This window comes from Triticum urartu, chromosome 1 (assembly GCF_003073215.2).
Source record: "Triticum urartu cultivar G1812 chromosome 1, Tu2.1, whole genome shotgun sequence".
Classification (NCBI taxonomy): Eukaryota; Viridiplantae; Streptophyta; class Magnoliopsida; order Poales; family Poaceae; genus Triticum; species Triticum urartu.
Window position 1 is genome coordinate 423404206 of NC_053022.1, and position 144179 is coordinate 423548384.

General features: G+C 47.4%; 1 pseudogene; it reads right to left on the reverse strand.

The window, feature by feature from the left end:
• Window positions 1-767: 767 nt before the first annotated feature.
• On the reverse strand, window positions 768-61947 carry LOC125532892 (annotated as a pseudogene).
• Between the last annotated feature and the right edge of the window lie 82232 nt (window positions 61948-144179).

Genomic DNA, 144179 nt, shown 5'->3' on the forward strand with positions numbered 1-144179 from the left:
AGGAGGAGCGGCGACATGGTGAGGGCTCCGCTATTCGAGGACAAGGCCATGGCGGTAGGGCCAGCATGACGGCGGACGAAGGACAATCATGGCGGCGAGGAGGGCGCCGACGCGATTTGGGGGGAGGTGAATCTGGTTTGGAGATGTGGTGCGCAGTCCCCGCCCTAAGTATTTGTTTCGGTCCTGGAGTTCCGTTGAGGGCAAGGAGCCCTATTTTGGTTATTGTCATGCTCTAAAGTGGCCCCAATGCCCAGACTCTTTTCTTTATTATTTGTACTGTTATGAACTTAAGGTGTTGTAATTTGGAACTATGTCGGATGCTATCTTGATTGGCTTTATTAATTTAAAGCTGGACGCTTCTTGCGTCTTTGTTTTAGAAAATAATAATATTTGTAACCACAAACCCCTACAAAATCTCCCATGCCCACTTGGCAATATATAAGACACCAATTCATGATCTTGCTACCTTGGCCTAACAAACACTCTTTGTCCGAAACCCATATTTTATCGTACCGGAGCAAGATAACTAGTGACCCAAAACAAATGGCACTCACACATTAATTTTTACCACTTTATACACATATAGAAGACTCTGTTACATCACTGCATATACTTGGCATGGAGTTTTTATATTTTCAAAAGTAAAGTTGCCGCCAATGATGTAGTTGATGGCACTGGAAATGCAAAACGGTCCACCGACGCACACAAATTCCAGATAAGCAATTGAAGCTGTCGATCGAGCAACATTACAATTACATGGCCCTCCTTCATCCGAACACATAGCTATTCTCCAGGGCTTTGAAAACAGATGGCTCTTCCTCCATCACCTTCACCAACTCTGGCACTGCGTGGACGTACACAACCCAATCGCCGTCCCCGCGTGCGCTCGGCATCGGCATGATGTACCTCGTGTCAGCAGGCCACGGGAAGTGATATGACGCCAACGCCGGCAGACCCGTCCCGAAATCGGCCTCGCCCACCGGGAAGCCCATCCCCGATGACACGATGCACGCCATCGCCTCGGAGCCGCCGGTGCCCCCCAGGTACGCCCTGGCAACGGCCGGCTTGGGCTGCAGCGCCTCCACCCAGCCGATGAGCCCCCAGAAGTGCTTGCCCGTCGCGGCCTCCCGCACCTTTAAAATAGGTTGGAATCGTTGAACCCTTTGTCTTGGGCCGCATTGATATATATTGGGCATAAGCCTTGGCGTACAAGTTTTGGGAGAGATCGATCATGGGATCGTTACAGGAGACCGAGAGAGAGAGAGAGATAGATAGATAGATAGATAGAGAGAGAGAGATAGAGATTTCTACGGGAGAGGAGAAGAGATAGAATAGAGTTACAAGTTTAAACACAAAAGTCCTATCTCAATACAACTATTCTAACACTCCCCCTCAATCTGAACCTCAAGGAGCTTTGCCAAGGTTGAGATTGTATGTAAACTTTTCCAATCCTCTCATAGTAAGTGGTTTTGTAAACCCATCTGCAAGCTGATCTCCTATGGGAATGAACTTGATCTTAAGTAGCTTCCGAGCCACTCTTTCTCTAACAAAATGAAAATCGACCTCAATGTGTTTTGTACGTGCATGGAAAACATGATTGGCTGAGAGATAGGTTGCCCCAATGTTATCACACCATAGTCCCATAGCCTGAGGAGCTTTAATACCAAGCTCATAAAGAAGTGTCTGAATCCGCATTACTTCAGTTGTAGCATTAGCCAAGGCTTTATATTCAGCCTCTGTACTTGATCTTGAGACAGTGACTTGTTTTCTTGCGCTCCATGACACAAGATTTGTTCCCAAGAATACAACAAAATCACCTGTTGATCTTCTATCATCAGCACATCCTGCCCAGTATGCATCTGAATAAGCAGTTACAAGAAGAGAAGGGGACTTGGTAATTTGAAGTCCAAGACCTCCTGAGTACTTAAGATATCGTAGTATTCTCTTAACTGCAGTCCAATGAGTAGTTCTAGGTGCATGCAAGTATTGACATACCTTGTTCACTGAGTAGGAAATATCAGGATGTGTAAGAGTTAAATATTGCAAAGCACCTACAACACTTCTATAGTTTGTTGCATCTGTTGGTGCAAGAGCATCTCCACTTTCTACTGTGAGCATTTCTGAGGTAGAAATTGGTGTACTAACCGGCTTGCAATTTTCCAAACCCACTCTTCTGAGAATATCAGTGGTGTATTTTTCCTGTGAGAGAAGTATGCCATCTTTAATTTTCTTCACTTCTATTCCAAGAAAATAATGGAGGTCACCCAAATCTTTGAGAGCAAACTCTAACTTTAAATCCTTAAGCAAGCAAGTAGTAGCTTCTGCACTTGAACTAGCAACCATTATATCATCAACATAGACAAGCACAAAAATAGTGACACTGCCTTTTCTGGAAAAGAACAATGATGTATCTGCCTTGGATGGTATGAACCCAAGATGTTGTAACTGCATGCTCAACCTGGAATACCAAGCCCTTGGTGCTTGTTTCAAGCCATATAATGCTTTATCCAACTTACAGACATACTGAGGTGTGATGTGATCCTCATAACCTGGTGGTTGCCTCATGAACACTTCTTCCTCAAGAACACCATGAAGAAACGCATTCTGAACATCTAGCTGTCTTAAACTCCAACCTCTGGAAATAGCAATAGACAAGACAAGTCGAATAGTAGCAGATTTAACAACAGGACTAAAGGTATCTTCATAATCAATTTCAAACCTTTGTTTAAATCCTTTGGCAACTAATCTGGCCTTATACCTGTCTATGCTTCCATCAGATTTTCTTTTTATCTTGTATACCCACTTATAATCAATAATATTGTCTCCATGTTTCGGTGGTACCAAGTGCCAAGTTTTGTTTTTTATAAGTGCATCATATTCATTGTCCATAGCTTCCTTCCAATCCTTATTAGCAAGAGCATCATGCAAATGAATTGGTTCACCAGTGGTGGTAAGAAAAGCACGCTTGAGTTTGTCATACCTAACCGTGTCGTCATTGTACTGTTTTTCCTTCACAATACCTGACAGTGACCTTGTTTGCCGAAGAGAGGACGTAGGATGCACAGGAACAGCCGTTGTGGATGGTGGTACAGAAGATCCTAGTGAAGCCTCATTTTCCACAGAGGATCCCGCCAGCTCCTGATCAAATGCAGGGAACAGATCAGCCAGTTCCCGGTCCGAGGCGGATCCTGGCGACTGGTCAGCTGCAGCAGGGGCACGTGCTGAGGTGGGACCGGCCACGCGCCCGCGGTCGGCCGATGATGGGGCCCGCGGTGATGTGGCAGTGGGAGACTTGCCCTCTCCCGCACATGCGCTGGCGCATGAATCGAGGCGAGGAGGCGTGGTGCGGGGCGATGCGCCAGGACCAGTGGGCTCCACCCTGTCGGCGCGGTCGGCCATCGACCCGCGCGTGTCCCCGCGCGTGTCCAGGCCCATGGGCGAATCCGCCTGGGATCATGCGCCAACCGCAGTACCAGACTGGGCGCGCGGATCCTCCTGGGATCGCGTGCTGTCAGCCGGATCAGCAGCGTATTCCGTGCCTCTTTTGTCTGCTTCTTCACACATAAAATGACGATTCAAATTAGCACAAATATCAGCTGAATCAGAATTTCCTTGGGATTTTTGCACATGATCAAGCTTAGTTAATTCGCCCCTGTGATCGCAAGGTGCAATAAGATCAGGAAGAAGTGCTATTTTAGCATGAAGTAAGGCTCCGGCATTTGGATGTAGTTTGGCAAAAGGAAAAAGGGTCTCATCAAAAACAACATCCCGTGAAATATAGATGCGTCCAGTGGATATTTCAAGACATTTATACCCTTTATGGAGGTTGCTATAACCAAGGAAAACACACTGAGTGGATCGAAATTCGAGCTTATGATGATTGTATGGATGCAAATTGGGGTAGCAAGCACACCCAAATTTTTTGAGATAATTGTAGTCAAGTTTTTGATGGTACAAACATTCTAAAGGGGTGGAGTTGCCAATGACTTTACTGGGAAGCCTATTGATGAGATAAGTGGCAGTGATGAAAGCTTCATCCCAATATTTGAGAGGCATAGAGGCATGAGCTAAGAGTGAAAGACCAACTTCAACGATGTGACGGTGTTTGCGCTCAGCAGAGCCATTCTGCTGGTGAGCATGAGGGCATGACACATGATGCTCAATCCCAATGCTACAGAAGAAAGAGTTGAGTTTCTCATACTCCCTTCCCAGTCACTTTGGACTGACAAAATTTTGCGATCAAATTGTCGTTCAACAAGTTTTTGAAACTCTTGGAATATAGAGAAAACTTTAGATTTATATTTAAGCAAATAAATCCAAGTGAACTTGTTGTAATCATCGATGAAACTGACATAGTATTTTTTTCTTCCAAAAGAATCACGGGCATGGCCCCAAACATCACTAAAAATAAGCTCTAAAGGAGCATGAGACACACTAGAAGACTTAGGATAGGGAAGCTGATGGCTCTTGGCACATTGGCAAGCTTCACAAACAGACTCACTAATGGAACTATGTGACAAAGGAAGATTATCTTTGATGACTACTTGTTTCACAATGACCGATGATGGATGTCCTAATCGTTGATGCCATCTTTCCAGAGAGGGTTTGATGGCGGAGTAGACTTGACGACGCCGGCGACTAAGTGCTCCGGGCGTGATGGGGTAGAGACCCCCAATGCATCTACTGTGATGGAGAAGTTCCCTCGTTGCTCGATCCTTAATGAAAAAATAATGAGGGTGAGTTTCAAAGAAGACATTATTATCGGTGGCTAAACGAGACATGGATGCAAGATTTTTGTCAGCTTGTGGAACATGAAGGACATCCTTGAGAACGAGATCACGTTTAAGGTTAGGGGATTTAATGGAGGCTTGACCAATGTGACAAATATCCATACCTCCTCTGCTTGCAGTGTGGATCTGATTGGCGCTCTGGTACCTCTCGTGAAGAGCTAGTTGTTCGAGTTCATTGGTGACGTGGTCGGTGGCGCCAGAATCAACATACCAGGTGTTGTCGCCTCCCTGTTCTCATATGGCAGCAGCAACATGGCGAGCATCAGGGACAAAGTTCTCATCATAGCGATGCCAACAATCCAGAACCTAATGGCCAAGCTTCTTGCAGAGCTGGCAGCATGGGCGAGGACGGGCGACAGGAGGACGGCGGCCATTGTTGGAGTTGAAGCCGCCGCCATTGTTGTTGTTGCTATAGCCGCCCCCGTTGGTGTAGCCGTAGGTGCCACCGGAGCGAGCGCCGTTGCCCTGAGAAGCACCGCATTTGCGGCCACCGCCACGACTCTGCCCCTGGTGACCACGCCCACGGCCGCGGCCACGGGACGCGGAGTTAGCAGACGACTGCCGAAGATCGCCACAATGAAGGAGGGTGAGGCGGGCATCAAAACTTAGAAGCTGATTGTACAACTCCTGGACGGTGATGGGTTCCACACGAGCGGCAAGTGCATAAACCACCGGATTGTACTCCATGTCCAAACCGGCGAGGATCTTGGAGACGATTTCCGGTTCGGAGAGTGCCGCAGCAGTGCACGCGACTTCATCAGTAAGACTCTTGATCCTGCCAAGATAGTCAGCCATGGTCATGTTACCTTTTTTCAGATTGGTGAGATCGATGCGGGTGTTGATGGCCTGGGCTTGGCTCTGGGCGGTGAACATGGCATGGATGCTGCTCCAAACTTCGGCCGGCGTCTGTAGCATCGCGACCTGATCGAGGATATCGCGGGAAAGAGATCCCATCAAATACCCTTGAAGCTGTTGCTGTTGTGCATACTAGAGGGATCGGGCGTAGTTGAAGACTTGTTCTTCCTTGCCGTCCTTGGTGACGGTGAGGGTGGCCGGCGGAGGCGGGCTCGTCCCGTCGAGGTGGTGTTCCATCTGTGGTGGCGATCCGAGAGACCTCGTGTAAGTGCATCTAGTGCCACCCCTAGTTGGTTTTGCAGTATTGACGACAAACCTAGTTGAGGGACTAATGTGTTTGTGAGAATTGCAGGATAACACAAGTAGAAGTCCCTCATTGATTCGGTTTTCCTACCAGAGATGACCCCTAAAAATGTATGAAGACATTGAAGTCAAAGGTGGTATGTGAAGACATTCACATTGAAGACTATGACATGAGAAGACATCGCGTGAAGACTATGGAGCGCGAAGACTTAGTTCTTTCGTCATTCTTTTTCTTCTTTGTTGAGTCATAGGAACCACCGTACTGTTTCAGCCTGTGCGTTCGGTTTTTTCGGTTTGATTCGGTTCGGTTTATATGGTTTTTATACTTCGGTTTATACGGTTTTATACATAGATACGGTTTGGTTTCGGTTGTAACCGTTTGCTTTCGGTTCGGTTTCGGTAATAACCAAATTAACCAAAGTTGACGCGAACTTCTGATCAACACATGGTTTTGCTACATGAAGAAACAAATTTAGTACATGTCCAATACAAGTAGGGGGTACAAGCACAGCCTAGTGACGTGTTTGAAGAAATTCTAGACAATTTATGTTCCAGTACAAAGCACTTATAGTACATACAAGCACAATCCAGTACAAGGTCAAGACTCAAGACTACAAGTACAAGCAGTCAAGCACCAGCAGAACTGCACAATAACACAAGGCACAAATCAATCTAGTACAAGCACTTAGTACATGTCCAGTACAACAACATGAAGAAATTCTGGAACAACAACATGAAGATAATAAACTCCATTACAAGTTCATATGAAATTCTGGCGCATAAGCTGAGTACAAGTACAATAAATTCTAGAACAAGCAAGTTCAACACAGCCAAAGTTCAACATAGCGCAAAATGGGTTCAACACATGACTGATGACACACACAAACTTCATCACTTCAGGCAGCAACTTGCACAAGTTTCCACTCCAGTTCCACACATGAAGATCAATCAATCGATATTACACCATTATCGTCCAATCGAAGGGCTCCCACACCTACAAAAAGTAACAGAAATATTGCATGATCGAGTAAATAACATAAATTTTGCATGGTCATTGAAATAACTGAAATGCACACCCATTTAAGTACCTTCCTCCAGTTTGGTCAACTCAGCAAGATCGAGTTCAACATTGATAGGCTTACTACGCAACCAATCTTGCGTACATATCAACGCTTGGAGTGTCACTGGTGTCAAAGAGCTTCTGAAGTCATCAAGAATACGGCCACTAGTGCTAAAAGCTGATTCAGAAGCAACCGTTGAGATGGGGATTGCTAGTATATCACGAGCCATTTTTGACAGGACAGGAAAGCGAGCAGCATTCAACTTCCACCACTCAAGAAGGTCAAATTCTGCAGTCAACTCTTTGGTATCCTCAGCTAGGTACTTGTCTAATCCAGTTCTCATATTTGAGCTAGTGCTACCCTCTCCACAAGATCTCATTCTCTTATTGTTGTAGCGTGACCTCATAAGAGAATTTTCAGAAGCATTTTCACTAGCACGAGCTTGTGATGCTAATTCACTAGTAGAACTGGTTCCATACAATTCTTTGTATTCTCCAAAAAGAGAGACAAATTCGTTGTGTGAAGAAGTCAAGATTTTGTTACCTATTATACAACCATAGGTGTCTTCAATCATGTCCTTAAAGAAATGAGATTCCTTGGTCCTTGCATAAAGAATTAAGACAAGACAAGGCAAGTTAGAAATACATTAAGAACAACATACATATAGTTGACAAAAGAACAACAGCCAGTCAACCACATACCTAGGGTCAAGGATGGCGGCAATGAATATATATTTGTTCATCTTTTCAGGATCACCCCAATACTTCTCATACTTCGCTTTCATCTTGAGAGCCATGCATTTAAATATTTCATCATCACCACAGATCACATGATCACTCCATTCACCCAACAAAAAGTTAACATCAGCAATCTCTTCCAAGAAGGTGTTGGCTGTAACATACTTGGTGCCAGAAACCTTATTCGTGAGGTCATAGAAGTGTTGGAGGAATTGTTTGAACTCACAAACATATACCCAATCACTTTGAGTTGGAGGACCCTGTTGGTCAAGAGCATCGGGCTTAGGTTCTGGACCAGTTTTTTCTAACTCGGTCTTGTAGTTGGGATCATGAAGTGCATATTGCTCAAATGCCCTCTCAAATTTCTCAACATTGTCTAGCATTAAAAATGTAGAGTTCCATCTAGTAGCCACATCAATATTAATCAAACCTTTGCTCGCTACCTTGCTTAGCTGCACACACTTCTTAAATACATCCAGTCTAGTTGGGGAGGCTCTAACAAACTTGATAGCATGGCGAATTCTGTTTACAGGATGGCACATTATCTTTAGCCCATCTTGAACCACAAGATTAACAATGTGAGCCACACACCTCATGTGAAGATATTGACTTCTTGCATGTGTGCAGCCCCTATTAGTCAAAGATCTCTTCATGTAGGCTAAGCAGGTGTCATTAGAACTCGCATTATCTACTGTAATAGTGCACACTCGTTCAATGCCCCACTCAATCAGTAATTTTTCTAACGATTTCCCAATATTGTCCCCTTTGTGTCCATCTACCAAGACAAAGCTAATAATTTTTTTCCTAAGGTTCCACGAAGAATCGATGAAATGTGCAGTAAGAACCATGTAGCTTTGCTGTCTTTTTGATGTCCATGTATCAGTGGTGAGGCAAACAGTTTGACGTGAATCGATGAAATACTTTCTAAGCATAGCTTTCTCAGTTTCATAAAGAGCAATGATATCTCTATACATAGTGGTCCTAGATGGCACATTGAACCTAGGGAAAGCTTTAGACATGAAGAACCTAAATCCTTCTTTCTCTGCAAATATGAACGGAAGCTCATCTATCACTATCATGCGAGCAAATGCTTCTCTAACTTCTTTCTCATTGTATTGCCAAGGAACCACAGAATTGCCATCATCGCAAACTTGGTAGGTAAGCTCGGTCTGATTGCTACCGATGTGGGCAGGATTCTTTTTGCAAATCTTCAAATGGTTTACTAAAGAAGCAGTACCTGCCGATGTGGATTTTCAGCCTAATATAGCACTACAATAGTTGCAGTTTGCATGATCTGGATCATCGTTCTGAATTGTGAAGTGTGCCCATGCCTTTGACCTCTTGTTCCTTTTCTTGCTAACACTGTCAAGGGTAACATCAGGTTGTGTTTCAGGTAAGGAAGAGGAACCATGACTAGCAGCATAACCAGCACCAAGATTGACACTATCGGACACCTGAAGAAATAAGTTAGGTAGTTCCCATTCAGATTAGTACTAACAACAGAACCAACAGTGGAAAGTAATGAAATAATTGTTCAGTAGCAAACACACACTACTGCAACTGAACGGAAGTGCTTGTTTTTCTCAGCCAGTAGCCCACTACTAGTTACTACTGCAGCCGAACTAGCAAATGCTTTTTTTCTCAGCCACTACTACTGCAAGTCTGCAACCAAACTGAACCAACTAATGTATGTATCATGAGATCAGGGAGATGCTATGCTACTGAACAAGTATCCAACCAGATCGAACTAAAGGTCAAAGAATGGGCTTACCATGATGGCGTCCACGGCTCGTGTTGCTCCGTGGAAGCGTGCGTCGGCGAGCACGACGGAGGACGGAGCCGCGGAGGTCAGCGAGTCTGCGACTCAACAACGTGGAGGAAAGAGGGCGGAGCCGGAGGTCAGCGGCGATGCGGAGGACGGATGGCGGAGGTCAGCGTCGCCGGTGTGTGCGATGGAGGACGGAAGGCGGAGATGGACGGAGGCACGGAGCTTCGCCTGCTGGGGGGTGGAGCCGCGGAGGGGGCGGATGGATGCGCCGGACGGCCGGAGTATGACCTAGCTAAGCTAGGGCGCCGCCGCCGCCACCCATATTATGCTCTGCGCGGCTGGCCTCTCTCGGTCTCTCTCCTCTGCGTCAGGGACTGGGGTCTGGGACTGGGCCACTGGGGGTGTCGCTTGTGAGTTTCCCTAGGGGCTAGGGCAATTGGGCTAGGTTGAAGGAATAAAGGAGAAGGCCCAGTTTGGCTGGCCGACTGGGCTTGTAATTTTTTTATGTTGCTGGGCTTTCGGTTTAGTTTGGTTTAACCAAAAAAAATCGGTTTCAAACCGAAAAAACCGAATTGAGTATGGTTTTCGATTTTGTAAACTGAAACCATAACCAAAACCTGAAAAAACTGAATTTTCGGTTCGGTTTAGTTTTTTCGGTTCGGTTTTTGGTTTTCGGTTCGGTTTTGCACAGGGTGAGTACTGTTAAGTCGGGTCCAAGAGAACCAGTCAGAATGACTGAAGTGATGCTTAACCAAAATCCTATGTCTTCGAGTGAAGACTATGAGAGCAAATCTTGTCCAGAGTTGGATAAGTCAGCTTTGCTGGTAGCCCAAGTAAAGTTGTCGTGTGTGTTTGAAATCTGACCGTTGGAATACGTGTCAGTTCCTTAGTGAGCCAGGGTCATTTCGGACAAATCGGGTCGGGTTGCCTAGTGGCTATAAATAGCCCACCCCCTACAACCATAAACGGTTGGCTGCTCAGAGTTAGAGTACGGCTTTTGTCGTTTGAGAGCAACCCACCTCGAAGCCTTTGAGAGAGAATTCCCTGCGAGGATAAAGCCCTAAACACCCAGAGCCAAAGAGTGTTAGGCATCACTTAATTCTTCCTGTCTGTGTGATCTGAAGACTTATTACACTTGAGGACTGTGAATCCTCCAGCCGGTTAGGCGTCGCGTTCTGAGCATCCAAGACTCATTGTGGATCGCCGGTGAACGAAGTCTGTGAAGGTTTGGAAGTCTACCTTCAAGACTTACTAGAATGATTGGGCGAGGACTGGGTGTCCTTAGCTCAAGGGGAATAAGGTGAAGACGAGGTCTTCTGAGTTAAATCTCAGCCTCCCTAACCAGACGTACAGTTGTCATAGCAACTGGAACTGGTCCAACACATCATTGTCTTCAGCGAGTCACTGGTTTCATCCTTCCCTTCCCTTTGCTTATTGTTGGTCCTTGTGAAGTCATTGTATGATTGCTTTATCTTTTGTCTTCACTGAGTCACTGCTTGTTCTGATTGGCTTCACAATATCTTCCTACCTGATCTTTACTGCCTAGCTGCTATTAGTCATTGTGCTTTCACTTCATTGAATATTTGACTATGGTTTGCCTCAAGTAGTCTACCTTCCGCTGTATGGTAATAGGTTTATTTCTATCGTTTGTCTTCAAAACTTCCATGTTTTGAAGACTTTCATAAAAATCGCCTATTCACCCCCCTCTAGTCGATCACTAGCACTTTTAATTGGTATCAAAGCAAGGTACTCCCTTGTTCTGTGTGATTCGGTTTAACCACCTGGAGTTTTATCTATGTTGACTGCAGGGATAATCAAAGTCTCCGCTGCTTGCCCCGTCTTGTATGGAACTGAATATCCCTACTGGAAGAATAAGATGCGCATGCATCTTGAAGCCATTGATGTCGACCTATGGTATGTCATTAAGAACGGCGTTCCCAAGGCTGGTGAAGGTGTCACCGCTGCTGATGTCAAGAAGTTCGTTCAACTGGACTCCACTGCCAAGAACATCATCTATGGTCATCTGACCAAAGGACAGTATGGCCGCGCGAGTGCTTTGGAAACATCTAAGCTAGTCTGGGACTGGCTCTCCAAGGTCAATGAAGGCGTCTCAACCCAGAGAGATCAGAGAATCAGTGTCCTTCGCAACCTCTTCAACCGCTTCAAGAGAAATGACAATGAGAACGTCCAGCTTACGTTTGATCGACTCACTGACATCACAAATGAGCTTCAAGCTCTCGGCGCCACTGAGATCACCAAGCATGAAGTCGTCAAGACACTCCTGAGATCACTTGACAGCTCGTTTGACACCCTAGCCCTGATGATTCAAGAACGTCCTGATTTCAAGACACTCGATCCGTCTGACATACTTGAGAGGCTCAACACACATGAGTTTCAGCTTTCTGAGAAAAGAGACATCTACGGTCCCAACTATGGGCGAACTCATGCCTTGAAGGCAAAAGCTGTCTCCTCATCTGAAGAAGAATCTGACAGCAGTTCTGATGATCCTGAAGACATTGGAAAGGAGCTTGCTATGCTTGTGAAGAAGTTCCAAAAATTCACCAAGAAGAAAGGCTTCAGAAAGTCTTCACGATCAAGCTCAAGGAATGATGAAGCTTCTGCTCATGACTACAAGAAGAGAACATGCCACAAGTGCAAGAAACCTGGCCACTACATCTCTGAGTGTCCGCAGTGGGACAATGAGAACAAGAAGAAGAAGAAGAAGAAGAAGAAGAGCAAGGAATATGATTCTGACGACAAGAAGAAGAAGAAATACTCAAAGTCTTCTTCCAAGTCTTCCTCAAAGTCTTCATCACACAAGAAGAGCTCATCTGGCAAGGCACATGCGTTTGTTGGCAAGGAAATGGATTCAGAGGAGGAGTCCGCTTCTGAGGAGGCGGAGGTGGAGTCTGAGGAGGAGTCCGATTCTGGCGTTGCAAGTCTGGCTACAGCATACGTTGCCAAGTCCATCTTCAACACTGATGACAATAACTTCATCACCGACACCGATGCAAATGACAAGGACTACTCCGCTCCTACCTACTGCTTCATGGCACGCGGTGCCAAGGTAAACACACGCACTACTCACTATCAAACATCTAGTGAAGATGACTCTGATTGTGGTTCAAAATCCAGCTACAAAATACTTGCTAAAATTGCAACTAAACAACAGAAAGCTATGGAACATATTCAAAAACTGTTAGACAAAAGCGATGATCTATTAGACGCTGAAATGACTTGATCTCAGTCCTTAATTGAAGACATAAAAAATCTTCATGTTAAGTATGAGGAACTTGAAAGTCGTCATGAAACTCTCTCAACAACTCATGAAAATCTTTCCTATGATTATCTTCAAAGGAAGCAAGATCTTGAGAAATTGAGAGCGGCTCATGAAGATCTTCAAAAGGAAAACGAGTCACTTCACGTCGAACAGATCAGTTCCGCTCAGGAAGGATTTGAACCACCATGTCTTAAATGCATCGAGCGTGACAACACTACTTCTGTTGCTGAGTGTTCTACTACTGCTACTATTGCAATATCTTCAACTGTTGATGTGGTAACTAACCCCTCTGTCGAGGATACCACTGCTATTGCTGATGAGAATGCTAGGTTGAAGACATTGCTTGAAACAGGGATGTACAAAAGTCTCAAAGGGCATCAGACACTATGTGATGTCCTCAAAAGGCAGATCATGAACCGAAACCCAAGGAAAGAGGGTGTTGGGTTTGAAAGGAAAATGAATGTTGATGGCTCTTACTGGAAACCTGAGCAGTACCCCAAAACCACATGGGTTGCTGCAAAGGAACCTTCAGCAGATCCATTCACTCTATCTGGCTTCACTTGTGCTAATCCCATTGTTATTGATGAATCCTTTGATGCAAACTATAAACTGTTTAAGAATCAGAATGGTGAAGTGTTTGCCAGGTATATTGGTACTAACTGCAGGAATGGACCGCCTATGAAGAAGGTCTGGGTGCCGAAAAGGTGTTTGGAGAATCTTCCTGTGAATGTCATCATGACACCACAGGTGAAGAAGACAAACCACAGACCATAGGCTTCATACGGTCCAAAGGCTTCATACAGACAGAGGACTCACCTGAGTCGCACTAACGCAAATGTTTTGCAGGGAAACCGTACTCAGGCCTGTGAATATGAGCGCGTTTCATCAAACCGCCATGTTCATAAGACCAAGAATTATTCTACTTATTCTTATGAGTACTATTGTCCACCTGCAAGACTTTTTGCTAGGGCTCCAAAGCCAAAGTTCTCAGATGCTGCACTTAGACTCATTGCTTCGAAGCCACCCTTAAAGATGTGGGTGGCTAAGAAAGCTTAACTCTCTTTTGCAGGGAAAGGTCTCCAGCCGAAAACCAAAATCGTCTGACGCTATTGCTGGGGACCTTAAACATCTTGTAGGGCGCAAGATCAAATGCCCAAATGGTCTTATTATGTACGTTGTTCCTGAATCGCTTGCTACTCGCCCTATCAGTCCAAATCTCGATCTAAGATTTCAAAATTCACTGGTTCGTCAAATGTTTTTGCTTCACAATTCTCTTCGTGAAGCCTATCCCCCTAACTGCACTGTAGGGTACGACACCAGCTGCTTCAGAATGGATTATTGATAGTGGGTGTACCAATCACATGACTGGCAAGCGAAGCCTTCTCATGGACTCAACACTATGTCCATCTGACAAAAGTCACATCACATTTGCTGACACTGGTAAAAGCAAGGTATTGGGTCTAGGTAGAGTTGCAATCTCAAAGGATAAACACATGGATAAAGTCATGCTTGTTGAATCCCTTGGTTTCAACTTAATGTCTATTTCAATGCTTTGCGATTTAAACATGATTGTGATGTTCGGAAAATATCGTTGCCTTGTACTAATGGAATCTGACAAGTCTCTAGTGTTTGAAGGGTATCGGAAAGATGATTTGTACATGGTAGATTTCTCAGCAGGACCACAACTTGCCATATGTCTTCTAGCAAAAGCTTCTGAATGCTGGCTCTCGCATCGGAGGCTAGGGCATGCTGGCATGAGGAACCTCCACACCCTTGCAAGGAAAGATGACGAGGGCCAAGCATCCCTCGAAGACAATCATGACAACGACTCAACCCTTCGAACTGCTCCACATGGATCTTTTCGGTCCCACTCATTACTCAACTCTTACTACTACTACTACTTATCTCTATGGCTTTTTCATTGTTGATGATTATTCAAGATATACTTGGGTGCATATAATCCTCTACAAGACTGAAGTGCAGGATGTCTTCGGACGCTTCGCCAATCGAGCCATGAACAACTATGGCGTCAAGATCAAGCACATCAGAAGTGATAACGGCACTGAATTCAAGAACACTGGTCTAGACACTTATCTTGATACTTTGGGCATTACACATGAATTCTCAGCTCCGTACACACCACAGCAGAATGGCGTCGTGGAACGCAAGAACAGAACACTTATTGAGATGGCCCGGACGATGCTTGATGAATACAAGACTCCAAGAAAGTTCTGGCCTGAAGCCATTGATACTGCATGCCATATCATCAACCATGTTTATCTTCACAAGCTTCTCAACAAGACATCCTATGAGCTCCTTACTGGCAAGAAGCCAAATGTTAGTTACTTCAGAGTATTTGGTGCCAGGTGCTGGATCAAGGATCCACATCACACTTCAAAATTTGCACCAAAAGCACATGAAGGTTTTATACTTGGATATGGAAAGGATTCGCACTCCTACAGAGTCTTCAACCTCTTTCATTATAAAGTGGTTGAAACAGTGGATGTGCGGTTCGATGAGACTAACGGCTCACAAAGAGAGCACCTGCCAAATGTGCTAGATGAAGTTCCATCCAGTGAATCAATTAAACTTATGAGAACTGGAGAAATCATACCTTCTGAAACTCAGCCTGAAGAGGAACTTATCGTCTCCGCACATGATCAACCTGAAGACAATGCTCAGCCTGAAGACAATCCTTCTAATGATGACAATGATCAGCAAGAGCAAAATCTTCGCCATGTACATCCTCGTGTCGCAAATGAAGTACAGATTGAGAGAATAATTGATAGCATCAATGCACCTGGTCCACTCACTCGTTCAAGGGCAACACAGCTAGCAAATTTCTGTGGGCACTTCGCATTTGTCTCAATATCTGAACCCAAGAAAGTTGAAGAAGCCTTCTTGGAACCTGAATGGATTCAAGCTATGTAAGAAGAGATTCAACAGTTTGAGCTGAATAATGTATGGGAACTGGTTAAGCGTCCTGATCCTCGCAAGCACAATATAATAGGCACCAAATGGATATATCTCAACAAGCAAGATGAGCATGGTCAAGTTGTCAGAAATAAAGCTTGTCTCGTTGCTCAAGGGTACACTCAAGTTGAAGGGATTGACTTCGATGAAACATTTGCTCCTGTGGCTAGACTTGAAGCCATACGCATACTGCTGGCCTATGCAAATCATCATAACATTCTTCTGTATCAAATGGATGTGAAGAGCGCTTTTCTCAATGGCAAGATTGAAGAAGAAGTGTATGTTGCACAACCGCCTGGCTTTGAAGATCCAAAACATCCTGACATGGTGTACAAGCTCAACAAGGCACTGTATGGCCTCAAACAAGCCCCTCAGGCTTGGTATGACACACTCAAATACTTCCTGAAGAGCAAAGGCTTCAAACCTGGTTCCCTCGACCCCACTCTCTTCACGAAGACATATGATGGTGAACTGTTTGTGTGCCAAATATATGTGGATGACATTATCTTGGGCTGCACCAATCAGAAATACACTAACGAGTTTGGATATATGATGCAAGAGCAATATCAGATGTCCATGATGGGTGAGCTGAAGTTCTTCCTTGGTCTTCAAATACGCCAGCAACGCAACGGCATCTTCATATCTCAAGAGAAGTATCTCAAAGATTGCCTGAAGAAATTTGGGATGCAAGACTGCAAAGGCTTCACGACGCCAATGCCCGCCAAACATCATCTGGGTCTCGACGACAATGGTAAAGAGTTCGATCAAAAGGTATACTGCTCCACGATTGGTTCTTTACTGTATCTATGTGCATCTAGGCCAGATATTATGCTTAGTTTTTGCATGTGTGCTCGATTCCAAGCGGCACCAAAGGAATCGCATCACTTAGCTGTGAAGCGAATTCTTCGATATTTGGCTCACACCCCAACACTAGGATTATGGTATCCAAAGGGCTCAGAGTTTGATCTAGTTGGATTCTCGGATGCTGATTATGCTGGTGACAAGGTGGATCGCAAGTCTACATCAGACACATGTCATTTTCTGGGACAATCACTTGTATGTTGGTCTTCAAAGAAGCAGAACTGTGTATCTCTTTCCACTGCTGAATCTGAATACATTGCTGCTGGATCTTGCTGCGCTCAGCTTCTATGGATGAAGCAAACACTCAAAGACTATGGCATTCATCTGAAGCAAGTGCCACTCTACTGCGACAACAAAAGCGCCATCAAGATTGCCAACAATCCAGTTTAGCACTCGAAGACAAAGCACATTGAAATTCGTCATCACTTTCTCAGAGATCATGTTGTGAAGGAAGATATTGATATCATACACGTCAACACTGAAGAGCAATTGGCAGATATCTTCACCAAGCCCTTGGATGAGAAGAGGTTTTGCAAGTTACGGTGTGAGCTAAATATCTTGGAATCCTCAAATGTCCTGTGATCAGGCACACATCCTAACACTTATGCATATTGATGACTTAGATGTGCAACACATGAAGTAAAGTATATCTTCAATCAATGAAGACTTACATTCTAAGTGTGAATACATTAATGTGGAATTTGACTTTGGAGCGCCACAATAATTATGCGCCGTGTCTGGGTCTAATACTTCCTATACGGTGGGTAACGCCACCACCAAATTTTTCTGTTTGAAGTGTTTCACTCATGGCGTTACGTTTGGTATGTCTTCACATTTGGTTTGGTTTCAATCTCAACCTATCTTCATGATTATCTTCACTATGTTGAGTAGATATATATATATACTAGTGTTCTGTCCTCTACAGCATTCACTTATAGCTATGTCTTCTTGTTGAATCTTTTGAACTAAGTGAATGTGATCGGACCCTAACCTTTCTATGTTTTGTATCTCAAACTCTATCTCTCCAAATCATATGCATTCTATTGAAACTGTCGAATATCTTCTTTGCGTCCTTGTCAGCAGAAGATACAGAGACAAACATTAAGTCCGTTTTCAATGCTAATTCCTTCACCTGAAACCCGGAGAAGTGGGAACGACCACCCGACAATCCAGGCGTGCGTGGGAACGTGGAACAACCTTTGATATGTTGCATGATGGCCATGTGTCCTTCAGATGTGAATCGCCAGGGGCACCTGTGTAATAACACTGTGTCGTCCCTGTCTCTATAAATACACGCCTCACCACAGTCATTATCCTTTCTTCCACTCTCGCACAAACCCTAGCGCCACCGCTCACTCTCGACGACGCCGGCGACGAAGCGCTTAGTTGCCGCGACCTCACCGACGCCGTCTTCACGCCGGCCGCGGACATCGTCTTCTCCGCCGTCGCTGTAGGTCTCCTCCGTCGCCAAGTTAGGGCACGGACGATCGATCTGCTCGGCCTCCTCTCCCACTCCGTCTAGCAGTTCTTCGTGTGGTAAATAAAACTTCCTTTTACGGCCCCTTTGATTCTATAGATCCATCACTTTCTACCACAAGCAGTTTCTGTTCACACAAGTTGGATCTATTTCATACTGCATCTCATAATATGCCTAGTATGTTCACTTATGCTTCACAAAGTAGTTAGATTCCTCACTTGTACTTATTCGTGGATTCGTACAAATCTGGAACCAACTCTCTATCTATGAGTGAATGTCTTCGCACTATCAGGTCAATGTCTTCTAAACTGATTTATCTTCAAAATCTTCTGAGAATGCATATGACCTCTTCCCCTTCCTTCGCACCTTAATGCTGTCACAGGTACATGTCCGTGGGAGAATCCCTTGGTTCTCATAGTCTACATTCATTTGCAGAATTCTTACAGCATCATATAAATTCTTCCGAAGCCAGTTCCTGTTTGACCAGCAAGCGGAAGCCTTTGAAACCTTTGAACGTGTTGAAACCATTCAGTTTGAAGCTCATGGCTATAGAGAAATCAGCAAGGGGGTGGCCGACAGCGTCGAGGGGGAACATCAAGAGATCTGCATGATGACCTCTCAGAGCTGTACAAGACAGACCCAGAAAAGGATTACAATCAGCGCAAGACACGAATCCAATGGATTCGAAGGTACTGGGTTGAGCAATGAGTACAGGTTTGTGACCCAGGAATATGCAGAGAAGAATGCCATCAAGCGACCATGGGGAGACATCCTATACAGAAATCTTCAACCCAGGTCCAGAGATGAAGCCATTGAACAAGGCTTCTATCCCTGCATGGTCCGTGGACCACAGCCTGCAGATGCTGATCCATCGTCATTGCTATGGTGTCGTGACGACAATCTGTTCAAGCGCAACTTCCAGTTTGCCAAGAACTCGGCTAAGCAAAACAAAAAGACATTGGGACTAGACTTCAACCCTGGTCCTTCTGCTTCCCGTGCCGATGGCACCCGCGAAGCTGAACCCAATCTTGTTGGGCCCTTCTACAACCTAGAAGGTCTCATCACTCATATCATGGTTCAAGGGACAGCTGTGGATGAGCCTGCAGATGACGCTAAATCTGATGAAGCGCCTGCACCGCCGAAGCCAAAGAAACTGAAGAAGCGTAAAGCTTCAAAGCCTGCTCCTGCACCAAAGGTCTTACATGCGAAGCCACTGGCTACTGCACCTCCTGAAGACAGTGTGCAGTCTGAAGATCTATCACGTATCTCCAAGAAGACTGAGATGAGAAAGAATACTGATCAGGCATTGACTACTGCTGCTATTCTGCACAATGACGCCATTGATCTGTCCAGCGATGAAGATCTTGCAGATGACGCTCTTGAGCAACTGATCAAGAGCAAGAAAGAAGGAGAGATCTTCAATGATTTGCCTCTCTTTGATGTGGCAATCATCCATAACTTCATCGATGAGTGGTTTGACACGCCCAACCTCAGCTTTGAAGACCTGCAACTTCCAATTGGCCTCAGTGTCGCCTTCACTAGCGCTATTGCTTCTGAGCTATCTCTAGCTCAGCGCATCGTTGAACTGAAGCAAAAGATCGACTATGAGAAAGCTCAGTTCAAGAAGCACATGGCCAAGCTCAGCGTGCAAGATGTGAAAAACTAGAAGATTATGCTGCACGAGCTCAAGGAAGCCTTTCTCAAAAAGCATGAAGAATCTCAAGGTTCTCATGAACGCATGAAGAGCCTAGCTGACAAGTGTGTGCAAGCCTACAATGAGGCTGAGAAGCGCAAGGCTCTTGGTCGTCCTAGCATCGACCCAAGAATGGCTGCAAAGAAGAAGAAGCCCTCAACTGACCAATCTGCACCTTTAAGGCAGGAAGAACCTCGCATAGTCTTCCCAAGAAGCATGACTGGCTCGAAGCCAAAGGTCAGGTCAACTGCTTCAGAACTGAAGAAGACAAGGATTGCCGAGGCTGAAGCCAGAAAAAGGAAAAATCATGAAGCTTTTGATGTCGCTTCCTCTAAGAAGAAGCGTAAAACCAAGAAGGATCGGGCTGCTCCCACAGAGCCCTTAGTTGTTGAACCTATCTCAATGGTTCGCCCTGCATCTGAACACCACAAGCGCCAACTGATTGTTCATGAGCCTGCTTCCACAGAGGCTCCTGATGCTGAAGACATTCCAGCAGTTGACCCCACCGCTGCTGAAGACATTGGTCACCATGACAATGTTGAAAATGATGAAGTCCTTCCTTAGATCGAGCACCAACTGGTATCATCGCCTGTGCTTATGCATAGCGAACTCATCAGCATTGGTCGTCCTCTGACGCCAACTGCTCAGGATGCATCGTGGGCTGATCACCCATGGAGACAAGACACTCCAAGCTCTCCCCAACCGCAAGCAACCCCATCAGTGCAAGAAGAAGATGACTTTGAGGCCCAGCCAACTCCATCTCCACAGGCGTCGCCAGCGCTACGCAGGCTTCGCAAAGGACCAAGGCCTCAAGTCCCTCTTTCGAGCGTTCCAGAAGGAGAAGTGCCCCACCAATCTGTTGCACGTCAAGTGTTTCCAGATGCCACTCCTACTGTGAATGTCTCCGAGTCTGAGGCTAAAGCTGCTGAAGACATTCCGGCTGCATCAGCCGACGACAAACAAGAAGAACATGTCCCTACTCCCCCCATTACTGAAGAAGCTGTTTTCGAGGAGAACGTGTCTGTGCCCGACCCTCCAGCTCATCAAGTGGAGGTTGAGAATCTTGAGTCTGCCACCATCAACAAAAATGAAGCCAATGACGTAGTCATGGCTGAAGCAAATGTGGAGCCTGCACCAACCAATGTGCTAGAAGTCAATGAAGTCAATGATGCAACTGCTCCTGAAGTCTCTATTGTGCAGCCTAACGCCTCTATTAATGCCACTGCTCCTGTTCCGCCACCTCAACCACACACTATCGAGCAAGCATTCAACTATGGCCAACTTGTCACTGTCAAATGGCCTTTTCTGACTCCTCCGCCTGCTGCTGGTTCTCGGTTTGACTATCACGTTGAGCACAGGCCTCAGGTTCAGAAGACAATACCAAGGTTGCCCAGGTTTCCAGGCACTGCATCTGCATCCGGATCGTTCAATATCAATGGCTTCAAGGCACACAACACCTTCTTCAATAGCGCCAAGAACCCCTACTCAAAGGCAAGAATATCTTCTGATTGGTTCTGGAGCTATCAGCAGCGAAGTTATTACTCATGCATTCTGTACAATCAAGGTCGCATTTTCCCACATATGCGTCTTGACACTGAAGCCATAACTGGTCTGCCCTATTTGGAAGAAGCTCTGGATTGCTTCAGAGAGTCTGGCTTGCTGCAGTTCGTCACTGATAAGGAGCACTGGAATGAAGAACTGCTGCTCCAATTCTATGCCACTCTTCATATCCGTGGCTACAACAGGGATCCGAAGACTTGGGTCCTTGAGTGGATGACAGGCAATGTTCATCATGAAGCCAAAGCCTTTGCTATCATTGAGCTTACTGGCCTGCCCACTCCAGGAGATATGTATGAACCTGGTTGTCAGCTTCACAGTGCTGCTATGGAAAGCATCTTCCACAAGCCTGAGCCCAATATGAGTCAGATGCCCAGCATGATGAAGCCTTTGCCTCCAGATGTTGAATATCCTAAGGAGTTCTATGTTGAAGACCTTGAGTATCTGCCACGTACCATCTATCACATCATAAGGCGAACTCTCTGGCCCATCAAAGGACATTCTCCACATGCCAAGCTAGAAGGCGCAATGAAAACGTTGGTCTTTCATATTCTTCATGGCAAAAGCTTCAATGCACAAGACTTCTTTATTCGCCAGCTTGCTGCATCAGGATCTGACATTTTTGGCTTGAAATTTTACGCTCCATGGATAATGCGGCTGATCAAACTACACTCAGCAGTCACCTATCAGCCCTCTGCTCGTAATCATCGGATCTTTCTACCTGACGTTGATATGTTAGTTGAAGCCATCTATCCAAAGCCTACCAAGGAGCCCCTTAGTCTTCAAAATGCTGAGAATCAAAGCTTCTCTCAAAACATTGAAGGAGTTCAAGCAGTCACTCGTGTTTATCCTCTGGCTGGTACTACACGTGCACCTCATCGTGCCCTCACTGAAGCCACTGAAAGCACCATTGCCCAACGGCCCAAGAAGCGATCTCGTGTTCTCAATGACCGAGAGCTTCTGGTTGCCCTTCATCAGAAACAGGATAAACATCATGACTGACTGAAGCGCCAAATGCAAAGCCTCTTGGTGGACGTAAACAGGATTCGTAATCTTGCCACCAAGAATGCCTTTGTTGCCCATGAAACCTGTCGGCGTACATGGAAAGGGCTGACGCTTATGTGCTCCGAGGATGATCTTCAAGAGGATGGCTTCTCTGAACGCTTCAAGTTTGACTCCACACCTCCAAGAAGGACTGTGCTGCGACGAACTCCGTCTCTTGAAGACTCTGAGTTCTCTTCCTCCGCGACAACTGTGAATGCCAGAGTGATCGATGATGAAGACGATGCTACTTCACCGCCCCCTACTCCTGCACGCATCGACACTGCCCCAAGTTCGTCTACACCGCCTATCAACACCGACGACCCTGCTGCTTCACCTACTCCTCATGGGAACGAGTAGATGCTCTATGTCTTCAAACCTTTTTGGTCCTTACTAACAAAAGGGGGAGAAGCATATGAGTTTGATAGTCTTCAAGCGGGTCCATATGGGCGGTGGTTTTATATTTTGCCTAGTGTTTACAACTCTTTCGTTTTGATACATTTGGTTCTTTGAGTTGTAACACTCAAACTCGATGGTCGTCTGCTACTTATTTTCTTTACTGTGATGCGATGATAAATTCCGCATGTGCGACGATAAATTCCGCACTTAGATCATTTTGCAGACGTCCATTTTTCATTATGCATGTCATTATCTTCACATACTTTTCATGCATGATGAATTGTCATCATAAGTTGAAGATTATCTCCACAAGTACAACCTGCCATGTGCATTTGCATACCAAAAGCAAATTACTTATATGCACATCTTCAGGGGGAGCCTTTTCCACTTATGAAGACAATAACCTATCCTTTACAATTTCACATATTTTATTCCCCGTTGAAAACTTCAACTAGTTTGTCATCAATCACCAAAAAGGGGGAGATTGTAAGTGCATCTAGTGCCACCCCTAGTTGGTCTTGGAGTATTGACGACAAATCTAGTTGAGGGACTAATGTGTTTGTGAGAATTGCAGAATAACACAGGTAGAAGTCCCTCATTGATTCGATTTTCCTACCAGAGATGACCCCTAAAAATGAATGAAGACATTGAAGTCAAAGGTGGTATGTGAAGACATTCACATTGAAGACTATGACATGAGAAGACATCGCGTGAAGACTATGGAGCGCGAAGACTTAGTTCTTTCGTCGCTCTTTTTCTTCTTTGTTGAGTCATAGGAACTACCGTACTGTTAAGTGGGATCCAAGAGAACAGTCAGAATGACTGAAGTGATGCTTAACCAAAATCCTATGTCTTCGAGTGAAGACTATGAGAGCAAATCTTGTCCAGAGTTGGATAAGTCAGCTTTGCTGGTAGCCCAAGTGAAGTTGTCGTGTGTGTTTGAAATCTGACCGTTGGAACACGTGTCAGTTCCTTAGTGAGCCAGGGTCATTTCGGACAAATCAGGTCGGGTTGCCTAGTGGCTATAAATAGCCCACCCCTACAACCATAAACGGTTGGCTGCTCAGAGTTAGAGTACGGCTTTTTTCGTTTGAGAGCAACCCACCTCGAAGCCTTTGAGAGAGAATTCCTTGCGAGGATAAAGCCCTAAACACCAGAGCCAAAGAGTGTTAGGCATCACTTAAGTCTTCCTGTCTGTGTGATCTGAAGACTTATTACACTTGAGGACTGTGAATCCTCCAGCTGGTTAGGCGTCGCGTTCTGAGCATCCAAGACTCATTGTGGATCGCCGGTGAACGAAGTCTGTGAAGGTTTGGAAGTCTACCTTGAAGACTTACCAGAGTGATTGGGCGAGGACTGGGTGTCCTTAGCTTAAGGGGAATAAGGTGAAGACGAGATCTTCTGAGTTGAATCTCAGCCTCCCTAACCAGACGTACAGTTGCCACAGCAACTGGAACTGGTCCAACACAACATTGTCTTCAATGAGTCACTGGTTTCATCCTCCCCTTTCCTTTACTTATTGTTGGTCCTTGTGAAGTCATTATATGATTGATTTATCTTTTGTCTTCACTGAGTCACTGCTTGTTCTGATTGGCTTCACAATATCTTCCTACCTGATCTTTACTGCCTAGCTGCTATTAGTCATTGTGCTTTCACTTCATTGAATACTTGACTATGGTTTGCCTAGTGTAGTCTACCTTCCGCTGTATGGTAATAGGTTTATTTCTATTGTTTGTCTTCGAAACTTCCATGTTTTGAAGACTTTCATAAAAATCGCCTATTCACCCCCCTCTAGTCGATCACTAGCACTTTCACCTCGCGGTGGTGGTGGAGGAAGACGATGCAAAGGTGGACGATGAAGAGGTGGTGAGCGCGCCAGTGGTGCTGGACAACGATGCGGCAGCGGTGGTCGACATGCTCTCGGTCGAAGGAGGAAGATTGGTATAGTTTTGGGAGGTAACTAGATACGATCTATGATCTTTGAGGAAGAGGCTCTGACTATCATGTAAAATAGGTTGGAAGCGTTGAACCCTTTGTCTTGGGCCGTATTGATATATATTAGGCATAAGCCTTGGCGTACAAGTTTTGGGAGAGATCGATCATGGGATCGTTACAGGAGACCGAGAGAGAGATCGCTACCGGAAAGGAAAAGAGATAGAATAGAGTTACAAGTTTAAACACAAAAGTCCTATCTCAATACAACTATTCTAACAGCACCCACCGATCGATGCACGTCGTCCGTCACGTGCGCGAGCGTCATGCTGCGGCGAAGTTCGTCGGTGCCGATGACGCCGTACGGTATGGTCAGCACGTTGCCGAAGTAGGCCTTCATGGCGCCGTCGGGGAACATGCGAGCACGCCCGTCCACCACCATGCCCATGCAGCACAGACGCTGCTGTCCGGAGGCCGCCATGGAGCAGAGCTGCCACAGGTGCGCCGTGAATGCCTCGAGCTTCGTGCGCCCTGGCCCGGCCAAGGCATGCAGCGTTGCGACGTCGTGCGCTGCTACGTGGTAGATGCGGTTGATGGAGGTGGCAGCGGCCGAGGCCGAAGGGAGCGGCACGGAGCTGAGAGGAGAGAACAGGCGGTCGATCAGGGCGTCGCTGGTATACGTGCGCGGCGATGGGTCGCGTGGGGCGACCACGGAGCGGTCGAAGGACGGGGCCGGGGGTGCGGAGCCACCACGGGATGCGGCGGCCCACGCCACTAGGAACATGTTGAAGGAGTAGGCGTCGCAGACCCGGTGGTCAAAACTCAAAAGTGCAGCCGACGACGGCGCCGCCGCACTTAAACTTGGTCACCTGCGCTCGTGCATGCACCATGCAACGCAATTAGCACTCGGAAAACAAAAGAACGTCAGGTCACGAGATTTGGTAGAAAGAAAATACATTTTGCTGAACACTGTATTATTATCTTGATTATATTACGTGAGAAATATATAGTTTCTACCCGAAATTTGCTAGCATGATACATCTATCTATCTTTTGTATTTAGAGGATTTGATCGAGTTGAAATTCTCCCTCTTCTATAGGAATATTTTTTGCGAAATGAGTCAAATTTGTTTAACTCACCATCTGAGTGTGTGCATTGAATAAGAAGTGCCATCATTTATCGAGTTAAAATAGTCGAGTGCAAGTGTCAAGTGTGTATAAATATATATTGTTTTTGTAAGAAGACCTCCGATGAGGTAATCTACTACTTTCCTCCTACTGTGATAATCAACTTGACTAGACAAATACTCCCTTGATTCCTAAATATTTATCTTTTTAAAGATTTCAAATGGACTAACACATACGATGTATATAGACATATTTTAGAGTGCAGATTCACTCATTTTGATTCGTATGTAGTCACTTGTTGAAATCTCTAGAAAGACAAATATTTAGGAACAAGGGGAGGGGGTATGAGTTAGCACAAAATTGTAATATTAAGAAAATCAATTAGAATTTCAATGGTAGTATTCTTTCTCCATTCTTTATGGAATACTCCCTCTCTCCCTCCCGTTTTAAAGGCCCTCTCAAAATTTTCAGATTTCGATTGTATTATTCCCACTTTGAGTCTCATTCAACAGAAGTAATTTGAGTCACACATCAAATTTAATCCATGGAGATGAGAGTGAGTGAATTATAGGTCATGCATGCACTCTAAGGAGTTGTATATGAAGTTGATAGGATGCCACTTGCAATCTTAAGGAATTGTCTTGCCTCGGTCCTACGCACAAAATAAGTTTTGAGTGGATGTGTAGATTCTCCAAAAATAAACGAAATGAATAGTATTCATGCGAAATTCCCGTACGTGTTTCATACAAACCGAATGCATGTATATGAAATTTTCCTCTGAAATCTTTGTTCCTATGTTTTTCCTGTAAAAGTCATTCAAACTGAATGTTATTTTGCATGCACCACACACTGCCCTTAGTAGGAGTAAGTTCCACAGTAAAACCAGATCAAAGTCAGCAAATTTGCTTATGTGACAATGATTTAATAAGAAGAGAGATGATTTGAGTAACATAGCTAGTTACTTATACTATGAGTAACATCAGACATACCAAAACAAGATGAGTCTAGAAGATAATAAATAAAGTGTCGTATGAAACTACACATATGTTACTCCCCATTATAGAGATAGTAACATAGACTACTAACTATGAGTAACATCACACATACCAAAACAAGATGAGTCTATAAGATAATAAATAAAGTGTTGTATGACACTACATATATGTTATTCCCCACTATAAAGGTAGTAACATAGACTACTAACATATGTATGTCACTAGTCTAAGTTACTTCCCTGTATCAAAGATACGGGCAGACATGGAAAAAATAAGGGGTTAGTTTGGATTAATAGGGGATGGACACGCTTTCCATCCGTGACAAACTGACCGCAGCTTTAGCATTTTGAATGAGCCCCTTTAAACATAAAGGGAGGGAGTATGATTCATAATTTATTAGGTCAACGTTAAACTAAAAACTCAAGGGGCTTACATTCTGGCCACAAGTCAGTTGTTTTCGTTTCAGTCACTTAATGAACTTCGTCTAAAAGAGTGTTAACCTGGAAAATATCGAGAAAACTTTTGGCCAGGCTGACATGGCAACATGTGAGGGGAGAGGAAGCCCATGCGTGATGTAGCCTTGTCCATTAACTTAATGCAACTTTTTGTCAGGATTATCTTCAGATAGTCGCTTCCTTATCATACTATACCTGAACAGATATCACGCCGGCCTTCTTGGCAGGCACCAGTTTCTCGGCGCTCTCGTCCGGCAGAGCGAGCCGCACCTCCTGCAGCTGGGTTCCGTCAGCGGTAGCTTCCACGAAGTCCACGCCGCGGCCGCTGCACAGCAGCTCCGGTTCCCCTGCAGCGTTGGCCACGACCTCCCCGGCTAGCGGGTAGTAGGCCACCAACACCAACACCCGTTGCCTATTGCTTATTGCCTATTTCCAACTGGATGGTGCATGGTAGGGTACTATTTAAAGAATGGAGGATTGTATTACCTATCCGTATATCCAAGACTATACACAATGTGCACTGGTGGAGGACTCCGGTGGGCAAGGGGTGGCGGCCGCCACACCTTAATTGGGTGCAAGATATTTTTTATACGTATGCCTATACTGCTCTCGACTGCTGGCTACGCTCGCTCTAGTCGAAAATCGCTAACACAGAGAAAGGAGAAAGAATCCCGTTCACTAAACAGAGAAAATGGGCCTGAGAGGCAGTTGGGCCACGAACCAGCGAGCGCTCAACACACACCAGAAGAGGTTGATATTTGGCGCCATTCTTTGTTTGAATGCAGGATGGCGCGTTGTGTGTGGGCGCTCGGAGATGAGGAGATTCTTGAGCACGTGATATCCAACAAAAGTGATGATGCAAGACTCTGGTTGTTCTGGTTGTTTGACACGGTGAATCAACATGACCTCGCGAGAGTTTTGATCACCATGTGGGCAATATGGTAGGCTTGACGGAGAGCGATACATGATGATGAGTATCAAAGTCCCATGTCAACGATGTGCTTTGTAAACCGATACTTGCAGGACTTAGAAATTGCCACCACAAGGACATCGACGAGACAGCCACATGCTGCGAAGCCAAGAACTCAAACATGGATCCCACCCGAGGGAAACACGGCGAAAATTAATGCTGATGGTGCTATTTCCTGCCAGGGTACGACGGGAGCTGCAGCCGCTGTTTGCAGGGATCAACATGGCAATTACCTTGGAGCATCTGCGGTGGTATTTGATGGGTTGGTTGACGCTCCATGCCTGGAAGCTCAAGCATGCAATGAGGCTCTTGCCCTAGCGCAAGACTTGATTCTGACACATGCAATAATAGCGTCTGATTGCATCCAGGTTATACAAGACATCAACGGAGCTTCGAGTTCTTCTTCTTATGCTTTAGTTTTGAATGAAATTAGAGATAGAGCTACAGATTTTGTTAGCATTACTTTTCGGTTTGAGAACAGGGAGGCAAACTTTGAAGCACATGCCTTGGCAAAGGCGGCTTTGTCACTCCCTGCTGGGCGCCACCTGTGGCTAGGGAACCCACCAGACATTATTTGTATTCCTTCTGTGATTGTTGAATAAATCCCTAGTTCACCTAAAAAAAAAACCACGAGGCACACGCACAGGTTTGCCTCGAAAAAAAAAACGCACACACACAGACACACGACGCACATGCCCCACTCGGTCACACCCAATTCCAAACCTACAGCGCGGCGGCAACAAGCCAACACGACGCAGAGCGGTCACCGGCGCACGACGGGGCGGTCGAGGACGGCTGGGGCGCTGGGAGTGGCGGGGGAGGGAGTGGCCTAAGCGGACGGCAACACCGAGCCCTCGTTCACAGCCAGCAGGGCGCAGTGTAGAGTTGTGTTGTCCCCAGAAGAAGATGGAGAGGAAAGGCAAGGGGCCAGTAAAGCCAATGGAAAATGACAGAGGCATAGGTATGTTTCTCTGAATTTTAACAGCTCGTATTGTGGAATTGTAGTTATTTAGTGAAAATTTTATGTTGATCTGAGAATCACATAAAAATAGGAGTAGCGTGTATATATTGACTCTTCTAGTTTTGCATCAAAAAAATTCTTTCCTGTTGAAGTATAAGTGAATTGTTCACCTTTCCTCATCAGCTTAAGCTTTTGAGTTGAACTGGTTGGTGCATGCAACACAATATGGTATCAGAGCCAGAGATCTTGAGTTCGAATCCTGGCAGGCGCGTTAATTAAAATAATTACAGCCCACTCTAATATCCACGTATGCGGCCTGAGGGAGCCTGCACGTGAGGGGAAGTGTTGAAGTATAAGTGAATTGTCCACCTTTCCTCATGAGCTTAAGCTTTTGAGTTGAACTGGTTGGTGCATGCAACTCAATATTTCCTTAAAACTTTGCCACACCTTAATTTTCTTTCGTCCTCTGCCTTTGACAATGTGTATATGCTTAGGATGATTAGCAAACACTCGATGGTGGCATACATGTCGTTGGTGTTTGGGGGAGTGAGCCTAGCTCAATTGGTTGGGGGAGTGGATGTACAAACCCAACACCTGGTTCAAATTCACACGGAGGCGAATTTAGGTTAATATTTAATCTTGAGGACTAGGCTTTTCTCGTACTCATGCATTTATCATTGAGGATTAGGCTCGGTGCGTAACCGAGATTATAAATCCTAGTACTCATACTTAAAAGGCCGTATGCATCCCTAGCTGGTGCAGAGGCCGGGGAAGTGAAATTCTCCCCCAATTTCAAGATCTTGGGCCTGTCAGGCACCCGGTGTCATGGTTCTAGCTCTGACAGTGATGTAGGGCGGTATGTATGGAGAGGCTAGATCTCAGCTATTGGGAAGTTGTAAACACACCAAGATGTATGAGTTCAGGCCCTTCGCGGAGGAAGTAACAACCCTACGTCTCGGTGCCCGGAGGCGGTCGATTGGATTACTGGCGTGTGAATAACAGAGGTGCGAACCCTTCATACTGAGGAGGGGGGTGGCTTATATAGAGTTCGTCGGGCCCCTCCTGCCCTCAGTAGTGCAGGGTTTAAGGTACATTTAAGGTTGGGCGTTACTGGTAACGCCCCTAATAAAGTGTGATGATGGCCATAAAGACTACTTAATAGCCGACCGTTCGCCTGCGGAGTGACTTGAGGTCTCCTGGCAGTCGAGTGGTTGGCTTCATGGTCGAGTGTCTTGAACCCGTCGAGTGGGATACCTTCAAGTCGATTGAAAGGTGACTTCTCCTTGGGATGTCCCAGGGTAGGGCTCTTTGGACAGGCCCGTGCCCCTACCCTAGGTACATGGCTTCATCATTAGCCCCCAAATGGATCGAGGTTAGAGTGGGGAAAGAGTTGGAGATCTTTCCGACCGGTTCTTCGGGCTATGCGAGCACCTCGTTTTGGGCCAACCATCACGGATGACGTCATCAACCTCTTTCAGTCGCCTTGATCCATTCCAGGCCTTTCGTCGAGTGAATTTCTTTATGTGTGACATAACGAGTGTCGGCGCGAGCGGGGTCCTCTATTTTAGCAAGTTGTTCTGTGGCCCGCGGGTGTCGCGGGATTCAGATTTCGGGAAGCGCGCGGGGCGGGAGTGGCCGCAGTAATAGGAAGCGATAAAGTGGAAGCTCCTCGATCCTCGCGTCGCCTTTTTCGCCACGTACTGCGCGCGCGTCTGTTGCGGGATTTGACTGGATAGCCTGGGCCTACCAGTCAGCCACTCGAAAGCGGCCCCTTATAAGTTGCCGGCTCGGGGTTTCCAAACAGTGCGCTTGCTTCTTCCTCCCTCCCTTCGCGAGTTCCTCCGCCACCTCCGTCCTCACCCTAGCGCCGCGGGTCCGTGCAAGGTTTGCCGACGACGATGGCGAAGGACAAGACATCTGCCCTGGAGCGCGCGAAGAAGGCGGCGGCGCAGGGGAAAGGGAAGAGGTCCGCTCGGGGCGGATCCTCCTCAAGGTCTGCTCTGCCCCGAGGCTGGATCCAAGGAGATTGGATGCCGTCGGTGATCCGGCAAGAAGATCTCAACGACATGGTCGAGGGGGGGGGGGGGGTCATTCCCCACGAAGCCGCGCGTCTCCCGGGGAGAGAGATCGAACCTCAGCCCCGCGACGGTGAGTGCGTGCTCTTAGCCACCCATGTCGACCGCGGGTTTTCTCTGCCGCCCCATCCTTTTTTCCGGAGCTTCCTAAACTTCTTCGGAGCGCAGCTTCACCACTTCACTCCCAACTCCATCGTATACCTCGCTGCTTTCATTTCTATGTGTGAGGGTTTCTTGGGTCACCGCCCCCATTGGGGTATCTTCAAGCACATCTTTACCTGCCGTTCTCAATCGGTTAAGAAGGCCAAGTCGAGTGATGAAAGGACGCAGGTGATCCAGCTGTGTGGGGGCCTGGCGATCCAGACGAGGGGAAAGAGTTGTTTTCCATCTATCACTTTCCCGGAGTCGGTCCGTGGCTGGCAGGCGACCTGGTTCTACTGTCAAGACCAGGCGACCCCAGGACAGTCGACTGGTCTCCCCCCTTTCTCACTCGACCGAGCTGAAAAGCCTGCTTCTCTGAAAGTGGCGCCGGAGGAAAGGGCCCAAGTCAAAGTGCTGGCCGGTCGAGTGGTTGAGCTTGTCCGTGAGGGCGTGACGGGTATGGATTTGCTGGAGGTCTTCCTCCGGAGGCGCATCCAACCGCTCCAGGCTCGTGACCACCCGATGTGGCTGTACTCGGGTCTCGACGACACCACTCGGATCCACCCGGAGGAGGTCACCGATGAGATGCTGGAGGGGTGGCTGTCGAGCATCACAGGAAACAAGGACAACCCCCGAGGAGCCAGGAGGGTAATTCCACTCGACAACTCGTACGACGTGGACCAGGTATGTCTTTATGCTCCTGACTGAGATCTTGTTTTTCTTTATTGGTCTTCTTTGAGTTGGTCGATTGACCTTTGTCTTGTTTGTTGTTTTTCAGGCGACTACTGAGATGTACTCGACGCCCAATGGGGCACAGGGGCCAACTGAGGAAGGGGAGGCGAGCGGAGGTGAGAGCGGGGATGATCCAGGCGAGTGGGAGTCCGACGGTGAAGGAGAGGGAGGCGACGACGTCGACTCCAGCGAAGAGGAGGAGGAGGAGGTTGAACCCCCCCGCCCGGAGGGGCGATCCAAGCTCATACACGATCCAACGCGGGAGCGTGGTAGTGCGACTGCTCCTGTTGGGCAGTCGTCGAAACACCCTCGGACCTCTTCTCCTACGCCGACTGAAAAGGCTCCCAAGCACCCGTGCGCAGCGCCGTCCAAGCCGCCCAAGGCTCTGCCCAAGATGAAGATGGCCGTCCCCACCATTTCTGGGTAATAATAAAAATTGTTTTTCCTTTGTCGACCGTGGACGGATCCTTGGTCGATCCATTGAGCCAACCGACTGACTTTCGAGGCTTGCAGCGCTGCTACTTTTGAGATCTCCTCCAAGGACGACGACCAAGAGATGGAGGATGCTGTTACCTCCAACCCTGGTACGATTACTGACGTTCCGCTTTGAGTCGACTAAACATTTATTGCAACCCTGGTCGATTGAATGTTTCCTTTGTAGCCCCTCCTCATGTTATCGACCTCCCGGATGACGACGACAACGGTCCGTTGAGAGTGAGGAGGCACAAGAGGGCGTCGGCTGACAAGACCTCCCAATCCGCTCCGGCGTCCGAGGCCGTAGCTCGGGATGGTGGTGACACCACTCGGGCTTCTGTGACCTTCGCCGTTCCTCTGGCGAGCGCGCGGCCCTCGTCGTCGACTGCGGATCCGTCTTCGCTTTTTGCCGCATACCCCGTCCCTGAGGACCAAGCGGCTGCTGCAAAAGAGGCTATACGTCAGGCGGGGATCATGATGGAGCAAGTGAAGTTGGCTCGGGAGGCCAACCAAGCAGCTTATGACACGAGCTCGGCTCTTCAGAGCAACGTCCAGGTCAGTCGACTCAATGTTTGGTCTGTTATGATATGCTGTTTAAAGAATCTCTTTTCCGAAGATCTTTGTATCTGTACACCCACTGGGTGTGTCTGCCAATCCTTGGACGAGTGGGGGCACGCTAAGTGCACCCACTGGGTGTAGTCCCCGAGACTACGGTGGACTGCGGGCAGTCGACTGTAGTCTTTGTATTGTGTTGCTGTAGCTGTATTTCTTCACTCGGTCTGGTCGGGCTATGTCGAATGGGACTGTATCCAGTCGACTGTGGGCAGTCGACTTCTTCTCTGTTTTTTAACAGTGGGGGCACGCTGAGTGCACCCACTGGGTGTAGCCCCCGAGACTACTGCCGAATGTTCTTGATTCGGCTGTAGTCTTAGAAACGTCATCATTGTCTCTTGGTTGCTCGGAAGCAACTTGTCTTGGACGTCTGTCGACTGATTTTTCTTTTTACAGAAATCTTGCGAACTTGTAGCTCGCTATACTAAGTTGGAGAATCAGCAGATCCAGCTCAACCTTAACTTGAAGCTTGCCCAGGAGAATTTGAAGAAGGCGCAAGAAGAAGCAAAAGGTATGGCTGGTGAGGTTCTCCATTCTTAACGGGTGGCTTTTTTTGTCCATTCTTGATGTTGGTTCCACTCGACGCGCCGCAGATAAACTGGAGGAAACTCTGAAGAAGAAGGATCGAGATCTTGCAGAGGCACAGAAGGAGGTCTCGAGCAAAACGAAGCTCGCAGAAGAGAAACTGGCTTCGGTCGGAGCTCTTGAACAAGAGAACTCCAGACTGAAAGCTGCTCTCGAGGCAGCTAATCGAGATTCTAGTCGACTGAAGAAAGAAAAGATGGCTCTACACGACAAGGCGGGTGAGCTGGCGGGGAAGGTAAAAGATCTGGAGGCTTATCTCGGTGGACTCGCCAAGAAGCTGTTTGTCATGCTCGAAGGTAATTATTCCAACCCGGCTGTCTTGTAGTTACCGAGCCCACGTACGGCCACTGTCTTATTCTTGAATCGCGTTTGCAGAATTCTGCCAGAGCTTCGAAGAGGAAACCAGTCGAGTGGATCCAGGCTTGGACCCCGCCAATTCTCTCGTGAAGGACGAGGCTGCTATGAACGTGCTCCGGCTGGAGTCTCGTGTTACCAGCGTTGTTGATTATCTTGCTCGGCTGAAGGTTGCGATGTCGCGGATCGACACATCACTCTGGCCCGGAACGACACTTCAGAACGACCTTGAGTCCCTGATGGTCCGACTGAATGAAGTCCCGGGTTGAGTGGCGGAATGGAAGAAATCTTCTGCTAGATGTGGTGCCGATGTCGCCCTGTCTCTGGTCCGCGTCCATTGCAAGGAGGCGCGAGAAGAAAAGCTGGCCGCCATCCAAGTTGCCAATACAAGGAAGCACAACTTTCAGGACTCCATGAAGACTTTTATTGCTGCTGCCACTCGAATCGCAGACGGGATCGACTTGGACGAGTTCGTCGCCCCTTCCAGTCCTCCTCCTGAGGAATGAAAAACTTTCATGCTTCACTTTAAATTTGCCTCGGAATGCCGAGTGGATTTGTAACCGTTAAACTCCGCCGAGCCGAGGGCTCGAGTACTTTGATCTGAGGTCTGGGACCTTTTAGGCTTTATCTGATCTTGATTTCTCGTTGAATATCTTCATGGTTTGATTCGTCGAGCGGAACTTGATCTTCACTTGGAATAACCTTGTATTTGCGGCGCCGCTTCGAAGGAGGAGGTAGCAGTCGACTCGCGGATTGGGTTGTGTCTTGTACTTAAGCGAGCACTGGGCTGCAGCTAAGCCTCAGAGTGAGAGGTTTGCTCTCCACTCAGTAGGATTTTTAAACACTTAGGCGAGCACTGGGCTGCAGCTAAGCCCCCGAGTGGGAGTTTGGCTCGCCACTCGGTAGGATTTCTAATCGCTTAGGCGAGTGCTTGGACTGCAGCTAAGCCCCCGGGTGGGAGGTTTGCTCTCCACTCGGTAGGATTTTATATACTTAGGTGAGTGCTGGGCTGCAGCTAAGCCTCTGAGTGGGAGGTTTGCTCTCCACTCGGTAGGATTTTCAAATACTTAGGCGAGTGCTTGGACTGCAGCTAAGCCCCTGGGTGGGAGGTTTGCTCTCCACTCGGTAGGATTTTTATATACTTAGGCGAGCGCTGGGCTGCAGCTAAGCCTCCGAGTGGGAGGTTTGCTCTCCACTCAGTAGGATTTTCAAATACTTAGGCGAGTGGTTGGACTGCAGCTAAGCCCCCGGGTGGGAGGTTTGCTCTCCACTCGGTAGGATTTTTATATACTTAGGCGAGCGCTGGGCTGCGGCTAAGCCTCCGAGTGGGAGGTTTGCTCTCCACTCGGTAGGATTTTCAAATACTTAGGCGAGTGGTTGGACTGCAGCTAAGCCCCCGGGTGGGAGGTTTGCTCTCCACTCGGTAGGATTTTTATATACTTAGGCGAGCGCTGGGCTGCGGCTAAGCCTCCGAGTGGGAGGTTTGCTCTCCACTCGGTAGGATTTTCAAATACTTAGGCGAGTGGTTGGACTGCAGCTAAGCCCCCGGGTGGGAGGTTTGCTCTCCACTCGGTAGGATTTTTATATACTTAGGCGAGCGCTGGGCTGCGGCTAAGCCTCCGAGTGGGAGGTTTGCTCTCCACTCGGTAGGATTTTCAAATACTTAGGTGAGTGCCTGACTGCAGCTAAGTCTCTAAGTGGGAGAACTTAGGCGAGTACTGGACTGCAGCTAAGCCCCCGAGTGGGAGGATTGTTCTCCACTCGGTAGGATCTTTTTAAACTTAGGCGAGTGCCTGACTGCAGCTAAATCTCTAAGTGGGAGAACTTAGGCGAGTACTGGACTGCAGCTAAGCCCCCGAGTGGGAGGATTGCTCTCCACTCGGTAGGATTTTTTCAAACTTAGGCGAGTGCCTGACTGCAGCTAAGTCTCTAAGTGGGAGAACTTAGGCGAGTACTGGACTGCAGCTAAGCCCCCGAGTGGGAGGATTGCTCTCCACTCGGTAGGATTTTTTCAAACTTAGGCGAGCGCCTGACTGTAGCTAAGTCTCTAAGTGGGAGAACTTAGGCGAGTACTGGACTGCAGCTAAGCCCCCGAGTGGGAGGATTGCTCTCCACTCGGTAGGATTTTTTCAAACTTAGGCGAAACGGATTCGCAGCTAAGTCACCCACTGGGGGATTTCGTATGCAAACAAGGGTGACAGCAATTATTGGGACGCTCTTGTCTTTGGTAAAAATAATTTTTTATTACATTTCGCCCAAGGGAGAACTCAAGTGTAAAAGGGGCGGAGCAGTTCCGCATTCCAAGCTCGTGGCTCGTCGATCTGGTGATCAACATTGTAGAGGTGATATGCTCCATTGTGGAGGACTCTGGTGACGATGAAGGGGCCTTCCCAGGTAGGAGCAAGTTTGTGTGGTTTCTGTTGATCCACTCGGAGGATCAAATCTCCTTCCTGGAAGGCTCGGCTCTTCACATTTCTGGCATGGAATCGACGCAAGTCTTGCTGATAGATGGTCGACCTGATCATGTCCATTTCCCTCTCCTCTTCTAGGAGGTCGACTGCGTCTTGCCGGGCTTGCTCTGCTTCGTCTTCGTTATAAAGCTTGACTCTGGGGGCGTTGTGAAGTAGATCACTCGGCAGGACGACTTCAGCTCCGTAAACCAGAAAAAATGGTGTTCTTCCGGTCGATCGGTTCGGGGTGGTCCTCAGCCCCCACAAAACCGACGGAAGTTCGTCGACCCAAGCGCCTGCTGCGTGCTTGAGATCACGCATCAATCGAGGCTTCAATCCTTTGAGAATCAGACCATTTGCTCTTTCAGCTTGTCCATTCGACTAAGGATGCGCGACCGACGCGTAGTCGACTCGCGTGCCTTGAGAGGCGCAAAAAGCTCTGAACTTGTCTGAATCGAAGTTTGACCCATTGTCGGTGATGATGCTATGCGGGACCCCATATCTGAACGTTAGCCCTCTGACGAAACTGATAGCAGTGCAAGCATCGAGATTCTTGATAGGCTTGGCTTCAATCCATTTGGTGAACTTGTCGACTGCCACAAGCACATGCGTGAATCCGCTCCTGCCTGTTCTCAGTGGACCGACCATGTCCAGTCCCCAGACAGCAAAGGGCCAGACGAGTGGAATGGTCTTCAGGGCTGATGCAGGCTTGTGTGACATGTTCGAGTAGAACTGGCAACCTCCACACTTGTCGACAATCTCTTTTGCCATCTCATTTGCTCTTGGCCAGTAAAATCCTGCTCGGTATGCTTTAGCCACAATGGTCCGAGAGGACGCATGGTGACCACAGGTCCCCGAGTGGATATCATTAAGGATCATCTGACCCTCTTCTGGTGTTATGCATTTCTGACCGATTCCAGTCGCGCTTTCCCTATACAACTGTCCCTTTATGACTGTGAAGGCCTTGGATCGGCGGACGATCTGTCGAGCCTCTTCCTCGTCCTTCGGGAGTTCTTTCCTCAAGATATACACGATGTATGGTACCATCCAGTCGGGAGTGATAGCCAAGACCTCCATGACTAGGTCGACCACAGCAGGAATTTTGACTTCAGTCGAATCTGTGGCACTTTTCGGTTGCGGGGCTTCTTCTGCGAAGGGATCCTCCTGGACTGACGGCGAGCGGATGTGCTCCAAAAACACATTGCTGGGAATGGCTTCTCTCTTGGAGCCTATCTTTGCCAGATCATCTGCTGCTTGATTTTTCAGTCGGGGGATGTGATGAAGCTCTAACCCCTCGAATTTCTTTTCTAGCTTTCTTACTGCGTTGCAATAGCCAGTCATAGCTGGGCTTCTGACGTCCCACTCCTTCATCACCTGATTAACCACCAAATCTGAGTCGCCGTAGACCATGAGGCGCCGGACGCCGAGTGAAATGGTCATGCGCAACCCGTACAAGAGTGCTTCATATTCTGCTTCATTGTTGGAGGAATCGAAGTGAATCTGGAGAACATATCTGAGCTTATCTCCTCGGGGGGAGACCAATACTACCCCAGCACCGGAACCATTCAGCATCTTAGATCCATCGAAGAACATGGTCCAGTGCTCCGAGTGAACTTGAGTCGGAAGTTGCTGTTCAATCCACTCGGCGACGAAATCTGCAATTGCTCGGGACTTGATAGCCTTCTTTTCTTCAAACTTGATATCTAGGGGAAGGAGTTCAATCGCCCACTTAGCCACTCGACCAGTTGCATCTCTGTTGTGCAAAATCTCTGATAGTGGAGCGTCGCTGACGACTGTAATGGAATGGTCAGAGAAGTAGTGTGCAACCTTCTTCGTGGTCATGTAGATCCCATATACAAGCTTCTGGTAATGGGGATATCTTTGCTTCGAAGGGGTCAAAACTTCAGACACATAATATACTGGGCGCTGAACTCTGAAGGCTTTTCCTTCTTCTTCCCGCTCGACCGTGAGTACTGTACTGACAACTTGTCCCGTGGCCGCAATGTACAGCAGCAGAGGCTCTTTACTGATTGGGCAGCAAGCACCGGCTGGGTGGAGAGCAGAGCTTTGAGCTCTGCAAACGCTGCGTCAGCTTCTGGAGTCCACTCGAACTTGTCAGACTTCTTCATCAGTCGGTAGAGAGGCAATGCCTTTTCACCGAGACGAGAAATGAATCGACTTAGAGCGGCCAAGCAACCTGTGAGCTTCTTCATCCGGAGTATGGTGCCAACTTTCTCAGGATTGGCATCGATTCCTCGTTCGGAAACGAGAAAACCGAGTAACTTCCCACCTGGAACTCCGAATGTGCACTTTGATGGATTGAGCTTGATATCGTATCCCCTGAGGTTAGCAAAGGTTTCAGCAAGGTCAATCAGTAGGTCGGAACCTTTCCGTGACTTAACCACAATATCATCCATGTATGCTTCTACGTTCCGACTGATCTGAGTGAACAAACACTTCTGAATCATCCTCATGAACATGGCTCCAGCATTCTTGAGGCCGAAGGGCATGGTGACATAACAGAAGCACCCAAATGGGGTGATGAAAGCCGTTTTGATCTCGTCGGGTCCATACAGACGGATCTGATGGTACCCTGAATAAGCATCTAGGAAAGACAAACGCTCACACCCCGCGGTCGAGTCCACTACCTGGTCGATGCGGGGGAGAGGGAAATGATCTTTCGGGCAGGCCCGATTGATGTGTTTAAAGTCAATGCACATGCGAAGTGACTTGTCCTTCTTGGGGACCATGACAACATTGGCGAGCCACTCGGAGTGGTAAATCTCTCAGATGAACTCTGCTGCTAAGAGCCGAGCCACCTCCTCGCCAATAGCTTTCCTCTTCTGGACGGCGGACCGTCGAAGATGTTCTTTCACGGGCTTGAACTTCGGGTCGACTCGTAGACGGTGCTCAGCCAGCCCCCTGGGAACTCCAGGCATGTCAGAAGGCTTCCATGCGAAGACGTCCCAGTTCTCACGGAGGAACTGGATGAGCGCTTCTTCCTATTTGGAGTCGAGCATTGTTGAGATGTGAGTCAGAGCAGCGTCGGGGTCGGTCGGGTGAATGTGAGCTGTCTTAGTTTCACTGGACGACTGAAAAGCAGATTCTGAAGCAGGCTTCTTGGCTCGTAGCAATTCACTCGGGTCAGCAGTCTTCTGGTACTCTTGTAGCTCAACAACTGCCATCTGAGCGTCAGCAATCTTCGATCCTTTCTGAAAACACTCCTCTGCTTTCTTCCGATTGCCGGTAACGGTGATCACACCTCTGGGGCCGGGCATCTTCAACTTGAGATACACGTAGCACGGTCGAGCCATGAAGCGTGCATAAGCTGGCCGGCCCAGAATAGCATGATAAGCACTTTGGAATTCCACAACCTCAAACGTCAACTTTTCCTTGCGGTAATTCTTTGAATCACCGAAAACCATGTCGAGAGCAATCTGGCCGAGTGACTCGGCTTTCTTTCCAGGAATGACTCCATGGAAGCTCATGTTGCTGGCGCTGATCCTGGACATCGCAATGCCCATCCCTTTCAATGTTTCGGCATACAATATGTTCAGGCCACTACCACCATCCATCAGGACTTTGGTCAGTCGAGTGCCTTCGACAACTGGGTCGACCACCAAAGCTTGCCTCCCAGGGGTGGCAATGTGCGTAGGGTGATCGGACTGGTCGAATGTGATGGCAGTCTGGGACCACTTCAGATAACTGGGTGTTGCCGGAGCAACCATATTCACCTCACGGTTAATGACTTTCAGTCGACTCTTGCTTTCGACATCAGCAAAAATCATCAGGGTGGAATTGATTTGGGGGTATCCATCGTCGCTATCCTCCTTGTCCTCAACTCTGTCCGACTCTTTTTCCTTATCTTTGGGCTGTTTGCCCTGAAACTGCTGGATCAGGAGCCGGCACTGTCGAGTGGTATGCTTTGGGTAAATAAAATTACCCTCTTCATCTTTCTTGGTGTGGATGTGACATGGCAGATCCAAAACATCATTTCCATCTTGATCCTTTACTTTCTTGGGCTTCCAGGGGCCTTTGGGTTTTCCCTTGAAATTTCCCTGGGTTACGGCCAGGGCCTCCCCAGGGGCGGCTGGCTCGGCCTTCCGCTTCTGCTTCCGACTGGAATTGCCTCCGGTTTCCTGGGCGACTGCTTTCTGCTTGCCACTCCGGAGTCGATCTTCATCTTCTCCGTTAGCGTATTTGGTGGCAATTTCCATCATCCGATTCAGGGACATTTCTCCGGTCCGACCGAACTTCAGGTTCAACTCTCTGTTCTTGACGCCTTCTTTAAAGGCACAAACTGCTTGGTGATCCGGTACGTTCTCAACTGTGTGATGCAAAGTGATCCACCTCTGAATGTAATCCCTCAGAGTTTCACTCGGCTTCTGCACGCAAGACCGCAATTCTGTAAGGCCTACGGGTCGCTTTCATGTTCCCTCAAAGGTTGTGACAAACACTCGAGAGAGATCCTCCCAAGTGTAGATGCTGCTGGGTGCTAACTGATTCAGCCACGCTCTGGCCGAGCCCTCTAACAGGAGAGGCAAATGCTTCATGGCCACCTCATCATTGCCACCGCCAATCTGTACAGCCACTCGGTAATCTTCGAGCCAAGTGTCAGGCTTAGACTCACCGGTGAACTTGCTGACTCCAGTCGCCAACCGAAAGTTGGGAGGAATCACTGCGGCCCTGATGGCTCGACTGAAACACTCTGGACCTGAAACGCGTACTCTGCTGCTGGCGGGCGCATCCCTGTTCTGGCCTTCCCGATGAGCCCTGTTCCTGTCAACCAAACCTTGAACGAGGACAGATCTCGCGTCAAAGCCTGGGTCCCTGGGGTCGACTAGAATCCTCTGCCCAACGCTATGAGGGCGTCTGTCATCTCGATGTCGAGGCGCATATGACCCACTCCTCGGGGGAGGGGTTGGCACTCGACGTCGATCATCACAATCGGATCGGTGATCATACTGCTCGTTCCTCCTGTACTGATCATGCCGGTCACCACGTCCCTCACGCCTCGGGGGCGACCTCGGGCTGTGAGCCGACTGGACTGTATCTGTTGCAACGGATCGACTGTGGATCCTATTCCGCGACTGAGAAACAACGGAATTCTGGTTTCCCGCCGCCCGGAGCAACGCTCTGATCTGTAACAAGCCCCTGCCAGCCTCCGACTGGGAGGGCTGAATCGATTCTGCTATACGGGCCGCGGCGGCCAAATTCTGAACTGGGGTTCGGTATACCTGCGTCGGCGGAAGAGCTGGCGTCGACTAGACTCGGGAGCCCGCTGACGCGCTTGCTCGTCGAGTGCTTGCTGGAGATTCTCCATTCGAGTGTGCTCGGCCAAATTAGCCAAGCACGCGTCCTCCAAGGCCCGGGCCTCGGGGGTCTCTTCGACGATAGGAGTGGGGAGTGCGTCCATGTTCCGGCGGTGAAGCTCCTCTCGCTGTAATGACGTGAGAGGTTCGGGGAGATACTCATCGTGGGGATGCGATAGGTCGCCCCCACCCGCGCCTCCATCAGCGCGAGGGAAACCGGGAGGACTGTGCGTTCCATCGACCGCCAGAATCTCAGCCGCTGGGTCGCTGCTGTCGCACTCGGATGCGGTTTCCGCGGAGCCAGTCGACAGGTCGAACAGGCCGCAGAGAGATTCGTCGGGCTCGATTGCCGCGACTTGCGGGGCGGCCGACTGGCGAGCCACAACATGCCTCACCCACCTCTGAAGTCTCGACCGACCAGAGCGCTTGTGCCGGTGGGAGACAGAGCGAGGAGACGATACGGGGGCCGACCGATACTGGGTCGACGGCTGCCGCAGGAGGACGCCACGAACGCATGCGCGGAAATGCGTCGCGCCGCGGACAGGGAGCGCGTCGATGTCGAGTGGCGCCTCCTGAAGCCAGGCGGAGTCGTCGGCGATGAACGTGAGCGCGCCGAGGCGGATCTCGCGGCCCTCCACCAAAACTCCGCACGAAACCATGATCAAAGGGATCAGAAAAATCGCAACTTCTCCAATCAGGCGCTAAGATTCCTGCCCCACGGTGGGCGCCAACTGTCGTGGTTCTAGCTCTGACAGTGATGTAGGGCGGTATGTATGGAGAGGCTAGATCTCAGCTATTGGGAAGTTGTAAACACACCAAGATGTACGAGTTCAGGCCCTTCGCGGAGGAAGTAACAGCCCTACGTCTCGGTGCCCGGAGGCAGTCGATTGGATTACTGGCGTGTGAATAACAGAGGTGCGAACCCTTCATACTGAGGAGGGGGGTGGCTTATATAGAGTTCGCCGGCCCCCTCCTGCCCTCAGTAGTGCAGGGTTTAAGGTACATTTAAGGTTGGGCGTTACTGGTAACGCCCCTAATAAAGTGTGATAATGGCCATAAAGACTACTTAATAGCCGACCGTTCACCTGCGGAGTGACTTGAGGTCTCCTGGCAGTCAAGTGGTTGGCTTCATGGTCGAGTGTCTTGAACCCGTCGAGTGGGATACCTTCAAGTCGATTGAAAGGTGACTTCTCCTAGGGATGTCCCAGGGTAGGGCTCTTTGGACAGGCCCGTGCCCCTACCCTAAGTACATGGCTTCATCACCTGGGTCGTCCCCCGCTAGGGCGACTCGGGCGGCGCCCAAACCCTTGCCATTGGGGACGCGATCTCCCTCTTCCCCTTCCTCCGCTGCCGTCGGAGGACGCCGCCGGGCTAAGCCCGGAGGCCGGCCGCGGCGGCGGTGGACTCCCTCTCTCCAGCGTCTTAGGGGTGGTGTGGGGCCCCTAAACACGTGGTGGCGCGGCTGATCCAATCTATGCGGCGTGGCGGCGATGGCTGCGGTAGGCGACGGCGTGGTGGCCTGCCCTGCCTCGGGCGGCGGCTGCAAGCGCGACGCGTCACTGTGCCGGGAAGGGCGGTAGCTACGGTCGGCGGCGGCGGCGTGGAGGGCCTGGTGGACTGTTCAGCGACGCCTCTGGTCAGATCTGATCTGGCTGGCACATTCGGCGGTGGTGGCCATCTCCTCCGTCGGAGCTGGTCGGCCTGAGGCTGGATGGTCAGATCTCGAGATCCGTCATCTACTCCCGGCTGCGAGTCGGGAAGACAGAGTTGTCGGTGAAAACCGAGCTGATGGCAGGCAATGGCGTTGTTCTGCGCCGTTACCTTGATGAAGGCATCGTCGTGTAACTTCTGTCGACCCACTTGTGCTGCTCCAGGGGAAACCCGAGGATATGGTCTTCTAGATCAGACGATGGCGGTACTGTTGTGTCGTTTCTCTCTTGGGAGCATCATTTGTGGAGCAGCGCTGGAAGACAGAGGCAGAAGGTGGAGCGGCTTCACCTTGCATGGAGTTTCGGCGGAGATGTCAAGTCATGCCTAGCCTATTGGTGCTACTTTGTGTCATGCCTGGTCGGCAGGTGCTATGAACGACAGATCCTCCAGAATTTTCGCGTCTGGATGGACGAGCGCATGGCGGTGGTACCGTTGGGCGCCATGGTGGCGTCGACGGATGGACGGACTGACAATGATGATGCAGATCTCTCTTATGAAGATGGGTCAGCGGTCCGATGATGATGACGGCTTCTAAAACGTGTGCATGTGGTGTACGCTTTAGGTTTACTGCATCGGCTATTGGTTTCGATACGTTAGATGGATGGATAGGAGACGACATCGGTTTTACATATGAGGAGTGAGAGCACTTCATACTATCAAATTTTGTAGGTGTGAGTGATGGTTTCAGATGGCTTGATATATGTTTTTGTTTGACATTTGTTGAATAATAAATAAAAATGGTTGTATGCATCTATTGATACAGAAGCCGGGAGTATATGCAGCATACAAAAAACTAGTTCTTCTCTTCTTTGGTTTTCCATTAGCATCCACCGATGCATCATGTGCAACATTCTAAGTCACAGTTAAGAGACGGATGTGGTATTGGATCGAGACGACTCTTGCATATAGATGCTCGGTGACATCACTAGAAGGATCCTAGTTAAGCATATGTTGTATAAATATAGTTTCCTCTTAATTGTTGCTGGAGAAAATTTTCATTTTTGTTAAATGTGCTCTTCACTGGTCTACCATTTCGGCAATCGGGCTGGTTCTTTGTCTCGCTTGGTTGGTGTTTCCCTTTCACTTTAGATAATAAGTCGAGTAAGAGAATAGTATGGTCATTCTACGATGCTTTGTAAGCACTAGTAGAAAACGGGCCTATTGTCTCGGTTCATAAGGATCTTTTGTCCCGGTTCCTGAACCGGGACTAAAGGGTCGTTACTAATGTCCTGTCCTTTTAGTCCCGGTTCAGTCCAGAACCGGGACAGATGGGCCTCCACGTGGTCTGTGCGCGGAGCCCAGGCAGGAGGGCCTTTGGTCCCGGTTGGTGGCACCAACCGGGACCAATAGACATCCACGCGTCAGCATTTCTGTGGCTGGGGCTTTTGTTTTTTTGTTTTTGAAAGGGGGGGGGGGTTGGGGGGTTAATTTAGGTGTTTCATATATTGTGTTAGCTAGCTAATTAATAGAGAGAAGTGTCCTCTCTTATGTCCGTTCTTGGTCGACCCTACGTACTATACATACATATAGAGAGGACTAGACACGCTAGCTAGCTAGTAAGCAAACGAAGGAAGCAGAAGATCGTCATGAACATATATGCATACAGAGAGAAGTGATATCGACCACCTCTCCTTCTCCAAGAGATTGGTCGAACAACAATTTCTCGTATATCTACCCGACATTACCGGCTACATATATACAATAATTATCTCTTACAAATATAATCTCCTAACATACGGACGCATGGTCCACATAGTATTCTCCGTCTTCAGCGATCACGTGGTCAAGAAAGAGTGCCGCCAATTCCTCTTGAATTGCCCGCATGCGAGCTGGTGCTAGGAGTTCATCCCGCATTCGAAACATCTAATTTGAAGAAGGGGGTCAATACATATATATATGAATGAATGAAACTCAACACAAATGATGGTAATAAAATAAAATTGTGAATATTGTTATTTACGCACTTCATATTGTTCGTCAGAGTAGCCCCGCTCACAGGTCGTGTGGCGGATGGACTCGCAAACGTAGTATCCATAGAAATCATTCCCTTGTTCCTACCACGACCACTTTACAAGAAATAGAGGTCAATCAAACTGATAAGCAAGAATGCCAAATGATATTGATGAAACTAGCGCTTGAATCACTAGGAGATGCGCGGAACATGCTAATATAGTACTTACTTTCGGGTGTCTAAATTCCAGTTTCTTTGGCAGTCCCAGAGCTTTTTTGGTGAATTTTCTTCAAACCCTGCCAGACAAAGAAAACAATTACTTGATATCAGAAATGAACAAAGTTTCTGATATGGTTGATAATGATCGATTTAACTTACTTCTCGAGCATTTGAGTCATGTCCGCATACTCCTGGGGATCTTTTCGTTTAGAGTCCAAGACAGTTACTACTCCCTGCTCAAGCTTAATCTCTAGGAGAATATAGTGGAACCTGCGCACGCATGCATAACTCATCAATTACATTACTATAACCTTGACTAATATATAAGGGAAACCGAATATGCACAAGACAGTAACACTCACTTGAAGTTGTAAGGAAAGAGTATTATATCTTTGTTTTCATATATTACCAACGATCGTAGCAAGTTGGCCTCGGTATCTGCGGCATGAAATTTAACCTCAGTTGCATCTATGAGATTTGTGTTAATGAACCCAATATTACCGACTTGTCTTTTCTTCAATTCGACGATCTTCAATCTGCATAATATAGTGAGGATAATTATAAATACATGCAATGAAAGAGCTGTGCTATATAGAGAGACTTAATGACAGAAGTAATACTACTTACAGACAGTAGCAGGTGACCGTTGCTTTATCGAGGGCCAATTGATTGAAAAACTGAAAGAACTCCTCAAATGGAACATGCAATAGTTCAATTCCAACAAGGTCATGCTCCTTTTTAACTCTCACATACAAAGTATTCCTCCCCCCAGACTCTCTGCAGATTTTCAAGTACCAATCATGCAATCTTCGCATCATCGTTGATAGAGATCTTTCATCTTTGACGAAAGGCTTCCCGTACTCGTATCTTTGTATCTGCACCTCCAAGAAATCATAATGTACATCGTCGGGGAGGTAATCTCCAAGATTGCTATAACCGGGCACCATCCTCGGATCATTAGCGACGATGTCGCTAGGCACCTTGAGTGGGGGGCACGATTGCTTCGCTTGTTCGCCGAGCTAGGCAATTTGTTTCCCAGCTCGTCGTTCTTTTATCCTTTGATCACTGACAGTACTTCCCGACCGCTCCGCTTCAGCAAATGCATTTCCAATAATGCTCTCATAGTTGCCTTTCGGCGGAGACTTAGGTGGTTTTGTCACGGCAGCCAGAGTGCGCTTCGCTTTCACCGGATCTACCTTCTCCTCCGGAGGTGGATGTTTCTTTGCTTTCACCCCTTCAAAGAAGTTCCTCACTTCTTCTCGCGCGATCTCGGCGTTCTCCTCCGGGGTCCTCTCGTGTGGTAACTTCTCTGGAGTCTTCAGAGAAGGACCAAATCTGTATGTCCTCCTGCCTCTGGCTGTACTGCTAGACGCCGGCAGAGCAGACGGAGCGGCTGTCTTCTTTACTTGCTTACGAGGCGGAGGAGAAGGACTACGACGCGCCGGAGCAGCCAGAGCGGCGGCGGGTCTCTTCCGCCCTTGCCGACGAGGCGGAGAAGGAGGAGGCTGGCTGCTCGGGCACGCCGGCGCAGGCGGAGAAGGAGGCGGAGTGCCGCCACGCGCCGGAGAAGGAGCTGGTCGAGTGCCCTAATCGTCACTCGTCGGAGGAGGAGGCGGTGGAGGAGGCGGAGTGCCCTGACTCGCCGGAGGAGGAGGAGGAGGCAGAGGCATCCAGTTCGGAAGGTTGATGAGCTCCTTCCGCCATAGGCATGGAGTCTTCAGAGCAGAACCCGGCCGAGTCTCCCCTTCACCGGTAGGATGGTCAAGCTGGAAGTGCTCAAATCCCTCCGTTATTTCATCCACCATCACCGTAGCATATCCTTCTGGAATCGGCCGGCAGTGAAAAGTTGCGCCGGGTTCAGTAGGAAAAACAGAGCCAACAGCCGCCTTGACCTTCATATTAATCCATTGCGTCATAAGGTGGCAATTTTGAGACTCTGTGATAGCATCCACGGGATAACTGGCAGGAGCCGTCAAGACATGCTCCGACTGAAGTAGCTCGGTGGAAGCCACGCTGCTTCTCCGCTGAGATGGCGGGGTAGCTTCGGGGGAAGCTTCGGCAGTTCGTTTGCTGCGATTTGCTTCTCGTTCCTCTATCGCTTGTACCCTAGCATGCAATGCCTGCAGTTGGGTCTGCTCCACTTTCTTTCTCCTCTCGTGGAATTTGTAACCGCCTGCGTCCGGAAACCCAGCCTTCCACAGAATGGAGTCTGGCATGCCTCGTGTCCGTCCAGGGTGCTCAGGATTCCCGAGGGCCATTGTGAGCTCGTCGTTCTCTCTGTCTGGAACAAACGTCCCTTGCTGCGCTGCTTCGATATAGTGCTTAAGCCTCTTGACTGGTATTTCCATTTGCTCGTTCGTCCAAATGCACTTCCCTGATACAGGGTCCAAGGTTCCGCTAGCCCTGAAGAACCAAGTCCGACAACAGTCTGGCCAGTTAATTGTCTCTGGTTCGATCCCGTTATCAACCAGATCATTCTCAGTCTTGGCCCACTTAGGCCGGGCTACAAGGTAGCCACCTGACCCCGTGCGATGGTGATGCTTCTTCTTCGCAGTATTTTGCTTGTTTGTCGCCGAAATCTTCTTACTCTTTTCCGATGTCTTGTGGGCCACAAATGTGGGCCAGTGATCTCTGATCTTCTCATATCTGCCCTTGAATTCTGGTGTCTCTTTTTTATCGACAAACTTATTTAGCTCTTTCTTCCACCTCCTGAATAGGTCTGCCATCCTCTTAAGAGCAAAAGACTTGATTAATTGCTCTTTAACTGGCTTCTCCGGATCATCCTCTGGCGGTAGGGTGAAATTTGACTTCAGCTCAGTCAAAAGATCATTTTTCTACATATCATTGACATAAGACACCTCAAGGTCTTCTGTAGCCGTCTTTAACCATTGCTGGATGTTGATCGGGATCTTGTCCCTAACCAGAACCCCACAATGAGCAACAAATGCGTTCTTTGTCCGGATGGGTTCAATCGGTTGGCCGTCAGGCGCAATTGCTATGATCTCAAACCTTTCATCCGAGCTCAACTTTTTCTTCGGGCCTCGTCTCTTTACCAAAGTTGTGCTCGATCCGGAGGGCTAGAAAAAAGAACAAAGACTTAATTAATATGTGTACATACCAAAACAATGAATGCATCAATTAGCTAGTCAGCACAGGCTTAACTAATATATATACCTGGCCGGACTCGGTTGGGTCACCGAAGCCGTCATCACGGTCTCCTTCTTGCACCGGCATTGGGTCACCGGAGCCGTCCTCACGGTCTCCTTCTTGCACCGGCATTGGGTCACCGGAGCCATCATAATCATAGCCAGCTGCTTCCAGACCATCGGTGTCGTTGAGAAACAACGAGCAGACGGCATCACTTCCTCGTGCGATTATGTCCCCCAACAACTCTTCTTGTACTTCGTCTCCGGCGGTGTCCATAGTTTCTACAAATATTTACAACATGGCAATTATTATTCAAACATGACAAATGGATATATTAGTGGCAAACGTAGAACTAATATTAATTAGTGGCTTCGACGCTGCTTCTCTAGGGTTTGGCCTGGCCTCGACAACGCTTCAAGGGTTTGGGGTATATCGACAACGACGACATACGTACATGGGAAAATAATATTATCGGGAAGGGGGTATATCGACCCCCCCCCCCACGTGTTGAAGTTATCGGGAGGGCGTATATCGACCCCCCCACGTGTTGAGGTTATCGGGAGTTTATATCGGCACAACATACGTACATGGGAAAATAATATTATCGGGGAGGGGGTATATCGACCCCCCCTCCCGATAACTTCAACACGAGGGGGGGGGTCGATATACCCCCTCCCTGATAATCTATCTTTTGCATATATATATATATATATATATATATAGTGTTACTATTCATCACCCAGGGTGCAGAATAAATTATTCCTCACCCGAGGTAATCTTACGATCATTTTATAATTAAATTACGTTTGGAATTCAAATAGTTACATTCTTATTGATTTGCTACGTAAAATTTGACATAAGAAAATAAAAATATAGGTCATAAGACAAGAAAATTTACAGTTTATGTGTATTTTAGACTATGTTTTTACATTTGTAATTTTACATAAAATAAAATATTTTTTACGGCGATTATATATTTTCTTACGGTCTCTTTTTGCGTCCGAAATAAGACAAAACTGACGGAACGTAAAATTACAGTGCATTGATGGTAAAATAGAGGGGGGTGAAGAATAACTATTCCTCATGCAGGGTGACGAATAGCGCGACCCTATATATATATGCACAGAGAACATATATACGTGTGGCGTCGGCGTTGAACACTACATCTACGTCCCACAAGTGACGTGGGCGTCGACGCCCGCGTCACTTGTGGGACGTGGATGTAGTGTCTGACACCGACGGCCACATGTATCTCACACTGACGATACTTGCTATTTAGGGTTTCCTCTACCGCTCGGCGACCCTCGACGACCCTCGTTCCTGATAAAAAAAGAGGAAGAAGAAGGAAAGAAAGAGGAGAAGAAAGAATAGAGGAGAGGAACTCCTCTCCTCTATTCTTTCTTCTCCTCTCTTTCCTCTCCTCTATTCTTTCTTTTGCTCTCTTATTTTCTTCTTCCTCTTCTTTTTTATCCTCTTCTTCCTCTCATGTTCGACGACCCTCGACCCCTCGGCGACCCTAGACCCCCTCTCGACCCTCGACCCCTCGGCGACCCTCGACCCCCTCTCGACCCTCGACCCCTCGGCGACCCTCGACCCCCTCTCGACCCTCGACCCCTCGGCGACCCTCGACCCCTTGACGATCCTAGAACTTTTTTTCTCCCCGATAACATTTTTTTCTTCGAGAGAGTTAGTGTTCCTGAGTGAACCGGAGGGGGACATTGGTCATATCGGATTCGTCATATTTTCTACGAATGTTCTATATACATACATCCATCGATATCATTCCATACATACATAGACATCTACATTATATATGAACAAAAAATATCAAAATTCATCATACATACATCTACAATATATATGAACAAAAATTTCATCATATCAATATTTACATATACATACACACATACATACATACACATGACTCCCCTCATTCATCATATCAAATTCATCATATCAATATTTTGCAAGGGGAAGGAAGGAAGGGGGAGGATGGGGCGGTAGCTACCTCTCCCGGTGGGATCGGGGAGGAGACGCGGGCGGCCGGCGTCGGGGGCGACGGCGACGAGGACGGGCTCGGGGTCGGCGAGGGCGACGGCGGGGCATGCTCGGCGACGAGGGCGAGGTAGGGCGCGCTCGGGGGCGGCGGACGGCAACGGCGTGGGCGGCGAACGTCGTCGGCGTGGGCTCGGGGGCAGGGCAGGGGCAACGGCGTGGGCGGCGACGGCGAGGCAGCCTGGCGGCGATGAGCTCAGCGGCGTCGGGGGGAAATGGGCGATGTAAACTGAAACTGCTAAGTGGTGGGTATATATACATGAAGCATTGGTCTCGGTTCGTGGCACGAACCGGTACCAATGCCACCTATGGTCCCGGTTCGTGCTACCAACCGGGACCAAAGGTCTCATTTCGGCAGCCCAAAGGGCGGGAAGCAGAGGCCATTGGTCCCGGTTCGTCGCACGAACCGGGACCATAGGTAGGCATTCATACCGGTTTGTGCCACGAACCGGTACGAATGCCCCCCTATGGTCCCGGTTCGTGCGTCTAACCGGGACCAATGGCCTGCGCCGCGGTGCGGTGCGGTGGGATTTTTAGTCCCACCTCGCTAGCTGAAGAGCTCCCGCACCTGTTTATAAGCCCTGCTCTGTGTTCCCTTTTGAACTCCTCTGAACTACAGGCTTACGGGCCTAATGGGACACTGCAATGCTTGTGGGCCTACTGGGCCTGCTGCGGGGCTGAATCCTGGCCCATGGTTGGGTTTCTAGTCGTATTCAGGCCGTGCTGGCCCAGTAGGTGGCATTTTTTTGCTATTTATTTTTTCATTTCTACTTAGAACTAAATACTTATAGTTTTTTAGTGATTTCTTTTTTCTTTTAGGTCACAAAAATTATAAACTTTCTGTTAGCGCCATTAGTTTTAAAATTTGAATAGTTTAAATTTGAATTTTTTAAAATTTGTGTGAATCACTAGTTTATGAATAACTTTACTATAAAAATTGATTTTTGAGTCATTATTTTTGCTGCTATTTAATATTACTGTGTTTTATCATTATACTCAATTTGGTAATTTTAGTTAGTCATAACAAATATTATAGGCATTTTTTTCTTTTTTTCTATTTATTTTTTCATTTCTACTTAGAACTAAATATTTATAGTTTTTTAGTGATTTCTTTTTTCTTTTAGGTCACAAAAATTATGAACTTTTTGTTAGTGCCATTAGTTTTAAAATTTGAATAGTTTAAATTTGAATTTTTTCAAATTTGTGTGAATCACAAGTTTGTGATTAACTTTACTAAAAAAATGAACATAGATGCACCTATAGAGAAAATTCAACCTAAATTCATAATCAATTTCTATGAATTTGAGAGAAATTCATTATGAGAGGAGCTCAACAAGGCAGAGAGGGACGGGATTATAAACCGGTGTGGGCGCCCTTCGGTTGGCGAGGTGGAATTAAACTCTGAGTGCAACGAGGACCAACCTTTTAGTCCCGGTTTGTGGCACAAACCGGGACTAATGGTCATGGGCCAGGGGCGAGCCCTATTTTTTTCCAGTTTTTTTTGTTTTGTTTTCTGCATTATTTATTTTCTTTTGTTTTTTGCTTTATTTTTTAATTCTTTTTGCTTTTAGTTTTAGAAAAATTATAAACTTTCTGTTAGTTCCATTAGTTTTCAAATTTGAAAACACTTTTTTAGTTTTTTTTTTCTTTTTTGGTTGATTTATTTATTTTATTTTGTTTCTACTTACAACAAAATACTCATTGTTGCTATTTTTAATTTTTTTCCAGTTTTTTTTTGTTTTGTTTTCTGTATTATTTATTTTCTTTTGTTTTTTGCTTTATTTTTTAATTCTTTTTGCTTTTAGGTCAGCAAAATTATAAACTTTCTGTTAGTGCCATTAGTTTTAGAAAAAATATAAACTTTCTGTTAGTGCCATTAGTTTCCAAATTTGAATAGTTAAAATTTGAATTCTTTGAAATTTGTGTGAATCACAAGTTTGTGATTAAATTTACTAAAAAAATGAACATAGATGCACCTCTAGAGAAAATTCGATCTAAATTCATAGTTTTCAAATGAACTCTGAAAAAGTTGGCATAGCATACTCGTGTGTTACAAAGTTGGCATGGTATCACCATAATAGTTGCGGGAGAAAGTCTTCACTTTTTCTTTGCTTGTGTCATTTGCTTATTGCGCTGTAACCATGGATAATCTTCATCGTTTATTAGGATGCTTGGGTCAGCCTTGACATTGAAGGGAGGAATTTCATGAAACTTTTCATAATCTTCAGACATGTCTGTCTTGCCCTCCACTCCCAGGATGTCCCTTTTTCCTGAAAGAACTATGTGGCGCTTTGGCTCATCGTATGATGTATTCGCTTCCTTATCTTTTCTTTTTCTCGGTTTGGTAGACATGTCCTTCACATAGATAACCTGTGCCACATCATTGGCTAGGACGAACGGTTCGTCAGTGTACCCAAGATTTTTCGGATCCACTGTTGTCATTCCGTACTGTGGGTCTACCTGTACCCCGCCTTCTGACAGATTGACTCATTTGCACTTAAACAAAGGGACCTTAAAATCATGTCCGTAGTCAAGTTCCCATATGTCCACTATGTAACCATAATATGTGTCCTTTCCCCTCTCGGTTGCTGCATCAAAGCGAACACCGCTGTTTTGGTTGGTGCTCTTTTGATCTTGGGCGATCGTGTAAAATGTATTCCCATTTATCTCGTATACTTTGTAAGTCAATACAGTCAAAGATGGTCTCCTAGACAACAAGTACAGCTCATCACAAACAGTGTTGTCACCTCTGAGACGTGTTTCCAACCAACTGCTGAAAGTCCTGATGTGTTCACATGTAATCCAGTCGTCGCACTGCTCCGGGTGTTTGGAGCGCAGACTATTCTCTTGTGTTCATCGACATACGGAGTCACCAAGGTAGAGTTCTGTAGAACTGTGTAGTGTGCTTGAGACCAAGAATATCCATCCCTGCATATTATTGAGTCACTTCCAAGAGTGACTTTTCCAGTCAGTATCCCCTCATACCGCGATTTAAGGAGACCTATCTTCTTAAGGCCAGGAATGAAGTCAACACAAAACCCGATGACATCCTCTGTTTGATGGCCCATGGAGATGCTTCCTTCTGGCCTAGCGCGGTTACGGACATATTTCTTTAGGACTCCCATGAACCTCTCAAAGGGGAACATATTGTGTAGAAATACGGGCCTAGAATGACAATCTCGTCGACTAGATGAACTAGGACGTGCGTCATGATATTGAAGAAGGATGGTGGGAACACCAGCTCGAAACTGACAAGACATTGCGCCACATCACTCCTTAGCCTTGGTACGATTTCTGGATCGATCACCTTCTGAGAGATTGCATTGAGGAATGCACATAGCTTCACAATGGCTAATCGGACGTTTTCCGGTAGAAGCCCCCTCAATGCAACCGGAAGCAGTTGCGTCATAATCACGTGGCAGTCATGAGACTTTAGGTTCTGGAACTTTTTCTCTGGCATATTTATTATTCCCTTTATATTCGACAAGAAGCCAGTCGGGACCTTCATACTGAGCAGGCATTCAAAGAATATTTCTTTCTCTTCTTTCGTAAGAGCGTAGCTGGCAGGACCTTCATACTGCTTCGGAGGCATGCCGTCTTTTTCGTGCAAACGTTGCAGTTCCTCCCATGCCTCAGGTGTATCTTTTGTCTTTCCATACACGCCCAAGAAGCCTAGCAGGTTCACGCAAAGGTTCTTCGTCACGTGCATCACGTCGATTGAAGAGCGGACATCTAGGTCTTTCCAGTAGGGTAGGTCCCAAAATATAGATTTCTTCTTCCACATGGGTGCGTGTCCCTCAGCGTCATTCGGAACAGCTAGTGCGCCGGGACCCTTTCCAAAGATTACGTGTAAATCATTGACCATAGCAAGTATGTGATCACCGGTACGCATGGCAGACTTCTTCCGGTGATCTGCCTCGCCTTTGAAATGCTTGCCTTTCTTTCAACATTGATGGTTGGTCGGAAGAAATCGACGATGGCCCAGGTACACATTCTTCCTGCATTTGTCCAGGTATATACTTTCAGTGTCATCTAAACAGTGCGTGCATGCGTGGTATCCTTTGTTTGTCTGTCCTGAAAGGTTACTGAGAGCGGGCCAATCGTTGATGGTCACGAACAGCAACGCCTTTAGGTTAAATTCCTCCTGTCTGTGCTCATCCCATGTACGTACACCGTTTCCATTCCACAGCTGTAAAAGTTCTTCAACTATTGGCCTTAGGTACACATCAATGTCGTTGCCGGGTTGCTTAGGGCCTTGGATGAGAACTGGCATCATAATGAACTTCCGCTTCATGCACATCCAAGGAGGAAGGTTATACATACATAGAGTCACGGGCCAGGTGCTGTGATTGCTGCTCTGCTCCCCAAAAGGATTAATGCCATCCACGCTTAAAGCAAACCATACGTTCCTTGGATCCTTTGCAAACTCATCCCAGTACTTTCTCTCGATTTTTCTCCACTGCGACCCGTCAGCGGGTGCTCTCAACTTCCCGTCTTTCTTACGGTCCTCACTGTGCCATCGCATCAACTTGGCATGCTCTCCGTTTCTGAACAAACGTTTCAACCGTGGTATTATAGGAGCATACCACATCACCTTCGCAGAAACCCTCTTCCTGGGGGGCTCGCCATCAACATCACTAGGGTCATCTCGTCTGATCTTATACCGCAATGCACCGCATACCGGGCATGCGTTCAGATCCTTGTATGCACCGCGGTAGAGGATGCATTCATTAGGGCATGCATGTATCTTCTCCACCTCCAATCCTAGAGGGCATACGACCTTCTTTGCTGTGTATGTACTGTCGGACAATTCGTTATCCTTTGGAAGCTTCTTCTTCAATATTTTCAGTAGCTTCTCAAATCCTTTGTCAGGCACAACATTCTCTGCCTTCCACTACAGCAATTCCAGTACGGCACCGAGCTTTGTGTTGCCATCTTCGCAATTGGGGTACAACCCTTTTTTGTGATCCTCTAACATGCGATCGAACTTCAGCTTCTCCTTTTGACTTTCGCATTGCGTCCTTGCATCGACAATGACCCGGCGGAGATCATCATCATCGGGCACATCATCTGGTTCCTCTTGATCTTCAGCAGCTTCACCCATTGCAGCATCATTGGCCACATCGTCTGGTTCCTCTTGATCTTCACCAGCTCCCCCCATTGCAGCATCACCGTATTCAGGGGGCACATAGTTGTTATCATACTCTTGTTCTTCGCCGTCTTCCATCATAACCCCTGTTTCTCCGTGCCTCATCCAACCATTATAGTGTGGCATGAAACCCTTGTAAAGCAGGTGGGAGTGAAGGATTTTCCGGTTAGAGTAAGACATCGTATTCCCACATTCAGTGCATGGACAACACATAAAACCATTCCGCTTGTTCGCCTCAGCCGCATCGAGAAACTCATGCATGCCCTTAATGTACTCGGAGGTGTGTCTGTCACCGTACATCCATTGTCGGTTCATCTGCGTGCATTATATATAATTAAGTGTCCAAATTAATAGAAGTTCATCATCACATTAAAACCAAAGTACATACATAGTTCTCATCTAACAACATATAGCTCTCCAGAGCATCTAATTAATTAAACCATACATTGAAACTATGTAAAACATTTCAATGCGAAAACAAATGCGATCATAATCGCAACCAAGGTAACAATTGATCCAACGGCATAATGATACCAAGCCTCGGTATGAATGGCATATTTTCTAATCCTTCTAATCTTCAAGCGCATTGCATCCATCTTGATCTTGTGATCATCGACGACATTCGCAACATGCAACTCCAATATCATCTTCTCCTCCTCAATTTTTTTCCTTCAAGAAATTGTTTTCTTCTTCAACTAAATTTAACCTCTCGATAATAGGGTCGGTTGGAATTTCCGGTTCACATACATCCTAGATAAATAAAATCTATGTCATGTTGGTCGGTATAATTTTCATAAACAATAAATGAACCAATAGTTATAAAGATAATATATATACCACATCCGAATCATAGACAGGGCGAGGGCCGACGAGGGCGGATACCAAAACCATCGCACTATATAAGATGAAATAATAAAAGTAATAAAATAATACAAGTATCTATGTAAACATACAAGTAAGAATTTCTTTTCCTTTCAGAAAGAAGATAAGAACAAGAGGCTCACCACGGTGGTGCCGGCGATGAGCTCGGCGCGGGTGATCGACGACGGTGAAGACGGGGACAGGGCGTGACGGACCGCTAAACCTAGACAAATATTGAGGAAAATGGAGCTTGGAGGTCGAGCTTGGAGAGGAGAAAGCTTAAGTAGTGTGGCTCGGGCATTCCATTGAACACCTTGTGTGCATAGGAGGTGAGTTAGAGCACCACCAAGCCCTCTCCCCCTCGGCCAGAAAAAACAGAGCAGTGTGCTCTGCTCTTACGCGAGGGGGTATATATAGGCACCTCATTGGTCCCGGTTGGTGGCATGAACCGGGACTAAAGGGGAGCCTTTGGTCCCGGTTGAAGCCACCAACCGGGACCAATGGTGATGGGCCAGGAGCGAGGCCCATTGGTCCCAGTTCATCCCACCAACCGGGACCAAAAGGTCCAAACGAACCGGGACCAATGGCCCACGTGGCCCGGCCGCCCCCCTGGGCTCACGAACCGGATCCAATGCCCCCATTGGTCCCGGTTCTGTACTGAACCGGGACTAATGGGCTGACCCGTCCTGGACCTTTGCCCCCTTTTCTACTAGTGAAGTGACCTCTCTTCTGGCAAATTCATCTCATGCAGTCGAACTAACGAAACTAGTCACAATATAAAATTTCTTTTTTTCCTACCATCTTTCTTTAGTTTTCTCTTCCCCTTTTGTATAGTTTGTATAGCTTTGGTTTTTTGTTAAGTTGTTGTGAACTCTTTTCTACACCATTTATTTGAAAATTAATAAAAATACGCAAAAGAGTCATGTTGTTTACCTAAACAAAGTCGCACTGCAAATACTAATGCTATATAACTCCAGTGCATGAATATATATAATTGATAATACAGTTTTATTTCTGAAAAATATAAGTTTTTTGTGTAAATATAAATATATGTTACACATATGATTAATTTGTGGCATTATGATCTGGCCTCACCACATAGTTCGCGCTAGCTTGGCATGATTATATTTCAACAATGCTGCTCATCCATAGATAGACAATCGAGACTTCTAACAAATAAAATGAATTGTAACTTCAATGGTAATATTCTATAATAGTATAATTAACAAAGTAATCCTAAAAATATCCTAGAAATTCTGTCATGAATTGAAAAAGAAAGAACAATCTATTTAGTGCGAACAATTCATTACTTTGTTAAAGAAAGAACAACTCTAGAAATTCTGTCATGACTTAGATCACTTTCTTCATTTCTGATACCATTTCTAGTCTTTTTCTTATTATATATGAGCACTAGTATATACCATGATCTAAGTCATGTTGGACAATGCATATTAGATCCAAGCTATTTAGAATCAATAAAGATGCATATATTGTACCTTTTTCCAATTGAGGTTGACATTTCTAGCTGTTTTAGTGCATAAACAAAATGGGGCTCTTCAGAAGCCTTAAACCAATTTCCAGATATAAAACTTACCAACTACTTTTTTTAAGACACATCCAACTAAACATTCCATTAGTTCCATGGGTGACTTCCAATTGACACTCTAACGGTTAGGTGACCGTATTACGTGTTGTTGCTTTAAATAGCATATTGATCGGCCACCAATCCCCAATTTAGTTGCTTTAGGCTACCAGTTTTGAAGATGATATTTGGACTAACAATTTTGGTGTAATCATGTTGCCTCAGGTCACATTGATTATACTCCCTCTGTCCCAAAATTCTTGTTTTAAATTTGTTTAGATACGGATGTATCTAACGTAACTAGATACATCCATATTTAGACAAATCTAAGAAAATAATTTTGGGAGAGGGGGAGTATAAAACTATGGTATCTTGAGAAAATTACTAAACTCATATGTTTGAGTTAGAGGAAAAAACTGCGGGTTGTCAAAATTTAAATATTACACTTATATATTAAACTATAAAACATACTTACTTCGTCCGTAATTACTTGTTGGAGAAATGGATGTATCTAGACGTATTTTAGTTCTAGATACATTCATTTTTATTCGTCTTGACGACAAGTAATTCCGGACAGAGAGAGTAGCAATCTAATATATTATATACTTAAAACAAGAGAAAAATAAGACATCACATTCGTCCATATATGCCAATATTTTTACACCGTTCGATTAGAATAATAATGGCTGAGATTTAAAGGTTACACAACATTGTAATATATATGTACATGTAATATTAAACTACTATGTTCTCACGCTATATGCATATAAGCATAAGGTATGCACACGAAAAACATGAATCAATCCAGTTGTATTGAGACTGGGATAGCAGTAGGAAACACACGTTGTAATCCGGATGTGATTTGACTAGGATAGCAACTCATGCATGACCAACGTATGCACATGCATATATAGAAATAATAATAAATATATATATTATATAATTATATTTTTCAGGGATATAATTATATAATTAAAACATAAGACAAATGAAACACCACGTTAATCCACATAAGCTAAAGAATTATGCTCTCTTGATTTTAATTAGAACGGCTCATATTTAAAGGTATATAGATACATACAACATAACAGTGTGTGTCAATTTTGGATCTAACACGTACAACCATATATGTTCTTTTTTTCTTAAAGCCACGTACAACCATACACTAATACAGCGAGGTGCTATAAAAACGGATTTTAACCCCTTTCCACGACGGCATTTGGAACCGTCGTCAAGTGAGTGTGGGCGATATGGGGTCCTTTCCAACATGACCCAGAAATCGTCAAGGATAGGCCCTCCTGGCACACACGCTCGGCAAAATGAGCTTGTGTGCGGTCGGGCAAGGCATTGAAACCCAATCGTTTTCGTTCGTATGTACATCCCACACAGTTAATTTCAAACAAAAGTTTCTATTTGTTATGTACATTCCACACAGTCAATTCAAGGAATACTTTTCCGTTTTTATGTACATCCCACAAAGTCAATTCAGGGAAAACGTTTTCGTTCGTATGTACATCTCACACAGTCAATTCAGGGAAAACATTTCCGTTCGTATGTACATCACACACAGTTTTATACATAGACTCGTACGTGATAGGTGTAACTATCACACACGTTCTACCTTGGTTAACCGTTTGCTTTTATTCAACTATATCACACACGATTTGATGAAAAAACTGTGTGGCATTGGGCTATTAATCACAAACGCTTTTATTGTTAGAACCGTTTGCAAAGTTCCATGACCCATTTAGCAGGTTTATTAGTTTATAATTAATAATTCCAATATTACGAAAATTCACATTTCATATCGAACAGCTGTTTGCCAATTTCATATCATGCAATATATTTTACCATCACAGTACGATAACTACCTGAAAACAACAAAGTACAACATATAGCTAGTTCAGCTTCATAAGAACAATATTAGAACAATATATTCATTTCCCTAATCGAGATCATCCAGACTCGTCTTATCCATCTCCGCTTCCAGTTCAGTGAGAACCTATTTTGCACTGGCCAACTGGGAAAGTGCCTCCTCCTTCGCCAACACCATCTTAGCAAAGTATGATTTAAAAAATCTGATCTCATTCTCCACCTTCCTCTTTTTATCTCGCATCTTCAAATATTCTTCAGCATTGACAACACTTTCTCTAAGCCTACCCCTGTTCTCTTCCTCATACATGCTCCAGAGCTTTGCTAGGCACATCTTCAAAGACTGTGGCCACTCTTAATCAACCCACTCCAAGTAAGAACACTTCCGTTCATCCTATAATATTTAAAACTAGATCAGTAACAATTGTAGGGAAAATGGGTTTATAGAAACATAGAAAATCACCAATACTTATTTTGAAGAACTGAAGAAACAAGTTAATTATGACATATCTTCTCAAAAAGATCAATGTGTAAATGAATTAATTGCTACTGAGACAATAACCAAATTCTGAAACATCAGAAGCTATAATTAACTACAACAACGCTACAAGTTCTTACTCATGTACTATAAATAACAAATTGAATATTTTATAAGGAACGTAAATATAACTGCAATAGCATAACGACAGTGTTTGGATGACAGCAAATTGATACTAATAGGTGTGTACATGCACAAATTTAGTAACATACAACTAATAGCACTAAACCGGTGTAAAGACAACTGGTGCTACATCTCGCACCGGTGCTCTGCACTGGCGAGTTGATGCAGCGGAAAAAAAATCAGGGACCCAGACTCCGGAGCACCTAGTTGCTCCGATGCCCAGTTCCTTCGTGCCATAAAGATTTAGTATTTTACTGCTTGGCTGCTCAGATGTGTGGACTAAAGTTGGCTGCACAAACTGCCGAAGCAGTGCCAAATAATTTTCTAATTGCACTGCTGATGAAATGGCAACATTTTTAGATACTAGGTATAAACTGTGACACTGTCTTAGGATGCGTTTAGTTGAAGGTGTGGTATGAATGGGTTGGGACCGTGACAGTGTCTGAATCACATCTAACAAATGATTTCTAGCAACAAAAGAGGGTCTAACCTTCTCTGCACATGCCAGATACTTCCTCCCACTGTCCACAGATTCAAACGGAACTAGCTTCACGCATGGAGATTGATGGTGACAATGAGCAGACGAATCTTCAGCCACCGCGCTCCATTCATTGCAACTGATGGTCCTAGGGAGCTACAAGAGGAATAAATGACTCAAATCGACCGCCGGATTAAAATACTTCATTCCAAGTCATAGCCCGAGAGAGAGAAGAGAGGCATACCTGGGTGGTGAAGGAGTCATCGTCGGAGAGGTCATTGAAGAAGACCATGGCGACCCCGGCGGTAGGATGTGAGACGGCGAGAGCGAGGAAGCGGCTATAGCTTAGGAAGGAAGGAACGAAGGAAGGAGGAAACAGGGGAAATGTGACTTGTGGTCAGGGGAAAAGGGGGTGGGGAACGGGGTCGGGGGTAGATATTTCGGCGTAGGACAAAAAATTTAAAATGTGGAGGGAAACTTTCCGCGCGGTGCCGCCGGACACCATTCACTTTGAACGATTATGTGCACTGCAAACGATTTTCCTCTGCTTTACGTGCATGGGATGAGTTTGATAATTGAAATTTTGGTGGAAATTTTCCTGGGTACGTCATTGCATAATTTAAGATCGCTTGCTAATTTGGGCACATAAAAGAGCATACAGCACGCAGACCACACTTACCGAATCGCGTAATTTTAGTAATTAAACAGAGCCAGTTGACATAAACATTGCTCTAACAAAAGACCAGCATTAGAAACAAAGCCTAAGTATGCATAATTTTAACAAATCTGACGCCGCGTCGGCCTGTGCATCATCGATGTCAAATGAGATGTCGATGACTTGTCCTGGCGACATGCCACCGTTGGTGGACTCCTCGTCCCCCCTGCTGAAGTTGACCGCATCCTCGTCCTCGGCGCCGCCCTCAAGGTTGTAGTACTCATAGTAGTGACTGCGCCAGAGCTCGCGTTGGCACTCCACCGCCGATTCCTCGATGGACAGACTCTTCTCTACCTCGACCTCGGCCACGCGCAACTCCTCCTCCCAACGCTCCTTGATCTCCGCCGCCTACTGCCTCTCTAGCTCCCGCTCGGCGATCTCATGAGGAAGCAGGTGCTCCATGGACACCGCCACCTTTTCGGACGTGGGTTGCATGCTGGATTCTGAGGTGGCCTGGAATATCTTGGTGTGTGCGTCCTCGATCTTAGCATGGATGGCCTCGACCCAGGCCAGGGCGACATCGGCGGCATGGACGACAGCTCGAGCGCTCTCGGTGTTTGCAGCTGCCCTGACGGTTGCCTCAGACGCCCTCTCGGCGGATGCGGCCGCGCTCTATGCAGATGCGGCGACACTCTCGGCGTAGGCGGCCATGCTCTCGGCGCAGGCGGCGGTGCTCGGGGAGGACGCGGCCATCGTACGGGTCTTCACGAAGCGTTTCCACAACGTCATCTTTGCAAGAAGGGGTTGCCGGAATGGGGATCGGGATTCGTGGATTCAAGGGTTGCCGGCATTGGAGTAGACGAGTTGGCGAAGCTTAAGGAGGAAGACTTAAATAGACTCAGGAATTTTCACCGCAAACGGTTCCTACAAAAAACTGTGTGTGGTGTTGTTGATATTTTTTATTAGCTGTGAAAGACGAATTTTGGAGTAAAGTGGCAACGAATGGTGTTTTAAATGTACGAGAAAATTTGTAGTAGTAATACAACTGTCATGTCAAATTTTGGAAAATTTCAAGGGTCATTTGACCTGTTAAGACATTTAAGTGATTTTCTAGCCATTTAATGACTGTAATTCAAATTTGAACTACATGTATATGCAACAGCTAACCATAACGATTTGAAAAGTCATATTTTGTGTACTTATGTGCGATTTAATTCCATGTGCAGTAAATTAGAAGGAATTTTCAAACATATTAGTCTAACGGCTATGACACAATTAAGCATGGAGTGCCATGGCATTTAAATTCAAAAAAATTAAAAAAAGATCAGAAAACATGAAACCTTGCTTGATATAATGTCATGCCACCAATATGATGTGATAAATTTTTTGGCATGTTTGACGAAAGTTTGGAAACACACCCGTCACAAAACCGAAGCAACTCACTAGAAGGCTCGTGGTTCTGAGAGGGAACAATGCATGTTTGATGACCAACGGCAGATAGCTTCCCCTTATGGCCTTTATTTTATTTTTCTATATTTAACGTGCACTAATACAACTGCCATGTGAAAATTTGGAAATTTTCAGGGGTCATTTGACTTTTAAAGACATTTAATTGATTCTCTAGCCATTTAATGACCGTGATTCAAATCTGAACTACATCTACATGCAACGACTAATCATAACGGTTTGAAAAATCATCTTTTTGTGTACTTGTGTGCGAGTTAAAAAATTATCAGACAATGTAAATATCCGGTGTTCAAAAATGAAAATGTAAAGATCTATCAAGACAACCGGCACCCACACGATTGGCACTCTATTTCACACCTCAAGGTTTGTAAGGTGAATGGCGGGGGTTATTAATCAGACACGGTTCTGTATTGGAAACCTTCAGCTATTAAGTTCACACACGGATTTTGCTACGGGAATCGTGTGTAATTCAAACTACAGTACTCATAAATTCCGGCGACTGGCATGTGTACTGTTTCCGTCGATCTAGATTCCAGCTAACAATAAATACTACCTTGCTCATGTCGTCCCGCTTGCATTCTCATCTACATCCTCCCCAAGCTCGCCCTCTTTCTCTCTCTCTCTCTCAAATCTCTGCCATGGCGCCACCGATTTGCCCACGCGCTGACGAGGAGTCGCAGCCCCCCAAGAACGCTCAGTCGAAGAGCAGCGACGGGGAGGACCCCTACGCCCCGCCGGACGAGGTTGCGCCGGACCCCCCCCCCCCCAACTTTGGATTAGTTTTGGGTCCAATACAATCTTTGTTTATAGAAGTCGTTGCCGCCGGCTGAGAAAATCAGGCAAGTGGTGTTCAAGAAGGAGGCGGCGAAAGAGGAAGCCAGGTACCACGCGGCCTGTGAAGCCCATGATGCCGCTTGGAAAAAGGAGGCGGTGGAGCTTTGGGGGCGGGGCGTCGTCGTGCGGAGGAGGTGTACGAAGACATACGGGTACTTCACGAGGAAGGTCAAAGGCGCTAGGTGCCTCATCGCTGCTTGGAGGTGGACCGATAAGCTCCAGTGTGCCACCGACAAGGAGCTCCAGTGGGCTCCCAACAAAATGGCAAGATCATTCGCGCTTGTCCTCCAGCAAGAGGCAGACCGGTACGTCAAGCGCTGCGAGGCGGAGAAGGCGTTGTACTGCCTCTGCGCTGGGAAGATGCCGCGCACCAGGGAGCTGCTGGCGAGGGGTTGCCAGAATACTGCCCTTATGAGGGATTATTAGTTTTAGTATTGTTTGTTTTCAATTTTATGCATTGTATCTAGTAGTTAAGTATCATCACTTATATGTGATGATATTATATATATTATGTGATGAACTAATGCAATTAATATATATATATATATATATATTATTAATTCCGTTTTCTATCTATTTTTTATACTAATTTGTATTTAGCTTTTATCATCCACATATACAGAATGAAAAGCGTATGTACACACACTGAAACAGAACATATAAGAACGGAAAACAGAGTACACACTGAAACAAAGCAATAAACAAAGTAATATTATGATTGCTGTGAATACATAGCAATCCACGTCGAAACGACTCAACAAAATAAAACACGTCCATGAGACCATGACCAGCAACCCTTGCCTATGGTAGCTCTTGGCTATGCCTGAAGTTGTGCAGGGATTCTTCCAAGCGGTCGACACGCTCGCGGTACATGTGGAGCGCGATCTTGAGCTTCAAGTTGGCTATTTCATCGAAGTTCACTAGCTCGAGGATGCAACGGCCATGTTCCTCTACAGTTATCGCAATGAATCGTATGTTGTATATATCACACACTTTGATCTGACTGACCTTTTTTTGTGTTGCCTAATCACAAACAGTTTATCCGAGTGAATTGTATGTCGTATATCATACACCTTCATCTGGCTGCCTGTTTCTGATGTTCCGCCTCATCACAAACAGTTCATCTGAGTGATCTGTATGCCGTATATCACACACGCCTTCATCTGTCTGTCCGTTTCTGTTCTTTTTCCTTATCGTAAACAGTTAATTGAACTGAACCGTATGCCCTACGTCGCACACGTAACTAAAATTGGAACCGTGTTTGATGACTCCGCCATCGCAAACGTTTTGCATCTTTTTTGACGGTTTTTTTACATCACCGTTTGCGATTAATGCATCGCACACAGTTTCATCAAAGGATCTCTGATCGTAGTGTTGCGTTAGCAACATCCTGCAGTAGTGATATAGCATGTATACTCCATCACCACATGAAAAAAGAAAGTTTTGAATTAAGTCTTGTTCGGTTCCATACATAGAAATGATGTCCTAGTCTCTCAGGAGTAGTGCGTATGTGCAAAGCCAAAAGGACTAGGGTCCAATGAAAAAAGGCCAAGTCCCGTCAAGATAAAAGGAAGTCGCCAAACGTCATTAAGCTAGCTGCAAATTATGGTCTAATCGGAACAAGACAACAATGTGCAGCCCGATCGATGGAAAAAAGAGAAGCAATCAAAATTATAATTTGTAAATGTAAAAGAAACTAATTGATAACACGGACGTAATGTATGTAAAAAATGTTATCATCGTCCCAATTAGCACAAAATATTTATCTCACACTATAAAAATTCAAACTTTTCTAGCAGCATAAATATATATGAAAGACGCCAAATATACATGTTGGGTATCAAGTCAACATCTAAAGCACCATCTATCTATATTCAGTCCAGCGCCGATGGAGTGTTGGCCATTTGATCGGGAGGCCACGCTCGATACAGCGTGCGCATTAGATCAATCGGCGCAATGTGGATGGTGCATGCTGGCCCGTCCACCCTATCACGCAAATGTTCGCACTCGAATGTTGTCCTTTATACTTACAAACAAGAGTACTACCATGTTCATGACTCAAATGGTTTTTAAAAATTCATAGTGTATGTAGATTAAACTTTTTATTAGATGAATAAATAGATCATATTTATCATATATGACCTATATACAGTGGATAAAAATGTTATTATGTGGACAAAGAAATCCATTTTTATGTATTCATATACAATTCATACACACTGCATTGTGCCTGAGCCCCTTGATTTGGAAAGCACATATTTTAGAAGTTTGCATGTTTGTCCGAAAATTCCAATTGTGGATTCCTAAATAATTAAAACGTAAACTGCACACCTTTCTGTTTATTTTTGAATTAAGGTGTCCCCAAATTTTATTTCTCGATGAACTGATAAATGTATATGGGTTCTTAGATGTATAACCATGTGTCTCTCTGATAGTATAAAAAGAGATTTATGTGAGTGGAGCAGAGACGTACGGATGCACGAATCGCCACAACAAGTTTGTATATCTAAGAATATGCAGGGCTTTGTACAAATTTTATGCACTATGGAAATATAGCGAGTATAGAAAAAATGGTTAGGCAATAAAAATTCTATATCTTTTCAACGATATATGAAATGCCAATATCGTAGCTTACGAAATCAAGTATCAACCTTTAGTGGGAAAATAAATAACTGAAAAACAATGCACAATAAGTTCTTGCATGTTTTACTTGAGCCACAACTTTTTTTCATAATTAGTTGTCTACCACCGTATGCACAACATATTTTCAAAGACAATATTATGTAAAATGATTTTAAAACCAATATGCTGCAAAAACACAAATATAACAACTAGTAGTACATCTAGCTGCGCAAATGCGCGGGTGCCCCTGCTAGTTAATATTGAATCAGAATCCGACTTTGGGCATCACCACAATTTTTCAATGTTTGAAGCTCAAAATCCTTGAAAATGCAGATACTAAAATTATCATTATTGAAACTTGATCCTCAACACGTAAATTTTAATTATTGACTCTTGATTCCATGAATTTGTAAGGTGGAAATGAGCAATTCTTTTGATTTTAACATAGAAGTACATGTTTTCTATTTGATTTCTTATTTCAGTGTCCATGATCTATGCATTAACAATGATATCTTAAATTCGTGATTCTTGAAATAAATAGTATTTGTGATACACATATCTTGAAATTATGTGAACAATATTGTTGGAATATGTGAATTGTGATGTATGTCATTGATGGTTGCCGGAAATACACCACATACACTAGTGAGGATCAGGAGATTCTGTTGAAATGTACATAAATACTTTACCAGTCTCCAAGCCATCATCGCACGAGATTTCATCCTCCCACTTGGTAGCAAGACCCGAGGCGCATTATCGACATACGAAATATATAGAGAATTCCTCCCTCTATTCGGGTTTATTGGGCTGGCTAGCCAAGATGGCAGAACCGAGAAACCTCGTGTGGAGAGATTGCATTAGATTATGCAGCTAGTAATTAACGAACATTAGTTCCTAGCGTGCTCTTTGGAAAAAAGAGAATTTAGGGCACTCCAATAGCTTTTATGTTGTCTTGCTGGTAAAATTAACCATGTCGTCAATCCACAAGCTAACATACAACTTTCCAATTGGATGTCTCTAAAGTGTTGATGCCCTGAATGTGTACATGGCTAGTTGAATCACCCTTTCATGGAAGTACTACTCCAGTTTATATCATTCCCAAAAAAGATTGCGGTGTAAAGTGATGGAACTTGAATAAGAGATGCAAGTAAATAACTAGAAGTAAACACCAGTGTAGAATCAGCCGGGACTAGGGGGCGCTCCCCCCCTTAGTCCCGGTTCGTCACGGTCCGGTATCAAAGGACCACCACGTGACACGAGCCCGCGCTGGGGGCTGGGGGACCTTTAGTCCCAGTTGGTGACACCAACCAGGACTAGAGGTTTAGGGGTTTAGGGTTTTAGGGTTTATGAATTAATATTTATTTTTCCTTTTTGTTTCATGTTTTCCATTTAATTGTTTTTCATTTCAAACATATTTTACGCTACTGGAGTCGTCAAGTGTCACTACTACCACATACTGTACACGTCATATATAATAGAATTTCTCGTACGACCAATCATATATCATACAATTTCGTACGACCATTCATACACACACATATATATATATATATAATTTCTCCTACAATTTATAGATCATTACAAGCAGGCATTAGGTGTAATGGTATTCTCCTTCGAGATCTATGACCTGGTCAAACAAAAATCCCGTCAGTTCCTCTTGAAGTGCTCGTATGCGATCCTTTGGTAGGAGCTCATACCGCATCTCCGACATCTTTAAAGAGAGATCAATATGAATATTTTTTTTGTGTGTATATATATTAGATAATGATATAAAAATTGTGAATAGTGTTCTAGCAAACGTACCCAAAGTTGTCTTGCAGATTTGGTCCTTTCGGACATCATAATGTGAATGTTCTCGCAAATGTAGTATGCACATAAATTATTCCCCGACGCCTGCCTCATGCACTTTATGAGAATAGAATTCAACCAGATAATAATTAATTAAACATGATAATGGTATTGAAACTAGAATTAAAGAGATGCACGGACGTAGCTAGTACTACTTAACTACCTTGAGTCGCACCCATGTCAGTTTTTGTTTCCATGGGCCTTGAACCTATTTGATGAACTTTTGTCAAAGAAAATAAATAAAGGAGTTATTAATTAGTTGATATCAGGAAATGAACTAAAGAGGCGGACATAGTGCGATAACGATTAAAATTACCTGTCGATCATCCCCTTCACGATTGAGTATTCTTCAGCTTCTTCCCCCATTGCCGGCTCAGCTTCTTCCCCTATTGTAGTACCATCGTATTCAGGGAACCCATGGCCAGGATAGTTGTCATCATCCTCTTCTTCTTCTTCTTCTTCTTCTTCATTCTCTTCCATTAGAACCCCTCTTTCTCCGTGCTTGGTCCAACAGTTATAGGCGGACATGAAATCGGACGTAAACAGGTGGACGTGAATGGTTCTTGAGTTAGAGTAAACAGGTAGACGTGAATTCTTACAGACAGCACATGGACAACACATAAAACCATTCGTCCGCTTGTTTGCCTCAGCTGCAAGCAGAAAAGTATGCACACCATTAATGAATCGGGAAGATCATTGATACGTCCATTTTGCATCATGCTTTTATATCGATATTTATTGAATTATAGGCTGTTATTACACATTATGTCACAATACTTATGCTTATTCTCTCTTATTTTACAAGGTTTACACGAAGAGGGAGAATGCCGGAAGCTCGAATTCTGGGCTGGAAAAGGAGCAAATATTAGAGACCTATTCTGCACAACTCCAATAGTCCTGAAACTCCATGGGAGTCATTTTTAGAATATATAAAAAATATTGAATGAAGGAAGCACCACAGGGGGCCACCCACCATCCACGAGGGTGGGGGGCGCGCCCCCTGTCTCATGGGCCCCCTGACAGGCCCCGGTGCCCATCTTTGGCTATATGAAGTCTTTTGCCCTGGAAAAAAATCATAGGCAAGCTCTCGGGATGAAACTTCGCCGCCACGAGGTGCAGCGACCCAACCTCAAATGGTCAAGTCTCTGTGCTTCAGTGTCATCCCTGGATCGGTAATGCTGACACACACAGTACTCGAAGGATTTATAATAGAGTAGCAATCACACACTTATTACATCGAATGTCTCAAGAGAGAACTTATTACAATAATATGGCTTAAGGCCATCTAATGCGATAAGAACGGAAGGCTTGGAAGATAAAGTGAGTTCATCAACTCCAACAGCATAGCTGAGCTGCACGGCAACGACCTAACGAACCTTACTCCTCGTCTGAAAAGTCTGCAACATAATACGTTGCAGCCCGAGAACGGGTCAGCACATGGAATATGCTGGCAAGGTAACATAGTAGAGTAAGAACAGAATAATGCTAATACTACATGCATATTTGGCTGGTGGAAAGCTCTAGGGTTATATTTTTTGCTAAAAGCCAATTTTTCCCTACAACAAAGGAATAGATTTTAATTTAACTATCATGGTGGTTGAAACATTGAGAAGGTAACCCCAACTCAATCCCAATTAAAGTGATTAACAACCCAACAAATTTAATTAAAAGTGATGAGATACATGTGATAAGCCAAGTGCTAGATACTCAAGATTGTCCATAACCGGGGACACGGCTAACCATGATTAGATTGTACACTCTGCAGAGGTTTGCGCACTTTTCCCCACAAGATTCGATCGCCTCCGTTGGATTTCTCACACTACAAGCTGTTTGAGAAACGGATGACCGAGACACAGTCTTTCAGAAACATTAACTCTCTACTCCGGGTAGACCATACCAAACCTACAAAACCCACTACCTGCTGATCTACCTCTTCAAGAGCTTCACGTAACTTACTTAACTATGCTAGAGCCCATAATAGCTTGTGGCTGCACACGGAAGTTTCTAGCATGAATCATCTCAGTTCCCTTTGAGCCTGAGTGGCGGTCCATAGGAAGATCACATGGGTTCCCCGGGATTTCCACAAAAAAATCAGACAACACTGGGTTCCCCAGGTGCCTCAATCCACCCAGATGTTTATTTAAGTTGCCACCTTAAGTTGAACCATTAATTAACAATCTCACATCTGTCATGGATTTCTCTCAAACCCGAACCACGTCTACGAGCATAGCATAGCATAGCAATATAAGCAACACGTAGAAGTAACTCCCAAGGTTTTGATAGTAACAGGGTAATAGGTTCTACCTCAATAACTACTTCCCAACCCACAAGTTAATGACATCCTAATCATGCAATGTTTGAGGATTGGAACTAATGCATAAAAACTGGGTATGAAAAGAGTATGATCAATGTGTTACTTGCCTTGCTGACGATCTGCAAAACCTAGGGACTCGTAGTAGCACGCTTCGCACTCCGGATATTCTATCACAAACAAACAATAACATACATAAGCAACAAGCAAAGATGCGCAAGCAAAAACTCAAATAAAAGAGGTTGATCGGAAAGTTCAACTTAAGAACTCCGGTTAGCAAAAAGAATCAAATCAAACGGAGCAACGAAACTCAAACGGCGAAAGAAACAAGATCCGTTTACTAATCTGGACCTAGGTCAAATTTTACAGTAGCAAAAACTTGTTCAAGTTGATTAAACATAAAGAGGGTTTCAAGATGAAGATCTAGGCTCTTAAATCGCCTGATTCCGACTTACGAACGAAAAGATAAACAGAAATTAAGATCGGATCAGAAATCGCGATCAAGAAAATCGTGGATAAATCCGATAAAAAGAAAACTGACGAACAGACTAACGAACGAGCGTTCGTTAGCTGTAACTAACGGGCGAAAACCGTTTGTTAGAACGAACATACGGACGAACATCCGCTAACTAGAAGAACCGAGAAAAACCGGCAAACCGAAAAAAAACGGATCTAGGGTTTCTAAAAAAACAGAACGGTTTTTTTTATAAAAAAAACCGGCGGCTCGGAACCGGCGCGGTACCTCTAGCGAGGGCTCCGGCGGGGCGGGCTTAGGCAGCGGCGGCGACTCGCGGGCGGCGGGGCTCGGCGGCGGCGCTCGGCTGCGGCGGCGGCGGCTGCGGCTTGGGGCGGCGGTGGCTGCGGTGGTGGTGGTGGTTTGGGACGGTGGGGTGGCAGCTTATAAAGGGGGCGGGGGCGGCGACTTGGGGGAGGGGGCAAGACGCAGCGGAGGCGGAGTCCGGCTCGGACTCCGGTCCGAGCGGCCGCCGGGCGGTGGCGGTTTGGGCCGGCCTGGCTCGGCTGGGCCTTAGGCCCAGTCGGGCGTGGGAAACATTTTTTAAAAAAAATTACGCCGACAGAAATAAAACCCTAGAAAATAAAATAAAAACCTAAAATTGCCAAAACAAATTTTCACCGTCTAAATAAAATATTTAGAACGAGATGAACATTTTCTTGGCCCTAAAATGCAATTTTGAAAACGTGCAAATTTTTCTAATGCAAATAAAATCCAAATAAAATCAAATAAATGATTTTAATATTTTTTCCTCCAATATTTCAATTATTTTGGAGAAGTCATATTATCTCCTCTCATATTTTTAATATGAAATATTTTTAGGAAGGAAAAATAATTAAAATCCAAATCCTCGTTTCATTATTTGATAAAAATCAAATATGAAAACTGATGAAATCCCCAACTCTCTCCGAGGGTCCTTGAGTTGCTTAGGATTTTGAGGATTGCAAAAAGAAAATGCAATAAAATATGATATGCATGGATGACCTATGTATAACATTCCAAATTGAAATTTTGGGATGTTACACGAGGCGAAACCTTGGCGGAACCAATCTAGGGCTTCGGTGGAGCTGTTCTGCCGGGGAAACATCCCTTTGGGGGAGGGAAATCATCACCATCGTCATCACCATCAATCCTCTCATCTGGAGGGGGTCAATCTCCATCAACATCTTCACTAGCACCATCTCATCTCAAACCCTACTTCATCTCTTATATCCAATCTTTGTCCCAAAACCTCAGATTGGTACCTGTGGGTTGCTAGTAGTGTTAATTACCCCTTATAGTTGATGCTAGTTGGTTTATTTGGTGGAAGATCATATGTTCAGATCCTTTATGCATATTAATACCCCTCTAATTATGAACCTGAATATGATTTGTGAGTAGTTACGTTTGTTCCTGAGGACATGGGAGAAGTCTTGCTATAAGTAGTCATGTGAATTTGATATTCGTTCGATATTTTGACGAGTTGTATATTGTCTTTCCTCTAGTGGTGTCATGTGAATGTTGACTACATGACACTTCACCATTGTTTGGGCCTAGGGGAAGGCATTGTGAAGTAATAAGTAGATGATGGGTTGCTAGAGTGACAGAAGCTTAAACCCTAGTTTATGCGTTGCTTCGTAAGGGGCTGATTTGGATCCATATGTTTCATGCTATGGTTAGGTTTACCTTAATACTTCTTTTGTAGTTGAGGATGCTTACAAGAGGGGTTAATCATAAGTGAGATGCTTGTCCAAGTAAGGGCAGTACCCAAGCACCGGTCCACCCACATATCAAATTATCAAAGTACCTAATGCGAATCATATGAACGTGATAAAAACTAGCTTGACGATAATTCCCATGTGTCCTCGGGAGTGCTTTCCTTTATATAAGAGTTTCTCCAGGCTTGTCCTTTGCACAAAAAGGATTGGTCTATCTTGCTGCACCATATTTACTTTTATTACTTGTTACCCGTTACCAATTACCTTATCACAAAACTATCTGTTACCGATAATTTCAGTGCCTGCAGAGAATACCTTACTGAAAATTGCTTATCATTTCCTTCCGCTCCTCGTTGGGTTCGACACTCTTACTTATCGAAAGGACTACAATAGATCCCCTATACTTGTGGGTCATCAAGCATCGGTCATCGTACATCCATTGCCGGCTCATCTTCACTACACAACAGCGAAAGGACCAAATTAATACAAGTTCGTACATAAAGTTCATACACACTTATTCTCATAAAACAACATACAAACTCTCTAGCTAAAGCATTTAAATGTAACAACAAATGCGATCAAGATCACAACTAAGGTAACAATTGATCCAACAGCATAATGATACCAAGCCTCATTATCAATGGCATATTTTCTAATCTTTCTAATCTTTAAGCGCATTGCATTGATGTCTACTACACAACTTTATTCTTGTAGACTCGTGTTGGGCCTCCAAGCGCAGAGTTTTGTAGGACAATAGCAATTCTCCCTCAAGTGGATGACCTAAGGTTTATCAATCTGTGGGAGGTGTAGGATGAAGATGGTCTCTCTCAAACAACCCTGCAACCAAATACAAGAAATCTCTTGTTCTCCAACACACCCAATACAATGCCAAATTGTATAGGTGCACTAGTTCGGCGAAGAGATGGTGATAAAAGTGTAATATTGATTGTAGAAACATATTTTTATAATCTGAATAAATAAAAATAGCAAGGTAGCAAACAGTAAACGGGCACAAAAATGGTATTGCAATGCTTGAAAATGAGACCTAGGGTCCGTACTTTCACTAGTGCAACCTCTCAACAATGCTAATATAATTGGATCATATAAACACCCCTCAAAGTGCAACGAAGAATCACTCCAAAGTTCCTATCTAGCAGAGAACATAAGACAGATTTGTTTGTAGGGTACGAAACCACCCCAAAGCTATTCTTTCCGATCACTCTATCCTAGAGTTCGTACTAAAATAACACAAAGCTATTCTTTCCGATCGATCTAACCAAGAGTTCGTACTAAAATAACACCAAAGCAAATTCAGATTCATAATATTCAATCCAACAAAAAGAACTTCAAAGAGTGCCCCAAGATTTCTACCGGAGAAACAATGACAAGAACGTGCATCAACCCCTATGCATAGATTACTCCAATGTCACCTCAGGAATCCGCGAGTTGAGTGCCAAAACATATATCAAGTGAATCAATATGATACCCCATTGTCACCACGAGTATTCAATTGCAAGACATATATCAAGTGTTCTCAAATCCATAAAAGCATTCAATCCGATAACAACGAAATCTCAAAGGGAAAAACTCAATTCATCACAACAAGATAGAGAGGGGAAAACACCATATGATCCGACTATATTAACAAAGCCCGTGATACATCAAGATCGTGACATCTCAAGAACATGAGAGAGAAAGAGAGGGAGAGATTAAATACATCGCTATTGGTACAAACCCTCAGCCCCGAGGGTGGACCACTCCCTCCTCATCGTGCTGGCCGCCGGGATGATGAAGATGGCCACCAGTGATGACCCCCCCTTTGGCAGGGTGCCGGAAAGGGTCTATATTGGTTTTCGATGGCTACAGAGGCCTGCGGCAGCGGAACTTCTGATCTAGGTTAACCCGAGGGTTTTCGGAATATTTGTGAATTTATAGGATACAGAGGGGGTGCGGGAGGCCACCGAGGTGGGCACAACCCACCTGGGCGTGTGCGCCCTGGTGGGTTGTGCCCCCCTCGAGGCACTCCCCAGGTGCTGCTCTGGCCTATTGGTGGTCTTCTGGTCCATAAAAAATCCAAAGAAAGTTTCGCGGTGTTTGGACTCCGTTTGATATTGATTTCCTGCGATGTAAAAAACATGCAAAAAACAGCAACTAGCACTTGGCACTATGTCAATAGATTAGTATTAAAAAATGATATAAAGTTGCCATAAAATGATTCTCAAACATCCAAGAATGATAATATAACATCATGGAACAACAAAAAATTATAGATATGTTGGAGACGTATCATGAATCCATCTTGATCTTGCGATCATCGACGACATTGGCAACATACAACTCCAGTTTTATCTTCTCTTCTTCAATTCTTTTCAATTTTTCTTTCAAATACTCATTTTCTTTTCAACTAAATTTAACTTCTCGACAAGAGGGTCAGTTGCAATTTCCGGTTCACATACCTCCTAGATAAAAATATCTATGTCAACTTGATGGACATATATAATTGTCATAAACACGAAATGCAACAAATAGTTATAAAAGAGAATATACCACATCTGAATCATAAAACGAACGAGGGCCGACGGGGACGGATATCAAAACCATGCCACTATGTATAAAAAACAACGTACGGGTAAGAAAATTATACAAGTAACTATCTAAATCACACAAACATGATTTTTTTATAAAAGGATAAGAACAAGAGGCTCACCAAGGTGGTGCCGATGACGGGACGGTGCGGGCGATCGATAGTGGTTAGGACGGTGATGGGAAGGCACTAAGTAAACCACACCTACATATGCAAACTAAGAAGTTAATTTGAGCTCAGATTGCATATAAATCAAATAAAGTCCCACATATAATTACTCCCAAACTAAAATCCACAAATCACTATACTTATAGAGCATTGCAAGAACTAATCTAGCAATGAGAGATGAAAGGACAAAGTTTCTAACCTTTGTGAACACTTGGATGGATGGGGTGCCTTCAAATCTTGACAAATTTTGGCAAAAATGAAGGTGAGCTTGAGCAAGAGGGGAAGGACAAAGAGGAGAGAAAAGGGAAAAACAGAGAGCTTCGTCTCGGGCTGGATGAAGCACTATATATAGTGATCCTGGTTATACAAACTGGGACTAAAGGTGCACCTCTAGTCCCGGTTTGTGACATGAACCAGGACTAAATGGGCTCATGGGGGGCCAAGCCTGACACAAGCTTGCCGCCACCCCTTTTGTCCCAGTTTGTGTCACAAACTGGGACTAGAGGTTCACCACGAACCAGGACTAATGATGCCCCTACCTAGCCATTGGAACCGGGACTAATGGTCACATTAGTCCCGGGCCAAAGTCAAACCGGGACTAATGAGGTGAACGTAAGGTCGTTTTTCTACTAGTGAAACAATGTTTTCTTGCAATGGAGTAGGCACGAAGAGTTTTACTTCATGGTGAATAGTGAATGTGTCTTCTGTTGCGGTAATGGAGTGTTACCTTGTATGTGATGTTTAACCTTCACATTTAGTGTTCAGTAGTTGAGTCAGCTTTGAAAGCCAAAATCCTCCTGCTGAGATTGTTTGACTATGTTATCTTGCCTCACATTAGCATAAAACCGGTCGACTCAGCAATTAAGGTCGTTAAATCGGACCAACTCTTGAGGCATTGTGACTTCTCATACTCCCTGTATTGTCTTGTCTCGTTGATATCAAAAACTTTCACCTGGAGGTCACAAATTCATTGGACAATAAGTGATTCCACATTACATCTCTAGATCATGTTCTTTGGGCCTTCAAATTCGACAACAAGCATTATATTCGCCATGGATAATCAACCAAGTAACTAATAATCAAAGGAATTTCACAAATGTATAAAGATAGGCACAAACATATCTTACCATTCCCTTACATCTACCAAGCCCAGGGGGATTACTCACGCATGAGAGATAAATAACAACCAACTCAGAGATCAAATAAAAGGTAATCATCTAGGTATTATCGTAGTTTGCGACAATAAGAGCAATGATTAATCAAATAGTGATCTCTGGATCAAAGTATGAATAAACCTTAGCCTTACAAGTTGGAACCTCTCTCTAATGGTGGTCATGCCGATGGTGGAATTGGAGGACCTCGATGCAGAGGAACCCAGAACAGATCTAAATGAAGCAGTTCTCCTCCGAGGCTCTCTTCCTCAAAAGTTAACTCCTTGGACAACCCGTCTACGATGACTTCCAACCCATAGATGACCTCTAGGAGTCAGCTAGAGCCTAGGGTAGACCATATCCAAAAGTAATTTGATAAAACCTCATTGGCGACAATGGACGCGTGCGAGGAAGGAGTTGAGAAAGTTGGTGAAATTGATCCTCCATGGGCCTCAGCTTGCATGCCTCTTTGTCTAAATGTGTTCTTCTACTTTCGTCCTGGTAGCACGATAACATAGTCCTAGACGCAATGATCCTTCCGAATCAGCTACGGTGGCTCGCAACTATGTTTTAATATAAGTGCTTCTCTCTGTATGCGCTTTATTGTGTGGGTTTTGTTATGTAGGTACTTGTCCACACGTGGTACTGCTCTATAGGTGCCCCTCTACCCGTGGTGTTGCTCTGTCCATGGCCAGGAGAGAGAGAGAGAGAGAGAGAGGACTTGTATTAGGGAAATGACTAAGTACCCAAAAAATCCCTCAAATTTTGAGATATCAAAGTTTGAGAGATGTATAGGTGTCCACTAAACAACAATGGTATATCTAGTTGAAGGTTGAAACGAAAGGCCTATACAATTTTATTCCCTCCGTCTAGGTGCGAGGGCATCTTAGGAGCTATGCACTATGATTAAGACGCACTGTGATACGTTGATTTTGTGTTTGGAATCGTGAAAATGAGATTATCGCGTGCGCTAAAATGACGCAAATGAAAGAGCCATTTAGTCTTACATACGTGAGGATGAAAGAATCCAGATATGCATGAATGGAAAGGAGAGCCAAGAAGTTAACGATGGTTGCCCGTGGAAGCCGAACAAAGGGATATGTGGTTATAAGAGATATTAACCTTAACTAATACTCCCTCAATTCCTCAATATAGTGCGCATTAATGCCAACATATCAATGAGTGAGCTGGAGCTGCAATTTAAACGAAAATAGTCATGCATGCATAGTTTGTCTTTATCCATGTGCCTAGTGTGGCCGCATGTCCTGTGAGTCCAGTAAGGGTAACTTTTGTCCAAATGAGCAATCTGCTGCATATACGCACTACATTTCGGAATCTAGGAGAAAAAAATATATACACTATAAAATGATAAAATGGAATGGAGGGAGTACTTGAAATATCTAGTAATTTTCACTAGACGCCGAGGGAATACTGAACTTCAGTGGTCGAAATCACAGCTGAACCTGACCGGCCAACGACTCAAGGACAAGCGTCCTAGATAAGGCGTAGGCAGGAGTACTATGTATGGTGACGTACCACCTGTGGGACATTTACGGTGTTTCTGCCACTGTCGACTGCTTTCATAACAGGAGCATGCATGCGTGGTTTTGCATGGGCGATCGGTAACCTTGCAGCAGAAATGCTTTTCACTGGCCACAACAAACCGCCGTGGCACGGTGCAGCAGAAAATTAGTAGAGTAATCTGGAACCGGAAATAATTTTCAGTTTTCTGTTTATAGATGCCTGACACATTCAGTGTATTAACTTTTGGGCAGGGCATGCCGGAGTTTGAAGCCCAAAGTCCCTGCAAATGCTGGTACGATTTCCTTTACGCTATTGGCTCTTGATTCTCGATTAGGATTGGTGAACTAGCTAGAAAGCGCCAACTAATAAAATCGGCCGGAAAAAGAAGATCCACAGACGAAGCAAGCACCATAGATAGATAGGAGTGAAGCCGATCGAGCTCGAGATAACCACCATGTACAAGACATGGCAAGAATTCGCTTCCGAGGCCCGTGTAGCAGATCGATCCAGTTCGCCTCTACGACACCAACACGTCAGTCGAGCCTCTACAGAGACATCGAACTACTACACTGTACCTGAGGACGGCGGCGCGACGTGTGAGCGACCACGCGAGAGATCTGTCGTCGCATCGCTCCGCCCGACTCATGCATGTCGCCGGTTCCTTCTTTTCCTCCCGTCCCTCCCCTCTTGACACCAGCTACCGCGCGCAGAGAAATAATTAGTTCTACTGCTGCACAATTCCTTTCGACTGATCTATCGGTAAGGATCTGCTGCTTGTTTCACCCGCTCTATCGGTTTGTCTTTCGGTTTCGATGTCGCCAGTTTAGGTGAGTTGTACTCGTTACATGTCTTGTAGCCTTCGAGAGATGGACCGTCTCCCCTCAGATAGAGAGAGAGATGGACCGTCTCCCCTCAGATAGAGAGAGAGAGATGGGACCGTCCAATGTCTGGATGTCCCCATGCATATGCTAATGCTAGCACAAGACCACCATGGGCGTATTTGATTGCCGCATCGAGCCCAACCAGGCCCGCACGATAAGAAAAAGGCTTATTTGGTTGCCTGATTTCACTGTTGGGTCTGCTTCGCACACTTCTTAAAGTAGGCCAGAGCCTGGCTCGCTGGAAACGCTCGGATCCGCAGTTTCCTGCCAGCCAGGCTGAGTGCGGCGCGAGGTCGCACGAGTGGGCGCGGCGTGAGGACGAGGGGGGGTGTCAGGAGATGGGAAATCTGGCGCGCTGTCCCGGCGCCAAATCTAGCATCACCCCCCTTTCTACTCGCTGACCCATAGCCACTCCCTACCCCCTTTTCTTCCCAACTGCCTCACCACCGGCACCGGCTGCGATTTTAGATCTGCGCTAGAGGCGACGGTGGCATTTGCGGCGGATTTGATGCTCCCCTTGCTGTTGGCCACCGTATGGTCGACCTTGTCTGTGCCATGGCTCCCCCTACGCCGTCCTCGTCTCCGATGCCGGTAAGCAACACCCCTCCCCCCTTTGTTTGGTTGGTGGTTAGGCTGTTATGCAAGGTGTAGGATTGATTTCCCACTGAATGAACCGTCGATGTCGACTAGGTTATGGACGCACGGATGATGCTGATAATTCAAGCAGCAGCACTGATAAGTGTGATTCAGACATGGGTCATGTTCATGCACCAGAGAGCTGTTCGTCATGTTGGGGAGACCTTTGATCCACTATGGTCCATTGTTTATCCGGGAACAAGAGAGGATCCAAAATCTGAATTGCATCTACAACTGCAATGACGTCGAGGCTCTATGGATGCTTCGAATGAAAAGAACACCATTTGCCAGGCTTGTCGAGACCTTCAGGAGCAGGGGGCTGCTACAAGATAACATCAACACTAGTGTGGAAGAGCAAGTGCCCATATTCCTTCATGTTGTTGGCCATAACCAAAGGTTCAGGGTCATTCACAACATGTTCAGGATATCAATGGAGACCATCTCTAAATACTTTAAGCAGGTGCTTTTTGTTGTTGGGGAGCTTAGAGGAGAGATGATCAGGAGACCATCTGGCCAGACTCCACCCAAGATTCGTGGAAGCCCAAGATGGTATCCATACTTGAAGGAGAGCATTGACAATATACACTTTTCATGGCTTGATATGCTTGTATTGTTCAAGTTGAGCACTAACAAAGGCTTGTGATGTCATTTTCAGGATTGCATTGGGGCAATAGATGGTATTCATGTCACTGCCAGAGTTCCTAGGTCACAATCTACAGCATACAGAGGGAGGAAGCACTACACAAGCCAGAATGTGCTTGTTGCTGTTGACTTTGATCTGAAGTTCACATATGTGCTGGCTGGCTAGGAGGGGCTAGTGTTGGAAATATGCCCTAGAGGCAATAATAAAATGATTATTATATTTCCTTGTTCATGATAATTGTCTATTATTCATGCTATAATTGTATTATCCGGAAATCGTAATACATGTGTGAATACATAGACCACAATGTGTCCCTAGTGAGCCTCTAGTTGACTAGCTCGTTGATCAATAGATAGTCATGGTTTCCTGGCTATGGACATGGGGATGTCGTTGATAACGGGATCACATCATTAGGAGAATGATGTGATGGACAAGACCCAAACCTAAGCATAGCACAAAGATCATGTAGTTCGTTTGCTGTAGCTTTTCTGGATGTCAAGTATCATTTCCTTAGACCATGAGATTGTGCAACTCCCGGATACCGTAGGAGTGCCTTGGGTGTGCCAAACGTCACAACGTAACTGGGTGACTATAAAGGTACATTACAGGTATCTCCGAAAGTGTCTGTTGGGTTGGCATGAATCGAGACTGGGATTTGTCACTCCGTATGACGGAGAGGTATCTCTGGGCCCACTCGGTAATGCATCATCATAATGAGCTCAATGTGATCAAGTGGTTGATCACGGGATCATGCATTATGGTACGAGTAAAGTGACTTACCGGTAACGAGACTGAACAAGGTATTGGGATACCGACGATCGAGTCTCGGGCAAGTAATGTACCGATTGACAAAGGGAATTGAGTACGGGATTGATTAGGTCCTCGACATCGTGGTTCATCCGATGAGATCATCGAGGAGCATGTGGGAGCCAACATGGGTATCCAGATCCCGTTGTTGGTTATTGACCAGAGAGTCGTCTCGGTCATGTCTGCTTGTCTCCCGAACCCGTAGGGTCTACACACTTAAGGTTCGGTGACGCTAGGGTTGTATAGATATGAGTATGCAGTAATCCAAAAGTTGTTCGGAGTCCCGGATGAGATCCTGGACGTCACGAGGAGTTTCAGAATTGTCCGGAGGTGAAGAATTATATATAGGAAGTGTAGTTTCGGCCATCGGGAAAGTTTCAGGGTCACCGGTATTGTACCGGGACCACCGGATGGGTCCCGGGGGTCCACCGGGTAGGGCCACCCATCCCGGAGGGCCCCATGGGCTGAAGTGGGGAGGGGAACCAGCCCATAGTGGGCTGGTGCGCCCCCCCTTGGCCTCCCCATGCGCCTAGGGTTGGGAACCCTAGGGGAGGGGGCGCCTCCACTTGCCTTGGGAGGGGGGGGGTACTTCACCCCTTGGCCGCCGCCCCCTAGGAGATCCCATCTCCTAGGGCCGGCGCACCCCCCTAGGGGGCCTATATAAAGGGGGGAGGGAGGGCAGCCGTACCTCAAGCCTTGGCGCCTCCCTCTCCCCTACTACACCTCTCCCTCTCGTAGAAGCTCGGCGAAGCCCTGCTGCGTTCACTGCTGCATCCACCACCACGCCGTTGTGCTGCTGGATCTTCATCAACCTCTCCTCCCGCCTTGCTGGATCAAGAAGGAGGAGACATCTTCCCAACCAAACGTGTGTTGAACGCGGAGGTGCCGTCCGTTCGGCGCTTGGTCATCGGTGATTTGGATCACGGCGAGTACGACTCCATCATCCCCGTTCTTTTGAACGCTTCCGCTCGCGATCTACAAGGGTATGTAGATGCATTCTCCTCTCGTTGCTAGTTGACTCCATAGATTGATCTTGGTGAAACGTAGGAATTTTTTTTGTTTTCTGCTACGATCCCCAACAATGGTATCAGAGCTAGGTCTATGCGTAGTTACTATGCACGAGTAGAACACAAAGTAGTTGTGGGCGTCGATATTGTCAATTTGCTTGCCGTTACTAGTCTTATCTTGATTCGGCGGCATCGTGGGATGAAGCGGCCCGGACCAACCTTAGACGTACGCTTACGTGAGACTGGTTCCACCGATTGACATGCACTAGTTGCATAAGGTGGCTGGCGGGTGTCTGTCTCTCCTACTTTAGTCGGATCGGATTCGATGAACAGGGTCCTTATGAAGGGTAAATAGAAATTGGCAATTCACGTTGTGGTTTTGGCTTAGGTAAGAAACGTTCTTGCTAGAAACCTATAGCAGCCACGTAAAAACTTGCAACAACAATTAGAGGACGTCTAACTTGTTTTTGCAGCAAGTGTTTTGTGATGTGATATGGACAAAAGTTGTGATGAATGATGAATGATATATGTGATGTATGAGATTGATCATGTTCTTGTAATAGGGATCACGACTTGCATGTCGATGAGTATGACAACCGGCAGGAGCCATAGGAGTTGTCTTTATTTATTTATGACCTGCGTGTCAACATAAACGTCATGTAATTACTTTACTTTATTGCTAAAGCGTTAGCCATAGTAGTAGAAGTAATAGTTGGCGAGCAACTTCATGGAGACACGATGATGGAGATCATGATGATGGAGATCATGGTGTCATGCCGGTGACAAGATGATCATGGAGCCCCAAGATGGAGATCAAAGGAGCTATATGATATTGGCCATATCATGTCACTATTATTTGATTGCATGTGATGTTTATCATGTTTTTGCATCTTGTTTACTTAGAACGACGGTAGTAAATAAGATGATCCCTCATAATAATTTCAAGAAAGTGTTCCCCCTAACTGTGTGCCGTTGCGATAGTTCGTTGTTTCGAAGCACCACGTGATGATCGGGTGTGATAGATTCCAACGTTCACATACAACGGGTGTAAGACAGATTTACACACGCAATACACTTAGGTTGACTTGACGAGCCTAGCATGTACAGACATGGCCTCGGAACACAGAAGACCGAAAGGTCGAGCATGAGTCGTATAGAAGATACGATCAACATGAAGATGTTCACCGATGTTGACTAGTCCGTCTCACGTGATGATCGGACACGGCCTAGTCAACTCGGATCATGTTATACTTAGATGACTGGAGGGATGTCTATCTAAGTGGGAGTTCATTGAATAATTTGATTAGATGAACTTAATTATCATGAACTTAGTCTAAAATCTTTACAATATGTCTTGTAGATCAAATGGCCAACGTTGTCCTCAACTTCAACGCGTTCCTAGAGAAAACCAAGCTGAAAGACGATGGCAGCAACTATACGGACTGGGTCCGGAACCTGAGGATCATCCTCATAGCTGCCAAGAAAGATTATGTCCTAGAAGCACCGCTAGGTGACGCACCCGTCCCACAGAACCAAGATGTTATGAACGCTTGGCAGACACGTGCTGATGATTACTCCCTCGTTCAGTGTGGCATGCTTTACAGCTTAGAACCGGGGCTCCAAAAGCGTTTTGAGCGACACGGAGCATATGAGATGTTCGAAGAGCTGAAAATGGTTTTCCAAGCTCATGCCCGGGTCGAGAGATATGAAGTCTCCGACAAGTTCTTCAGCTGTAAGATGGAGGAAAATAGTTCTGTCAGTGAGCACATACTCAAAATGTCTGGGTTGCATAACCGCTTGACTCAGCTGGGAGTTAATCTCCCGGATGATGCGGTCATTGACAGAATTCTTTAGTCGCTTCCACCAAGCTACAAGAGCTTTGTGATGAACTTCAATATGCAGGGGATGGAAAATACCATTCCTGAAGTATTTGCAATGCTGAAATCAGCAGAGGTAGAAGTCAAAAAGGAACATCAAGTGTTGATAGTGAATAAAACCACTAAGTTCAAAAAAGGCAAGGGTAAGAAGAACTTCAAGAAGGACGGAAAGGGAGTTGCTGCGCCCGGTAAGCAAGCTGCCAGGAAGAAGCCAAAGAATGGACCCAAGCCCGAGACTGAGTGCTTTTATTGCAAGGGAAGTGGTCACTGGAAGCGGAACTGCCCAAATACTTAGCAGACAAGAAGGCCGGCATCACAAAAGGTATATGTGATATACATGTAATTGATGTGTACCTTACCATTACTCGTAGTAGCTCCTGGGTATTTGATACCGGTGTGGTTGCTCACATTTGTAACTCAAAGCAGGAGCTGCGGAATAAGCGGAGACTGGCGAAGGACGAGGTGACGATGCGCGTCGGGAATGGTTCCAAGGTCGATGTGATCGCCGTCCGCACGCTACCTCTACATTTACCTACGGGATTAGTTTTAAATCTCAATAATTGTTATTTAGTGCCAGCTTTGAGCATGAACATTGTATTAGGATCTCGTTTAATACGAGATGGCTACTCATTTAAATCCGAGAATAATGGTTGTTCTATTTATATGAGAGATATGTTTTATGGTCATGCTTCGATGGTGAATGGTTTATTCTTAATGAATCTCGAGCGTAATGCTACACATATTCATAGTGTGAATACCAAAAGATGTAAGATTGATAATGATAGTCCCACATACTTGTGGCACTACCGCCTTGGTCACATAGGTGTCAAACGCATGAAGAAGCTCCATGCAGATGGACTTTTAGAGTCTCTTGATTACGAATCATTTGACACGTGCGAACCATGCCTCATGGGTAAAATGACCAAGACTCCGTTCTCAGGAACAATGGAGCGAGCAACCAACTTATTGGAAATCATACATACTGATGTGTGCGGTCCAATGAGTGTTGAGGCTCGCGGTGGCTATCATTATGTTCTCACCCTCACTGATGATTTGAGTAGATATGGGTATGTCTACTTAATGAAACACAAGTCTGAGACCTTTGAAAAGTTCAAGGAATTTCAGAGTGAGGTTGAGAATCAACATGACAGGAAAATCAAGTTCTTGCGATCAGATCGTGGGGGAGAATACTTGAGTCACGAATTTGGCACACACTTAAGAAAATGTGGAATAGTTTCACAACTCACGCCGCCTGAAACACCTCAGCGTAATGGTGTGTACGAACGTCGTAATCGCACTCTATTAGATATGGTGCGATCTATGATGTCTCTTACCGATTTACCGCTATCATTTTGGGGCTATGCTTTAGAGACTGTCGCATTCACTTTAAATAGGGCTCTGTCGAAATCCGTTGAGACGACACCGTATGAATTATGGTTTGGGAAGAAACCTAAGTTGTCGTATCTAAAAGTTTGGGGATGCGATGCTTATGTCAAGAAACTTCAACCTGAAAAGCTCGAACCCAAGTCGGACAAATGCGTCTTCATAGGATACCCTAAATAAACTGTTGGGTATACCTTCTACCTCAGATCCGAAGGCAAGATCTTTGTTGCCAAGAATGGGTCCTTTCTAGAGAAAGAGTTTCTCTCGAAAGAAATAAGTGGGAGGAAGGTAGAACTTGATGAAGTATTACTTCTTGAACCGGTAAGTGGCGCAGCTCAAGAAAATGTTCCTGAGGTGCCGGCACCGACTAGAGAGGAAGTTGTTGATGATGATCATGAAACTTCAGATCAGGTTGCTACTGAACTTCGTAGGTCCACAAGGACACGTTCCGCACCAGAGTGGTACGGCAACCCTGTCTTGGAAATCATGTTGTTAGACAACGGTGAACCTTCGAACTATGAAGAAGCGATGGCGGGCCCGGATTCCGACAAATGGCTGGAAGCCATGAAATCCGAGATAGGATCCATGTATGAAAACGAAGTATGGACTTTGACTGACTTGCCCGTTGATCGGCGAGCCATAGAAAATAAATGGTTCTTTAAGAAGAAGACAGACGCAGATGGTAATGTGACCATCTATAAAGCTCGGCTTGTCGCTAAGGGTTATCGACAAGTTCAAGGGGTTGACTACGATGAGACTTTCTCACCCGTAGCGAAGCTGAAGTCCGTCCGAATCATGTTAGCAATTGCCGCATTCTATGATTATGAGATATGGCAAATGGACGTCAAAACGGCATTCCTTAATGGTTTCCTTAAGGAGGAATTGTATATGATGCAGCCGGAAGGTTTTGTCGATCCTAAGAATGCTGACAAGGTGTGCAAGCTCCAACGCTCGATTTATGGGCTGGTGCAAGCATCTCAGAGTTGGAACATTCGCTTTGATGAGATGATCAAAGCGTTTGGGTTTATGCAGACTTATGGAGAAGCCTGCATTTACAAGAAAGTGAGTGGGAGCTCTGTAGCATTTCTCATATTGTATGTGGATGACATACTGTTGATGGGAAATGATATAGAATTCTTGGAAAGCATAAAGGCCTATTTGAACAAGTGTAATGAAGGACCTTGTCGAAGCTGCTTATATATTAGGCATCAAGATCTATAGAGATAGATCGAGACGCCTCATTGGTCTTTCACAGAGTACGTACCTTGACAAGATTTTGAAGAAGTTCAAAATGGATCAGTCAAAGAAAGGGTTCTTGCCTGTATTGCAAGGTACATGATTGAGCTTGGCTCAATGCCCGACCACGGCAGAAGATAGAGAAAAGATGAGTGTCGTCCCCTATGCCTCGGCCATAGGGATCTATCATGTATGCTATGATGTGTACCAGACCTGATGTAAACCTTGCCGTGAGTTTGGTAGGAAGGTACCAAAGTAATCCCGGCATGGAACACTGGACAGCGGCCAAAAATATCCTGAAGTACCTGAAAAGGACCAAGGAAATGTTTCTCGTTTATGGAGGTGACGAAGAGCTCATCGTAAAGGGTTACGTCGATGCTAGCTTCGACACAGATCTGGATGACTCTAAGTCACAAACCGGATATGTGTATATTTTGAATGGTGGGGTAGTAAGCTGGTGCAGTTGCAATCAAAGTGTTGTGGCCGGATCTACATATGAAGCGGAGTACATGGCAGCCTCGGAGGCAGCACACGAAGCAGTCTGGGTGAAGGAGTTCATTACCGACCTAGGAGTCATACCCAATGCGTCGGGCCCGATGACTCTCTTCTGTGACAACACTGGAGCTATTTCCCTTGCCAAGGAGCCTAGGTTTCACAGGAAGACCAGGCATATCAAGCGTCACTTCAACTCCATTCGTGAAAGTGTTCAAAATGGAGACATAGAGATTTGTAAAGTACATACGGACCTGAATGTAGCAGATCCGTTGACTAAACCTCTCCCTAGAGCAAAACATGATCAACACCAGAATTCCATGGGTGTTCGATTCATCACAATGTAACTAGATGATTGACTCTGGTGCAAGTGGGAGACTGTTGGAAATATGCCCTAGAGGCAATAATAAAATGATTATTATATTTCCTTGTTCATGATAATTGTCTATTGTTCATGCTATAATTGTATTATCCGGAAATCGTAATACATGTGTGAATACATAGACCACAATGTGTCCCTAGTGAGCCTCCAGTTGACTAGCTCGTTGATCAACAGATAGTCATGGTTTCCTGGCTATGGACATGGGGATGTCGTTGATAACGGGATCACATCATTAGGATAATGATGTGATGGACAAGACCCAAACCTAAGCATAGCACAAAGATCGTATAGTTCGTTTGCTGTAACTTTTCTGGATGTCAAGTATCATTTCCTTAGACCATGAGATTGTGCAACTCCCGGATACCGTAGGAGTTCCTTGGGTGTGCCAAACGTCACAACGTAACTGGGTGACTATAAAGGTACATTACAGGTATCTCCGAAAGTGTCTGTTGGGTTGGCACGAATCGAGACTGGGATTTGTCACTCCGTATGACGGAGAGGTATCTCTGGGCCCACTCGGTAATGCATCATCATAATGAGCTCAATGTGATCAAGTGGTTGATCACGGGATCATGCATTACGGTACGAGTAAAGTGACTTGCCGGTAACGATACTGAACAAGGTATTGGGATACCGACGATCGAGTCTCAGGCAAGTAACGTACCGATTGACAAAGGGAATTGAGTACGGGATTGATTAGGTCCTCGACATCGTGGTTCATCTGATGAGATCATCGAGGAGCATGTGGGAGCCAACATGGGTATCCAGATCCCGCTGTTGGTTATTGACCAGAGAGTTGTCTCGGTCATGTCTGCTTGTCTCCCGAACCCGTAGGGTCTACACACTTAAGGTTCGGTGACGCTAGGGTTGTATAGATATGAGTATGCAGTAATACGAAAGTTGTTCGGAGTCCCGGATGAGATCCTGGACGTCACGAGGAGTTCCGGAATTGTCCGGAGGTGAAGAATTATATATAGGAAGTGTAGTTTCGGCCATCGGGAAAGTTTCGGGGTCACCGGTATTGTACCGGGACCACCGGATGGGTCCCGGGGGTCCACCGGGTAGGGCCACCCATCCCGGAGGGCCCCATGGGCTGAAGTGGGGAGGGGAACCAGCCCATAGTGGGCTGGTGCGCCCCCCCTTGGGCCCCCCATGCGCCTAGGGTTGGGAACCCTAGGGGAGGGGGCGCCTCCACTTGCCTTGGGGGGTACTCCACCCCTTGGCCGCCGCCCCTCCTAGGAGATCCCATCTCCTAGGGCCGGCGCACCCCCCTAGGGGGCCTATATAAAGGGGGGAGGGAGGGCAGCCGTACCTCAAGCCTTGGCGCCTCCCTCTCCCCTGCTACACCTCTCCCTCTCGCAGAAGCTCGGCGAAGCCCTGCTGCGTTCACTGCTGCATCCACCACCACACCGTCATGCTGCTGGATCTTCATCAACCTCTCCTTCCCCCTTGCTGGATCAAGAAGGAGGAGACGTCATCCGCTCCGTACGTGTGTTGAACGCGGAGGTGCCGTCCGTTCGACACTTGGTCATCAGTGATTTGGATCACGGCGAGTACGACTCCATCATCCCCGTTCTCTTGAACGCTTCCGCTCGCGATCTACAAGGGTATGTAGATGCACTCTCCTCTCGTTGCTAGTTGACTCCATAGATTGATCTTGGTGAAATGTAGGAATTTTTTTTTTGTTTTCTGCTACGATCCCCAACAGTCAGCGCATGATGCTAACATTTCGGTGACAGCATGAGTCGACCTGATGGGATCAACATCCCCGATGGTAAGTTCTACCTTGGAGATGCTGGCTATGCATGCCGGCTGGGTATTCTCCCACCCTTCAGGAAAACCAGGTACCATCTCAACGAGTTCTCTGGTAGGAACTATGCTAGGACTGCACAAGAGCTGTTTAATCTCATACACTCCGGCGTTAGAGTAACTTTTGAGAGGGCATTTGGTGCTCTGAAGAATAGGTTTAAGATCCTGGATCAGAAGCCATTCCACCCATACTGCACTTAGGTTAAGCTTGTTCTTGCTTGTTGCATTCTGCATAACTGGATCCTCCAGTGGGGCTTTGATGAACACGTGCGTGAGGAGGAAGAGGTCAAACCTGACGATGTTGTTAGCTCCGGCCATGGTGTAGAGGCACTTCACAATGACGCTTGAAAGAACAAAAGGATGAAATGGGCAGAGGCAATGTGGCTTAACAGAGGTCAGTGCAGGATTTGAAGAAGAGGAAGAAGAAGTAGCAGCAGAAGCAGAAGAAGAGGAAGATGAAGAGTAAGATCTAATAGCTGTAACACTGATGAACTATCCCCTCTTTAGCCGATGGCTCTTAATAATTTAAATTGTCATTTGATAGTAGTTAGGATGAACTGTCATTTGTTTAACTAGCTGGCATTACATGTTCAGATTGTGTGTGGTAAGCTCGATCACCACTAGTTAGAAGCGGTGACAACACCTTATGCTGGTTGCAATCAAACATCATATTATATGTGCGCCTAATGCAATGCGGGCAACCAAACGCGGGGTCAAAAATGGTTGTCTCATGCAACTAAGGTACATGTAAGCAACCAAACTATATGCATCCGGGGTCTTTTTTCCTGCATCCCTTCAAAGCGGCTCACTAGAGCCAAGCTCACCAGGCTAGACTCGATTGGCAATATAACCAAACACGCCCCATAAGAAAAACCAAGAAACCCGTCAAAACCAAATAAAAAACTAAGGAGAGGCGTTTGCCTACCTGCATAAACTTCAACCAGACCCGTTGGGTGCAATTTATTCGGCGGCTGGACGCCCCAGGATTTTAAATTCGTTTTTTTGCTTTTTGTTTTTTGTTTTATTTTCTCTTCTTAAAATAATTAGGAACTAACAAAATTTCAAATTTTATAAAAGTTAATTCAGGAAAAAATGTCCCAGAAATCCTAAAATGTTCGTGATTTAAAAAATGTTCATCATTTTGAATAAAAAAATATTCGAGTATCGAAAAAATGATCATCCATTTCAAAATTATTGATCAATTCAAAAAATGTTTGCCAATTCAAAAATATTCGTGATTTCAAAACAAATGTTCATGGATTAGTTCACAATTTCAAAACAAAATCATCAATATTTATAAAAAAAATCAAAAAATCAAAATGTTTGGGAAATTTAAAATTTCATTCGCAAATTTTTGAAAATTGTTCACAAAATTCAGAAAAAATGGTTGCAAATTCGCAAAATATTCATGAATTCTAAATAAGTACGTGGAAAACAAAAAATGTTTCGAAATTTCAAAATTTGTTCATGAATTGCAAAAACTGACTGCCTTTGCAAAAACCTTGTTCATGAGTTCCAAAAAATATACGCAATTTCAAACAAAATGTTCGTGAATTCAAAATATGCTCAGATTTAGGAAAAACATCATGAATTCGTAAAAATAGTTCACAATTTCGAAAAGGTGTTCATCTTGATTTGAAGAAATATTCGGATTGCAAAAAAATTTAACCGACTTGAAAAAATATGTTCCCGGATTTCAGAAAATATTCGTGATATTTGGAAAGAAAGAAAATAAAATAAAAAATGATATGATAAAACGAAAATTAAAAGATAAAGAAAAAAATAAAAAGAAAAGAAGAAAAAAGCCAAATAAATAAATAATAAACAGTCTGGGAAGGTTGTAGAACCTTCCTAAAACCGGACGTGAGCTATTTGGGTTGGCCCACTATTCGCAGGAGGGAGCAGAGGGGGTATGCACGCTGTTGCTCGTGCGCGCCCTACGCTTCGAATAGGAGAACCCTTTACTCAGTCCTAGGCCATTTGATTCCTTGCAAACGTTATTGCGCTTGCACGGAATGGTTCTTAAAGCACATCTAGGCCTGCTGTGGGCGAACGGACAAGTCGGCCCTTTCCAGCTAGCCACGCTCGAGTGGTGCACTCGAGCGCACATGGGTGGCTCTAGCGGTAAGTGGGTGTGGTGGTTTGCATGTATTTTTTCTCTAATCAACTCCATCTCTTCTACACAACAATGCTTCGATTTGAAATAAGTTGTACACGAAAAAGATGCACTCCGAAGTTCTGATTTCATTTAGGCGATCGGATGTAGTTTCGTTCACCATATCTGTTGAATTTTTCAGAAAATCATTTTGGCACATGGGAGCATATGCTCCTGTCATCAAAAAATATATTTCAAAATGTCAAAAAAACCCAAACACAAATTTGACGCGCACACCTCAACATTCTATGTGCGCACGCCAAGTTTCGTGAAAAAACAACATTCTATACGCCTTGTGTAAAGAAGACAAAAAAATGTCTCATAAAAAGCCTGTTCTAACGTAAATTTTGTCTTTTTTGCACGTGACACAAAAGTTGTCGGTTTTCCACGAAACGAGGTTGTATGCACGTTGAATGTCGAGATGTATGCGAGAATCATTTTGCAGAATTTTGTGACATTTCAAAATATGTTTAGAACACATTTTAAAATCCAGGAGCATATACTTGAAGCCTTTTTGGATGAATTTCAAAGACATTGTGGCACTCGTTTAACCATTTAAAATTCCTTTGAGAGGTAGCTTAACCTCGTTGTTTGACACGACTTTTGTGTTGTACGTTTTTTGTTTCACAGATCATAGACTAGTAGATTTAAATGTGACAAGTGTAATAATCTGCATGTCACCCTTCTAATCTCCGTCACTCCTAATCCCGTTCACTAGTCTCTTCTAATCTACACAGTGTGCTTCGAATGGAGATAAGTTGTACACAAAAAAGATGTACATCAATGTTGTGGTTTCATTCTGGCGATTGGTTATGATTTCTTTGACTATAAATGTTCAATTTCATGTTTATGTTTTGAGCTATTTTGGATGCTTTTTTATAAAATTAATCGCGCACGGTTGACCATTTGAATTTTTTTATCAGTAGCTTCATATACCCGTTTCACATGATTTTCGGGTTGTACGTATTCTATTTTGATAGTCGTAGACGAATGCGTGTACATCTGAATAGTCCCTTCTAATCTTCCCAATATAATGTACAAAAACGGTGCTTCAAACTTGTGGGAGTGTTGTCATGTGTTTGTGTGTGTGTGTTGTTACATGTGAATGTGTGTGCTTGTTGTGTGTTTGCACATGAACACGTCACCATGTACCCTCGACATCGGGGGTGATGCATCGCAGCTCATTGAAAGACTTAGGAATGTTTGCCACCCTTGGGCTTTTCCATTGCATGTTAAAATATAGACAGATTTACAATCCTAACCATAAATGAGAGATCACAATAATATTGATACCCCTGGATTTAGGGAATTAGGAGATATGTCACGATACGTGACATATTAGTCTAACGCTCCCCGACGGTCACAACGGGAGGAGAGCGGACGTTGAGACTGGACTGAAAATCCAGAAACAACTACGACGGGAGTCCCTTCGTCAAGATATTAGGGAACCGGCGAGACGGGGGAACATGTAGCACGCGGACCTGACCCATGGCAACACGATCGTGAACGAAGTGTAGATCGATCTCGATGTGTTTGGTACGCTGATGTTGTACTGGGTTCGTGGACATGTAGACGGTGCTGCCGGTGTCGCAGAAGACGATCGTCGCAGGAGGAGATGGTCGATGAAGCTCCTGGAGAAGTTGCCGAAGCCAACTCACCTCAGCTACGGCATTGGCCACAACGCGGTACTCGGCTTCAGTGCTAGAGCGCGAGACCGTGTGTTGCCGCTTGGACGACCAAGAGATGAGGTTGTCACCGCGGTAGACACAGAAGCCCGACGTTGAGCGCCGAGTGTCAGGGCAGCTGGCCCAGTCGGCATCGGTGTAGGCGATCATGGAGTCCGGCGAGGTCGAGTAGAGCTGAAGGCCATGAGAAAGCGTGCCCTTGACGTAGCGCAAGATGCGCTTGATGGCTGCTAGATACTGCTCACGAGGGTCGTGCATATGAAGATAAACCTGCTGAACGGTATACACGATGCCGGGCCGCGTAAAAGTGAGGTACTGGAGAGCTCCTGTGAGACTCAGGTACTCAGTGGGATCGGCCACTGGAGGACCGGCAGTAGCAACGAGCTTCGACGACGTGTCAATAGGTGTCGTGGCGGACTTGCAAGCAGTCATGCCGACCCTGTCCAGAATTTCCGTGGCGTACTTGGCTTGCGAAAGATGCATGCCGGAGGAGTCGCGGGTGACTCCGATGCCGAGGAAGTAGTGGAGGCTGCCCATGTCCGCCATGGCGAACTCGGCGCGGAGAGAGACCGTGATCCTATCGAGCAAGCCAGTTGAGGAGGCGGTGAGGATGATATCATCCACATATAGGAGGAAGGCCGTGCCTTCCGCACACCGGAGGACAAACAACGAGGTGTCCGAGCGTGAGCACACGGAGCCGGTCGAAGTGATGAAAGCCGCGAAGCGCTCGTACCACGCACGAGGATCCTGCTTGAGACCGTAGAGCGAATGGTTTAGCCGACAGATGTGCTCGGGGCGAGTGGAGTCGATGAAGCCAGTGGGTTGACGACAGTAGACAACCTCATCAAGTGTGCCATGCAGAAAGGCGTTCTTGACGTTGAGCTGACGAGTCTCCCAATTAAGAGAGAGCACGATGGAGAGGATGACATGCACTGTGGCCGGCTTGACAACCTGACTGAATGTCTCGTCGAAGTCGACACTCAGCTCCTGAGAGAAACCCCGAAGTACCCCAACGAGCTTTATAGCGATCGAGGGAGCCATCGGGCTTGAGCTTGTGGCGAAATACCCACTTGCCGGAGACGATGTTGGCATCCCGAGGAGGAGGCAGAAGATCCCAAGTGTTGTTGCTGTGGAGAGCACGGTACTCTGCAGTCATAGCATCGAGCCAGTTGGGATCCTTGAGAGCGGCACGGGCGGAGGTGGGAATCATGGAGTACCTGCTGACAGATGAAACATGCAGGTAAAGTCGCTCGCGAGGGCCCTTGTGTATGCCGGAGGTGCTGCGCGTGCGGTGAGTGGGTGCAGGAGGTGTTGGGGAACACAATATTTCAAAAAATTGCCTACGATCACACAAGATCTATCTAAGAGATGCATAGCAACGAGAGGGGGAGAGTATGTCTACGTACCCTCGTAGACCGAAAGCGGAAGCGTTATGAAATGCGGTTGATGTAGTCAAACGTCTTCGCGATCCAATTGATCAAGTACCGAATGCACAGCACCTCCGCGATTTGCACACGTTCAGCTCGATGACGTCCCTCGTACTCTTGATCCAGCTGAGGCCGAGTGAGAGTTTCGTCAGCATGACGGCGTGATGACGGTGATGATGAAGTTACCGACGCAGGGCTTCGCCTAAGAACTACAATCATATGACCGAGGTGGAATTCTGTGGAGGGGGCACCACACACTTCTAAGCATTCAAATTGTGTGTCTATGGGGTTCCCACCTCCCCCGTATATATAGGGGTGGAGGAGGGGGCCGGCCGGCCACCTTGGACGCGCCCCCAAGAGGGGAATCCTGCTCCTACTAGGAGTAGGTTCCCCCCTTTCCTAGTCCTACTAGGAGAGGGAAGGAAGGGAGAGAGGGGAGGAAGGAAAGGGGGGCCGAGCCCCTTCCCTATTCGGATTGAGCTTGGGGGGGCGCCCCTCCTCTTGGCCTTCTCCTCTCTCTTCTACTAAAGCCCATGTAGGCCCATTAAGCCCCGGGGGGGTTCCGGTAACCTCCCGGTACTCAGGTAAATTTCCGAACTCATCCGGAACCATTCTGATATCCAAACATAGCCTTCCAATATATCGATCTTTATGTCTCGACCATTTCGAGACTCCTCGTCATGTCCGTGATCACATCCGGGACTTCGAACTACCTTCGATACATCAAAACACATAAACTCATAATGCCGATCGTCATCGAACGTTAAGCGTGCGAACCCTACGGGTTTGAGAACTATGTAGACATGACCGAGACTCACTTCCGATCAATAACCAATAGTGAAACCTAGATGCTCATATTGGTTCCTATATATTCTACGAAGATCTTTATCGGTCAAACCACATAACAACATACGTTGTTCCCTTTGTCATCGGTATGTTACTTGCCCGAGATTCGATTGTCGGTATCTCAATACCTAGTTCAATCTTGTTACTGACAAATCTCTTTACTCGTTCTGTAATGCATCATCCCTCAACTAACTCATTAGTCACATTACTTGCAAGGCTCATAGTGATGTGCATTACCGAGAGGGCCCAGAGATACCTCTCCGATACCCAAAGTGACTGTCGGTGTCAAAATCGGTGGATCTTGGGTAGGGGGTCCCGAATTGTGCGTCTAGGGTCGATGGTAACATGAGACAGGGGACACGATGTTTACCCAGGTTTGGGCCTTCTTGATGGAGGTAATACCCTATGTCCTGCTTGATTGATCTTGATAATTATGAGAATTACAAGAGTTGATCTACCACGAGATCGTTGTGGCTAAACCCTAGAAGTCTAGCCTGTATGATTGTGATTATGATTGCCTCTACAAACTAAAACCTCTGGTTTATATAGACACCGGACGGGCCTAGGGTTGTATAGAGTCGGTTTACAAAGGAAGGAATCTACATATCCGAACGCCAAGCTTGCCATCCACACAAAGGAGAGTCCCATCCGGGCACGGGAGGAAGTCTTCTGTCTTGTATCTTCATAGCCCATTAGTCCGGCCCATGTTACATAGTCCGGACGCCCGAGGGCCCCTTAATCCAGGACTCCCTCAGTAGCCCCTGAACCAGGCTTCAATGACGATGTGTCCGGCGCGCAGATTGTCTTCGGCATTGCAAGGCGGGTTCCTCCCCCGAATATTCCAAAACAGCCTCCGAACACAGAAAACGTGTTCGGCTCTGCAAAACGAGTACCACACACACACACACACACACACAGAGAGAGAGAGAGAGAGAGTATAATATTTTATGAGTCCAATCCACTGACAACTTTTGTAGTGTGACATCATGTCACTGCCCGGTCATTATTTCGAACCATTTTTTAGCCTCCCGCTTTGCCGTGGAATTGTCGCGGCAAATGTCCTAGTGTGAGGACTTAGTCGTGAGGCCAACACATATATGTGGTAGCTTGAGAGGGGTTGATCGGAATTGAAAGACGCAACACAAGACAAGGGTTTAGACAGCTTCGGGCCCGGGAAACATCATCTGGTAACAACCCTACATGCTGTTTGTGGCTAGGTCTCATTATGCTCATGAGGGAGTCGCCGTAAACCGGCTCTTCTCTACTTGTGTCTAGGTTTAGCTATTATTTTCCTCTCCCCTCTTGAGGTGCCCTGCCCCTCCTTATATATGTTGAAAGGGGCGGGTTACATGACTAGTCCTAGTATGATTAGGATTAACCTATTACAAGTGGAGTCCTAGTCTTGCTTCCTTTGTAGGAGAATATTACTTATGCCTTTCCTCTTAAACCAGCCCACCTTTATATGAACCGGCATACTGGGCCTTGGGCCTTGTCGTCCGTCTGAAGCACCCGCCAGGTCACTAATGAGTCTTCAGGCTTGTGAGTCATCAGACGAGTGAATCGCCAATCCCCCGGCGGTTTACCAATGAAACACCAAGTCCGACCGGGTCAAACATCCGGCCGGATTATACTGCGGGGTATATCCCCGACATTAGCCCCCAGTTTAATTTGGATTTATCCATGTTAAACTGATCCTACAAAATAAACACTACAACAACTTTGACAAGTTGTGCTCCGGGTTAAAAATTCTTGTAAGCCGACACCTGATCATCTTTAAATCCTTGTCATTTCCTTCTTGATACATTCCCATGAACTCATAGCAAATCTCCTTTAGTAGATATGTTCAAACTTTGTGAATGCAAAAAATCCAGATATACTTTTGAGAAATCCGGGTTAATAGGCCAGCTTCAGAGTCAATTTGCTGGCACTGGTCTCTTGTAGAGAAAATATTGTAAGAAATAATCTACTTGAATCGGCTTCCAAAGCGTCGACTTAAAAAATATTGGTCTTGAAATACTCATCTGACTTTCAGCCTGCTTGAAGAGGTAAAACTTGCCGGTTTATCATTACCAAAATTGTCGGGTTATAAAACAGATGATGCCGGGTCATAATTGTTGTTGACACCGGGTCATGTAAATGATCTTCCTGATTTGCTCAAAAATGATAATTTGAAGACGTTCGTCTTTTATATGCACAATACTTGTAGCCCCCAAAGTCATAAGAGGAGAAACATAGTGATAACTTAAGACTTGCTCCAATATAAGTGTTCCAACCTTGAAGAAATCCGGTTTGTTCCTCTCAATCATATAAATTGAATATTCCACACATGTAGCCCCCAAGTGCCGGGTTGTCATGCTTGTAGCAACCTGGGACTTGTAATTGCTTTATGCTCATAAAAACTTCAACCAGTGTATCCCCCAAGGGTCGGGTCATTATGCAATAATGAGCAGGGACTTTGTAAATATGATCATGTAACCTTGAGCAGTAACGTGTAGCCCCCAAGGGCCGAGTTAGTAAGATATTATTGAGCTGGGACTTTGTATATGATTCATTGATAATAACATCGTATGATGTAATCTCCACCATGGGGCTTGAACCCACGTCCACAAGGTTAAGAGCTTTGTGCTTTACCAACTGAGGAGTGGACCCTTTAATATAATGGATTAAGATTTGTGTACCTTGAATTGTTGACAGGAGCAATTGGTAGCCCCCAAGGGCCGGCTCATTATAATGTGATGAGTCGGGTCTTCAATAAGGTGATGAAAAAATGACTTGGCATTAGCCCCCAAGTGCCATGGTGCATGCTGGCAGTGACATGGGACTTGCATATTTGATGTAATCTCAATTTGAATAATGTAGCCCCCAAGTGCCGGGTCATAAGCCTGCAGCGACTCGGGACTATTTCTTCCATTGTAGAATAAATTATATCCATTGATAAAATAATAGTCATTGCGCTAAAACGACTTTGAAAACCTCAACCATAATATTGGTTATTGATAACCATAATAAAAAATCCAGCCATGTTGGCTATTAAAGATTTAAATAATATACCCAATGATTTATAAGCGCATGATTCCAATGGCGCAATCCAAATATATACTGCCGACTTATAGTCGAAAACCATACCGGATCAATAAACACCGGATTGTAGCTGATCGTATGCTGACAACTTATAGTTGAAAGACAAGCTGGGTCAATAAACACCGGATTAGTATAATCTTCATCAAAAGAAACTGCCAAAAGAAAGATTTCAGAATAAAACATGCAAAAAGGCAAGGCTTTTCATGGGCTTCCAGGCCACTGATTTAAACCATTTTGCAAAGCCTTATAAGATGGACCTCGTATTAACCAATCGTCATTTTAACTATGACAAGTTCAGGGTCTTTATAAGATTGATTTGTCAAACGTTCAATGGGTCTTACCAGGATTACCTGGGCAGAGTGGCTTACTTAAAAAAGGCAGGATAACCTGGGGTTTTAGGTGAATACACCTGGCTTCCAAGCCTGGCTTTTATAGCATATTACAAGGTTATAGACTCTTTGTTCTTGTAGAAGCAAAGAGCTCCCGAGCAATATTTTGAGTTGTGCTCAATGGGTGCCTATGCTTGATTTGTGCTTTTGCAACACTCTCTTTGGCCCCTTTTGACTTTGGGTAACAAGCCCCCAAGTTTTTTTGTAAACATGGCGTATTAGCCGGATCAAAGGGTAATCATAACTTAGCTCAATAAGCCGAAAGCCCCCAAGTGATATATTTCTGAGCTGTGCTCGCCGGGTGCCTATGTTTGAGCTGTGTTTTTACAACAGACTCTCTTTGGTCCCTTTAATTTTTCTGAGAACTCGAACTTGCGAGAGATTAATTCTTTTTGAACCGGAAATTCTTGTCTTTAAGCCGGAAATTTTCTGACGGCTTGTAAATATTCGCCAAATGAGGCAGTACTCCAGAGACCGGGTTATTTTCCCTCCAATGATCCAGGGTTCTTGAATTTGCTGACAAAATTTGCTGAGTCATGTCATCATAGCCCCCGAGTCTCAAGACGACTCGAGGAGTTGGCTTGAGATTATTCATACTTGGCCCTGATATAAACTGGCATATAACTGAACAACGGACCGTTGTCCTATGTTGAAGCTGGAAGCAAGGTGGCGAGTTAATGACCTTCGCAACACTCATTGTATATCGTTGGCATTGATAACGCAATGTGAATCCAGGGAAACTTGAGGTCGATCGTGGTGGGTTATAAATGACTCCGTATGATTTGTGTCAGTAATCCGGTCAACGGTTCATCCCAGCTAGTTGTTTAAAGTTTAACCAAACTGTAGTGGCGGCGACTTGTGTGCCTGCCCATTGGGTCATCCAGTATAGACAACGGCTGACCATATATGATAATTTGCCCCCAGATTGTTGGAATAGACTGGACCACACGTCGGACAGTAAAGACGACCGCAACATCAGAGGCGGCACAAACAGATGAGTCGGCCGTGGTGTTGTAAGCCGGTCCGAGCGGAAGAGTCGACCGCGGGGGCGGACGGGTGACTTATCTGTGGTGTTGTAAACCGGCGCAGACCGGTGAGCCGGCCGCGGTGTTTGTTGTTGTAGACCGAGCCACAGAGGCGACGGCTTGCACACACATTTGTTGAGCAATGCAGTATTGTTGGATGCTGGCGCTTGATAACATTGGCGCGAGCTTTATATCCGTGACATAACGGTCATTCTTACAATGAATAATTGTCCTACATAGAAAACATCACAAGCCAGAGCAATTGTTATTTAAAGAATAAAAATTGACTGGACAAATATCACTTGGTTCGTCTGGATATGAGGTGGTCCGTTTTACGAACAGCCTTTAATATTTGCAATGGCGATTTAGCCCCTCTCTCCTGTCCTTGCAAAAGAGGATTAACCACAGCACTGTAGCCATCATGGACAAAATAATTCCCTTCTCCGGCAGCACACTGTCTTGATGTTGATAACAGCTCCTTTGAACATCTCCAGCAGCTACCCTTCCCTGATAACAGCCATGCACGTGACTGTTCCATCCAAAACTGCCAACACACATCTCCTGATAATATGGTTGACCTTTTCGACTTGACCTTCCATGTAAACACTTCATGCCTTATTGCCAGATGCATCAAGTATATGCTTAGTTTGGTTATGATGTATAAACTCATCCACGACGGCTCAGCAGCTCATATTCTTTTTTTGGTATTTTGCACGAACAGTGGCACACATTCACATAGAAAAAAACTAGTACTCCCCGTCAATCAGCAGCGGTGGTTCAATAGCTTGACAACGGCCGCGGGGCGGCTCTACGAGACGGGTCTCAGCAAAGGCAACCCAGAGATGGGCCGCACAGTCAGCGAGGCTGAGAAGGCTCCCTCAGTGAGGTCTCGAGGGCGGTTCAAGATCGACGGTTCAACAACTATCAGTTGCTCAACATTGATGGCGGCTCATAGGCAGTCACCGCTCGAGGTGAAGGCAGCCCGGGGCAAAGGCGGCGACGGAGGCAACCTTGAAGGCCATAGAATGACCTGATGGCTGAACGATGTAGCTGCGGCGGCTCGAAGCGGAGGCCGGCCCCGCGCGACTGTGTCAATGAAGGCGGTTTGAAGGGCGAGTGAGGCCATCAGGCTCAGGGGCGGCTTGGCGCAGCGGTTCAAGGCGTAGCGACGGAGGACGCAGGAGTCGGCCAGTGCATCGGAGACAGCGAGCGCGCGGGAGGCAACCGATGGAGACGGAGGCGGCTCGAGGCCTCGGAAGCGGGTCGACGATGTGGTTTGACCAGGCGGTGTCTTTGCGGGGCGTGGCGGCTCAACAAGCTCAGAGCTGGAGGTGGCGCGGGGAGACCCGGCAGCAACTCGACCAGAATGGCCCAGGACGGTCGGCGAGGCGACTTAGCGACGGCGCGAGCCCGCTAACGGGCGGTTTGACCACAGAGGAGGCTGGGTCAAGGTGAACTGAGACCTCAACGGCAAAGATGACCGAGGCTGGATCACGGGTGGTAAGGCAAGAGCAGTAGTAGCGAGGCGGCGCGAGGCGGTGAGCGACCGAACCAGCAGGACCCGGCGACTCAAGGCGAACTCGGCGGCTCGAGGCCGGTGACGCGGCGAGTCACAGCAGCAGCAGGTCAGCATCGCGGGCCGGCAGGGCGGCGAGTCATAGCAACGGCGGCTCGGAGGCTCGTAGTAGCAAGCGACGCCGGCTCGGCGGCCGTAGGGACGAGCTGGTTGCCGTTGATTGCGTGGGTCTCCTGGCGTTGAATTTTCTTGAGCTGATGGGTGGAGTAGTACTTTTTATCTTTATGCAAAGAACGGATTAGGCCTTCAGGAGTGTTTGTTTTCAGGGACTTTTTTGTGTAGGGACTAAAAAAAGTCCCTTTTAAAGACTTTTTTTATCAAATGGGAGAAACTTTTTAAGTACTAAATTAGGCATTTGGGACTAAATAAAGAAGACTCTTAAGAAAGTCTTTTTGGAACTTTTTGGGACTTTTCCAACAATGCCCCTCCATGCACCCATTGGCCCGCCACCCCATGATGTTGTTTGATTGTTATTTTTTTATATACTAGAGGCAACATAGTTATTTAATAACCTCTAGGAAGGGACTAGGGACTTTTTAGTCTCTGAAAACAAACATGAAGGAACTTTTTAGGGACTAGGGACTTTTTAGTTGGGACTAGAAAAATTCCTAGGACTAGAGAACCAAACACCACCTCAATCACCTCATGATTAAGGGCATCTTCAACAGGTTGTATGTTAGTCTTGTTGGTAAAATGTTCATGTCATCAACCAACATACTATCATACAACTACTTCAATGGGTTGTATGTAAGTTATCCAATAGATGGTGAGACAATAAATGTGATTGCTCTTTATTTCACCTTGAAGCTTATGCAAAGGTTGTTGGTTAATCTACATACAACTTTGCTCTCTCTTCACATTTAATACATGCCACATCATCACTATGTCCTAAGTGGCAAATTTACCAACACCTATCTCACAACTGTTGGAGATGCCCTAAGTAGTACTATTATGCCTTTCTTCTTTCAGGTGCTCTTGCTAGGCTCAAGAATAGTACTTTTCATCTGACATTGGTTAACTTCCATGCACTATCTACTTTTTATCTGACTCGGTCATCTTTGCCAGCGCAACTTGTATAGAGCGGCGGCTCTTCGCGGCGGTGATGTTAATGCGATTCTTTTAGCGACAGCGACTTGCAGCCGTACGATGAAGATACGCCGGCGAGGCAGCGAGCTGAGCAAGCACCTTGGAAGCATCAGGCGGCTTAAGCGGAGGCGCATCGCGACGGCGCACGGGAGCATGGTACGACGGCTCGGCAGAGCGACATCATGAGGCCAAGCAAAGGCAGCTACGGAGGAGTGACGGCGCGACGGTCGCAGTGGCGGCAGAGTCCGGGGCGACTCGACGGCGGCGGCTGAGGCCGACCGCAGAGATAGTGAAAGAGCGCTGGCAGGGGAGGCCGATCTGAGGCAGGTAGCTCAGAGATGACTCGATGCGGAGGCAAAAATCGGCGAGGCGCAAGCGGCTTGTGGTGAAGATGAAACGGGGGTTGACTCCGAGTCCACGCCCGTCTCTTTTAGGCCGGCTTGTTCAATCCTGTTATGCTGGAATCTCCCCTTGATATCTCCTTGTTCAATCTCGTGACGACACCAGCCGCAAGGATTCAGCCCTCTCGGGAGCAGCCTAACAAAGAATCCGATCAGGTCACAAGTAGACGTCGTCTCGGTTTGCACGGCAGCAGTTACAACAGATATTAGCCGGTCTTCGGATTCGGCGGATTGTCAGGCTACATACGTCTGCCGCACAGCACGCAATGATGCAAACCTAATTTTCTCTTGTATTGTTAGCTCCAGAGTTAACCACAAAATGATGAATTTGCCGGTTCTACTCAAGATTGTCCCATGCCGGGTTATCCTGCGAGATTGCTCCCAGCCGGCTACTCTTCATCTAACCAACCGGCAATCTTCTCGAACCCTAAGAAAAGTCCCTTCAAGAACTCAACAGCACCATACGCAGCCCCACAGTGGGCGCCAACTATCATGGAATTGTCACGACAGATGTCCTAGTGTGAGGACTTAGTCGTCAGGCCAACGCATCTATGTGGTAGCTTGAGAGGGGTTGATCGGAATTGAGAGACGCAACACAAGACAAGGGTTTAGACAGCTTCGGGCCCAGGAAACATCATCCGGTAGCAGAGATCGTGTCCCCTTATTACAGGATTTTCATCGATACGGGCGTGGGTAATCCAACCGCCCCATTGGCACGATTCCTTGGGAATAGGGAAGTTTTAAGGCTCATGAGGAGGCGTTCGGTATTCATCGCCTTTATAACGGGGCAGCGACCCATCCTTCTCCTCCATGCCTACCTCTTCCAAAACTTTTCCAACCTCGAGCTCCAACACCCAGGTTTCAACTTAATCACTCCAAGCCTCCCAGTCATATCCGGACCCAACCTTCAAGGCCGGTGGGTGGCCTCCTCTGTCACAAGAGGATATCATGAAGCTCCGGGCGGCAAGGTACCTGACCGCAGAAATCTTCCACAGGCTCCCTGCTAAGGGGCAGGTTATTCCTACACCCAGATCAGGCGAGAGGGTGATATTCATCTCCCACTTCCTCCGGGGGCTAGGGTTCGCTCTCCACCCCTTCGTTCGTGGCCTTATGTTCTATTACTGGCTAGATTTTCACGATTTAGCTCCAGACTCATTTCTTCACATCTCGGCGTTCATTGTCATGTGCGAGGCCTTTCTCCGTATTCCCCCACACTTCAGCTTATGGCTTAAGACCTTTAATGTGAAGCCGAAGGTAGTCGACGGGGAGCAAGAGGAGTGTGGCAGTGCTATAGTGAGCAAGCTTGCCAATACTCCTTGGCCAAAGGGTTCCTTCATAGAAACTTCCAACCTATGGCAGCGGGAGTGGTTTTACATCATTGAACCCCGCGGCACCAAGTGGGCAGCTACACCTGCTTTCCGATCCGGCCCTCCATTACGACTCGCATCATGGATCAATAAGGGGCTGGACTGGGGATCAATTGATGAAGTGAAGATGCTACAGAGCCGTATCCGAAGTCTCCTTGAAAAGGACACCGGCCTCATCAACGTGACCTAGGTAATCCTAGTCCGCTGGGTCCTGCCATGCCAGCGACGTCTTCTCCGCTTGTGGGAGTTCAATCCGGAAGGACCACGGACCCTTCAGCACTTCTTTGACACAACGCACAAAGGGATGTGGAAGTTATTCTTCGGGACTCGAAAGTAGTGGCCGGATACAACCGAGGACATCGGCCTCGACTGCAACCATCTGGATACCTCGGTAAGCATTCGTCTCCTGAACATAGCTTAGTTGATTATCCCATATCAATATACTGAGAAACCTATCTTTGACCAGGGATGGATAAAGAAAGCGGAACGAATTAGGTGTTCGGCCCCACTTCCCAAAGACTCAGCTGATCCTGTGTTAACAAGGATGCTGGCCCTGACGCCGTATCAAGTGCCGGCGAAGGAGGACAAAGAGGATAGCAAAAAGGCCAGGGATGGTCCCACTCTAAAGGTACACTAGACGCTATGTCCGGGGAGACCAGAACTCCCTCTTGTGAAGACGAAGGGGAAGAAGAAGCTGATATCCCTTCTCCCCATGGGAAGAAAAGGACCGCCTCCAAAGATTTGAAGGTAGAGGCTCCCAAGAGAGGGGAGATGTCCCTGTCAGACACTTCGGGTTCGGAAGACGACGTTGCTGCGCAATTCCTTTGTAAGGACAAGCCTTTTGCCAAATCGTAAGTGAACAAGGGTATTCTAAACATATCTTGTTTCTTTCAGGTCACAAGGGTAACATCTTAAATGTATGTTTGCAGTCTGGCCTGCAGCCTTGCTCAACAGTCCTCCTCCTCGGGTGACCTGCTTCCGGAGATGATGGAAAGCGAGACGCCTCCACATTCTTCCTCGCCCCTTAGGGAGGACGACTTTGAGGTGTCATCCCGGAGGGTCTCCCCCGATCATCAAGTGGCGCGAGGGGAAGTGAAGGCAGCGCCTGAAGGTGATACTTCGGTCTTCCAGGGTCCGGGGTGTTCAGCCCCTACGGGGACCAACAATAAAGCCCCGGACTATCCAGTTTACAACCGAAGACGACTCTAGGGTCGAGTAAACATATCCCTTCGAAGGGAGTTCATACTCCTGCAGCCTCTTCCAGGAGTCCGGAGGCGCCGGATGCATCAATGGGCATGTTGCAGAATGCGTCCATCTCCAAGGAACATCATACCTTAATGGGTATGGTAGTTGAGAGGATTCTGTCCGCAAGAAGCGGATTGAATGAAGCCTTCACGGGCCTACCAAGAGACTTTGAGGTATGCAATGTAATATCCTAACTGCTCTTTACATGCCGAATGCACCTGTGTATAGATAGTAGCCCCTAAGACTCTGGTCGGCCTCCACAGGGAGGCGATTAGAGGATCAAAAAGATATGCGCAGGAAATGACATGATTAATTTGAAAACATGACGGTATGTCAACGGCGACTGCCCATGCTGCGGAAGTTGTAGATTTAAAGCAGAAACTTGAGTCAGCGGTCGAGGACATTACTCTTATCAACAGGCGGCTCGACGAGGCACAAGGTATGTTTTGGTGCCGTCGTCTTATGCATATATACTAATAGTAGCACGAAGCTGAAAATTATATACTGGAACATGCATAATTGCATATGGTGCTGCTGCGGTTGAGACCCTTCGGGCTGAACTTGCCCGGGCCAAGGAGCAAGCCAGAGTGAGCAATGCGGCTGTCAAGAAGGCAACTGCTGAGTTAAAGGCCGAACAAGCCGCTCGGCGCCAGTGCGAGGAGAGAATATCTACCGTAACGCGAGAGCTGAAGGATGCCACAAGCCAATGCAAATCACTCAAGAAGGATAACAAAGCCAAGGCAGCCGAACTCAACAAGGCTTTACAAGAGGCGCAAGAGTCACGGTCTGAGTCTAGAGCGGCTCGGGAGGAGATCCGGCAAGCTGTGGAGACGCCGGATGGTAAGCCCTTTCTATTACAGACTAAATTCAGCGACCGAAGTATGCCCTGTTTGATCAACTGTGGAGTTCTCCAGACTCATTCTTGGACCTGCCGAAGAGTGTCGCCGATGCGGCGCAGTTTTATCAAGTGCAAGATGGACGTGCAGTGGAGAAGCTTTTCTGGTCACAGTTCAACGTGCCAAAGCGTCCGTTGCTGAACGAACAAATGGCCCAGTGGGCCGAGCTCCACAAGGTGTCCGGAGCTGCCATGAAGGAAGTCGTGGTCCGGCTGTGGCCAACTGAGCCAATTCTGAACAGTTATTTCAGTTTGGTGCAGCGACTTGTTGATGCGGTGCTGCGTATCGACGCCGCAAAACAGTCGGCGTGCATTGTAGGTGCACGGATGGCCTTTGCCAGCGTCAAGACTTACTTGGCATAAATGAAGGCCGCCGATGTTGCAGCAAACAGTCCACCCGAGGGCAAGGACCATCTCACTAGATTAGTTTTGGAAACAGTCCCCGACATCGTCTTCCATACCGTCGATGTCTTCGGAGCCGTAGTCGAGCATGTCAGTTAAGTCCTCGACAGTGGCTATGAAGTGGGTGGTGGGTGGGATGTAAAATTCCCTGCTCTCAGCCCCTAGTCCGGGCTGGGCGTAGTTCGGACATTGCTCCTCTATAATGACGAGGGATCACATCAAGTCCAGCGCCTCGCTTAAAGGTGAGGTTTGGCCAGGGAGAAGAAAATCCATGGAGTATGACAGGAAGGGGATTCCTCAGCCGAGCTCACATGATGCTGACTCCGAGAGTTCGGAGCCAGAGTCTGGCTTTGTGATGGTTGCCAGCGACACTGCTTCCTCCGGCTCTCCCGTACTGGGCTTAGTGGCCACAGATAGTCCGGCGGGTTTAGAAATACCGTCTTCGGACCTGGCAACGTGCTCCAGCTCTAAGGCCAGAGCGGAGGTTGGGGTCGTGAATCCTTGGAGTCTCCTCGGATGTCAGCGACATAATCCAAGTTTCCAAAACTAATCTAGTGACCTGGCGCGTAGCCGTCGATCTGCTCTGGATGGCCAAGCGAGTTGGCCCGTAGCGCGAAGCCGCCGAACACAAAGATCTGACCAGGGAGGAAAACCTTCCCCAGTGCAGCATTGTTGTAGATGATTGATGGAGCCATCGAACCTTTTGGTGACGATGCAACGGAACTTATAATGAAAGCACCAATGTCGGTGTCAAAACCGACGCATATCGGGTAGGGGGTCCCAAACTGTGCGTCTATGGTCGATGGTAACAGGAGACAGGGGACACGATGTTTACCCAGGTTCGGGCCCTCTTGATGGAGGTAATACTCTACGTCCTACTTGATTGATCTTGATAAGTATGAGGATTACAAGAGTTGATCTACCACGAGATCATTGTGGCTAAACCCTAGAAGTCTAGCCTGTATGATTGTGATTATGACTGCCTCTACGAACTAAACACTCCGGTTTATATATGTCGGCGTTCTGGGAACGGGGTTCCCCAGACTTGCCTGCCTGCGGCCTGCGGCGTGGCTCAAAGGGGGGCCCAGCACGGCCCATCTTCACCAACACAAACTCAAGACCCTCGCGAGGGGCCAAGCCTCGCGGGGCAGACGACGCGGAGCCTCCTCAGGCACGGCCTCGTCAGGCTGGCTCGCGAGGAGGCGGAGAGATCAAGGCGGGGTACCTCGCGAGGTGCCCGTGACGCAAGCCATGATGACTCAGGGCGCCAGGCGCGTGCCAGCCCGCGCAGCGTCCTCCTTTCCTCTTTGGTGGAAAGGGGGCAAGCGCAGCCGCGGAGTACCGAGGCATCAGGCAAAGGTTGCCATTTCGGTGCAATGAGACCAAGACCAGGAGGACTACGAGACGGAGGTCACCGTGGAGCCCAAGACGGCGTCATCACCAGAGCTTTGTGCAGGCGAAGACTACTTTTGTCAGGATAGCTGATACTAGCTGTCCCCTTTCAAATTAGCCCGCCATTGTTGGCTCCCTTCCCGCTTGATATTTGGGAAGAGGACCAGGGCCTCTAAAAATAGGACCAGCCACCCACAGAGCAAGGGGGTTGTGAGGTAGGAAGGAAGAGGCTCGTTAGTGAGGTTAGTAGCAAAGAGAGAGAGAGAGAGAGAGAAAGGTGGCTGAACTCCTCCCAGCAGCTCATCGCCCCAGCCAAAGAACAGACCCTCCCGAGGCTGTTCTTCCTTGTATTGTTCACCATCATCAGCCCAAGAGGCAATCCACCACACCACACACTGGAGTAGGGTATTACACCACAACGGTGGCCCGAACCATTATAAACCCTGTGTCTCTTGTGCTGTTCTTCCCATAGTTTTGATCCTAGCATGGCGGAGGGGTGCATGTAGGTAGGAGGCGAAATCTCCGGGCGCACCCCAGTGTTCGAACCTCAAGGGTCTGCCGGAACCCGAAATCCGACATTTGGCACGCCAGGTAGGGGTGTGCCAGAATTCCTCTTCCACCACCCCGTTCTCCTCCGACCATCACGCTCATGTCTGACGCTCGTCGGGCCCACGCGGAGCGCCGGGCCGCCCTCGCTTCCCGCGTCGCCCAGACGGCCCCTGTCGGCGGGCGTCCTCGCTGTTCCCCATCACTTGCCGTCAATGCCGCCACCGGCCCGGCGGGGGACGAGAAGCAAGCATCGTCTCAGCATCCGTCCGTGCGGCAAGACGGCCGCACCGCAACTCCCTCGCTCGCCCCAGCTGGATCTTCGTCCCGCGCGCTCCGTGCCCATGGAGGCTCGGGCTGCACTCATCGCGGCGAACGAGCTCCTGCGCTACCGTCCCGTCGACAACGTCTACGAAGAATGGCTCGACCGCGTCGCCGAGCTCGTCCGCACCGCAGGGGGCTCTTCTGCGCCATCCGTTCCGCTGCACCGCACTCCGCCCCGCGCGGGCGAAGAGGCTCCGGTGGCGCCCCGGCCGCCTCCTCCTCAAGAAGACGCCATGGCTCCAAGACGCGTGGCCCCTGGGCGGAACCCGCTCCATCAGGTGCCAGCGCGGCAAGAACAGAGCTGCCAAGAAGTCCCTCGCCCGCCAGAAGCTGCCTGGGCGCTCCCTGCGCCAGCACGTCGCGACCATCCTCCTGCTCCAGCACGTGGGGACGTGCAAGACCAGGCTCTCCATCACCCAAGGCCTCCCGTGGCCACAGCAGGCTGCCGCGCCTACACCACCGAACTGCGCAGCGTCGCGTGGCCAGGCAAGTTCAAGCCGGACCTGCCTCCTCGCTACGACGGCACGGCCGACCCTGCGGAGTTCCTCCAGCTCTACGAGCTGGGCATTGAAGCTGCCAACGGAGACGAGAAGGTCATGGCGAACTGGTTTCCCATGGCGCTCAAGGACGGGGCCCGCACCTGGCTCCAGGCACAATCTCCTCCTGGGAAGAGATGCGCACCCGCTTCATCGCCAACTTCCAAGGTACTCGCGACTGGCCACCCGCCGTGAGCGACATGCGCCGCATCAAGCAACAACCCGGGGAGACCCTGCAGAAGTATATCCAGCGCTTCAACAACGCACGCCTCAAGATTCCCAAGGTGACTGAAGAGGCCATCATCTCAGCCTTCTCTGATGGCGTGCGCGACGTCAAGATGAAGGAGGAGCTGGCGATGCATGAAGACTTGTGCACTTCCTTGGAGCTGTTCAACTTGGCGAACAAGTGCGCCAGGGCTGAGGAAGGGCGTCTCTCCCTCCTCGAGCTGCCTGCCGCAGACCCAAAAGAGAAGAAGCTCAAGGCCAAGGAAGTGAAGCGCAAGGGGGCTGCCGTGCTCGCGGCAGAACCGGACACCAAGCGGGGCAGAGATCAGCCCGAACCTCCCAAGGGCAGCCGGTACTGCCTGTACCACGACCTCCACACCCACAACACCAGCGAATGCCAAGAACTCCGAGCCATGCGAGAAGGAAGGATCGGCCGTCGCCCTGACCGCGGTGACCGGGGCTACGGCCGAGGAGGAGGAAGGAATGTAGGGCGCTGGGAAGACCATGGCCCGCGCCAGGGGTGGCGCGACCAACCTCACGAGGATCGCTGGCAAGACCCACCTCGCGAGGGAGGCTGGAGGGATCAGCCTCGCGAGGATCGCCCGCAGGGCAACGCAGGCCTCCCACCGCTGCCGCCGCAGCCAAGGAGAAACGAGGACCGCCACCAGGACGAGGAGGCTGGGGGCTTCCATGAGCCGTGCGCGATCACCTGCATCCTGGGCGGAGCTCAAGCCCCAGCCTCTCAGCACATCTTCAAGCAGTTCGCCCGCGAAGTGAACGCAGTACTCCCCAGACTCGAAGCCACACACCCTCTCAGGTGGTCGGCGTGCGCCATCACGTTCAGCTCAGCAGATCATCTCAAGTGCGCAGCTACAGCCGGAGTCCTCCTGATGCTTTGTTCCCCAATCATCAGCAATGTGGTGGTCACCAAGACCCTCATCGATGGTGGGGCAGGACTCAACGTCCTGTCCGTAGAGACATTCAACAACCTCCAAGTGCCCTACAGCCAACTCCAGCCAACCAAGCCTTTCTCCGGCATCACCGACGGCTCCACGGTCCCGATCGGGCAGGTCCGCCTCCCTGTCACATTCGGGGCACGCGACAACTACCGCACCGAGCTCATCGACTTCGACGTCGCTCACATCTGCCTGCCGTACAACGCCATCCTTGGGTACCCAGCGCTGGCTAAGTTCATGGCCGTGACTCACCACGGCTACAACGTCCTCAAGATGCCAGGAAGCGGCGGAGTCATCACGGTGCCCTGTGAAGAGAAGGACGCGGTGTGTTCCCTGGAGCGAGCCTTTCAGGCCGCATCGCTGGAAGACCCGGATCGCGGAAGCAGGAGGCTTCCCGAGGCCACCCTCAAGAAGAAGAAGACAGCGTCCGGCCTGGCCCCTCAGGAGGCAGGCCCCTCTGGGGCAACGCCTGCCCAGGGGGAGCCTCCCGCCATCGCATAGGAAAGCGCGCCCGGCGCCCTCCCCAAGCAGGGCTCGGGGGCTCTCCCCTGGAGGGTCACCGACCTAGTCAGGGTCACGAGGGAGGCGCTGGGGCACCACATGGAGGCGTGTTTCGAAGCACATTTCCCTCAAGAAGAAGCAGAGCAAGGAGATCCAGACCCACAGGAGTTCGTCAGCAAGGCCATTCAGGAGTTACAGGAGTCAAGAGTCATGAGAGGCGCCTGCCGCCTACCGGCAGTGGCTCCCCATCCAGGCGAGGATGGCGAGCTGCGCGTCTGCGTCGATGTACCAGGGCTCAACCAGGTCGCCTCCCTGGAGCGCCTCTGGCCCTCGCGAGTGGGGCGCTGCGGAGGTCCACCCCACAGCTACGTTCGCATGCCTTATGGCTTGCCGAGCGCGGCTGACACGCACCAGCGCCTCATGAGGGGCATCACGGAGGCACAAGAGGCCAGGCGCTCCGCAGCCCTGGCGGAGATGGAGATGGCCCGCGAGGAACCGCCAGCGCCTCTGGAGCCTCCTGAGGCCCCTTGGCCTGGGGGGTCATGAGGATCGGCTCCCGCAGCCCACCGAGTCTGCTACACCGACACCCCTTCGTCTTCAACATCATCAGGTGACATCTTTCAAGTTTCACTTCCAGCTGGGAGCGCCCCCAGGGCTGCATTATTCCCAGGCCGCGTGGGTCCGTCCCTGCGGCGTGTATCCCTTTTCATTCCATGTTGTTGGCTTACCTTGTTTGGGGGCGCCCCTCGGGCTGCATGATCCCCAAGCCGCTCGGGCCAGGCCCAGCGGCATGTACCCCATTTGCGTTCATTTTCCGGTTATGCGTTAGAACCACCATGCTTGATTATTTGATGCCGGTCCACGGCACCTCTTCTTCTCCATGCTGACCACTTGCACGTTAAAGGGGGGGGGTACCTGAGCATCGCGACTCAGGGCTCTTACTGGCTCTCCAACCCTCACCCTCTGGCCTTGACCACGGCATCGCGACCTGGCATACCAGCGACGGCTGAGACCAGCTCGAGGGCCGGGACCCGAGGACGTAGAGTGCAGGCATTTAACCAGACTTGCAGGGACACAACACAAGATAAGGCCCAGTGCCAGGCGCAACCCGCCTAGAGGTAGGGCCCCGTGAGTCCCGCGCTGGCTCACGGGTGCCCAGATACACCTCGCCAGGCCCTACCGTGCCAGCCACGTGTCAGGGCGGGGCTGTACACGCCCCGGGGGCTCCTCCCGGAGGGGGCCCCCCTCCCACGTACCAGTGGAAGCACCATGCTCCGCGTTGGCTGACGACAGTGCCGAGGAGCGGCTATGCCCGTACACATACGGAAGCGCTATGCTCCGCGCTGGTGATAAACAACTGAGGGTGTCCTCCGGGCCGCATCAACCTCAGGGAGCCCAGAGCTCAGTGTCTAGCCTCATCGCAACGCCTCCCCTCGGGAGTGCCGCGCGAGGGGGCTGGGCACGGGGGCTGCGCCTGGGTCACGCCCAGACGCAGGCTGCCCAGCCAGGTCCCCACGGGCCTGGTTCGTCGCGCGCCTCTCCCCGAGCGGATCCGAGGTATGAAGGCCGTTTGAGCGTCAAGGGGGACTCCTGAGCATCGTGACTCAGGAGCCTAATTGGTCACGTAGCCCCTCACTCCTTGGTCCCGTCCTGGTTTCCGGTCGGGGCTATTGCTGGGTGAGGTACGCGCGGGGCCGGGCTCTGCAAACGTAGAACGGTGGATCCACCCACATCATACCTCCCTACTTGCTGTTCGTGCACCAAGGGGGACTCCTGAGCATCGCGACTCAGGAGCCTAACTTGTCATGTAGCCCCTCACTCCTTGGTCCCGTCCTGGTTTCCGGTCGGGGCTATTGCTGGGTGAGGTACACGCGGGGCCGGGCCCTGCCGGCGTAGAACATAAGCAAGTAGGAAGGAAAAGCGCAAATTTCAAAGGATTTCGAAAGCAAATATTACAGTCCACACTGTTATCCCAATATCAAACGCAAGTTTAAACGCCTCCCCGAGGCATGATACATGTGCAGGAATTAAAAGCAGGATAGGAGCCACGATGGAGTCACTTGGCGGCGGGGGAGCAGCGCGGAGTGGGTTCGCCTCACGAAGCAGTGGGGTCGGCAGCGCCTTGCTCCGGCTTGGTGCTGAAGGCCCAGAACTTCCCCAGCAGAGCCTCTGCGTGACCCTTCACAGCCTCGGCAGCAGCCGCGGCACGCTCGCCGCTCACGGGCTCTAGCAGGCTGTCGAGGTCGAACCCGGGATCGTGAAGGTGGATGTGGGTGAGGACCCGCGTCAGTGCTGCAGAAGACAGAACACGCGCCTCGGCCTCGGCCGTGGGGCCAAGGCCAAGGGTGACATCTTCAAGAGCGTGGACCAAGAAGGGAAGAAGCTTGGCGGGGCCGTCCTCGGCGCCGGCTAGCAGGCTCTCTAGGCCGCTGTCGTAAAGCGTCCTCAGCGAGGAACGAGCCTTCGCCTCCAACTCCGTGAAGGCCGCGCGGTCTTCGGCAAGGACCCGGGCCTTGTCGTCCAGCTCGGCCTTCCTCGCCCCCAACTCCTGCTCCAGCGCGCCTAGGCGGTCGCGGCGCTTCTTGAGCTTGGCCTCCCGGTCCTCAACGGCCGCCTCGCGAGCCTTCACGCCTTCTTCCTACTCTTGGCGAAGGCAAACCTCTTTCGTGAGCTGATCCCGCATGCCTTGCAGCTCGTCCTCCAGCGCCTTGCAGCGACCACGAACGTCGACCACCTCTCCCAGGGCTGCATCGCGAGAAGCCTTCGCCTCAAGGACGGCCTGCTTCTCCTCGTCGCATGCCGTCGAGGCCTGGACCAGCGCCGCCCGAATCAAAGCGTCGGAGCGAACCCATCCAGAAGCCAGCTCCAAGCGCCCGGCCATCAGGCGAGGGTCGGCACCGAGAAGATCTTGCCGCAGCCGGTCCAGCTCAGCAACAGCGCGGTCCAGAACGGCAGAAGGAGTGAGGGAGATAGCAGCCGGTGGAGTGGGAGGAGAAGGCGGCAGCACGGCCGCAGCATCCTGAGGCGGAGTCTGCCACGCCCCGACAGCTGTAGCGGCGGCGGCAGGCGAGAGCACCTCGGGAGCCACTTGGGCCATGGGGGCTGAGCTCGCCCCAGTCGGCTCAGCCAGGCCTCGCGAGGACGACCGGGCAGGAGAAGCTTGTGCATCGCGGTCACCTTCCTTCAGGGGCACTGTCACGAAAGGAACCTCAGGAGCCCCCTTTGACTTCTTCGCTGCGGGCGCCAGCCTATCCAAGAGATGCGAACGTCAAGCCTCAGAAGCAGAACAAGAAATAAAGACAAGAATCGAGCACTTACAGGTCGTCGCCAGTGAGCTCAAGCGGCCTCCGGCCAAATTTGAAGCCCGAAAGCCGGCTGGAAGGGTCAACCTCAGGAAGCTCGGAGGCGGAAGGTGCGCCTGCAGTCCGCCCCGAGGCCAGGGCAGACCCGCGGGAGATCAGCCCGGTCCTGTCCTTCTTCGAGATCGGGGGTGAGCTCCCGCCGTCCTGCTCGTCGTCGTCCACGTCATCGTCCTCATCGTCATCCTCGTCGTCGTCGCTCGGAGGGAGGCGGAGAGTGTGGGACTTGCGCCGGGGAAGGGGAGCCCTCGACTCTCCATCAGTAGCCTCGGAGTCAGGCCCTTTTCCCCGCTCCCCTCCTTCCTCCTCTTCGCTGGAGTCGTCGGAGGGCACAGCCACCGGTCCCTCGGGAGCCTCCTGGGGCACGGGCCCTTCCCCGTTCAAGATGGGCATGGACTTCACTACCCGCTCCCAGTCATCGCGGAGGAACAAGGGCGTAGGGGCGCCCTCCAACCTCGCCATGTTGCCCCCGACCAGAGATTGGAGAACCGCAGCCAGGTCTCCGTCGGCCCAGGCCGCGGGGCTCGGACGGGGCCTCCACATTGGAAGCAAGTACTGTCGAAGCGGAGCCAGCTGGTGCTCCAGGAACTCCCTCAGCAACGACGCGCCGGTCAGCTTCGCCGCCGCCATGTCGGTCGGCCTCAGATCTGCATCCATCTTCTCCAACACCATCTTCGCGCGGGGATCCGTGAGCTCCGCTCGACCCCAGTTGCTGGAGCTCGTGGGCTGCTCCATGGGCAAGATCAGCCGAGGGTGGATGCGCTCAGCATCCACCAAGATCCACTTGCTCCTGAAGCACTCAATCCTCTTCCCAGGGTTCGAGACGGCAATGGCGCCACCGTACGCGACGAAGCTCGCGCACGTGGAAGCAGGACCGCGAGAGGTCCGGAGGTAGAAGTAGTGGCGCAGCAAGGCCACTGAGGGTTGCACCCCAATGTGGGCCTCGCAATAATAAGCAAAGATCGCGAGGAGAAGGACGAAATTGGGATGGAGATGCAGATCCTGTAGCTTGTAATGGCGGAGGACAGAGAAGAAGAACTCGGAGAAGGGAGGCACTAGGCCAGCAACAATGGCACTTATGAAGAGCGGATAGAAGGTGCTCCTCTGACCCTCAGGGGTGGCTGAGCCGGCCTTGAACACCTTCGCCCCGTCAATGCCTCGCGCCGTCGCTATCCGGCGCAACCGGGCAAGGCCCGTCTCCGACACGTTCGGCGGGTCCAGGGCAGACGAGTAGCAAGCTGCGGCCAGGGGCTGGCGAGGCGCCATGGCTTCCTAGGTCGCACGGTCAGAGCAGATCTGGAGATTTCGGAGGAAGGGAGGAGAAGCGCAAGAAAGGGGATTTGAACAGCAACCGGGGAAAGCAAGAAGAAGGGCCTAGGCGGACGCCACTCCCTTATCAACTCGCGCGGCTGCTAAAGCGCCCATGACCAGTCAACCGCCACGCGGCGCCCAAGGCCGCAGGCTGTTAGGGCCAGCGGCGCTTCGCTCTTGCCCTTCCGCCTCCCTGCACGGCCAAGTCCGGGCGTGCCTTGGGCCCGGGGGCTACTGTCGGCGTTCTGGGAACGGGGGTCCCTAGACTTGCCTTCCTGCGGCCTGCGGCGTTGCTCAAAGGGGGGCCCAGCACGACCCATCTTCACCAACACAAACTCAAGACCCTCGCGGGGCGGACGACGCGGAGCCTCCTCAGGCATGGCCTCGTCAGGCTGGCTCGCGAGGAGGCGGAGAGATCAAGGCGGGGTACCTCGCGAGGTGCCCGTGACGCAAGCCATGACGACTCAGGGCGCCAGGCGGGTGCCAGCCTGCGCAGCATCCTCCTTTCCTCTTTGGTGCAAAGGGGGCAAGCGCAGCTGCCGGGTACCGAGGCATCAGGCAAAGGTTGCCATTTCGGTGCAATGAGACCAAGACCAGGACGACTACGAGACAGAGGTCACCGTGGAGCCCAAGACGGCGTCATCACGAGAGCTTTGCGCAGGCGAAGACTACTTTTGTCAGGATAGCTGATACTTGCTGTCCCCTTTCAAATTAGCCCGCCATTGTTGGCTCCCTTCCCGCTCGATATTTGGGAAGAGGACCAGGGCCTCTATAAATAGGACCAGCCACCCACAGAGCAAGGGGGTTGGGAGGTAGGAAGGAAGAGGCTCGTTAGTGAGGTTAGTAGCAGAGAGAGAGAGAGAAAGGTGGCTGAACTCCTCCCAGCAGCTCATCGCCCCAGCCAAAGAACAGACCCTCCCGAGGCTATTCTTGCTTGTATTGTTCACCATCATCAGCCCAAGAGGCAATCCACCACACCACACACTGGAGTAGGGTATTACACCACAACGGTGGCCCAAACCAGTATAAACCCTGTGTCTCTTGTGCTGTTCTTCCCATAGTTTTGATCCTAGCGTGGCGGAGGGGTGCAGGTAGGTAGGAGGCGAAATCTCCGCGCGCACCCCAGTGTTCGAACCTCAAGGGTCTGCCGGAACCCGAAATCCGACAATATAGACACCGGAGGGGCCTAGGGTTGTACAAAGTTGGTTTACAAAGGAAGGAATCTACATATCTAAACGCCAAGCTTGCCATCCACACAAAGCAGAGTCCCATCCGGGCACGGGAGGAAGTCTTCTATCTTGTATCTTCATAGCCCATTAGTCCGGCCCATGTTACATAGTCCGGACGCCCGAGGGCCCCTTAATCCAGGACTCCCTCAGTGACAAATCCTAATCTCGATCTATGCCAACTCAACAAACACCACCGGAGACACCTGTAGAGCATCTTTATAGTCACCCAGTTACGTTGTGACGTTTGATAGCATAATCTCATAGTCATAGGAACATGTATAAGTCATGGAGAAAGCAATAGCAATAAACCAAACGATCATAGTGCTAAGCTAACGGATGGGTCAAGTCAATCACATCATTCTCTAATGATGTGATCCCGTTCATCAAATGACAACTCATGTCTATGGTTAGGAAACTTAACCATCTTTGATTAACGAGCTAGTCAAGTAGAGGCATACTAGTGACACTCTGTTTGTCTATGTATTCACACATGTACTAAGTTTCTGGTTAATACAATTCTAGCATGAATAATAAACATTTATCATGGTATAAGGAAATATAAATAAAAACTTTATTATTGCCTCTAGGGCATATTTCCTTCAGTCTCCCACTTGCAGTAGAGTCAATAATCTAGATTATATTGTAATGATTCTAACACCCATGGAGTCTTGGTGCTAATCATGTTTTGCTCGTGAGAGAGGCTTAGTCAATGGGTCTGCAACATTCAGATCTGTATGTATTTTGCAAATCTCTATGTCTCCCTCCTTGACTTGATCGCGGATGGAATTGAAGCATCTCTTGATGTGCTTGGTTCTCTTGTGAAATCTGGATTCCTTTGCCAAGGCAACTTCACTAGTATTGTCATAAAAGATTTTCATCGAAGCCGAAGCACTAGGTATGACACCTAGATTGGATATGAACTCCTTCATCCAGACTCCTTCATTTGCTACTTCCGAAGCAGCTATGTACTCCACTTCACACGTAGATCCTGCCACGACGCTCTGCTTGAAACTGCACCAACTGACAGCTCCACCATTCAATAAAAATACATATCCGGTTTGTGGCTTAGAATCATCCGGATCGGTGTCAAAGCTTGCATCGACGTAACCATTTACGACAAGCTCTTTGTTACCTTCATAAACGAGAAACATATCCTTAGTCCTTTTCAGGTATTTCAGGATGTTCTTGACCGCTGTCCAGTGATCCACTCCTGGATTACTTTGGTACCTCCCTCCTAAACTAATAGCAAGGCACACATCAGGTCTGGTACATAGGATTGCATACATGATAGAACCTATGGCTGAAGCATAGGGAATGACTTTCATTTTCTCTCTATCTTCTGTAGGGGTCGGGCATTGAGTCTGACTCAACTTCACACCTTGTAACACATGCAAGAACCCTTTCTTTGCTTGATCCATTTTGAACTTATTCAAAACTTTATCAAGGTATGTGCTTTGTGAAAGTCCAATTAAGCGTTTTGATCTATCTCTATAGATCTTGATGCCCAATATATAAGCAGCTTCACCGAGGTCTTTCATTGGAAAATGCTTATTTAAGTATCCTTTTATGATATTCAAAAATTCAGTATCATTTTTGATCAGCAATATGTCATCCACATATAATATCAGAAATGCTGCAGAGCTCCCACTCACTTTCTTGTAAATACAGGTTTCTCCAAAAGTCTGTATAAAACCATATGCTTTGATCACACTATCAAAGCGTATATTCTCCTCCATGATCAGATCGCAGAAACTTTATTTTCTTGTTACGATGATTTTCCACTTCACTCTGAAATTCTTTGAACTTTTCAAATGTTTCACACTTATGTTTCATCAAGTAGATATACCCATATCTGCTCAAATCATCTGTGAAGCTAAGAAAATAACGATACCCGCCGCGAGCAGCAACACTCATCGGATCGCATACATCAGTATGTATTATTTCCAACAAGTCTGTTGCTCGCTCCATTGTTCCGGAGAACAGAGTCTTAGTCATCTTGCCCATGAGGCATGGTTCGCAAGCATCAAGTGATTCATATTCAAGTGATTCCAAAATCCCATCAGCATGGAGTTTCTTCATGCGCTTTACACCAATAGGACCTAAACGGCAGTGCCACAAATAAGTTGCACTATCATTATTAAACTTATATCTTTTGGCTTCAATACTATGAATATGTGTATCACTACTATCAAGATTTAGTAAAAATAGACCACTCATCAAGGGTGCATGACCATAAAAGATATTACTCATATAAATAAAACAACCATTATTCTTTGATTTAAATGAATAAGCGTCTCGCATCAAACAAGATCCAGATATAATGTTCATGCTTAACGCTGGCACCAAATAACAATTATTCAGGTCTAAAACTAATCCCGAAGGTAGATGTAGAGGTAGCGTGCTGACGGCGATCACATAGACTTTGGAACCATTTCCCACGTGCATTGTCACCTCGTCCTTAGCCAATCTTCGCTTAATCCGTAGCCCCTGTTTCGAGTTGCAAATATTAGCAACAAAACCAGTATCAAATACCCAGGCGCTACTGCGAGCATTAGTAAGGTACACATCAATAACATGTATATCAAATATACCTTTCACTTTCCATCCTTCTTATCCGCCAAATACTTGGGGCAGTTCCGCTTCTAGTGACCAGTTCCTTTGCAGTAGAAGCACTCACTCTTAGGCTTAGGTCCAGACTTGGGCTTCTTCACTTGAGCAGCAACTTGTTTGCCGTTCTTCTTGAAGTTCCCCTTCTTCTCTTTACCTTTTTTCTTGAAACTGGTGGTGTTGTTGACCATCAATACTTGATGCTTCTTCTTGATTTCTACCTCCGCAGCCTTTAGCATTGCGAAGAGCTCGGGAATTGTCTTATCCATCCCTTGCATATTATAGTTCATCACGAAGCTCTTGTAGCTTGGTGGCAGTGATTGAAGAACTCTGTCAATGACACTATCAACTGGAAGATTAACTCCCAGCTGAGTCAAGTGATTGTGGTACCCAGACATTCTGAGTATATGCTCACTGACAGAACTATTCTCCTCCATTTTGCAGCTGTAGAACTTATTAGAGACTTCATATCTCTTAATCCGGGCATTTTATTGAAATATTAACTTCAACTCCTGGAACATCTCATATGCTCCATGCCGTTCAAAACGTCGTTGAAGTCCCGGTTCTAAGCCGTAAAGCATGGCACACTGAACTATCGAGTAGTCATCAGCTTTGCTCTGCCAGGTGTTCATAACATCTGGCGTTGCTCCTACAGCGGGTTTGGCACCTAGCGGTGCTTCCAGGACATAATTCTTCTATGTAGCAATAAGGACAATCCTCAAGTTACGGTCCCAGTCCGTGTAATTGCTACCATCATCTTTCAACTTAGCTTTCTGTAGGAACGCATTAAAATTCAACGGAACAACAACACGGGCCATTTATCTACAACAACATAGACATGCAAAATACTATCAGGTACTAAGTTCATGATAAATTAAAGTTCAATTAATCATATTACTTAAGAACTCCCACTTAGACAGACATCCCTCTAATCATCTAAGTGATCACATGATCCATATCAACTAAACCATGTCCGATCATCATGTGAGATGGAGTAGTTTTCAATGGTGAACATCACTATGTTGATCATATCAACTATATGATTCACGCTCGACCTTTCGGTCTCAGTGTTCTGAGGCCATATCTGCATATGCTAGGCTCATCAAGTTTAACCCGAGTATTCTGCGTGTGCAAAACTGTCTTGCACCCGTTGTATGTGAACGTAGAGCTTATCACACCCGATCATCACGTGGTGTCTCGGCACAACGAACTGTAGCAATGGTGCATACTCAGGGAGAACACATACACCTTGAAATTTAGTGAGAGATCATCTTATAATGCTACCGTCGTACTAAGCAAAATAAGATGCATAAAAGATAAATGTCACATGCAATCAATATAAGTGATATGATATGGCCATCATCATCTTGTGCCTTTGACCTCCATCTCCAAAGCACCATCATGATCACCATCGTCACAGTCTTGACACCTTGATCTCCATCGAAGCATGGTCGTCGTCTTGCCAACTATTGCTTCTACGACTATCGCTACCGCTTAGTGATAAAGTAAAGCAATTACATGGCAATTGCATTTCATACAATGAAGCGACAACCATATGGTTCCTGCCAGTTGCCGATAACTGTGTTACAAAACATGATCATCTCATACAACAATTTATATAATCACGTCTTGACCATATCACATCACAACATGCCCTGCAAAAACAAGTTAGACTTCCTCAATTTTGTTACTGCAAGTTTTACGTGGCTGCTACGGGCTTAGCAAGAACCGTTCTTACTTACGCATCAAAAACCACAATGCGGTATAGTGATTGCCTTTTGATCTTCAGAAAGAACCCTGTTCATTGAATCTGATTCAACTAAAGTTGGAGAAACAGACACCCACTGGCCACCTGTGTGTGAAGCACGTCAGTAGAACCAATCTCGCGTAAGCGTACGCGTAATGTCGGTCTGAGCCGCTTCATCCAACAATACCGCTAAATAAAGAATCAACTAGTGACTGCAAGCAATATGTATATACCCACGCCCGCAACTCCTTTGTGTTCTACTCGTGCATATAACATCTACGCATAGACCTAGTTCTGATACCACTATTGGGGAGCGCAGTATTTCAAAAAAATTCCTACGATCATGCAAGATCTATCTAGGAGATGCATAGAAACAAGAGGGCGTGTTGGGGATATTACTGCTGGGCGTAAACCGGCCTATCTGGGCCGGGTCAACTTCATCAGTAGTTCCAGAGTGATAAAGCCCAAGAAGGCAGATGAGGGCCTAAGGCCCGTAGCCGGTTCAAGACTTGTAGCTATAAACATGGATTTGTATATAAACTTGTACTGTAAGTTAGGAATAAGGAGAGACCAACCCGGAATACGAATATCGACCGGTGTTAGGACTCTGGGAGCCGACGGGTGTCACCCGTGTATATAAGGGGACGACCCGGCGGCGGTTTAGGGATAGACAACAACTTGAGACATAGGCGAAGCTTGTTTGCTCCCTAGTCATCGAAACCCCTTCAAGCTAACCCGTCGCGATGGCTCCACGACTAAGTCCTTTCTCTAGGACATCTGCCGTGACAAAGCCACGACAGTTGGAGCCCACCGTGGGGCTATCGCACGATGGTTTCCGGTTCTTGGAGGGCCGCTTTGAAGGACTCGAGGGCTACGTTGTAGGCCGGGTGACTAAGAGTCGTCGCGGCAAGTTCTACATCGACGACGCAGGCTGGGGCCCCGAGGCCGGCTCAATTGAGTACGGGTACCGGGTCCCTTTTGGTGGCATTCACGTTTTCATTGGCAAGATCGGTGAACCGGGCCCTGAGCCGGACATCTGCACCGACCTCGTCGAGACGGCTCAGCGTGCGCGATCCGCCCGGGTTAAACCGGCCATGAAGCATGCCTTCGTGGGAGTCATCCATGGAGGAAGTTATGAGGATGGATCAGAATCTCGCGGCGATACCGTCGTTTGTTCCGATGACGAGTCATCGACCGGAGAAACCGAATCTCTTTATCAGCTACAAGACGGCCGGATTGGGGGCTGTTCCGATGGCGACAGTATTCCGGACCCCTCTGATCTGCCCAACCGGGTTGGAATATTCATGACTGGCACACAAGCAGTGCTTCATTCTTCGACCGCTGCGGCAACAACCTCCGGTTCAGCAGCGGCGACGGCTGCCGGGGCAGGAGGCCCTGTGCGCCCGCCGGCTCAAGTTCTATCAGAGCTATTTGATGCATTGGCTGTGCTTATGGCGGAGGCTAATCCGGCGAATCAGGGCGTTCACAACGCCGAGATTGCAAAAGTGAAGGAACAAATCACCCAGGCCAAGGCAGATCTGGCAGCTGAGGACACCAGGATGGCCACGGAGCGGGCCGCTTTAGACGCACAAGCCTACAGGCTCATGTTGGACCAGAGTGTGTCGCAGGAAGTCATGAGGAGGAAGTACCGATCCCGTTTTCCTCTGGTTTTTTAGGCTAGAGACCTTTTCAACACTCCAGGAGTAGGAACCGGCAATCCGCTGGAGGGAAACCGGGCGGAAGCTCCCGGGACCGGTGCACCGGTTCAGCCTCGTCAGATGGACCCGCCTCGTCAAAACACCATTATACCTCAGGCTGTTTTAACACCTCCGGGTCACTACTCCAACCCGATGGACAATCTCGTTGCCGCTGCTACACGGCTGGAGGCCATTCCAATTGAAGGTGATTCGCCGCAGGCAGTAGAGACGCGACGGGTCAAGGAGCTTCTGAGGACAGCTTTGGTCCAACAGGAAGCATACTCGTACAGCCGCGACCGGATCCACTCGACCCCCCGTCCAAGCCGGAGCTATAGCAGACATATGGATGAACCGGCAGTGTCGAGTAACAAACGACGTGGAGCACCCCGTGGCAACAACCCGACGGGTGGTGCTGATAACGCTCAGGAAGTGGTGAACCGGGCCCGAGCGCGCAGGGAGGCCGAGTTAGCCACACAACATCAGGCTCGGCAGCTCACGCCGGTTCGTCCAACCATCTCGATAGAACCTGGTGTTACTTCTAGTTCTTTGGGGGTGCCTTGCCTTATCCCCTCTTTACGCAATGTGCGCCTGCCCAAGGATTTCAAGGGCCCGCGCAAGGTACCAAATTACACGGCGGATCAGCCTCCAGAGACATGGGTGGAGAGCTATGAGATGGCCATGGAGATGCTTGATGTGGATGACGCGGCGTGTGCGAAATACTTCACCATGATGCTTGAAGGAATGGCCCGTACTTGGTTAAAAAGCTTGCCGGCTAATTCTATCAGTTCATGGGCCCAATTATGAGCCCGGTTTATCAGCAATTTCAAGGATACATGTAAACAGCCTATGTCGATAGTGGACTTAGCTGCATGCGTCCAGGAGGAAGGAGAATCAACGACTCATTGGGTGCACCGGGTTTCACAAGTGTTGCACTCATCAGACCGCATCAACGCTGACACCGCAGTATTAACCCTAGAAGGCAACTGCCGGTTTGGGCCCCTGAAGCTGAAGTTGGGACGGATGAAGCGTCATTGCACTGACATGGGGACCCTCATGGCCGCTTTGGTGAAATATGCTGATTCTGATAGTACCAAAGATCCCGAATCTGATGATGACAAGACAGGGAAGGGAAAGAGGAATAGCAACTCCAAAGGTCAGCAGCATCACTGGGCAGGCAATGGTGGTGGAGGCAAGCGTAAAGCAGATGGTAACATGGACTTTGTGGATAATACCAACGCACAGGACAATGGCCAGCGACGCAAGGGTAAACCGAAAAAATCGTAATGGGGCGCCCAACCCTAACCCAGACCGCCTAAACTATCTGCTAAGCCAGCCCTGTCCAAGACATGGGACGAAGGAGGTGCCAGCAAACCACCTTTGGAAGGATTGCTTTATTATGCAGGAGTTCAGGAATTCTAATAATTTTCGGTATGATCACGAATCTGGCGGTGGCTCAGGATCCGGGCTGGGTTACAGTGGAGGAAGTTCCAGTTCAGGATTTAATGGTAATCTGGGTGGACATAATGGTCAAAATAGTTAGAACAACGAGGGTGGTTACAACCAACAACAGCAACAGTCAGGTTACCAGAGCAACCCAAAGCAGTTGAGTAGTGGGCAGTACCATGTCTTCACCACTAGCTTGGACAAGCGAGACCGGAAGGTTCAGAGGCGGGTGGTCAACTCTGTTGAACCGGCCATACCCCGTTATCTACGTTGGTCTGAACAGCCAATCATATGGAGCAGAGAGGATCACCCTCCCCAGGTCGATAATCCGGGTCAGTTGGCTCTGGTGGTGGCGCCTTAGGTGGGAGGTTACAAGTTCACCAAGGTGCTCATGGATGGAGGTAGCAGCATTAATATCTTGTACTATGAGACCTTCCGTCGTATGGGACTGACAGATAAAAATCTTAAACCGTCTAATACGGTGTTATATGGTGTAGTACCTGGCAGATCAGCATATCCTGTTGGTAAGATAGCTCTGGAAGTGGCCTTTGGGGATGATCATGATTCCAGGTCGGAGACATTGATGTTTGAAGTGATGAAAATCCAAAGTCCATATCACGCCCTATTTGGGCGACCGGCCTACGCCAAGTTTATGGCATGGCCCTGTTATGTGTATTTGCAGCTCAAGATCCCGGGTCACAAGGGGACAATAACGGTTCACGGAAGCCGCAAAATCGCTTTGGAGTGCGAGGAAGGTGATGCGGCCTATGCAGAGTCGGTTTGTGCCACCGAGGAGCTGAAGTATTATAAGGACAATGTTGATCCGGCGGACATGAATCCATTAAAGAAGCCAACTACGGAGCATGATCCGGCCCTGAAATTCAAATCGGCAGTAGAAACTAAGCTTGTTGACTTTGTACCTGGCGATTCGTCCAAGCAGTTCAGCATCAGTGCTAATTTGGATCCGAAATAGGAAAGCGCGCTCATCGAGTTCATCCGTGAGAATCGAGACATTTTTGCATGGAAGCTCTCTGACATGCCAGGTGTACCGAGGCAACTCGCTGAGCACACCCTTAATGTGGATCCTAAATACAAACCGGTGAAACAGTTCCTCCGCCGGTTTAGCAAAGAAAGATGCAAGGCAATTGGAGAAGAGGTAGCCAGGCTCTTAGCAGCTGGTTTTATTGTTGAAGTTTTTCACCTGAGTGGCTTGCCAATCCGGTGCTGGTCCTTAAGAAAAACGGCACCTGGCGCATGTGTGTGGATTACACAGATCTTAATAAAGCTTGTCCAGCAGATCCTTTTTCCCTCCCCATATTAATAAAATTATTGATGCTACGGCGGGTTGTGAGCGTTTAAGTTTTCTGGATGCATATTCTGGCTATCATCAGATCAAAATGGCAGTTAAGGACCAGGAGAAAATGACATTCATAACTCCCTTTGGAGCCTTCTTCTATGTGTCTATGCCCTTTGGGCTCAAGAGTGCCCAGGCAACTTATCAACGTTGTGTGCAAAATTGTCTACACAAACAGATTGGCCGTAATGTACATGCCTACGTGGATGATATCGTGGTTAAATCCAGGGAGAAGGAGACTCTGATTGGTGATTTAAAGGAAACTTTTGATAACCCGAGGACATACAAGATGATGCTTAATCCGTACAAATGCGTTTTTGGTGTACCGGCGGGCAAGTTATTAGGCTTCCTGGTGTCCAATAGGGGAATTGAGGCTAATCCGGAGAAGATCACAGCCATCACCTCCCTGGCTAAACCGAAGTGTGTCAATGATGTTCAACGCCTGGCAGGCCGGATTGCCGCGTTAAGCCAGTTTATCAGTCGTCTTGGTTAGAATGCAATCCCTTTGCATCAGATGTTGAAGAAGACGGATCAGTTTGTATGGAGTTCTGCTACTGATGAAGCATTTGAGGACTTAAAACGGCAATTTGCCAATCCGCCTGTGCTCGCCGCTCCCATTGACAAGGAGCCGTTACTGCTATATGTTGCTGCTAATGCTCGGGCGGTCAGCGTGGCTATTGGCAGAAAGGAGGCAGGTAAGGAGCATCCAGTTCAACGTCCGGTCTATTATATCAGCGAGGTGCTCATTGAGTCCAAGCAAAGGTATCCGCATTGGCAGAAGCTGGTGTATGGAGTTTTTATGGCAGGCCGGAAGCTTAAACAATACTTCCAAGGGCATCCAATTGTGGTGGTCAGTTCTGCTCCTTTGGGGGATATCATCCAGAACCGGGAAGCAACTGGCCGGATTGCCAATTGGCCTATAGAGCTTGGGCCGCACGATTTGAAGTATGTGCCTTGGATGGCGATTAAGTCTCAAGCACTGGTTGATTTTATCAATGATTGGACGGAAATGTAAGCACCTGAAGAAAAGCCGGATCACACATATTGGACCATCCATTTTGACGGATCCAGGCAATTGGAAGGTTCGGGGGCTGGAGTCGTATTAACTTCCCCACAAGGTGATAAGTTTTGTTATGTTCTCCGCTTAATGTTCCCTTGTACTAACAATGCAGCTGAGTATGAAGCCTTGCTCCATGGTCTCCGGATGGCTAAGGAGATGAATCTAGGTCGAGTTAAGTGCTTCGGTGACTCGGACCTCGTGGCTCAGCAAGTGTCTGGCACATGGGACTCTAAGGATCCACTCATGGCGGCATATCGTCGTGAGGTGGATATTGTTGCAGGTCATTTTAAAGGCTATCAGGTGGACCACGTGGACCGGCGGAAAAATGAAGCGGCGGACGCTTTAAGCCGGCTGGGCTCTCAGCGCAAACCGGTTCCGCCTAATGTTTTTCTGGATGTGCTGCACAACCCGTCGGTCAAGATCCCTGGTGAAGCGGATTTGGCTATTCCTGATCCGGAGGCTCAATTGGTGGCAGCTCTTCATGTTATTCCAGATTGGACGCTTCCCTACCTGGCGTACAAGAACCGGGGCGAGTTACCAGAGGATGAGACTCTGGCCAGACAGATAATCCGGCGATCCAAGTCCATGACTATTATCAACGACGAGTTGCATCATTGCAGTGTGTCAGGAGCATTTCAACGCTGTGTGTCTCCTGAAGAAGGCCGTGAAATTTTGCGTGAGATCCACGCAGGAGATTGTGGTCACCACGCCGGTTCAAAATCTCTGGTGGCTAAAGCGTTTCACCATGGCTTCTATTGGTTAACTGCTCATGCTGATGCAGAGGATCTGGTCAGACGATGTGATGGTTGCCAAAAGTTCTCAAGACGTGCTCATGTACGAGCTCAAGAATTGAGAATGATTCCAATTACTTGGCCGTTTGCGACTTGGGGGCCGGATATGGTTGGGCCTTTCAAAAGGTCCAAAGATAAGAAGACCCACCTCCTGGTGGCGGTTGACAAGTTTACAAAGTGGGTGGAGGCAGAACCTGTTAGCAAGTGTGTTGCGGCCACGGCGGTTCAGTTCATTAAAAAAGTGATTTTCCGGTTTGGTTTTCCATACAGTATCATCACAAATAATGGTACCAATTTGTCCAAAGGTGCCATGAAGGAGTTCTGCGAACGGGAGCACATCCGGCTCGATGTTTCATAAGTGGCACACCCACAGTCCAATGGTCAAGCAGAAAGAGCTAATCAAGAGATCTTGAGAGGCATCAAGCCCCGGCTCATGGTTCCTTTGCAGAGAACGCCGGGTTGTTGGGTAGAAGAATTACCATCTGTGTTATGGAGCATCAATACAACACCCAACAGGTCAACAGGATACACACCGTTCTTCATGGTTTATTGAGCGGAGGCGGTTCTCCCCAGTGATATCCGTCATGATTCACCTCGTGTGACGGCTTATATTGAAGCGGACAACGAGATAGCACAGCAAGATGCTTTGGACCGGTTGGATGAAGAGCGTGACATAGCAGCCGCCTGATCGGCGATTTACCAACAGGATCTTCGTCGTTATCACAGTCGCCAAGTCAGAAACAGAACCTTCCAGGAAGGAGATTTGGTGCTTCGGCTCATCCAAGATCAGACTGATATGCATAAGTTATCCCCACCTTGGGAGGGGCCTTTCGTGGTCAGCAAGAATCTGCACAACGGGTCATACTATCTGATCGATATTCGAGAGCATAAGGACTCACGTACATCAGAGGAGGAGACCAACAGGCCGTGGAACATAGCTCATCTTCGGCCTTATTATACCCGAGCCATTGGTTCTACTTATGTACATATTACAACGATGTATATATTATGATTAAATATAATAAACCGGAACCTCAGCTAAAGCGGGGTATCTGTTCTTTTACATCATGTGTGGTTACACAGAGTTGTTCTAAAGCGGCCTCCGGTTTACCCCTTGAGTTCGCTTTTTAAAAGCATCATGTTATATCACTTGGAGGTTTGGTCGTGTCCGAACCAATACCATACCTCTTGATAGGCGAGAGCCACCAGATCACTTGGGGACTTGGTCACATCTGAACCAGTCATGCCTCTTGATTGGCCTAAGGCCACAGAATCACTTGGGGGCTTGGTCGAACCCGAACCATTGCCATGCCACTTGGTCGGCATAAATGCCACGGTTTCATTTGGGGACCTGGCTGAGTAGAACCATAGTTACACCTAACGGGAGCTTGGTCGTGTTCGACCATGGTAACGCCATTTGATCAGCTCAAATAAACCTTTTTTGCAAACGGTTTTGTCATTGCTTTTGCATCGCACTTCTCTTTGCAAGATACTTTTTTCTTTTTTATTGCGTTTTTTAAACCGACAAAGTTTTCAACCAATCAATTGACGGAACACAGTTCACGTCAATCCGGAGACTATTTGCCCGGTTTGATCCTTGTTGTTAACATCCTCTTATGGAGTAACACGGTGTTTATTATAACCCGGCACGGTTTACATGGTAAACCAGCGTCATATATATACAGGAGCTGTTATCTCCTCCAACAGTGTGGTTTTGCAAAACTCCGCTTCAAGATTGGCCAAGCCAACTTCACGCTCAACGATGGCAGGTATTATGTATCTCAAAAATTTGGTCATATACTTAATTTTTTTTGGATGTTTTGACTTCATATATGCAGACATCATATTCCGCCTGACGGTACAACCACGGTGGCACTTGAAGAGTTTCTTATTGCAGAAAGTGCTTTGGAAAGTTCATCACCATAGGAAGAACAAATTATGCACGAAGGCATATCAACATCAAAAGTATCAGCTAGCCTGTTACAAGGCAACATGGTGCCATAATAATATCATTGTTTTTCGCAAAGGAGAGGCAGTTTTAAAACCGGCTTCCGGTTCAAGCTTGGTCACCAGCCTGGCCTGATGGTTGTGGGTCATCCTGCGCCGCTTTAGCCTCCGTTTCTCTACCCAGTGGCTGGAAATCAACAGTTGTCCAGTCGATTCCCATTAATGCTTGAAAAACAGCTTCATCATGGATCAACAATGATGGGTCAATATCGGGAGCGTAAGTATGCTTACGGATTGGAGGGATCAGATTTTCCGATTCATGGATTGGTGCAGCTATTCGCTTGTTCTGATAGTCATATTGGGCTTGATAATGAGACAAGTCTACTTCTTCAGCTAATTGACAAGCTAGCGGACGTACCTCCCGGTTTATTGCTCACAGATCCGCTTCACCAAAATCTGACCCGTCTTCCTTCAAGCTGGGATAACCCTGAGCCGCTTCAATAGGATCAAAATCCGGCACCCAGGCTTTTGCCCGGATTAAGGCATTGATCGCACCGGTTCGAGCAGCAGATTTCTTTAGCTCTTCAACCCGGGAAGGAAGCACCGACAGTTTCATCAGAGTGTCTTGAATCAAAGTGGGCACCGGTTTGTTATGGGATGCGGTACAGATGATCCGCTGGGCACCAGTATACAATTGTTCAGGCGGCTTTCAGTTTCTTCCGCACATCTGACCTCAAGTGACCAATGCGTGTCCCTAAAATACCATAAAGGGTTAATAAACCGGCAACTCTGTAAGAAGGCAGAGCCAATTCAGAAGTCAAACTGGCTTACCAAAGATAGAAGTAGTCATGGCATGCACGTGCCGCTTTATGCTGGTCAGTTCATCCGCCACTGGTTTTAGTGCAGCCTCGGCATCCTCTGCTCATTTGATTAAAGCGGACTTCTCAGTGGCCCAATCCGCCCGCTTCTTCTTGAAGCTCTCCTTAAGCTGTTCCATGGCGCTTAAAGCGTTGGCTAATTCCTCTTTTGCTTTGGAGGTTTCAGCTTGTTGGGTTTTCAAGTTTTCTTGGATATCGGCGACTTGGCTTTCTTTCATCTTCAGCTCCGCCTGCATGCAGACGTTTATATGCTTCAACAAAACAGTACAAGGATTGAAGTACCAACCACATAACAAGTTATGCACTTAGCACTTGGGGGCTAATGCATATTCGATCTTCATCTTTCAATTGCTTACAAAGTCCCAAGATCAATACAAGTATTCAACTTGGCACTTGGGGGCTAATGGCTATTTGCTCGTATATATATTCTGATGCGGCAATCTCAATTACTTAAAGTACCGGTTTAACTACGCTAAGTTGAACCGGCCCTTGAGGGCTACATCGGCGAATTTCAAAGTATTAAGATTTATATTAGTAAGTCCCGGTTTGAAAGAAGATTACAAACCGGCCCTTGGGGGCTAGGAGAGTCAGCAAGTATTGAAGCATACAAGCAGGAAAGAGCATATGGAAGTTACCTCGTATTTATCCTTCATCATATTAACCAGACTGGCTTCATAGTCACGGCTGGTATATAGCCGGTTCAGGTAGCCGAAATGGATATCTTGGGCGTTCAGAGCAGCATAAGTTGCCAGATCAGCATTCCACTTGCCTTTACCAAAGGCAGCAAATTCTTCCTTGGCAGAATGTTTGGACAAAGCAACAGGATTGCTTGGCTTGGTATGGCCAGTGCCAGTAATGACAACCTCATCCTCCTGAGTATCGCCGGTTTGCACTGGGGCTGTTGGCTTGTCAGTAGGTTTTGCTGGACCGGTGGATCTCTCAATCCGGATGGAGCCTGTGGGCTGATTGACAGGACCTGAGGCATCAGTAGGTCTCTCTTCAGCAATAAGATCGTCGTCTTGCTGCGGTGGATCGTTGGGTATATCCTCAGGAATAGCCGCTTCAAGATCGGGTGTTTTGCCTGGCTCAAGAACGGCATCTTCTTCGGCCGCTTTGTCCAGGCGGGCCTTCTTGCTTGGCCTAGGTTTGGCCCTGAAAAGAATAACAAAATCAAATACAGCATATGTTCTAAGGCGATGTGCTGCAAATATCATAATAAATATAGCTTACCCAAGCACCGTTTTGAGCGGTGGCAGCTGAGTAGCCGATGACTCGCCAGAAGATGAGTGGGAAGTAACCTGGTAATCGGAGTCAGATGGATTAAGAGGTTGACGAAAGCAGCCCGCTTTAGGACAATCACTAACAAGCAAATTAGAGACCTCTGAACGACATTTCCGAACCGGACTGTTCGGTAAACCGGCGGAGGTAACTACCTGGCCGCTGTGCCGGGTTGTGCGACGAGCTTCGTGCTGTTGGGTCTTCATAAGAAATTTGGGATCCAAATAAGCAAGAGGATGAGAAAATTTAACTTTCCGGTTTGCCTGACGGATTTTTAGCGAAGGCAAAGGTTCTGAATCGGAAGAGAGAATAATTACCTCTACAGCATCAGCGTGGCTGGCTTCGGCATCATCCTGACAAATATCATCATCAATAAGACGCATGAAAAATAAGCCAAGTGAGTCAAGCTCTACCTCAAGTTCCGGATTATCCACATCATCATCAGGGGCCGGATTAGAAGATGCAGTAGTTCTTTTCCTGTGGGCAGTCTTCTTTACAGCTTTAGTCTTTTGCCGGGTTGCTCTTTCCGGTTTGTCTGGTTTTTCTGGTTTCTCCTGCGGCAATTTCTTGCTCCAAAACGGGTCATTGCCCTGATTACACAGACACTGATATTAAACAATGACCAGATATATCAATAACAGATTCAGCAAAAGGAAAAATCAAGGTCTTACAGCTGGCGGTTTGTTGGTGGCACAGAAGGGAAGCAGGCCGTTTTTAGCACAGATATGTTCTGGTTCATTCAGCATCTTATTCACAGCCTCTGTGATTTCTTCATCGGTGAGCTGGATTTTGGAATGTCGCAGTGGGTCATCAACACTGCCGGTATACTCGCACATCAAACCGGAGCGCTGACTAAGGGGCAGTATGCTCCATGATATCCAACAGTGAGCGAGATCAACCCCTGTTAAACCGTTGGCCATAAAGGCTCTGAGCTTCGACAGTTGAGGAGCATATTTGCTTCTCTCCTGGGCAGTCAATCTTTGCGGAAAAGGGTGTGTATTACTGAGCCGCTCCGGACGAAAGCCAGGCAAGGGATTCTCACCAGCAGGTGAGGTGTCTTTGCAATAGAACCATGTCTGATTCCACTCTTTGGGGTGGCTGTGCAGTTTGGCGTGAGGGTATGTGACCTCTTTCCTTTTCTGGATCGCCACGCCACCCAACTCCGTATTGGAGCCGTTAGTAAACTCAGTACGGCGGTTTAGATGGAAAAGGTCTCTGAACAATTCCAGTGTGGGCTCCTCTTGAAAGAACGCCTCACAGAGCACTTGGAAGTGACACATATTTGTAACAGAATTGGGGCCAGTGTCTTGTGGATGGAGTTGGAAATCGGCCAAAACATCCCGGTAAAATTTAGAACCGGGCGGCTTAAAGCCCTGAGCTAAGTGATCTACGAAAACAACAACCTCTCCTTCTTGAGGAGTGGGAGGGCATTCTTTGCCAGGAGCCCTCCAATGGATGGTATCTTTGCTGCCTAAAGCGCCGATTAGGACTAGATCGTCCAGCTGAGCCTCTGTGATGCGAGAAGGAACCCAATTGCACTCATATACTTGCTTGGCCATGATGGAATCTACAAGGTAGAAGATCCCGGTTCAAAAATGCATTTGATCAAGGTACATTGGTATGTGCAATGTTAAACCGGAGACAGAACTATCTGAACCTGAGTTTTATGAAGCAACAACATCTGACGGTTCAACAAGGGGACTAATGGTATATACCGGTTTGGCAATTTTTTTCTACAAGGTTAAACCGCCTGGCTTAAACATTGAAGCAGATGAGTAAGTTTATAGAAACAGATTTCATAAGATTTCTCTACAGCGATGGATCTGAAGCAAGTTCAGAAAAAAGATAAATATTCAGAGGTCCAAAAGGAGCAGTACCGAATCAATGAGCAAGACGTACATACAGATCTATGGTTTTGAGATGTGTAAGTGAAGGCGAAGGGTAAACAGCTACCATTGCATAGAATAAAGATTTGCGGAGTCATCTAAAGATCCATCGTATGAGCAAGAGGCAGACGATGAACACTAAAGAACTGTGAAACCCTAGGTTAGATCTGCGGGGGAAAGAATAGAAGATTTACCGGAGCTGAGGAAGACGCGGAAGGTTGCCGCGATGCTCTGGTGCGCCTAGGTTGATGCAGCGGCCAAGGTTGAGGTAGAGGTCGACGGCGGCGGCGGAGCTCCGAGGCTGGCGACGCGAGGAAGACAAAGAAGAAAGGCGCGAAGGGGAGAAAAGAAATGACCCTTCGGTCCTATTTATAAGGCGAAAGAACAGGTGTCAGGCGCGACAATCAAGGGGCCACGAAATGGAGCTGCCGCCTCGATTTCTGCAGATCTATTAAACAAAGAAGCATAATGGATAGCTTCGTTATGAGAGGTGACGTCACTCCGGTTTACAGCAATCAGAGAAGATGACATCATGGAGGTTTACCAATTTATGAGAAGATGTTGAAGATGAAGCTTTTGTTAAAGGATTGACATGAACCCGTTCAAATCAATCTGGGGCCTAATGTTGGGGATATTACTGCTGGGCGTAAACCGGCCTATCTGGGCCGGGTCAACTTCATCAGTAGTTCCAGAGTGATAAAGCCCAAGAAGGTAGATGAGGGCCTAAGGTCCGTAGCCGGTTCAAGACTTGTAGCTATAAACCGGGATTTGTATATAAACTTGTACTGTAAGTTAGGAATAAGGAGAGACCAACCCGGAATACGAATATCGACCCATGTTAGGACTCTGGGAGCCGACGGGTGTCACACGTGTATATAAGCGGACGACCCGGCGGCGGTTCAGGGATAGACATCAACTCGAGACATAGGCGAAGCTTGTTTGCTCCCTAGTCATCGAAACCCCTTCAAGCTAACCCGTCGCGATGGCTCCACGACTAAGTCCTTTCTCTAGGACATCTGCCGTGACAAAGCCAAGACAGGGGGAGAGTATGTCTATGTACCCTCGTAGACCGAAAGCGGAAGCGTTATGAAATACAGTTGATGTAGTCGAACGTCTGCGTGATCCAACCGATCAAGTACAGAACGCATGGCACCTCTGCGATCTGCACACGTTCAGCTCGGTGACGTCCCTCGTACTCTTGATCCAGCTGAGGCCGAGGGAGAGTTTCGTTAGCACGACGGCGTGATCACGGTGATGATCAAGTTACCGATGCAGGGCTTCGCCTAAGCACTACAACGATATGACCGAGGTGGAATTCTGTGGAGGGGGGCACCGCACACGGCTAAACAATCAACTTTTGTGTGTATGGGGTGCTCCCCTCCCCTGTATATAAAGGGGTGGAGGAGGGGGCCGGCTGGCCACCTTGGGCGCGCCCCCAAGGGGGGAATCCTACTCCTACTAGGAGTAGGTTCCCCCTTTCCTAGTCCTACTAGGAGGGGGAAGGAAGGGAGAGAGGGGAGGAAGGAAAGGGGGGCCGACCCCCTTCCCAAGTCAGATTGGGCTTGGGGGGTGACCCTCCTCTTGGCCTTCTCGTCTCTCTTCCACTAAAGCCCATGTAGGCCCATTATTCCCCCCGGGGGGTTCCGGTAACCTCCCGATACTCCGGTAAATGCCCGAACTCATTTGGCACCATTCCGGTGTCCAAACATAGCCCTCCATTATATTGATCTTTATGTCTCGACCATTTCGAGACTCCTGGTCATGTCCGTGATCACATCCTGGACTCGAACTACCCTTTGGTACATCAAAACACATAAACTCATAATACCGATCGTCATCGAACGTTAAGCGTGCGGACCCTATAGGTTCGAGAACTATGTAGACATGACCGAGACTCACTTCTGGTCAATAACCAATAGAGGAACCTGGATGCTCATATTGATTCCTACATATTCTACGAAGATCTTTATCGGTCAAACCGCATAACAACATACGTTGTTCCCTTTGTCATCGGTATGTTACTTGCCCGAGATTCGATCGTCGGTATCTCAATACCTAGTTCAATCTCGTTACCGGCAAGTCTCTTTACTCGTTTCTGTAATGCATCATCCCGCAACTAACTCATTAGTCACATTGCTTTCAAGGCTTATAGTGATGTGCATTACCGAGAGGGCCGAGAGATACCTCTTCGATACACGGAGTGACAAATCCTAATCTCGATCTATGCCAACTCAACAAACACCATCAGAGACACCTGTAGAGCATCTTTGTAATCACCCAGTTACGTTGTGACGTTTGATAGCACGCTAAGTGTTCCTCCAGTATTCGGGAGTTACATAATCTCATAGTCATAAGAACATGTATAAGTCATGGAGAAAGCAATAGCAATAAACTAAACGATCATAGTGCTAAGCTAACGGATGGGTCAAGTCAATCACATCATTCTCTAATGATGTGATCTCGTTCATCAAATGACAACTCATGTCTATGGTTAGGAAACTTAACCATATTTGATTAACGAGCTAGTCAAGTAGAGGCATACTAGTGACACTCTGTTTGTCTATGTATTCACAAATGTACTAAGTTTTCGATTAAAACCATTCTAGCATGAATAATAAACATTTATCATGATATAAGGAAATATAAATAGCATCTTTATTATTGCCTCTAGGGCATATTTCCTTCAGGATGGGCGCCCGGCGAGGTAGGGTGGGTGGTAAGGGAGGGGCGGGGGGGGGGGGGGGGGGGGGGGGGGGGGGGGGGGGGGGGGGGGGGGGGGGGGGGGGGGGGGGGGATGGTGGTGCGGTCGGTGTAGGAGTGGTGACCGGAATGGGTGGGACAACAACGTGTAGGTTGTCGATGTCAGCGAGAAAGTCATATGTGGCGGCGACAATAGACTGTAGGGAGGCAAAGGGAAAAGTCATCTCTTTGAAAACGTGACGAGAGATGATGATGCACTGGGTAGTGAGATCCATGCACCGATATCCCTTATGATGAGAAGAATAGCCAACAAAAACGGAAGCACTCGAACGCGGCAGTAGTTTATGTGGCATCATAGAGGCGGTGTTGGGATAGCATAGGCAGCCGAAGACACGTAGCGATGAGTAATCGTGATGGGTGTTGTGAAGGGAAAAATATGGAGAAGGGGTGCTGATTGTTTTTGTGGGAAAACAGTTGAGGACGTGGGTGGCGGTGTGAAGTGCTTCAGCCCAAAAACGAGGTGGTAAGCTAGCTTAAAATAAGAGAGAATGCACAATGTCATTGATAGTGCGAATAAGGCGTTCAGCTTTACCATTTTGTTGGGATGTGTATGGGCAAGAGAAGCGAATATGAATACCGTGCATGGCAGCGAGAGAGTGGAGTTTGTTATTGTGGAACTCACGACCGTTGTCACATTGTATGGACACGAGAGGTAAGCCAAAATGAGTATGAGCGAATGCACGAAAAGCGGAGAGCGAGGCGTAAGCATCAGACTTTTGGCGAAGCAGAACCGTCCATAGAAAATGTGTGAAATCATCAACAATGACTAGAAAGTATTTATTGCCAGAAACACTCAAAATTGGTGAAGTCCAAAGATCACAATGCACTAACTCGAATGGACGAGTGGTATGAGTAGTAGAAGAAGAAAATGGCAAACATACATGACGTCCTAGTTGACAAGGATGACATAAAGTGGTGTGATTTATTTGTCTAATACAAGGGAGAGAAATATGCTGCAAGAGGCGACGGTAAGCGTCATGTCCTGGGTGACCAAGGCGACGGTGACACACGTCGTGAGGAGCGGTGAGCGTGGCGAGGGCGCGAGGAAGCGAAGGGCATGCAAACGTGTAAAGCTCCCCCGTACTATTGCACCGAAGGATCTCTCGCCGGGAATGAAGGTCCTTCACAGAGAAACCAAAAGGGTCAAAAGCGACGATGCAATGGTTATCAGTAGTGAATTGACAAATGGAAATAAGATTTTTGATAATGCTTGGTGTGACTAAGACATGACGTAAATGAAGTGGTCTGTTGGGAAAAAGAGAGGGAGGGGAAGAATGGTCGGATGTGGTGATGGGAATGGTGGAATCGTCACCAATAACAATGTGACGATATATAGGATGAGAAGAAAGAGAGGATAAGATACCGGCGTCGGAGGAAAGGTGGGCGGTTGCGCTGCTGTCCATGACCACTCGGGGATAGGCTGTTGCAGCGTCATGTTGGTGAAGTGTTGAGCGAGAGCAGCGGTGTCCCATGATAGTGTCAGTGTCGTGGGTGCGCCATAGGGCAACACAGCGCTGTAGGGAGCAGCACAGTACGAGGCTGGACCAAAGCCGCCGTAGGGCGTACCGGGAGCAGTCGGAGGAGCGGCCATGTAGGCGTGGGCGCGTGATCCTGGACCCCGTCCAAGGATGTCGCTTGTGCCACCGGTGCTGTTGAGTGGGACTACATGGGCCACATCTGGATGGCGACGGTCCAAGGGTTGAAGGACGTCGGTATGGGAGGAGCACCACCGGCGGGCCTGGAGCACTTGTTCTTGCCTTTCCCCTTGCCATAGCCAGCGGCATGAGGGTTGTGGGAGGGTGTTGGGGAACGTAGCATGCAATTTCAAAATTTTCCTATGCTCACGCAAGATATATCTAGGAGATGCATAGCAACAAGAGGGGGAGAGTGTGTCTACGTACCCTCATAGACCAAAAGAGGAAGCGTTTTACAACGCGGTTGATGTAGTCGAACTTCTTCTCGTTCCGACCGATTAAGCACCGAACGTATGGCACCTCCGAGTTCTGCACACGTTCAGCTTGATGACGTCCCTCGAACTCTTGATCCAGAAAAGTGTCGAGGGAGAGTTCCTCAGCACGACGGCGTGGTGACAGTGATGGTGAAGTGATCCGCGCAGGGCTCGCCTAAGCACTACGTGAATATGACTGGAGGCGTAACATGTGGAAGGAGGGTGCCGCACACGGCTAACAACTGTTGATCTGTGTTCTAACTTGGAGGGGAGGAGAGGCAGCCAAGGGGGCGCCCCAAGTAGGAGGAATCCTACTTGGGCGCCTCCCAATTCGGCCTCCTCCCTTACCATATCTTCCGGAGGGAGAAGCAAGGAGGAGGGAGGATGGAAGGAAGGGGGATGCCGAATCACTCCCCTTCATTTCCCTCTTCTCCTCTTTCCTTCCCCTCCTAATTTGGCCTACATGGGGCGCACCAGCCCCTTAGGGGCTGATCTGTCCCCTTCTTGGCCCATTAGGCCCTGATACGTCTCCAACGGATCTATAATTTTTGATTGTTCCATGTTGTTATATTATCAATCTTGGATGTTTTATAATCATTTTATAGTCATTTTATATCATTTTTGGTACTAACCTATTGACATAGTGCCAAGTGCCAGTTCATGTTTTTTTTCGTGTTTTTACATCACAGAAAATCAATATCAAACGGAGTCCAAATGCCACGAAACTTTATGGAGATTTTTTATGGACTAGAAGGAAAAGTTGGGCCCTGGAAGCACCTGGGGGAGTCCCGAGGAGGGGACAACCCACCAGGGCATGCCAGGAGGCCCAGGCGCGCCCTGGTGGGTTGGTCCCACCTCGGGTGCCCCCTGGACCGCCTCTTTGCTCTATAAATACCCAAATATTCCAGAAACCCTAGGGGAGTCGATGAAATATTGATCCAACCGCCGTAGATTTCAGAACCACTAGATCCAATCTAGACACCATCTCAGATGGGGTTCACCACCTCCATTGGTGTCTCTCCGATAATGCATGAGTAGTTCTTTGTAGAACTTCGGGTACGTAGTTAGTAGCTAGATGGCTTCATATCTCTCTCTTGATTCTCAATACAATGGTCTCTTGGAGATCCATATGATGTAACTCTTTTTGCGGTGTGTTTGTTGGGATCTGATGAACTTTGAGTTTATGATCAGTCATATCTTTTTATATCCATGGAAGTTATTTGAGTTTCTTCGATCTCTTATATGCATGATCTCTTATAGCCTCGTATTTCTTCTCCGATATTTGGGTTTTGTTTGGCCAACTTGATCTATTTATCTTGCAATGGGAAGAGGTCCCCGGTAGTGGGTTTGATCTTACGATGCTTGATCCCAGTGATAGAAAGGGAACCGACAGGTATGTATCGTTGCTACTAGGGATAAAAGGATGGGATCTATATCTACGCAATAGATAAACGGATCTTGTCTACATCATGTCATCGTTCTTATTGCATTACTCCATTTTTCCATGAACTTAATACACTAGATGCATGCTGGATAGTGGTCGATGTGTGGAGTAATAGTAGTAGATGCAGGCAGGAGTCGGTCGACTAATCTTGGACATGATGCATATTTAATGATCATTGCCTGGATATCGTCATAATTATTTGAGGTTCTATCAACTGCCCAACAGCAATTTGTTTACCCACCATTTGCTATCTTTCTCGAGAGAAGCCACTAGTGAAACCTACGGCCCCGGGTCTTCTTCCTCATATATTTTCTTGCGATCTACTTTTCCTTTGCATTTTTATTCAGATCTATTAAACCAAAAATACAAAAATACTTTGCTGCACATTATTTTATTTGCGATCTATTATTTCAATCTACTACAATTTTCTGGCATCATTACACGAAAGGGATTGACAACCCCTTTAACACGTCGGGTTGCGAGGTATTCTTATTTGTGTGCAGGTGCTGTTTACGTTGTGTTGCTTGGTTCTCCTACTGGTTCGATAACCTTGGTTTCTTCACTGAGGGAAATACCTATCGTCGCTGTGCTGCATCATCCCTTCCTCTTTGGGGAAATACCGACGTAGTCCTAGCAGACAGGAACTTTTCTGGCGCTATAGTCAGAGAGCGATCATAACCACACCGTCGTGCTGACGGAACTCTCCCTCGACACTTTGTTGGATCAAGAGTTTGAGGGACGTCATCGAGCTGAAGGTGTGCAGAAATCAGAGGTGGCGTACGTTCGGTGCTTAATCGGTCAGAATGAGAAGAAGTTCGACTACATCAACCGCGTTGTCAAACTCTTCCGATTTCGGTCTACGAGGGTACGTAGAAACACTCTCCCTCTCTCGTTGCTATGCATCTCCTAGATAGATCTTGCGTGAGCGCGTAGGAAAATTTTGAAATTGCATGCTACGTTCCCCAACAGTGGCATCCGAGCCAAGTCTATGCGTAGATGATATGCATGAGTAGAACACAAAGAGTTGTGGGCGATGATCGTCATCCTGCTTACCACCAATGTCTTATTTTTATTCGGCGATATTGTTGGATGAAGCAGCCCGGACCAACCTTACATGACCACATTCAGGAGACCGGATCCACCGACAGACATGCAACTAGTTTTGCATAAAGGTGGCTGGCGGGTGTCTGTTTCTCCAACTTTAGTTGAATCAAATTTGACTGCGGCCGGTCCTTGTTGTAGGTTAAAACAACAAACTTGATAAATCACTATTGTGGTTTTGATGCGTAGGTAAGAACGATTCTTGCTAGAAGCCTGTAGCTGCTACCTCTTTTAGCACTGCATTGGTTTTCCCCAAAGAGGAAGGGATGATGCAGCAAAGTTGCGTAAGTATTTCCCTCAGTTTTTGAGAACCAAGGTATCAATCCAGTAGGAGGCTACACGCAAGTCCCTCGTACCTGCACAAACAAATAAATCCTCGCAACCAACGCAAATAGGGGTTGTCAATCCCTATAGGGCCACTTACGAGAGTGAGATCTGATACATATGATAAAGATAATATTTTTGGTATTTTTATGATAAAGATGCAAAGTAAAATAAAGGAAAAGTAAATAGCAAAGTAAATAACTAAGTAGTAGGAGATTGATATGATCAAGATAGACCCGGGGGCCATACGTTTCACCAGTGGCTTCTCTCAAGAGCATAAGTATTCTACGGTGGGTGAACAAATTACTGTTGAGCAATTGATAGAATTGAGCATAGTTATGAGAATATCTAGGTATGATCATGTATATAGGCATCACGTCTGAGACAAGTAGACCGACTCCTGCCTGCATCTACTACTATTACTCCACTCATCAACCGCTATCCAGCATGCATCTAGAGTATTAAGTTAAAAACAGAGTAACGCCTTAAGCAAGATGACATGATTTAGGGGGATAGACTCATGCAATATGAAGAAAACCCCATCTTGTTATCCTCGATGGCAACAATACAATACGTGCCTTGCTGCCCTTACTGTCACCAGCAAAGGACACTGCAAGATTGAACCCAAAGCTAAGCACTTCTCCCATTGCAAGAAAGATCAATCTAGTAGGCCAAACCAAACTGATAGTTCGAAGAGACTTGCAAAGATAACCAATCATACATAAAACAATCCAGAGAAGATTCAAATATTACTCATAGATAGACTTGATCATAAACCCACAATTCATCGATCTCAACAAACACACCGCAAAAAGAAGATTACATCGAATAGATCTCCACAAGAGAGGGGGAGAACATTGTATTGAGATCCAAAAAGAGAGAAGAAGCCATCTAGCTACTAACTATGGACCCGTAGGTCTGAAGTAAACTACTCACACTTCATCGGAGAGGCTATGGTGTTGATGTAGAAGCCCTCCGTGATCGATGCCCCCTCCGGCGGAGCTCCGAAACAGGCCCCAAGATGGGATCTCGTGGATACAGAAAGTTACAGCGGTGGAATTACGGTTTTGGCTCCGTATCTGATCGTTTGGGGGTACGTGGGTATATATAGGAGGAAGAAGTACGTCGGTGGAGCAATAGGGGGCCCACGAGGGTGGAGGGCGCGCCTGGGGGGGGGGGGGGGGGGGGCCGGGGGGGGGGGGGGAGCAGGCGCGCCCCCTACCTCGTGGCCTCCTGTTAGTTGGCTTGACGTAGGGTCCAAGTCTCCTAAGTTGTATTCGGTGAGAAAATCACGTTCCCGAAGGTTTCATTCCATTTGGACTCCGTTTGATATTCCTTTTCTTCGAAACCCTAAAACAGGCAAAAAAACAGCAATTCTGGGCTGGGCTTCCGGTTAATAAGTTAGTCCCAAAAATAATATAAAATTGTATAATAAAGCCCAGTAATGTCCAAAACCGTAGATAATATAGCATGGAGCAATCAAAACTTATAGATATGTTGGAGACGTATCAAGCATCCCAAGCTTAATTCCTGCTCGTCCTTGAGTAGGTAAATGATAAAAACAGAATTTTTGATGAGGAGTGCTACTTGGCATAATTTTAATGTAATTCTTCTTAATTGTGGTATGAATATTCAGATCCAAAAGATTCAAGACAAAAGTTCATATTGACATAGAATATAATAATACTTCAAGCATACTAATAAAGCAATTATGTCTTCTCAAAATAACATGGCTAAAGAAAGTTATCCCTACAAAATCATATAGTCTAGCT